The 144,179-nt window shown below is 37.1% G+C and overlaps 1 long non-coding RNA gene across 1 annotated transcript; it reads left to right on the forward strand.

The window, feature by feature from the left end:
* The first annotated feature begins 38,933 nt into the window (after nt 1-38,933).
* On the forward strand, nt 38,934-115,571 carry LOC121144150. Its single transcript, XR_005881458.1, has 3 exons — nt 38,934-39,047; nt 47,002-47,111; nt 115,387-115,571. It is a non-coding gene; the product is annotated as an uncharacterized LOC121144150 (long non-coding RNA).
* The last annotated feature ends 28,608 nt before the right edge of the window (nt 115,572-144,179 follow it).

Genomic DNA, 144,179 nt, shown 5'->3' on the forward strand with positions numbered 1-144,179 from the left:
CTCAAGTAGGAGTACAGCAATTGTATCCATTACCCTTCCATGCCGGAATGTTGATGGGATTTGAACTTGTATAGGCAACCACAGCTATTGTGAGTTCACCAATGTAACATCCTCTCACATCTAGATGCGACCATTTTGCTGCAATACTCCTAGAGGTCTGGCTTTTAGACTCTTTCATTCACTTCTTCCATGATTTTTCCTGAGTCTTGCAAAAAGAGATATATTGTAGATGTCCCGTCTGATGATAGTCATTCAATGATCACTTACTCTCTGCACTTTGAACTTTTAGGCTTCTCTGAAATTCCTAATTTTATCTTTGAAGTCACATCTTTTAAAGTAGTCTAACATAACAATGAAGTTTATGTGGAGAACATAGAGATAACCCTCAAATAAAGATCTGCTTCCAGCTTTCTGTTTTATCTGTTCCTGTTTCAACCATGCTATTCTTGGTCATTCCTAGCCTCCATTTATCCACATCCCAAACTCTCTACCTACCCACCTTTCCACACTTTGGTCATTGTCATTCACTCTTCAAGTGTCAACAAGATTGCTTTGGTATAATGGCAACTGACTTATACCATCACTCTCTTGAGTTCTGCATGGCTTTATGATGTAGTTTAGAAAACAATATCTTTGGGCTAAGTAAGGTTACAAATATTTTGCCTTGGTCCAGCATCACCATAATTTTGGCCTTATAATAAATGGCTGAATACAAAATTAATTTAAAAATTTAGAAGTCTTCCTATGTAAAAATGATAAAGTGACTGAGAATGAAATCAGAGAAACAATAGTCACAAATATTATAAAATATTTTTGGGTAACTCTAACCATGCAAGGCAAAGACCTGTAGGACAAAATCTTCAAGACTTTAAAGAAAGAAATTGGAGCAGGTATCAGAAAATTAAAAGATCTCCCATGTTCTTAGATTGTCAGGAAAAATGGCCACCTTGCCAAAAGCAAGATTCAATACATTTCTAGCAAATTCCAAGACAATTATTTACAGACTTGAAAAAATAATACTCAACTTCATATAGAGAAACAAAAATCCTAAGATTGTAGTTTTTTCTCTTTGTGGATCAACTCGCCAGCTTCCAAATAAATAAAAGGAGACTTATTCTTATTAATGTCATCCTTAGTTTGGCTCGTCTTTAGCCAGCTTGACTTAAATTAGTCCATCTATGCTTTTCCTCTGGGATTTTACCTTTCTCTATTCTATATACCTCTCTTTCTTTCTTAGTCTATAGCTGGCTGTATGGCTGCCCCTGGCTTCCTCCTTTACTTTTCCTTTTGTCTCTCATTCCTCTCTTCTTATTTTTCTATTTATTCTCTCTGCCTTTCAGGTCCATCTATTTCTTTCCACTTAGCTATTAACTGTTCTTTTCTTTATTAGGTCAATCATTTGTTTAGACATGCAATATAACACAGCTTCACAGAGTTAAACAACTGCCATGTAAAAGAACACAACACATATTTGCATCATTAAATAAATAAATATTCCCCAGCATTAATAAGTGTAAAAACATCTTAAACTAATATTCTACAGCACAGAGTAGTTATAACAATCCTGTACAATAAGGGTACTTGTAGAGGTATCACCATCCCTGATTTCAAATTGTATTACAGAACAATAATAATGAAAACTGCATGGTATTGGCATAAAAACAGATAGGTTTATTAATGAAATCAAAGCAAAGACCCAGAAGTTAATCCACACACAAATGGACACTTGATTTTTGACAAAGAAGCCAAAATTATACAATGGAAGAAAGACAGCATCTTCCACAAATCGTGCTGTTCTAACTGGATGTCTGCCTTTAGAAGATTTTAAAATGATGCGTATCTATCATCTTTCACAAAATTCAACTCCAAATGGATCAATGAGCTCAACATAAAACCAGATACATTGAACCAGATAGAAAATAAAGTAGAGACTATCCTTGAAAAGTATTGCCATAGGAGGAAATAAGAATTATTATTAACAAATTGGACCTTGTGGTACCAGTGGTAACAGGCACTATCAATAGGAAAAAACAGCAGAATGGAAAAATATCTCCACCAAACCCACATTTGACAGAGAGCTAGTATGCAAAACATACAAGAAACTCAAGAAACTAGACATCAAAACCCCAAATAACCCAGTTAAAAATGGGGTCCACATATAAATAGAGGGTTCTCAACAGAGGACTCTCAAATGGCAAAGAAACTCATATAGAAACATCTAACGTACTTAACTATCAGAGAAATTCAATATAAAACAAATCTGAGATTACACTTTACACTTGTAAGAAAGGCTAAGATCAAAATGTCAAGTGACAGTTGATGATGGAGAGGATATAGAACAAGGTTTTGGGAGCACTCTCCCATTGCTGATTGGAAAGATAACTTATACAGCCACTTTCAAAATCAATATGGCAGTTTCTCAGAAAAATGAGAATCAATCTATATTAAGAACCAGCTATACAACTCTTGGGTATATACCCAAAAAATGCTCAATCATACTGTATGAATACTTGCTCAGCTATATGTATAGTAACTTGGTTTGAAATAGCCAGAACCTGGAAATAACCTAGCTGTCCCTCAACCAACAAATGGATAAAGAAAATGTGGTACATCTATAAAGTGGTGTATTATTCTGTTGTTAAAAATAAAGACATCATGAAATTTGAACCAAATGGAGAGAACTAGAAAAAAATCATCATGAGTATGGTAACCCAGACCCAGAATCTTAACATGGTACATACTCATCCACAAGTGAATATTAGCTGTAAAATAAAGGATAACTGTATTACAATCCACACACCAAGAGTGACTAGGTTAAAAAGGAGTGTTCAGTATGGGATGCTAAGATCTCCCTCGAAAAACAATAATAAAGAGATTTAATTAGTGGAATGTGGGCAGATATGGAAGGGAACTTGAGAATTAGGTTGAGTGGAAGACAGAGGGAGAGAGTACTGAAAGAGAGTACTGGAAAGGGGGGGCACTTCAGGGTCAAGTAATACCCTGGTGCAAAGGAATTTCCCAGGAATCTACAAGCATAACATTAGCTAAGACTCCTAGCAATAGCAGAATGTAACCTGAATGGGCCATCACTTGTGAGTAGTCAAGACTTCAAGTGGAGGGAGTGGGAAACCAATCCAGTCACATAACCTTCAACTTACAGCTTGTCCTGCCTATTTAAAATGCTGGGGATAAGGGTGGACTAGAGATTTGAAGGAGTGGTCAACCAATGACTGGACTAGTCTAAAACAAATACCAGAACAGGCATTCCATGCCTGACACTTCCTTGAGCACCAGGAACCACAGGCTTGATGACCTAGAGACCTAGGATAGAACCAAACATGACTGAAGAAAAAAATATCGATGTAATGGTGCCTAACAGTGTTATGCTATACTCATGGTTTGGTGCCTGGTCCAATTTTCATCAGAAAGGCTTCACCCATTAACAGATTAAAAAAAGATGAAGAGCCAGGGTCAAACATTAGGCAGAGATTGGGAAGTCCTGGAGAAGACAGAGAAGAAGGATTTTAGCAGACAGATGGGTCAAGGACACCACAAGAAAACTCAAGGAATCAACTAATCTGGGCTCATAGAAACTGAACTGACAACTAGGGGGCCTACAGTTGTGTAGCTTTGTCTACTTGTAGGACTCCTAACAATGGGAGCAGGGACTGTCTCTTACTCTTTTAGTAGTTTTTTGGGACCCTACTCCTCATACTGGGTCACCTTGCCTAGCTTTGATATATAGGTAGGTGCTTAGTATTATTGCAATTTGAAATGTCGCATTTCCTGAATAGAAACAGAGGAGTGGATTGGGACTATTGACAGAGCAGAGGTGAGATGAAGAACTGGGAGGAAAAGAGGGAAGGGAAATTGTGGCTGGGATGCAAAATAAATTAGAAGAGGACTCTCAAATGTCTGAGAATTGCTTAAAGAAACATTCAACATCCGTAGCCATTAGGGAAATGCAAATCAAAATGATACTGAGATTCTGTTTTAGACCCATCAGAATGGCTAAGATCAAAACCTCAAGTGACAGCTCATGAAGGACAGAATGTGGAGTCAGGGTGACCCTCCTCCCCTGCTGGTGGGAGTGCAAACTTGTATAGCCATGTTGGAAATCAATGTGGTAGTTTCTTAGAAATTGATAATCAAGCTACCACAAGACTCTCAGGCATATACTCAAAGGAGGCACAATCATACCACAAAGACACGTGTACAACTATGCTCATAGTAGCATTATCAATGATAACCAGAAAATGGAAACTACATATATGCCCCTCAACTGAAGAATGGATATAGAAAATGCGGTACACTTACAAAATGGATAAATAGTCAGTTGTTAAAAGCAATGAAACCTTAAAAATTGAAGGCAAAAGGATGGAACTAGGGAAAGTATCCAGAGTGAGGTAACCCAGCCTCAGAAAGACAAACATGGTATGTACTCATTCATAAATGGATATTAGTCATAAAGCAAAGGAGAAACATGTCACAACCCACAGACACAGAGAAGCTAAATAACAAAGAGGGCTAAGGGGGGGGACAGTATGCATGAATATCATTATGAATGGGAAATAGTAAGGACATTGTCATTGGATTGGGGGGAGGGGACTGAAAGAAGGAGTGGGGACAAGAACAGAAGAGATCAGGTGTGGGGAGAGAAACTCGGAAAGATAAATAGAATCTGGGGGCATCTCCAGGATGAGCTAGAAACCTATAGCAGTGAAAGCTTCCAGGAATCTATGAATGTGGCCCTAGCTAGGACTGGAAAAAGTCAGTGTAATGATTCCTAATGATATTCTGCTATTTTTATAGACTGGTTCCTAGCCTAGCTCTCATCAGAGGCTTCACCTAGCAACTGATGGGAACAGATGCAGAGAGTCACAGCCAAACATGTGGCAGATCTGGGACAATCATATGGAAGAAGGATTATAGGAACCAGAGGGGTCAAGAACACAACAAGAAAACCCAAACCCACAGGACTAACTAACGTGGCTTCATAGAGGCTCACAGTGACTGAATTGACAACCAAGGAGACAACATGGCAATGGCCTACACCATTTGCATTTATGTTAATTATGTAACACAATTTTCTTTGGGGACTTCTAACAGTGAGAGTATGGGCTGTCTATGACTTTGACGCCTGCAATTTGGACCCATTCCTCCCACTGTATTGCCTCATCCAGCCTTAATGGAAGAGGAGGAACCTAGCATCACTGACAGTTAATATACCTTGCCTGGTTGATGTCCTTGGGTTGCCTACCTGTATCAAAAGAGAAACAGCAGAAGAGGAGGGGAAGGGTGGAGGTGATTTGGAGGGGGAGCGACTGGCAAGAGGGGAGGGAGGGAAACCTTTTGTTGGGATATAAAATCTAAAGTAAGTAAATAATAAACACCAAAAATCAATCAAACAAAGAGAAATGGTAGCCTCTTGCTTTGATTTAGACCCACAGCATATGTTGCTCTGTTCATAGGCTATAATATCGGAGAGGGTTTTCTTTCTGCCAAGGAGTGAAGGGCATGGCCTGAAGGTCCTTGGCGTTCTTATTGCTCATTCAGGTCTAGCTCATACATTTATATGAGTCCCCACAAATTATATAGCATATTTTACTTCCTACCATGAGCTATAGTCAAACAGATCACATAAAATATAAACATGCTTATAGCTGAGATGCCTAGCCTTGACGTCCTTCAAATTAAAGGACACAACAGTCATACGCAGTCACAGAAATTATACTTTTGTTGAGCATGTGAAATTACAACTCAATATGGTTGTTTTGATTGCACCTGTCAATAAAAGTTATACACTCTTGCTTATCTGAAGTTAGAGATAGGTTTCTGAAAAACTTTAGCAACAAAAGTATCACAATAATCATGGAATACCACATATGTTACCATTATCCTTGGGTTGGAATTATAGATTTAATGTAACTTTATCATGTTTTTGACAATTAGATTGCCACTTTATTAATCAACAAAGGGTTCTCTTTGTTGTGTATATGGAGGAGTAAATTAGACATTGCCCATGAAATACCCTTAGTGATATGACTGGCATAGACAGCTCTCAGCATCTTTACCTTGTTATGGAGAGGTGAAGCTTATGCACCAGTGCAGGTGTGAATGTGGGAAACTTTCTGCATCACACAACATATGGGAGGTGGGGGCAACGATGAAGGCTGCCATTCTGTTTGGAAAGCTGAAGAGCCTGATTCTTTAATGTTCCCCTGACTTAAGCACACCTGAACAGAAGGTATTAACAGGTAGAGCCTATATAAAGATTTGGTTGAATTCCCAAAATCACGTGAAATACCACACACTGAAAACACTCTGATCTGACACATCAGAGCACTTGTTGTCTGCTGAAATTTTGTCAAAATAAAAGAATCAATGTTTCCACAAGGCATTGATTGTTTTATTTTTACTTTTAAATAGAATATTAAATACATAGAAACTAAAAGTTTCCCTCTTCATGAACAACTAAAAAATAAGTAGTTTAGATTTTGAAAGAAGAAACAATACATTTGACAATTTTTTATTATTTTAATTTTAAATAGCTTGTTTTACATGTGAATTCCAGTTCCTTCTCCCTTCCCTCCTCCCGCAGCTCCCCACCATCCTCCCCCAGCCTCCCACCCTATTGACAATTCCTTCCACATAGGGGATATCTAGAGTATGTCATTTCACTCAGGGTAGGGTCCAGGCACTCCCCTAAGAGTCCAGGCTGAGAGAGCATCCCTCTTTGTGTTACGGACACATGATATCTATTTGTATTCCAGGGATAAACACTGATCCACTGCTAAGGGCCCCATAGGTTGCTCAGGCCTCCTCGCTGACTCTCACATTCGTGGGGTCTGGATAAGTCCCATGCTGGCCTCCCAGCTGTCGGTCTGGTGTCCAAGAGCTCTTCCCTGTTCAGATAAGCTGTCTCTGCTGGTTTTGACAGCCCATTCTTTGCCAATTTTCTTATCACTCCTCTCTCTCTGTCACTGGCTTCCTTGGGTTCAGTTCAGTGTTTTACTGTGGGTGTTTGCCTCTGCTTCCATCAGTCACTGGATGAAGGCTCCAGGATGGTTATAGACATCAAGTTCATTATCAGGAATGGGCTTTCGACGTGGTCTCTCCACTATTGCTTAGCTTGCCAATTGGTGTCATCTCTTAAGATAACACTGATAAACACTGATCTACTGCTCAGGGCCCCATAGGTTGCCCAGGCCTCCTCACTGACTCTCACATCCACTGAACTGAACCCAAGGAACCCAGTGACAGAGAGAGAGAGGAGGGATGAGCAAACTGGCAAAGATGGGCTGGAAAAACCAGCAGAGACAGCTGATCTGAACAGGGGAGAGTTCTTGGACCCCAGACTGACAGCTGGGAGGACAGTTGACAATTTTGAAATGAAAAAATATTTGTATATAATTTAAAATATACTTGACTGGGGCATGATTTATTTTTATTATTTATACTTCCATAAAGAGATTTAATTGTCTCCTGATCTTATTGGGTTATTTTATTGGGATTACATACTTAAATCTATGTTGCAGGCAGCAAGAATTTTACTATTTTTTAAAATGTAATTTAAATTAGAAACATGCATGCTTCATATGTCAATCCCAGCTCCCTCTCCCACCCATCCTCCCTTGTCCCTTCAAGAGCCCCCCTGCTCCAGCCCCCAGCCCAATCCCCAAAGCATTCCCCAGGGAGGGTGAGGCCCTCCTTGGGGGTATCTCCAGAGTCTGTCATTTCATCCAGGGCAGGATCTAGGCCCTTCCCCATGTTTCCAGGCTGAGAGAGCATCCCTCCATGTGGAATGGGCTCACAAAATTCATTTGTACGCCATGGTGAAGACTAATCTACTACCTAAGGTCCCAGAGATTTCTGAGGCCTCCTCATTGACACTAAATTCATGAGACCTGGATCAGTCCCCTGATGGCCTCTCAGCCATCAGTTTAGGGTTCAAGAGTTCCCCCTTGTCCAGTCAGCTGTCTTTGTGGGTTTTACCAGCATGGTCTTGACCCCTTTGCTCATCACTCCTCCATCACTTTCACTGAGTTCCAGGGGGTTCAGTTCAGTGTTTAGCTGTGGGTATCTGTCTCTACTTACATCAGTCACTGGATGAAGGTTCTAGGATATCATATAAGGTAGTCATCAACCTTATCATCAGGTAGGGGCTATTAATGTAGTCTCTCTGCTATTGCTTAGTTTCTGGGGTATAATTTATGTACAACAAATGAAATATAGTGTTCATTGAATTTCAACAGATGCATACAGATTTGTGTTATTACCTTGCTCAAAAAATAGATTAAGTCACTTGTAGAAAAAGAAACTATGCAGTTTATAATAACCTATTACATATTTTACATATTACATATTTTATGAACAACCAGAAACAAATATGAATAAATAGTATGAAATAGATTTTCCTGATTTGATCAGTAAATATTGTATGTATGTATTAAAATGTCATAATGTAAAACATAAACATGTACAAATACTTAATGTAAATAAAAAATTCATTGTTTACTGCTAGAAGCTTTTGGAAGCTGGAAAGGAGTACATACATCCCCAAACATTCTGGGCTATTTCCACTACTTTTGGTTCCCTCTAGAACTTGATAGTAAAGGCCTATTGTGGATAACATTCCAACTTTGAGTCATAAGACATGGAAAATAATGTTGCTATTCATATAGAAATTCATCTCTATTGACTAAGTTAAAAGGCCTAAAAAGGATGTATGCATGTTATGTTAGAGAAAAACAGTCTTCCTAGTTATGAAGCCCATAAGCTATGACAGCAATTAGCCTGACACAATAAGTTGGTTGGTACAATGGTAGTATGAGTGTTATGGAAGTAACCAAACTCTTTCTGGTTGGGTTTAAAGTTCATTCCATAAGACAGAAGTCAAGCCTGGCTCTATCAACAGGGTCAAAAGCTCCTGAATGGCTAGCTCAAGGCACTAAATGGGAACTTAGCACTCTCTTTCTGATGAATGAAGTAGCAATAAATTAAACAAGAAGTTCTAGTCTTTATACCCCGAGGTTAATGCAGGTCTTCAATTTCACCTCAGAAGCTTCTTTTTGCAGTAGAGATCAACAAGTAGTCAATATGTGGCCAGTGTGAGACCATGGAATTCTTAGCTCTAAATGGGACATGTATATTATATCTAATTTGTTTGAGGCTTGGGGATCATTCAGGAAGATGGCAAAATGAGGGAAAGAGTCAGGTGTAGTAAATTAGTGCAAAACGCAGTCCTTGTGAGACATCACAGTATTGTTTCACCCAAGAACTCATGCAAGGTATGACTGCAGAAAGAAGACCCACACATGCTCAAGGTAATGAAATCCCACCACGGATTTGGTAGGGGCCCATGAAGTACCATCCTAAGCTGAGGAGCTATTGGTCATTGATGACTTCTGGGGAACAGAGTACCAGTTTCCTTAAAGGATAACACCTGAGAGGCTACCCATGCTCTAGTCAAAGTTCCTAGACCCATGTAAATACAGGTAGCACACAGTGAACTCAGTTTAATATATATTAATATATTATATATATCCCAAATTATATATATATATATATATATATATATGGAGATTTCATTGTATACCTTCCTAGTCACATTTCTCCCATCAATTCTAGTACATTTTAAACTTGCTTATATTACTAAGATTAATGTTTTAACATTTGTGTCCATTTAAACATATCTACGTATATAATGCTGAGTGAAGATGAATGTGTGTTAGGATATAAATGTACACAGGTAGCCTTATGCAGAGGCCAGAGGTCAATGACAAGTGTTGTTTCTCAGATTCTGTCTACCTTATTTGTTGGGATAGGGACCATCACAGTACTAGGACTTCCTAATTAGCCTAGGTTGCCTGGCTAGTGAGCCCCATAGATCTAGTTTTCTTTACCTTCCCACTGATATATTTAAGAGGTGTTTTCTTCCTTTAAAGAAATTATAATTACATCGATTACCCCCTTCACTTTTCTCCTCCAACCTCTCCCATACACTCCCTTACTCTCTCCTAAGGTCATGATCTATTTTCTTAAATAGACAAGGTGTATGTGTGTGTGTTCTTAAATACATATGTACAACTTTCTCAGTCACTAAAACACTATTTAAGTGCATAGGATCTCATGGCTACTATTTAGCATTACATAAACAATGGTAAAGACTACAATAAGAATGGACCCAGATGCTCATACATTTGAATACAATTAGTGGGTTGTTTAAGAAATATCAAAGAGGATACCAGAAAATGGAAAGATTTCCCATGCTCTTGGATTGGTAGGATCAACATAATAAAAATGCCAATCTTGCCAAAAGCAGTGTACAGATTCAATGTAATTCCTAACAAAATTCCAGCACACTTCTTCCCAGACCAGGAAAGAACATTAATCAACTTTATATGGAAAAACAAAAGGTAAAGGATAGCCAAAACAACCCTATACAATAAAGGAACTTCAGGAGGCATCACCATACCTGACTTCAAGCTCTATTATAGAGCTATAGTCCTCAAAACAGCTTGATATTGGCACAAAAATACGCAAGTAGACCAATGGAACCAAATTGAAAACCCTGATTTTAACCCACACACCTATGAACACTTGATTTTTGACAAAGAAGCTAAAACTGTACAATGGAAAAAAGAAAGCATCTTCAACAAATGGTGCTGGCATAACTGGGTACTGGTATGCAGAAGACTGCAGATAGATCCATGTTTATCGCCTTGTACAAAACTTAAGTCAAAATGGATCAAAGATCTCAACATAAATCCAGCCACACTGAAACTTTTAGAAGAGAAAGTGGGAGATACTCTTCAACGAGTTTGTACAGGAGACCACTTCCTAAACATAACACCAGTGGCACAGGCACTGAGATCGACAATTAACAAATGGGATCTTCTGAAACTAAAAAGCTTCTGTAAGTCAAAGGACACAGTCAAAAAGACAAAAAGGCAGGCCACAGAATGGGAAAAGATATTCACTATCCCTATATCTGAAAGAGGGCTAATCTCCAAAATTTACAAAGAACTCAAGAAACAAGTCTCCAAAACACCAAAGGATCCAATTAAAAGGTGGGGTACAGAACTAAATAGAGAATTCACAGTAGAGGAGGCTAAAATGGCTAAGAGACACTTAAGAAAGTGCTCAACATCCTTAGCCATCAGGGAAATGCAAATCAAAACAACTCTGAGATACCATCTTACTCCTGTCAGAATGGCTAAAATCAAAAACACCGAAGACAATTTATGCTGGAGAGGATGTGGAGAGAGGGGAACATTCCTCCACTGCTGGTAGGAGTCCCGACTCATACAGCCTCTTTGGAAATCAGTACGGAGATTCCTCAGGAAAATGGGAATTAATCTACCACTAGACCCAGCAATTCCACTCTTAGGCATATATCCAAATGAGGCAAATTCATACAACAAGGGCATCTGCTCCACTATGTTCATAGCAGCATTATTTGTAATAGCCAGAACCTGGAAACAACCTAGATGCCCCTCAACTGAAGAGTGAATAGAGAAAATGTGGTACATTTACACAATGGAGTATTGCTCAGCAGAAAAAAACAATGGAATCTTGAAATTCGCAGGGAAATGGATAGCACTGGAAGAAACATCCTGAATGAGGTAACCCAGTTGCAAAACGACAAACATGGTATGTACTCACTCATATATGTATTTTAGACATGGATCAGGATAGTGCCAGTCTGCACTTCCACTGATAGTCTGGGAAACAAGAAAGAACCTAAAAGATATGCATATATGCATAGTACCCAAGAGAAGAGGATTGAGGCAAGATCCTTTGAAAGGATGGGGAACATGGCGAGGGGTTGGGGGGAGTGGGAGCTGGGAAGAAAAGAGTGGGTGAAGAGGAAGAGAGTTGGTCATGGGGGAACAGGAAGTTGAGGGGGTGGGTGTAGAATAGGGGGAAGAGGGAATCATAGGATAGAAGACAGATCAGGCACCAGAGTGACCTCGAGTGATCTAAAGCGATAACACCAATTGGCAAGCTAAGCAATAGTGGAGAGACCACCTCGAATGCCCATTCCTGATAATGAACTTGATGTCTATAACCATCCGGGAGCCTTCATCCTGGGACTGATGGAAGCAGAGGCAAACACACAATTAATCACTGAACTGAACCCAAGGAACCCAGTGACAGAGAGAGAGGAGTGATGAGCAAATTGGCAAAGAATGGGCTGGCAAAACCAGCAGAGACAGCTGATCTGAACAGGGAAGAGCTCTTGGACCCCAGACCAACAGCATGGGACTGATCTGGATCCTCAAATGTGGGAGTCAGTGAGGAGGCCTCGGCAACCTATGGGGCCCTGAGCTGTGGATCAGTGTCTATCCCTGGAATACAAACAGTCATCATGTGCCTATAGCACAAAGAGGGATGCTCTCTCAGCCTTTACTCTTAGGGGAGTGCCTGGACCCTACCCGGAGTGAAATGACAGACTCTAGATATCCCCTATGTGGAAGGATTTGGCAATAGGGTGGGAGGGTGATGGGGAAGGGGAGTGCAGGAGGAAGGGAGGCAGAGGGAACTGGGATTGACATGTGAAACAAGCTGTTTAAAATCAAAATAAAAAATGATAAGACAAAAAAAGACAAAAAAAAAAGAAAGTGCTCAACATCCTTAGCCATCAGGGTAATGCAAGTCAAAACAACTCTGAGATACCATCTTACTCTTGTCAGAATGGCTAAAATCAAAAACACCGAAGACAATTTATGCTGGAGAGGATGTGGTTAGAATAGTACACTCCTCCACTGCTAGTGGGAGTGCCAACTCGTACAGCCCCTTTGGAAAGCAGTATGGAGTTTCCTCAGAAAAATGGGACTCAATCTACCACACGACCCAGCAATTGCACTCATAGGCATATATCAAAAGGAGACAAGTTCATACAATAAGGGCATCTGCTATGTTCATAGCAGCTTTATTTGTAGTAGCCAGAACCTGGAAGCAACCTAGATGTCCCTCAACTGAAGAGTGGATAGAGAAAATGTGGTTCATTTACACAATGAAGTATAACTCAGCAGAAAAAATCAATGGAATCTTGAAATTTGTAGGTAAATGGATAGCACTGGAAGAAACCATCCTGACTGAGGTAACCCAGTCGCAAAAAGACAAACTTGGTATGTACTCAATCACATATGGATTTTAGACATGGATCAGGATAGTGCCAGTCTGCACTTCCACTGACAGAGAATCTGGGAAACAGGAAAGAACCTAAAAGATATGCATGGTACCCAAGAGAAGAGAAATGAGGCAAGATCCTCTGAACAGATGGGGAACACGGTGAGGGGTGGGGGTGGGGGACCTGGGAAATAGAGAGGGTGAGAAGTGGAAGAGAGAGTAGGTCATGGAGGAATAGGAAGGTTGACTGGGGGATAGGATAGGGGGAAGAGGGAGTCATAGGTTAAAAGACAGATCAGGCACCATTGTGACCTCTAGTGATCTAAACAGATGACACCAACTGGCAAGCTAAGCAATAGTGTAGAGACCACCCCGAATAACCATTCCTGATAATGAACTTGATGTCTATAACCATCCTGGAGCCTTCATCCAGTGACTGATGGAAGCAGAGGCAAACACCCACAGTTAAATACTGTACAGAACCCAAGGAACCCAGCGACAGAGAAAGAGGAGTGATGAGCAAATTGGCAAAGAATGGGCTGGCAAAACCAGCAGAGACAGCTGACCCGAACAGGGGAGAGCTATTGGACCCCAGACCAACAGCTGGGAGACCAGCATGGGACCGATCCAGACCCCCTGAATGTGAGAGTCAATGAGGAGGCCTTGGCTACCTATGGGGTCCTGAGCAGTGGATCAGTGTTTATCCCTCGAATACTAACAGACATCGTGTGTCCATAACACAAAGAAGGATGCTCTCTCAGCCTGGACTCTTAGGGAAGTGCCTGGATCCTACCCTGAGTGAAATGATAGCCTCTAGATATCCCCTATGTGGAAGTAATTGGCAATAGGGTGGGAGGATGGTGGGGATAGTGGGTGGGGTGCGGGAGGAGGGGAGGGAGAGGGAACTGGGATTGACATGTAAAACAAGCTATTTAAAATTAAAATAAAAAAGACAAAAAAAAAGAAATATGAGGAGGTGTGTCCTTGTTGGAGGAGACATGTCACCAGGGTCAGAAGTCCCCACCAAGTCCCACTCTTTGCTTCCCTCTGTGCCTCACCCCTTTCTCTCTGTCTTTAGCTTGTGGGTCAGATGTCAGCTCATCTAGTACTTCAACACTCTTCCTACCTTTGGTCTGCCATATTCCCAACTAGGTTAATTCCCTGAAATTATGCAGTTCTGAACTGAGTACTTTCTTTTATAAGTTGCCTTGGTCATAGTGTCTCTTCACAACTATACAGCAGTACCTAGGACACACCATTTCTCCCACCCTGAGTGTTTCCAGTTGCGCATAGTTCTTTGTCTCTGGTTGAAGCCTCACAAGTTTTGCCTCTTCCATTTTGTCTTTAGTGCCATCATTAGTCACTCATTGTCAGTAAACCATGTTGATGAGACTTCAGTGTTATCTTGTAAGGCTTGTTATAGGGATTGAAGCCAGGTTCTAAAGGTGCTCACCAAGTATTTTATCAACCTCATCATTTCTTCATCCCCATTCTAGCTTAACATCTATCCAACAGAAATCTTTGGAATATATTCTAGTGTTTGCCTCCATTAATTCAGTATATTTATGACATTCATAGATGTTGGCTCTTATTTCTTTTTATTGTTCAGTATTCAGTAGTGTTACAAATTTCACATATTATCTTTCTTGGAGCATAAACTACTTGCTTTATCTAATAGATATTATATACGTATACACACATATACATATGCACACACACATACACAAACATACACACACATACACACACACATATATGTCTAACATTTTCTGGCTATGTTCACATATATATATTAGATTAGTGTATATAATTTGAAGGGTAACAGTTCAATTCCATAATTGCTATGTGTATCCTGACGTAGTATGGGAGCTGATAGGTCCTGAATTCAAGATTCTGCAAGCTTTTGAAGAAGAAGAATCATATCAAGAATACACTCTAACCTGAAATAGGAGGCTTGAAAGATCTGGAGGGAAAGCATTTGTGTAAGTCTGGAAACAAAAGCTATAGAATCTGGACTCTGGTATCAACAGACAACAAACATTTCGCGTATATAATCATGGGCTTTCTCTGTCTCCCTACTTATTTATTTCATTGGAACCTTCAGCAGATGAGGTGGTAGACTCATGTTCAGATTGGATTGTCCTGTCTTATGTTTGCCATGCCACTGCAGGATTAGTGGTAAATTCAGGTACAGACATTGCCAGAAATTTTATTTAAATTTTTATACATCCTCAGTTACATTGACAACAAAAGTTAACCATTACACTAGATATGCACTGTACTTTGTTTTTCCATTCACCAATAGAACAGCATCTTTTAAGTGTTTGACTATTTAAAAAGCTACATGAACTTTCCTAAATAGGTTTTTGTGTGATCACAGTTTTTCATTGTTCTCATGTAAAAGGACATTTAATTTCTACTGGGAGAATTGTTGGGTCATTTTCAAAAGTCTGCTTAGCTGTTTTTGCAAAGGCTGGTGCTGTTTTATAGTCCTACCAGGGATGTTCATACATATTTGCTAAATTAATAAATTATTGCTTAATTAAATTCTTTATTAATAATGAATGAAGGAATTATGAGGCTTCAAATTTCTGTAAAGTAACTTTGTGAGAAATCATTTCACTTTTCTTAATGGAAGAACCAATTGGGTCATTGTAGTCATCACATTAAGAATTATGCTAGTTTAGACTGCTATTATACAGTGCAATAGACTGGGAAAACTGTGTGTAGCACAGGCTTATACTTTCCAGTCTGAATCTGAAATTAGGTTGGAGTAATATCCAGTATTTTTAAAATTTAAATTAGAAACAGGCTTGCATCATATGCCAATCCCAGCTCCCTCTTCTCTCCTCACCTGCCCCTTTCATTCCCTCCTTTCCCCCCATCCCCATTCCACTCTCCAGGGAGGGTGAAGCCCTTTGTGGGGAAATCTCCAAAGTCTGTCATATCATCGTGGGCAGGGCCTAGGCCTTGCCCCATGTGTCCAGGCTGAGACAGTATCCCTCCACGTGGAATGGGTTCCCAAAGTCCATCTGGATGCCAGAGATAAATGCTGATCTATTGCCCGAGGTCCCAAAGAATGCTGAGGCCTCCTCGTTCGCACCCACATTCAGGGGGTCTGGATCAGTCCCATGCTGGACTCTTAGCTATCAGTCTGGGGTTCATGAGCTTCCTCTTGTTCAGGTCAGCTCTTTCTGTGGGTTTCACCCACCCAGTTCTTGACCCCTTTGCTCATCACTCCTCCCTCTCTGCAACTGGTTTCTAGGAGTTCAGTTCAGTATTTAGATGTGGGTGTCTGCATCTGCTTCCTTCAGTCACTGGATGAAGGCTCTAAGATGGCATCCAGGGAAGTGGTCAATCACATTATGGGGGAAAGTCATTTAAGGTATCCGCTCCACTACTAGTTAGAATGCCGGTTGGTGTCATCCTTGTTGGCCTCTGGACATCTCAGTAATGCCAGATCTCTCTTCAAGACTATAATGGCTCCTTCTATTATTATATCTCATCCTGCTTCCCTCTAGGACCCTAAGAGAGATATGCATGGTACCCCATAGAAGGAAAATTGAGCAAAATCTCCTGAGGGGATTAGGAGCAACAGGGGAAGAGAGAGGCAGTTGGGAGAAAGAGAGGGGGTGAAGAGGGGAGAGAAGGACACGGGGAAGCAGGAAGGTTGAGTCAGGGGAAGAATATAGGAATAGCCACTTTTTAATGTGATCTTTTTTCTGGGTTTCAGTCTAACATTTTCTGGCTATGTTTATATATTATAGAAAACCTGAAGATTTCATTGGGTTCCCTTTTGAGAAGCTCTAATCCCATTCACAAGAATTATATTTACAAGTCCCAGTTCATGACTTCAGAGTAAGAATCTCATCACATAAGTTCTGAGGAAACATTCAAGCCTTAGTAATAAACTAATTTAGTAACTAGTTAGACTTTAGATGTTATATAGTTTTAAATGTAAGCTTTACCTTTGTGCAGTTTGCAGTTTAGAATATCATGGATTTTACAGGAAAGGATCATAAGTAATAAACAGACAATATATTGTGAAGGAAGGAATTTTCTTGTATTGCAACTATATATAAGAGACTTCCCTTGTGTGATATCAGTTCAATTCTCCATTGTAATATAAAAGATGAGCACACTCATCTTTGGGGCCTACTGGATACCACATTGGTGCTGTTTGTGCTCACATTGCCCATAAAATTCAAAATTTGGGGTATGAATCTGCAAAGAGAGACCTTAAAATATGCTTGCACAACACTTAGTAACCCCCCAAAACCTTATGCTGTATAGGCTGACATGACTGGGCCATGTCTCTTGTTTAATATATGAAATAGGAATCTGTGTTCTCTTTATTTCCAGATGAACTGAGTGTTAATGGTATTCATCAGTTAGTATGAGGATATAAGAACATTAGCACTGCAGAGTACATTGTGTCAAAGTGATACCAGTAGCCTGTATCATTTGTCCCAAACTCAGAACTACTTGAGCAAGTATGTTCCTATCATATTCATTTTTCTATGCTCAAATTTATTTCCATTTTTCTCAGCAGTATGAATTTCTGGGTCTGCATCATAACATTACCTCTTTCAACTCTCTTCTCTTTGCTCTTGAACAGGTAGCCTGAGGTCCATGGTAGAGGTATGAATTGAACCTACAACTTCATATGTCAAAATTCCTTGGGCTATGCATGCAGGGCTACTTTTATACATTATAATCTCATCAGGGGGTTAGGAGGACCTATTAATTGCTGTTTGGAAAGCAGTCTGGGAAATGAACAGGAACAAACTTACCAGAGTACACACTATTAGCAGTATATGTGTGGCATGCACAGACTCAAAAACATGACATGAGACCAGTGAGCACTAAGACTCAATGTGGGAGCATACTAACTAATGGAATCCTTTAACAACATTGAGATGAGCCACAGATTCCAGTTCAAATCCCACTAGTTGATCTTCACATTGAGCCTATTATAAGATGAATGAACTACACCACTCATAGGCATTAGTTAGTGGTAACTTGAAAATGACTTTATTTCTCAGTTACGAATGTTTTCCTTTGAGGATTGTATTTATAGCAAAAACATTAGTAAATTTCAATTGTTGAAGTCTCAGGCATTTTGTTATGGCAATTCAGCCCGCTATAGTATTAATATTATTTAAGAAATATAAACAAATTTTAATATATCCAGATAAAAACACATACACTAATGCTTTGAGGCTGAGGCAAAAATCAAAATCTAATGCAAGTTCTGAAATGACTGAGATGTTCAATAAATACCATTTCCCAGATCGCTTTTTCTTTTTCAGTAAAAATCAATACTTGAGCTGTTGTTCCTTGTTGGCTGAATGACCTTGGTTTTGGGCAACAGAATAGAGTATTTGACAATAATTCAGAAACTAAGGTATTTTGATACAGTAAGAAAAATGTCCAGATTGAAAAGAAAAGGTGCTGTGATATTTCCTTCAACTGAAATAGACTTCACTGAAGTAGAAACCCCAGAATGTTAGGAATGCAACAACAGTATGCTTCTGAAAGCGGGAGTAGAAGTGCCCTTTCACTTCACACCTCGCTTTTATTCCTTAGGACAAAACTGCAGGGCAATGTGGTTTCCTTTTCCCAGGGAGCTGAGCAGAAGGATGGGTTAATGGCAATGCTCTTCATAAGAAATTTTGATTTATAAATATGCTTATTGTATTATGAATATATATACGTTTTCTGCCAATGAAAGGGCACATTGGTAACAACTGATGTAGACAGCATTTGAGAATGCAGTCCCACAGCAGGGACTGAGCTGAGAAGAGAGGTATGTGGAGAGAGATCCAGGAGTCCAGGAGGATTCCCAGCTGGGTGAAGACAGATGCTGCCCTGATACCAAAGATAAACTGGTCACCAAGATGGGGGAGGCACAAAAATAGGAATCAGAGAAGGTGAGAAGGAGAAAGAGCACGATGAGGAGCAAGCAATGATTTGAGAAAGGATACAGGTCAAGGCCACCTTGAAAAGTATAAATTAATGTCTTCAGAGAGAATAAAAAAAAACTTAGTAATGGATTGGGAAAAAGCTGTGAAATTCTTTCGTATGGCATTTAAACTAATAAATATGTATAACTCTTAGGGGATACATAATGTGTAGTATATGGAAAAATAGCTATTTTTGGTGTATTCAATTAGAGAATACTCAGTAGAATTTACCCAAGCATCCAACAGCACTGAACTCATGACCAGAGTTTAACAAACTTTTTAAGGGCTCAGGTGCTTGATTTAGATACTAAGACAGAATTCATGGACTAATAATCAGGTATTAACAAGATCCTAAGTAGTTTACTACAAAACTATAGTGTTATAGAGGAGAGGCAGAGGAAAGAATGGCATCTCGGCATGGGGTGAGGTGTGGGGGTCTGGGGTGAGGTAATGTAGCCAGGACCTTCCCATGGCCAATACATGTGTCCTGTATTTCTTAATTTAGAACCATTCTGACAATAAGAACAGAAATGTTTTCTTTCCTACTCTTTATGGGGTAATGTAGAAATGACCTTAATTTTCCCTGAGTGAAGACATTTAGCCAAAGCATCATACTTGTCAGACTGTAACAGTCATTGCTTAGTTCAAAGATGTGGGAAGGATCTCATTTTGTGCTCAGAGAGTAGGGACACCAAATGATGACTCAGGAAAGGAAATAAATAGCAACAGGTTTTAATGATTATAATTGACCTTCTAGAGGAAAAGGTTTTCTCAGTCTTTTCTGTTAAAAGTTTATTTAAAAAAGCTAGATTCTTTCTGTATCTCTTTGTTTTATAACCCCTCACTCCATATCTCCATTTTAAGTTTTGCTGTAAATAGGAGTTGTGACTCCCATAAACTTCATGGACAATATGTATAACAGTATATGTATATATATATATACATATGTATATTATTTAAAATTCACATTGCTATATAAAGTAATAGCTCAAATAGATATGTGCAATTTTGTTTGATATATGTGTAACAACTTGTAAATACATTTAATGATGTTACTTTGTCCCAGAATATCTATTTATATAGTCTATAATTAGCTCTTATGGAACATTCTTAGGGTCTGTTGATCTAAATATTTTCTCACAAGAATTCCATGGAAAGTCTTACTATTTATCTATTCATACAAATAATCCAAGGCTTAAAGAGATGAGTTTTGAAGTTTATGTTTTAAAATAGATGGCATATTTGAGCAACAAGATAACTTAGTTCTGAATATAACTTGGCTTAGATTCAAGTCTTGAGGTCAAAAGTATCTCAAAAGCAAAAGTAAGAAATCAGAGCTCAGGCCTCATTTATTTAGCTTCCAGATATAATGATTCTAATTCATGCTTGCCTAACACACATTTTTATTAACTATATTTTCTTTTCACTTTATAAATGAAGTAAGGTCTGTGTAGAGTCAGGTTGTATTTACTAAACCACTAAAGAACTAATTTTTACCAATGGTCAGAATATATACCATAAGTGTTATGTTTAGTTTAGGCATAACATAAATAAGATAATTTTATATGAAGATTTTTAGTTGATATTGAACAAAATGGGTACAACTCTGACAGATGGTGTAGGCAAAGGCAACACATCTCAGATTCTCTGTCACTGTTTCCATACATAAATATATATATATGTATATATATATATATGGCAACAAATACACTGATATCAATTTTCAAGTCCTGTAGGTATTTAGATAATTAGCACAATAGTTTTTCGTTGAAGATTGCTTGGCAGTGACCAATATCCAGATGTGCTGTTGTAAGGACATCTTTATCAAATTAACCTAAACCCAAGAACTTCCCCAATTCTACAGAGATAATGTGTACAAATGTATAAACATTATAGAGAGCACTTGTATTGAATGGATGTGTAGATCAAGTATACGTATCTTGGAAAGGAAAAAAATCTCTAAAATTATTTAGGAATTGAGTCAATAAACAATGTCTATATGAGTATAAAAACTGAGATTTTTCATACTATAATGCAGATATAGGTGTGCCTATGATAATAGCCAATGTTTATTTGCCACTTGTTATGAGTTAGCTGTATTTTGTGACTAATATCTACTCATCCAGTTGACAGAGCTCATCCAGTATATGCCATCATCACCCCATTTTTCCAGATCATTAAATTCTTCTTAGGAGATTAAATTAGCAGACCCAAAGCCTCAAGTTTAAACACAGATTTTGGTATTGAACTCATCATCTCCTAATGTAGAGGTCTAGAATTGAATTTTTATGTTTTGACTTCTTCTAATTTTTTCCTCTCCTCTTGTTGCTTCATCTGGTTGGCATGGAGGCTTTGAGAAACAAAATGAATCACACATTTCCCAAATTATACCCTGAATACGTGGAGCCAATATTCCCTATTTTTTCTAATGGTACTAGAGATGACTATTAAGGGAAAATAATGAGAAAACTCAGGATAGACACTAAATAGTGTCTTACTAAATATCTGTTATCAATTATGGAGTGCCTTTTATGAATGAGTAACCAAAGTCACAGATGTGTTGAGCCTTTTGCTTGATGTCCTGATGTTAATAAATGACAGGACTGTAAGTTGAAGCTAACTTGACTGTCCTAAGATATAATGATTTTAACTATAGTTATTCTACTGCCTACCAGCCATCAAAATACAAATACCTTTATTTTCAGTATAGATTTAGTTAGAAGACCATGTTTTATAACTTTTTGACTAGAAGAGAGGATATTGTCATAGAAAGTCATATATATCAGTTATTGTCATATCATATCATTGTGATTTCAATACCTGACAGAAACATTCTTTAAGGGGTAAGATTTGCTTCAATGCAAAATGGAATGGAAGACATGGTGAAACGGCTATGTAAATGGTGGTTGGAATGTGTTTTAGAGGAAGCAGATATGGAATATGGATTGGGGATCAGTTTGGTATAATCTTTAAAGGTCTGCTTATCTAAAGATGTTTTTAGTTAGTTTGTTTGTTTTATATATATCATTTTTTATTTTAATTTTAAATAGCTTGTTTTACATGTCAATCCCAGTTCCCTCTTCCTCCCCTCCTCCCGCACTCCCCTTTCCCCCCACCCTCCCACCCTATTGCCAATTCCTTCCACTTAGGGGATATCTAGAGAGTGTCATTTTACTCTGGGTAGGGTCCAGGCACTCCCCTAAGAGTCCAGGCTGAGAGAGCATCCCTCTTTGTGCTATAGGCACACGAAGACTGTTTGTACACCAGGGATAGACACTGATCCACAGCTCAGGGCCCCATAGGTTGCCCAGGCCTTCTCGCTGACACTCACATTTGGGGGGTCCAGATCAGTCCTATGCTGGCCTCCCCACTGTCGGTCTGGGGTCCAAGATCTCACCCCTGTTCAGATCAGCTGTCTCTGCTGGTTTTGCCAGCCCATTCTTTTGTTTTTTCCCAATCTTGCAAAGATTCCATGGAATTTAGAATGTGTTCTGTAGCCAGAGGAAAATGAGTCTTAGGATACAGGAATTTCAAATTCAAACAATCACAATGATTCAACCATTGTCTATCTAAGACTAGACAGTCATAATAATATCCTCTCTTATCTTAGACAAGATTTAGAATATCCAGATTAGGACTGCTATCAGAGTAATCTCTGTCAAGCTTTTACCCTAATATTGGACATGTATACTGGAAATGTAATATGTATATATATATTGCTTACTGTTTCTCTTGCTGATAATAGGTTTTAGTGTATGTTTACCTTTCCTTGACATTTTTTTTATATATTGTTTTTGCATCAGGCTTAAAACCTTCTTCTTTAGACTAAAAGGGGAATTGTATGCATCTGGTCTGTGAACCTGAAATGGGGGCCACACCACTTTGGGTGGGGCTTCAGGCAAAAGAAATTAGAAAGAGAGGAGCTTACGGTGTGGCTTTACTCTGTGGTCCTTCTGTTGGTCAACGAATCAGGCAGGAAGATTAGGGAAACACTTTGGTGACTCTGTATTTTTCTGTATACTTGCTCCCCAATAAACACCCATTTATTATTTATCTTGGGTCTAGTGATATAATTACATCCTCATCTTCAATACAAGAACAGATAACTCTCGGTTCCCACATGAAAGACATTCTCAAGCAGTGAATATTTCTTTCACTGTTAAGAGCAGTAAAATTCGAACCTCCAGTGATCCCACCTTCAGGTGAGCTTGTGTCTCCAGGGGGACACTCCCCATTCCCTGCCCAACACCCATCCACTCCATCTTCCAGGGTTGCTCCTGGCATCCAGACGACCCGCCTACACAGGAAAGACATAAGCCCTTCCAGGCCCCAACCTCCAGCGACCCCAGCTTCAGCTTAGCTTCAGTGCCAGCATCCCCAGCTTCAGCTTCAGGGAGGAAGGAGACCAGTGGAGACAGAAAGACCCCACCAGGACCCATTGGAAGAGGAGATAGGAAGAAGACAGATTTAAACCTCACTCAGCGGCCGGGCAGGGGTGGCACACACCTTTAATCTCAGCACTCGGGAGGCAGAGACAGGTGGATCACTGTGAGTTCAAGGCCGGGCTGGACCAACAGCCTTCAAAACAATACAGAGAAACCCTGTCTCGTAAAAACCAAAAAAATAAAAAATAAAAAAAAGCTCACTCAGCAGTAGAAAGAGCAAAATGACTCCACCAGAATCTAGAGAACCAACACCAGCAAGACTTGAAATGCACTACATAGATGAAGCAGAGGAGACAGACCTTAAAAATTATTTTATGAAGATGATAGAGACCATCAAAGAAGAAACGAGGAAAACCCTTAAAGAAACAGAAGAAAAAACAAACAAAAAACTCCATGAAATGGGGGAAAATTCAAGAAATAAACACATCTCTCAAAGAATCTAAAGAGTACCAAGAAAAAACAACCAAATAAAGGAAGGAAACAACTCAAACAGCTGAAGGATTGAAAGCTGAAATAGAAACAATAAAGAAAACACAGAACGAGGGGAGGCTGGAAATAGAAAAGCTCAGTACATGATCAGGAACTACATATGCAAGTATCACCAAGAGACTACAAGAGACAGAAGAGAGAACCTCAGGTGTTGAAGACTCATTAGAGGATATACCATCATCAACCAAAGAAAATCTCAAAACCAACAAATCCCTAACACAAAATATCCAGGAAATATGGGACACCGTGAAGAATACAAAGCTGAGAATAATAGGTATAGAAGAAGGTGAAGAAATACGGCTCAAAGGTACACAAAACATTTTCAACAAAATCATAGAAGGAAACTTCCCTAACCTAAAGAAGGATATGCCTATGAAAATACAAGAATCATATAGAACACCAAATAGGCTGAACCAGGAAAAGAAGTCACCCCACCATATAATAATCAAAACATCAACCCTACAGAATAAAGAGAAAATATTAAGAGCAGCTAAAGAAAAATGCCAAGTAACATATAAAGGCAGACCTATCCGAATTACACCTGATTTCTGAATGGAAACCATGAAAGCCAGAAGATCCTGGAAAGATGTCCTATAAATGGTGAGGGAATAAGGATGCCAGCCCAGACTACTATATCCAGAAAAGCTTTCAATTACCATAGATGGAGAAAACAAAATATTACATGACAAAGCCAGATTTAAACAATATGTATCCATGAATCCAGCTCTACAGAAAGTTCTAGAAGGAAAACCTAGACCCAAGGAAGATAACTACACTCACAAAGACACAGGAAACAGATAATCCCACTTTACCAAACACTAAAAGAAAAAGGGAGGAGAAACTACACAAAAATCACTTCACAACCAATAAATCAAGCACAAACAAGCATCATCAATCAATGGTCATTAATATCCCTCAATGTCACTGGCCCCAACTTGCCTATAAAAAGACACAGACTAGTAGAATGGATATGAAGACAGAACCCATCCATCTTCTGTATAAAAGAAACACATCTCAACATCAAAGACAGAGGTTATCTCAGAGTAAAGGTTTGGGAAAAGATTTTCCAATCAAATGGACCCAATAAACAAGAGGGTGTAGAAATCCTAATATATAACAAACTAGACTTCAAATTAAAATCAATCAAAAGAGATGAAGACGGACATTTCATATTCATCAAAGGAAAAGTCCATCAAGATGAAGTCTCAATTTTAAACGTCTATGTCCCAAATACAAAGGCACATATATTCCTGAAAGAAACATTACTAAAGCTCACATTGCACATAAAATCAACATTCAGCTCTCACTGCTAGACAGGACCTCAAGAGGAAACATAACAAAGAACAAAAGAACTAATAGAAGTTATGACCCAACTCGGTTTAACAGACATCTAAAGAACATTCACCCAAACACAAAAGGATATACCTTCTTCTTAGTGCCACATGCAACCTTCTCTAAAATTGACAACATAATAGGAAACATAGCAAATCTCCACAGATACAATAAATTGGAGTAACCCCCTGTATCTTATCAGACCACCATGCATTAAAATTAGAATTCAACAATAACACAAATCGCAGAAACCCTACAAACTCATGGATAATGAACAAGGCACACTTGCACCATCCCTGGGGTAAAAAGAAATAAAATAAGAAATTAAAGACTTCCTGGAATTCAATGAGAATGAAGACACAACATATGCAAACTTATGGGACACTTTGAAAGCAGTGCTGAGAGGAAAATTCATAGCACTAAGTGCCCACAAGAAGAAACCTGAGAACAGTCATACTAGAGAATTAATAGCACAGCTGAATGTTCTAGAACAAAAAGGAGCAAACTCACCCCGGAGGAGCAGATGCCAGGAAATAATCAAATTGAGGACTGAAATCAATCAAGTAGAAACCAGGAAAACATTGAGAAGAATCAATGAAACAAAGAGTTGGTTCTTTGAGAAAATCAACAACATTGACAAACCTCTGTCCAAACTAACCAAAAGACAGAGAGAGAGCATGCTAATTAACAAAATCAGAAATGAAAAAGGGGACATAACAACGGACTCTGAGGAAATCCAGAGAATCATCAGGGCATACGTTGAAAATCTGTACTCCACAAAATTCAAAAACTTAAAGGAAATGGACAATTTCCTGGATAGATATCACTTGCCAAAACTAAATCAAGAGCAGATAAACAATCTAAACAGACTTATAACCTCTAATGAAACAGAAGCAGTCATCAAAATCTCCCCATAAAAAAGCCCAGTCCCAGATGGCTTCAGTGCAGAATTATACCAGAAATTCAAACAAGAGCTAATCCCAATACCCCTCAAAGTATTCCATACAATAGAAGCAGGAGGCTCACTGCCAAACTCTTTTTACGAGGCTACAATTACCTTGATATCCAAGCCATACAAAGACACAACTAAGACAGACAACTATAGACCAATTTCCCTCATGAATATTGATGCAAAAATACTCAGTAAAATACTAGCAAACTGGATTCAAGAACACATCAGAAAAATCATCCACCATGATCAAATAGGCTTCATCCCAGGAATGCAGGGATGGAACAGCATTTGAAAGTCTATCAATGTAATCCACTGTATAAACAAACTGTGAAATAAAAATCATATGATCACATCATTAGATGCTGAAAAAGCCTTTGACAAAATCCAGCACCCCTTCATGATAAAGGTCCTAGATAGATCAGGGATAATAACAGGAACATACCTGGTCATAATAAAAGCAACATACAGCAAACCAACAGCTAACATCAAACTAAATGGAGATTACAAACACAATTCCTCTAAAATCAGGAACAAGACAAGGCTGTCCAGTGTCTCCATATCTCTTCAATTTTGAACTTGAAGTTCTAGCTACAACAATAAGACAACAAAAGGAGATCAAGCGGATACAAATAGGAAAAGAAGAAGTCAACCTTTCCCTATTTGCCGATGTTAAGATAGTTTACATAAGTGACCCAAAAAACTCCACAAGGGAACTCCAAGAGCTGATAAACAACTTCAGAAAAATGGCAGGATACAAGTTCCACTAAAAAAAAAATCAGCGGCCCTATTATATACAGATGATGAAGTGGGTGAGAAAGAAATCAGAAATACATCACCTTTTACAATAGCCATAAACAGCATCAAATATCTGGGGATAATGTTAACCAAGGAAGTGAAAGACCTGTATATCAAGAACTTTGAGTCTTTAAAGAAAGAAATCCAAGAAGATACCAGAAAATGGAAAGATCTCTCATGCTCTTGGATTGGTAGGATCAACATAATAAAAATGGCAATATTGCCAATAGCAGTCTACAGATTCAAAGCAATCCCTATCAAAATTCCGGCACAATTCTTCACAGATCTTGAAAGAACAATAATCAAATTTACATGGAAAAACAAAAGGCCCAAAATAGCCAAACAACTCTATACAATAAAGGAACTTCAGAAGGTATCACCATACCGGACTTCAAGCTCTGTTGTAGAGCTATAGTCCTGAAACAGGTAGGTATTGGCACAAAATAGACAGTACACCAATGGAACCGAACTGAAAACCCTGATCTTAACCCACACACCTATGAACACTTGATTTTTGACAAAGAAGCTAAAACTATACAGTGGAAAAAGGAAAGCATCTTTAATAAATGGTGCTGTAATACCTGGTTATTGGTATGCAGAAGACTTCAGATAGATCCATATTCATTGCCTTGTGCAAAACTTAAGTCCAAATGGATCAAAGATCTCAACATAAATCCAACCACAGTGAAACTCTTAGAAGAGAAAGTGGGAGATATTCTTCAACGAGTTGGTACAAGGGACTACTTCCTGAACATAACACCAGTGGCACAGATACTGAGATCGACAATTAACAAATGGGTCCTCCTGAAACTAAAAAGCTTCTGTAAGGCAAAGGACACAGTCAACAACACAAAAAGGCAGTCCACAGAATGGGAAAAGATATTCACTAACCCCACATCTGACAGAGGCCTAATCTCCACAATTTACAAAGAACTCAAGAAGCAAGTCTCCAAAAGCATCAAAGGATCTAATTAAAAGGTGGGGTACAGTACTAAATAGAGAATTCTCAATAGAGGAGGCTAAAATGGCCAAAAAACACTTAAGAAAGTGTTCACCATCCTTAGCCATCAGGGAAATGCAAATCAAAACAACTTTGAGATACCATCTTACTCCTGTCAGAATGGCTAAAATCAAAAACACTGAAGACAATTTATGCTGTAGAGGATGTGGAGAGAGGGGAACACTCCTCTTCTGCTGGTGGAGTGCCAACTTGTACTGCCACTATGGAAATCAGTATGGAGTTTCCTCAGGAAAATGGGAATCAATCTACCACAAGACCCAGCAATTCCATTCTTAGCCATATATCCAAAAGAGGCAAATTCATACAACAAGGGCATCTGCTCCACTATGTTCATAGCAGCATTATTTGTTATAGCCATTACCTGGGGATAACCTAGATGCCCCTATGTGGATGGAAATGGCCATAGGGTGGGAAGCTGGGGGGGATGGTGGGGGGTTGTGGAGGAGGGGAGGGAGAGTGAACTTGGATTGACATGTAAAACAAGCTATTTAAAATGAAAATAATAATAATAATAAAATAAAAAAGGATTCAGAATAAAAAGAGCAGTAAAATTCATGCTTAAGTTCTTGCTATTGCTCCTAGATTTCTTATTAGTTGCTATATGTAAATACATATATCTACATATACATGTTGCTAGACATATATATATATATACATATACATATGTATATATATGTTAATCTTCACCATTACTATTACTATCCAACTTTAATAAATAAACTATGTATATATATGGCAAGGAAACATAATCTAGTGACATATCAGTTGTGTGAACTCAAGCAATGCCGCTAATTCCCTAGGTTGGTTGATATTGTGTAAGTAACGAAATGATGCATTTTACAAATACCAGATAGGTTATCCACTCTGGTTCTTCCATATAGTTTTCTTTAATGTAAGAGAACAGTATAAGTTTCAGTTTTTAGGAGAGAAATGGTAAACGATACAGCATACCTTGCCCAATCATTTAAACAACTGTATGATGTGCATTAGAACTATTAGGTAAGCAAAAATGTCTTCAAATGCTCAACATCTTCTGAGGTAGGAATCAAATTATCAGAGTAATGCAAGAACATGTCCAGTTGAAATAAACATGGTGTGGAAAATATGAGTGATCTTGGCCTACAGAATACAGGGAATACTTAATTGACTTTGAGAAGCCAAGGAAGATGCCTCTGAAGGAGTGACATGCAAACTAGTTATCTGCAGAAACAGGAAGCAATACAGAGTTAGTTATTTTGATGTGCATGGGGTATTGTTTACCTCCATGGGGAATAACATGTTCAGACACTTCTGGAAGAAGGAGTCTATTTGAGTAGACTCAAATCAGGAAAATGGTTTCTCCCTACTAATGTGGAAGTTGTCTTTGAAGTGCAGAATTTTCTAGGTAGTATTGCAGAGGCTAGACAGGCCTTGGTCTTGCAATGTCCTATTGGCTGTGTTAAGGCATTTGCCTTTTATTGTAGAGAATTGGAAACCTTTTAATTTTGAGTAGATGGGGGTCTTCTGTACTTTTTTGGAACCCATTCCAAATAGAAGGATGGATTCTCTCTGAGTCTAGACACACAGGGGAGGGCCCAGGCCCTACTCCAAATGATGTGACAGACTTTGATGACCACTGTGGAAGGCCTCACCCTCTCTAGGGAGCAGAAAGGGATTGGGATGGAATATCAGTGGGGTCACCCAAAGATGGAAGGGAGAGGGAACTGGGATTGGTATGTAAAATAAGATTGTTTCTAATTTAAATTCAGAAATTAGAGAACATTTATAAAAAATTCCATTGGTTACAGAATACATACATATAAGTGTGTATTTCTCTCTTTTCCCACCCCATCCCTCTCTCTCTCTCTCTCTCTCTCTCTCTCTCTCTCTCTCTCTCTCTCTCTCTCTCTCTCTCTCTCATACACACATACACATTTTGTGCAAGCTGCAACATAGACTGTGACAAAGTTCTCCCAGAAGTGATAGACACAAGGAAGTGGAACATGATGATTTACACTGGGAAATTTCAAAGGCATTATAAAGAAAAAAGTGATTAATTAGGCTTTTAAGCTTTTAAATTGGTATAAAGACTAATTGATCTGTTGGTTGGAGAAGAGGCTAGAGGAATGGCAGAGAAGATTATTTGGAACCAGAAAATTGTTAATTTAGATATTAACAATATTTGGGCAGTGAATGTCATGACCAGGCATCCAGTGAATCTTTAGGAAAGAAGGGCAATTTAACCTTTGCTATAAAAGTTTGTATTCTGGACTTCTAGGAATATATAGAGGAGTTATATGTGTGTGTGTGTATGTGTGTGAGAGAGAGAGAGAGAGAGACAGAGAGACAGAGACAGAGAAAAAGAGAGGGAGAAAGAGAGAGGTGAGGGAAAGAAGAAGATATAGAATAATAGAGATAGATCTACAGGCAGATTATAGACATATGACATATATATGTATATGTATGCATACATATACACACACATGCACATGCACACTCACACACACACACATATTATATGTACGGAAAGAGAAACTTTTCTCTCTTGCCCTAGTTTCTATGAACTGTTCTCTCTTTTGTGTTCTTTGCCAAGTGGAAAGAAAACAGATTGTTCTTGCTCAAAGCATTCAGCTGACTCAACTGGTGCCAAACCAAAAAAAGCCCTAAGCACATAATAATAATTGCTCATGTGTACACATTAGTTTACACTTTACGAAGGGTTCTGTGTTACACTCCTAAAATCTGCAAGGTCTGTGATAAGAAGTCTCATAATTTCACATGATTTTAAACATTGTAAAGTTAGTTCTGAGATGAAGATAAAATTTAGCATCATAACATATTTGCATATTTTACGTCCTCATTCTTCCCACCAACATTTCCTTCGCTTGGCCTGAGCAAGCTTCAGATTACTATGAAGGGGTTCTTGTGACATAAGGACAATGGATAGTCCTACCCATTTACAAAACCCCTTCACTCATTTTCCTTTCATTATAACAAGACTCAAGCTATTATCATCATTTGAGAATCAAAAACATTCACAGTCAACTCATCAGCCTGAGGTAGAATTGAGAACCTAGCTTAGTTCTCCATTTCAAGCCCTTTGGAGTCTCATAGGACTGTTTGAGGTTGAAGGACATAGAATCATAGGTTCTCAAAGAGATTGAAGTTCTTTGAATGCATGAATTGTGGGAAAGCTTACATGCATTTTAAGCCCAGGTTAACGGAATGAGGCTGGGTCATCACAGTGAGCAGTGGTTGGGGTTAAGAACAGCTGTCGTTGAGCTCTCATAATTGGGAATAATTGAGATTCTGTCTCAAACCACAGAGCCCTGAATTAGCCAACTCAGGCTCAACCAGGAAGCATCTGTTACAATCTCCAATGGCAACAGTTCAATCCCCTCTCCAGCACGGCATTCTTCCCTGCCAAATGGCAAACAGTTACTACTCAATGTCTGCAGGCTTGTAGACCAAAACTGAGACCCAGGAAAAATTCAGTTACATCGAATTTTCAAGGTAAGTGAGTGCTACATGAAGAACAAGAAAGGATTATCACTGTGCCAAATGAAGCCATGGAACTGACCTCATTGAGGATGTATTAGTCATCATATTGGGAGACTAGTATGTTGATTTATATCTTATAATAAAATGGGATGAAGGTTAACAACACTTTGTAAAGGAAGAAATGGACTCAGAATTAGTCTACCAGTTCAAAGTCACAGAGCTAGAGATGTACACACATAACAGATTGATCATCTCCCTGGTGCAAAAGCAAAAATTTTCTTGCCATATTTCCACTCAGACTCATTAAAACTCATGTGCTTTGTTTAAGAATTTTTGAGCCAAGTCACTCCTGGTCTCATCTCTCTATCTCTAGGCAGGGATCAAGAACTGCCTTCTTGGGTATTTATGAAGAAAATGAGAATGAAAATGCTGAACAGGATCATACAAAGCACTAATTCAAAAACCAGGAGGAAAGAAAAAAATGACAGTGAGAGTTTGTAAATTATATTTTCAATGTAGTGTAATGATTTTTCTGTTTGGAGACAGAGTAGAGGCTTCACAGTTTTACTTTATAGCAGGGAGGATGGAAAACTCCAAATACCCTAGAGCATACTGTGGTATTAAATCTTCAATTTAAAAGGCTGTATTACATTTCATTGAATGTTGTTTATTACATTACTCATATAATCTTACTTCCATGCTATGTTTATCAATAGCTAAAATAATAAAGACTACCATGGGAATTAAAAAAAATCTACCTTTATCCTGTAAGGCTAAGTTCTCCAAGAAGAAGGAAGGCATGGTTGTCAGAGTTTCCCAAACGCAGCAGCAAGCCAGATGAAGCCCTTGGAATAAAAACCTGTCAGTTGCTGAGGAGAGAATAATGGTTGTTTTTGTATTACCTTGCTTGTGGGATGCTGAAAACAGACTTGTATTTATTATGTTAATGGATTCTCTGTGATTGCTCTTGCTTATATATAATTAAGATGGCCTTTTAAAAATTACCTCCTTTTAGAGTTGGGGAAAACCAAAGTGTTTGTTTGGATTGGTAATAATTAATAACAGGAAATAAACAACCATATCCAAAAGAACTGCAGAAAATAAGTAACATGGTGAGTCAAGGGGGACATGGAAGAGAATAAAATTTGTAGCTTTGCAGAGACTCAGAAAAAGCAGAGCAGTCATCTATTGCTTCTCCAGTTTCACAGATTATAGAGTTCTCAGCACTACATTTTAGAAAGTGCTAAGATAACTCAGTGCCAGAGAAGGCAGAGGCCAGGAGGCAAAGGACTGAGGATTCCATAGAGAGCTGGGTAGGATGGAAAAATTCCTTTGTGCCTTATTTTCCTTATTTAAATAGTGATAAAGTAAAAAACAATTGGTTTCTCAAATACACTTACTTGCCATTTGTTATTTGTTTGTTTAATGATGTCACAATGCACTAGGAAATTGTCTATACCGTTGAAGTTCTAGAGGGTCAAATATGTACTGTACAGTACCTATTGTGTGCCTGAAACCAGCCAGATGCTCAATCCACATCAACAAACACGGACTTTGTCTGGGACAGCTTATGCTGCAGGATGGTGAGGTAAACTATTTAAGTAAACCAACAAGTGGAGAAGGTATTTTCAGAGTGTGAAAGGAAATATCTGGAAAACAAAACAGAATAACAGTCACGGGATAAGAAATGTTTGGAGAGGGAAATAATTTGAATGTGAAGAAAGCAATATTTGAAGTTTAGTGGTGGCCAACATGAAAGCCATATCCAGGTTCAGATATGAGGGTAAGGCAAAACAAAAGCTACCATGAATTTCCTGAAGCAAGATTCTGTCATGTTTTACAATGGGGGCAATACTTGAATAACTGTGGACCAGTAATTAAGGAAAAAGAGTAGACAATTATGCCAAATAATAAACAGGGGTAACTGCATAGAAGACCCAGTAATGAGAATGGGTTTCACTTAAGTTACAAGCCCTCACAAAGTTTTCTGTAAATGGTAAAAGTTTATGGAAAACTAAAATTGGAAGAATCATAGAGGGTCATATCCCTACATAAATCTCATCCATGCTTGTCATGATTTCATAGAATTCTACATCTCCTTCCATTCTTAGCCAGAGTAAGTCCGTAGGATACATTTTGGAAGGCATTAGGTTTTACCCAGCTCAGTGGCAAAACTTAGCAATGATAATAGATAGGAAAAGAGAGTTTGGAATTACAAAGTATGTAGCTTAAGCTGATGAGTCCAGCTTCTCAGCCTGTCTTTTGTGTGCACCTGTTCTTTTTTTCTTTTTCTTTTTCTTTTTTTTTTTTTTGCTCTTGGTTAGTATAACTAGGATTGTACAGAGGTTGGCTACATGTAAATGTCAGGGAGAATACATCTTCATTTAGTCAGAGTCCAAATGTTCTCACTAAGTTTTTCAAGTACATGTATAGCATTTATTTTTGACTATGTTTTTTTCTTCAATTTAAATTTAATCTCCTGGAGGGCTGTATCTTTGTAGGATTTATATTTAGATAAGATCCTGACTCTATCTCTAGGATGGAATGATCTCAAAAGTAGAGAGTGTGTTTACTTGTGTGTGTGTGTACATGTATGTATTCATGATATAAAACCATAGATACAGATATTAATATAGATATGAATATTAATATATGATATATAACACGTGTTTGAGTCAAATCTGTACATAGAAATCTTACAGCAGCAACTTAGAATTGCCTCTAGCGACTTGTAAAGAGTTAACTAAGGTGAAAGAGATCACAAATTGGGCCCTTACCCAGTATTACTTGTGTCCTTCTGAGAAATGATTTGTGTATGTACCCAGAAAAGGGCAAGGGAGGACACAGTAAGAAGGCACTCAGTACTCTTGCAAAATGAGGAGTGAGGCACCATAAGAAACCATATCTGTTGGCAACTTATCTCCAGTTTGTAGTCTTTAGAAGAATGAGTTCAATTGTTTCAGTCATTCAGTCAGGACAGTCTTGGTTATGGAACCACTGACAAGCTGAAACATTGTTATGTGTGTGATCATAAACAAACACAATGTATGTGTGTACTTAAATAAAATTAACCACTGGACTAGAAGATCTAATCCCTTCCTATATTAGCTATAATGTAAGCTCTGATGAAGATTCTGCTACTGTAATTTTTAGTATAAAAACAAGTGTTCTAGCAGCACCAAGAAGCTGAGCCAACTGACCATCCATCCCGATATACCAATTAAAAGTAAATGAGTTTTAAAAAACAGCAGAGAGCTTATCAACGATGAAAAGTGGAGAAAGAGCATACATTCAATGCATTCAATGTGGTCTGAATGCAAAGAGGATGGAATATAGAGGTTCAATAATCCTAGGTTCATTTTCAGGGTACTGTTGTTCAAGTTTACACAGAGGGCATAAGGTACCCAGGATTAAACAACTCTTGTTAAGGAGTGGTGCATCCCATTACTGACCTGTCACTGTCTTAGCTCTGGTCTTGTGAAGCGATTCATTCTGCCATGTATTCTGATAATATATCACTTTTCTAATCACTGAGGGTGAAACCTTATCCTGCCTGGGTCTGTTTTGAGGTCTTGCTCTTCCTTTCATTCTTGTGTATCAAGAGGAATTTAAAGCTGAAGACTCTTAGTCTTCAGTAAAAATATAGATGCAGAATGAAGGCAGGGATACCAAACGTCCCTCATGCATTCCATTATCTTGTGGGCCCATATGACAAGTCCCAATGTATTAACAAATCAGCTTCCACACATCTGATTTGATGTCATGTTCCCTTTTCTCATTGGTGTGTCTCACTTAGCACATAGTAGGAACTCACTGTCTATTTCTTCAATGAACAAGCAAATTGTGCTTGGAATGAAAACTCTTTCTAAATGTGACACAGGGTAGTAGTTATTTAACTGTCTTGTGCCAGTAGGATCTGGAATAAAAAACATTCTATGAAGGCTAAGTATACAAAATATCAAATCTAGAAATGCTGTGACTGAAGAAATAGTTGATAGTTTAGGAGGCCTCTGCAGTAGGCCTGGAAATATTCTTGTGGCAAGATGGATGATCTACAGCCAGTGCCAGTAAACATTTTTCATTCCTGTGGAACTATTCAACTCTGCCACAGTAGCACAAACACAGTAATGGACAATTCATGTATAAATGACTAGGAATTTAATTGAATAAATTTTTACTAAGAGAAGCAGAATATCCAGGTCTTCTGGCTCAAACCTGTAATTATAGCTACTGAGAAAGATGAACACTAGAATTATAAACTTAGGGCATGCCTGAGCTACAAAACAAGTTCAAGGACAGTGTAGGCGACTTATGTACTGTTTACAAATAAAGATTTGGGAAGAGCAAGAGATGTAATTATGTGATTTTGTGCTTTCCCTACATATATGAAGACCTATGAGAACACAAGAGACAAAGCAAAACAGAAACACATTTACAGACACACATAAAGCATATTCACACACATATATGCACAAGCACATTCATGCACATACACACAAACATACATATAAACACATGGACATATTTACTTACATTTCCAACATATGTACATGTACATAGAACCCTACACACAGATACTTGAACACACATAATCTCATAAATATACATAATGCACACGTATGTACACATGCTTACTTTCACTTACACAAACACATATATTTATTCCTTCCCACATATACACTTTCTATCCTATCCTCTCCCACACACACACATACAGTCACTAACCCCACATACACACACATATAAATACAGACACATAACGTACTAAAATATACATTTACAGATATATGCATACACACATAATTATTCTCACAGGCATTAATGCACATTTGGATACTCTATCATGCATGCATATATAAACATACATACATATATACACATGCATATGTATAAGCATACATATATATATTCTCACATATGCACACACACAGAGCAAAATGATAAAACTTGACTCATGTTCCACAGTTTATACCCTCTGATTGAGAGCTACCTTGCTCTCTCACAATTGTGTAAATAAGCCTAAAAGGCACTGCATGATGGCATGTGCTAAGGTCCCATTGTTAATTTCATGACATGTACTCTGCAATACAGAGCATCATTCATAGAACCTATATGGGTCTATCATTCTTTAGTGTGTTTACAGTTTTTCAGTATCCCAAATATCAACAGAATAAATTTCATATTCCTTCTACATGCCAGGAAATTTTTGTGAGCTGATCGCTCTTATTTTCCCCACTTTCCTGTCTATGGGTTTAGTGTTTCCAATTTAATTTATATCTGCCAAATCTGAATAATTCTTTTTCATATACCTGAAAATGCCAAATTATATTTACTTGTTAAAATCTATCTATCAATCAATCAATCTATCTATCTATCTATCCATCAGTTCATCCAGGTTTTTTGTGTGTGTTATGCACATGCATAATGAATAGAGAACTCACTACTTCATAGATCATTTCTCTCCATCCACCACATCACCTACAGAGATTGAGCTTTGTAGCATGAGTTCTAACTGGTCTTAATAATAAACACCCAGAGTCAGAAATCGGGGTAAAGGCTGAAATAACAGAGAAACAAAGGAGGACTTCACAGCAACTTCTTATCTCCTAACACCTCAGCCTGAAAGGGACTGAGCTCCTGTCCCATCCTGCCTTATATTTGTCTCTCTGTCCAGCCATATCACTCCCTGTTTGTTTGTAGAGACCCCCAGACCTCTATGTTAACTAGTGGCTAGCTACTCTCTGATCTCCAGGCAAACTTTATTTGTGAGATCACAAACAAAATATGACCACAGAGCTCAGGTCCCCAGGCTTGACTGCAGACACTTTCACCCATTAAGTCCTCTCCATAGTCCCTCAAGATGTTATTTTCTTTATGGACACTATTTTCCTACTTCTGTTCATCTCAATTAACTTTTCTGTGTACCATTCAAGATGTTGTGAAAATGTTAATCTCTTTTCCACATAGAATTATTTCTTAATTTCCATAAAGTATAAGTACTCCATCAGAAACCCTTAAGATAGTTTAGATAAACAAAGATCAATTACTACAAGCAAAGATCCAACCCTATGCATTGTGAATCTAGAAGTGAATGATCAAACCTTATCTTTGCAAGACAACCAAGTGGCCAATGTTTCTCTGGAGTTTACTCTTAGGTGTCTAATATCTTCAATAGATAATTAGAGTGGTTCACTAGCTCTCTTGCCCATCAGGATATGACAGACAGAAAAATTTAAGTTGAGAACTTGAGTTTTCTTTGTAAAAATCATGATGTACCAGGTGGTGACATCATTTCAATTGCCACTCTGTAGTCAGAACTAAGCTCATCTCTGAGGAAGTGCAATATTTGCACATCAAATTACACATTGGTAAGTTCTGTGATTAAAAGAGATAAGGGAAGAATACATGGATTCTGAGAGAAGAATAGAATTCTCCACAAATGTATCTGGCATATTAGTTATTTCTGTGTCACAGTAAACAAGGTTTGTGACAGAAACTACTTGAAGAAGAGAAGGCTTATTTTGACTCAGGGATTCAGAATGTTTCTGTCCATCATCTTTGTCCATGCACATCAGTCTGGAGTAGGTCAAGTCATTGCTGTGGGAGCTTTGGTGCAGCCTGTTTACCTCTCAGCAGACAAGTTGTCTGAAAGTGTGGCAGGAACCAGGGCTAGACATCCCTGATCAAGTTCCCATCTTCCAAAGTTTCCATAGCTTCCACAAACCGTACCACCAGTGGGCCACCAAGTATTCAAAGCATATAGTTCTCTTTCCATGGATCCATCTTTCTTATTTGGCTCAGCAACTTGGTTCACTGTCATTCACTGATCTGTCTACATTATGAAAATTGGAAAGGGAGTGGGGATTCCTCTCTTTGTTTTGTGCTCATAGTTCTCTGCACTAGGCTCAGCACCCAGTTGATGAATTTAAAATCCGCCAAAATGACAGACCCAGGTATGCGGAGTAATATCTCAAGTTCAGTCAGTTACCATCACAAGAGACTGATTCATTCATGCCCTGATATGGAAAAAAATCATAGAGAGATAGTCAAGAGAGCCAGATGGCTATGATAGCCAAATCTGAGGTAATAATTTGCTTATTTTCCATTCTCATGAAGAGGAATATTAACTTGAAAAGGGGAAAAATCTATTTCTGCTTTTAGTTGTAAAAGTTTATGGATACAAAGCTGTGTTGCTTTGGGCATATGACAAGTGTAGGAGGAGACTTTAGGACTGCGCCACTAGTGATGCTGAATGCTGGAGGCACATATGGATGTGGTAATGAAAGCGCAGTGAACCACTTTAGGCATGGCTAGAGGAGTGTACGGAGATGGGAATAAAAAACCGTGCAGGAGAGAAGCATGCTCTCTTTTCGGCTCCCTGTTCTGTGGCGAAAGCTGTACTGAGTCACCTTGGTTGCCCGTTATCTCTTGTAAGTAATTTCTATAATAAACAATTACCTATACTCTCAACAAGTGTGCTGCTTGTCGTTACAGCGCAGACAAGAGTATTGGCTTCGTTAGTGTCTCCATGGGAGCAGGTAAGCAAAATGGAGGAGATGTAAAGAGGGACCATGGCCCTAGTATCTTCAAGGGGAAGCCAGCAATGGTAACTACCCAGCTCCTGAAAGTTTTGCCATCTACCAATGATAGTATATAGTAGGAAATAAGCTTTCAGCACATGTGTAATGGGGAACGGGGAACTATTTAAGATCCTAACTCTAGCCAGAGCTGTGGACTGTGATAGCAAAAGACCAAGTTGGGTTCAAGTAAGTTGTTTTTTAATCAATACTGAGATTCTATGGTGCTATTTCTGTGATAAATCACTCAGCTCCTGATACAGCAAGTGGGAAGAGTCCCAATATCCTGTGCCAGCCGGCTCTTCTCTACCTACATCCCAAATCCTTTTAAAGGCAGGAAAAGCTGTGATTCCAATTCGTCAAGTCTAAATCATTAATTGGGTGTGATTAATATTTGCTGATCTTATTATGCCTTAAAAACCAAGGGCCAAGTATCAGATACTAGCATAGTTTTTGAATATCATTGACTTTTCCAATAGGCACTCTTATGTCTGCATCTCAACAGAGAACAGACATGTTTTTAGTATGTAGTAAGAGCAAGCCTATGCTACTGCAATTTAAGAGCAGGATAAACACATTGAAGTCTTGAGTCTGAGTATCCTCTCCTGTTTATCTGTTTACACTGTACATATATTATTGTGAATGGGAATTCAGATGCACAGGGGGTAATCAATACTCTGTCTTTAAAACGTATAGTGGCTGATATCAGGATGGCTTTCTTTGCCCTTTTACATTCAAACACACTAACACTTTAAAGCCTCAAGTAGTCCCTGCATCTCCTGAGTTCTGTTGTGTTTACCATGAGACAGTTGGGCTGCAAGTCTGTGGGAGGCATAAAATGCTGTGAATTACGCAGATCCTGGCTCTTATATCATCAATTATTCTGGTCGCTCATGTGGGCCTGTGTGGGTTGAATTGTGTGACTTCTGATTCTCGCCCGGCAAGGGACTCTTAGCTGCCTGACCTTTTGAAGCACTCATCTTAACCACTTTTCTTAATTCCTAATGTTCCCCTCCACCTCCCTCTTCTTAGCACCCTGATTTTGACTAGCACACTGGTTCTTAGCACACACAGTTGTATTGTCAGATTCTGTTTTTCTCTTGCAAGTGTGAAGATCATCACCTGGCAGAAAGAAATCAAGTGCAGTCCCTCACCTCCAGTTTCCTGATCATTTTTAAGGCACTGATTTATTTTCTCTAAATAATGTGAAAAGAACAGCACTCTAAGAGGATAATGATAAAAGAAAACTTCCTTGCTGAGAACACCACTATATATAAATTTAATATACATGTTCACATAGATATTCATCTTACTTAAAGAACACTCATATCAGAAAAAATAGTTATGAGATACAACAAAACAAAATAAAATCCATAAATTATATAAATGTGCATACAGATGTAGATGCAATTTTATGCTATAGTCTGCTGGCAGAAATAGCCTCCTGAGGTCAGCTGCTTGGAAGCATCCTGATCCCATTCTAATAAAGATCCAATGGCATTTATGTGGCTTGTGCCACCAAGTGATTCTGTCACCACTGCTGCTACTTCATTTCTGTAGTTCCCTGAAGCCACCATAGTGTCATCAATCTAAAAGGTAGAATCGGGGAAAATTAGGTTAGACCATTTCACTTCTGAAAAAAATCCTAAAGGGATAGTAACCATAACCTTTGAGATGAGCACGTTCTATGACACATACTAGTCCCGATCTTACCTCTGTTCAGGGAGATCACACTGTCTTAGAAGATAATGGCAGATCCGGTCAAGTTTTCCTTCCCTTATTGAGAAAGTCCTCTGCCAAACCTTGGATTCAAACATCCCCAACTGTAAAGAGAAGCCTCCCCGCCAGCCTAGTTCCAGAGCCACATCAGTCCCAAATAAACACACAGGAGGCTGTATTAATTATGAAGCTGTTGGCCTTGCTTGTTTCGTACTAGCTACCTCTGACTTAAGTACCCAACTATATTTAATTGCCATTGTCAGTCTTTCTTCAACTGTAGATTTTTCAGTTTAATATGAAAATAGCAAGTGATCATATATCTATAAAGAAAATGCTTCTCTATAAAAATTCCCTAAGGGAACCATAATGTGGAATCTATATTTACAATAATTTATAATACCACTTCTTAAGCAATGTCACTGCTCACTCTTCTACCACTTTAACTTACAAATAATTGTGCTTTTACAATTGTAGCTTATAGTTATACTTTTGTTTGTGTTTATTGTATATTCCTGAATATATACCTTTGATTTATATAATAATCCCAATTGTTTAAAAGCTAAATTTTGTATGATTTTGGTACTGTAAAAATTATTGATGTATTTAATAATTCAGCATGTGCTTTATATTGAAGCTTATTTTATGTACATTTGAAAAAATGTATTATCAACACTACATTGTATGTTGAGGTATCGTTGTTACTTATACCAATAGATCTGATAACTTTGTTCAGATCTGTCTTTGTGATACTTCCTGTAAGTTGTCAATGTGATAGGCTCTGGTGACCACTTGAGAGATAAGCTACTGAATTTGTCACGAGGATTTATCTTGATTATGTTTACTTACATGTGAAAGCCCGTATTAATTATGGATGAGTATTGTCTTAGACAGAGAATCTTAGAGTATATAAGTGAGGAAATGAAGTTGAGCAGCACCTGGCATGCGTCTATTTTTATTTCCTGACTGTGGATGTCATATGACCAGTTACTGGAAACTTTTTCTATGTAGGCTTCCCTACCTTGATGTACTATACCTTGAACTGTGACTTAAGACAATCAAAACATTAATAAAAATAGAAAACACCATTACTCTCATGAGTACATTTGGACAAAGGTTTTATCTTAGCAACAGTAGAAACTAAGAAAATATCATTAAGATTTTATTATTTTAATAATTGGGAAAGAGTATCATAATCTTAAATGTGCCTTGTTACTTTATTCACGTCTTTTAAACTCTATTATTAGGCATAAACACATTCATGACTTCTATTTCTTTTGAATGAATTGATAATTTTTCAGTATCAACTGTTACCTGCCTTGATGTCCTGTGGTAAAGATCATAGCAACAGCAGTTCACTCACAACAGTAGTTAAAAGTTTAATGAGGGATTATATATTTTGAGGGTCTTAAATGCCTCTAAATAAGAGACATACTATAACAAAATGGAAACCAGTAACCTCAGAGGAAAACTTTAATAGAAAATACCTGATAGTAGACAGAAACAATACGGCAAATAGACTTGAGTAGAAGGAGGATGGAATATGAAGACAGGGGTAAAAATGTCTAATGTTATTACATAAATGTATGAAAACATCAAATGATAAAAAAGCAGAAGAAACAGATCTGATTTAAAAAGGCACAATGTTATTCCTAATACATTCAGTGCTACAAAGACATAACTAAAGCCTAGTAGTTATAAAGAATGTACCATTTAAATTCAAACTAAGTGGAGTGCCTTACCAAAGAAGACATACAGTTTCTAACCTGAATTACAATAGGAACTGAGGAATCTGGCCATAAAAATAGAAGTGGAAGGGACATGATGTGATTGCCGTGCAGTGTAACGTTAAGATTCAAATCTGAAATAGAGAAACTGGATATTTTTGTTAAAATAGATAACCTAAATGAAACAATTAGGAAAATTAAGTAGACAGATAGATTAAATAATAATACAGTTTCAGTATTAATTTTAACTATTAAATATCACCATATTGAGACTTATACGTGAGAGATGTCATAGACGGGAAAATGTCATGAAGAAGTATTTTTTCTCAATATATGTTTTTATTTAAATTAGAAACGTGAATGTTTCACATGTCAGTCCCAGCTCCCTCTCCGACCCCTCCTCCTTGTCCTTCCACCAGTCCCCCAGCCCCCCACCCAATCCCTTTAAACATTTAAAAGGATTTGTTTGCAACCTGTTCTCAGCAGATACAGGTAAAACACGTCTTCTCACTGTTTTTATGTATAATCTTTGTGTGTGTGTGTATGTGTGTGTGTGTGTGTATTAATGATAAAGAAAGTCAGAGGAAAGATGAAAGATAGGAAGAGGGCTAGTTTTGTTAACCTGACACAAGTTAGAGTCATTAGGAAAGAGAGCACCTCAATTAAGGAGTTGTGTCACTCTGAACTGATGTATGGCAAATCAGTGAACATTTTCAGTATTGGATAGGACTGCATCCAACACAGTGTGGGTGATCCACCCTAAGCTGGTGTTCCTGAGATGTATTAGGAAGCAAGATAGGCAAACTTTATGTTATAAAAAATTGAAATATGATTTTTGTGGGGGTTTCGAGACAGGGTTTCTCTGTGGCTTTGGAGGCTGCCCTAGAACTAGCTCTTATAGACTAGACTGGTCTCTAATTCCCAGAGATCCACCTGCCTCTGCCTCCCAAGTGATCGGATTAAAAGTGTATGCCACCAGGCTGAGAGAGCATCCCTCTATTTGGAATGGGCTCCCAAAGATCATTCGTATACAATGAAGGGTGTGGGTCCTGTCCTGGATGAAATGACAGACTTTGGAGATCCCCCCAAGGTTGGCCTCACCCTCCCAGGGGAATGATGTGGGCATGGGGTGGGGGCCAGGGGAGGCTGGTGGAGGGACAAGGGAGGAGGGGTGGGAGAGGGAGCTGGGATTGACATGTGAAGCATTCATGTTTTAAATTTAAATAAAAACATATATTGAGGGAAAAAAAGGTGTGTGCCACCACCACTCGGCTATGATTTTTCTTAAGACAGTTTCATTTGGTATTCATATTCTCACTTCAACACCTAATCCTATAGTTTGCCCACTGGTTTTATTCCATTATCTTTTTTTCAGATTCCTTAAATTCATGGTTAAAGCATAACTCTATAATATTATATTCTTTTTTTATTTAGTTTAACAATCTCAGACTTTTGATTGTAATGTTGAATTAAATTAGATTTAATATTATTCATATAGTTGGATTTAGGTGTGCTTTTTAAAATTAGTTTGCTATTTGTCCTTTCCTGCCTACATTTGGGTTGATCAAATATTTTTGTAGCATTTAATTTTAATTCTTCTACTTTTCAGCTATATGTTTTTAAATGGTTTCTGAGGGATTCCAGTGGCATTCTTTCCTTATTATGGTTGGCTGCAGTTCATGTACCTATTTCTACGCATTGAAATTTCTGGAGCATCAGGAATGTATTTGCCACTCTAATGCTGTATAGTGCCCTGTATTTTATATCTTTGAAATATATGTGCACTATAGAATTTCTGTTCTAGTCATGTGCGTCCATGCTAAATTAATAAAATAGAAAATTGCTTTCTCATATTTACTTTTAGAAAATATTTTTGTTCTTATATCTTTCCCGTAGATATGTTTATAGTTTTCAGATAATGAGCTACCTCTGTGATTCATGTAATTCCAGGCTTTGAGAGACAAATTATTTTGTGTTCTCAAACTTTCTGTCCTCAGATATATGAATGTTACCTACATTTTTGGTGATAAACATGTTTTAATTTTATCTTCAAAGCTTGATTACTTAAATATCCAGACTATGGCAAGAAGGTGTGAAATACTATATATTAGGTTTCCTGAAGGTACCAAAAACCACAGTAATTTACTATTTATATGATGGGGTATCCAAGACATAAGAAATAAATATTAAAAGGTCACAAAATGTACCACTTTTTTACAAGACAAAATTCACCCAATCTAACCAGGGTTCACAGATGCTTGCTGCAGAGTGGTTGCAAGAAGCCAATTCTACAATTTGGTTTTATAAAACCCACTAATAAAATAAGTTCCAATCTTTCTCTAGTCCGTAAGACACTAATTTGCTGCTTAAACCAACTAGCCAAGTAATAATACAGAAATAGGAAACATGACATAGATTTCCAGGATCAAAATGAAAAAAAAAAAAAAAACAACAACTGTGCACAGGACAGCCAGAGAGATGTTATGTATTTGTGTCTTCTCCCCGTCCAACCTAGGAAGGCATTTGTCCGTATCAATTTTGACTGGTTCATTTTGTAGTCTGTATTTCACTGACCTTACCTCTGGCTTTTCTTCAGTTTCTTCCATTAATATTTTCACAACACCCAGAGTCATGTGTCTATGGCTGACATACCTCTGTGGGTAGACCACTTTGATTTTATACTAGTGTTTACTAGAAGTTCAGATTTTCTTTTTTGTCTCTAGTCTTCTTCACTGAGGCTTCTTTTTTTAAATTTTATTTTCCAGTTTAAATTTAGATAAGAAACAAGGTTGCTTCACAAGTCAGTTCCAGGTCCCTCTCCCTTTCCCTCCCCTCCTCCCGTGTCCTCCCCCCAACCCCCCCCCGTTATCCCCTCATTCCCCCAGGGAGGATGAGGCCCTCCATGGGGGTGTCCATAGTCTGTCATTTCATATAGGGCAGGGCCTAGACCCTTCCCCAAGAGTTCAGGGTGAGAGTGCACCTCACATTGTTCTATGGGAGTCCAAAGTCCGTGTGTATACTTGGGATGGGTACTGGTCTGCTGCCCAAGGCTCAGTAGATTACCTAGGCCTCCTCACTGACACCCAGATTCAGGGGGTCTTGATCAGTCCCATGCTGTATTCCCAGTCTGATGCCTGGGATTCAAGAGTTAACCTTTGTCTGGTCAGCTGTTTCTGGGGGTTAAACCAGCCCAGTCTTAATCCCTTTGATCATCAGTCCTCCCTCTCTGTTACTGGCTTTCTTGAGTTCAGCTCAGTACTTAACCAAGGGAGTCTGCCTCTTCTTCGATCAGCCACTAAATGAAGTTTCTGTTTCCCAGACTCTCTGGCCATAGGATTGTAGGCTGGCACGCCCCAGATCTATGCCTAAAATCCATACATTAGAGAGTACATGCCATGTTTCTCTTTTTGTGACTGGGTTACCTCACTCAGGATGGTTTCTTCTAGTGTCATCCATTTGCCTGTGAATCACATGATTCCATTGTTTTTTTCTGCTGAATAGTACTCCATTGTGTAAATGTACCACATTTTCTCTATCCACTCTTTGGTTGAGGGACATCTAGGTTGCTTCCAAGTTCTGGCTATTACAAATAAAGCTGCTATGAACATAGTGGAACAGACATCTTTGTTGTATGAATGGGCATCTTTTGGATATATGCCTAAGAGTGCAGTTGCTGGGTCTTGTGGTAGGTTTATTCCCATTTTTCTGAGGAATCTCCATACTGATTTCCAAAGTGGCTGAACCAGTTGGCACTCCCACCAGCAATGGAGGAGTGTCCCGCTTTCACCACATCCTCTCCAGCATAAATTGTCATTGATGTTTTTGATTTTAGCCATTCTGACAGGAGTGAGATGGTATCTCAGAGTTGTTTTGATTTGCATTTCCCGCATGGCTAAGGATGTTGAGCACTTTCTCAACTGCCTCTCAGTCATTTTACAATGTGAGGTGCACTCTCACCCTGAACTCTATTGAAAACTCTCTATTTAGTTCTGCAGCCCACTTCTTTAAAATTCATAAAAAACTCAATCTTTTGTTGAACCTGAGATCTATGGGAAGCTGAATGGCCCCAACCTTTGCAAAATTCACCAAAGTCCTCCCTAAACTTATCCTTGTGATGTTAAGATTTATATCTTCTGGGAAGATTTTCTTTACTGGATCTTTCTGCATAGCAATGGACAATGCAGAGTAAGTGAATTGGCATCCAGTCTGTACTTCTAGTTTCGGACCTTCTCCACATTGCAGTATGAGCGGAGATGATAACTCCCGATATTTTTGACACTCCGGTGAAGCAATTTATTTTTTGCTGTACAATCAATGCTTTCTCCCTATTCATACCGAAATAATCTTTTAAATCTTCTTCTCAGACCAAAGAACATCTTCTGTGAACTGTGATGTACTTGCCTGGAATACCTTGGATGCTTTTCTGGTTCTCGCTCAAGGATGCTGCTGCACTCCATCATGACTGCCACTTGAGGTGGGTCTCCATCTTCACTGCCTCCTGAGGTGTGTCTCCAGCAGTCATTCTCAGGATCTCAGGCTTCCCAGTCACTTCTGACATAGCATGTCTGTACATACTAATATGGTTCCTTAAACCCAGGACTTCAAAAGGCCCTCTTGCCCTGGAAACCTACAAAGATTGTATCCTGAACCTCCCACTTCAAGGGCCTCTTTTTGTACTCTCAAGAAGCCTCTGCTGCTGGGTTTCCTCCCAAGTCTCTGCCACACATGGCAGCTTTGGACTTCATGTTGCTTCTGCCTGCTGCCTTCATTGTGTATTCATTATATATATATATATATATATATATATATATATATATATGTGTGTGTGTATGTGTGTGTGTGTGTGTGTTGTTGTTGTTGTAGGTTGAGCATGTTGCTCAAGGTTGAGCGTGTTTAAGGTGAAGTCTAAGTTACTGTCTCCATAGTGTGATCAAATTACTATAAAGAATCAACTATGGTATGGTATGGTAGACATCATGGCCAAACAAATTCTTGCTGTGTCAGGAAGGAGTGTGAGGCAGCTGGTCACATTGCCTCTGCTTCGAAAGGACAGATACAAATGCTACTACTCAGCTCCTTTCTCTTTTATTCTCTTTCTATTATTTTCCAGGACCCCACTACACCGCATAGTGTTATCAGCATTTAGGGTGTGTTTTCTCTCCTCCATTAACTCTCTGGGAAGCCCCAGAGGTACTTCTCCTGGGTGATTCCAAAGCCAATCACCTTGACAATGAAGATTAATCATGACAAAAGGTGTTTCGTCTTCTGATGCTTGTTTGTTTCAGTGAGAAATCAGCCACTAGTTACACTACTGTTTTATTCAATGCAATCATCACTGTGTCTGCCTTCCATATGAACACACTTCCTTTGAGTCCATTGATATTATCGTTAAAACTGCCAGAAAATACCTACACATTTTTATAATCCTGGGTTATCTTGGGGTTGTGTTTTTAATAGTGGGCCACATTTCCCCACTTTTTTACATTTCTCCTAATATTAATTATTATTTGATGCTATTGCTCTTATGTTCTAGAAATTTTAGTGTTTGAAATGTTGAGGAATTCCATAGCTACATGTCCGTTCATAGGACTTTCTTACTTATTTTACACAAAGATGGTCAGATTGCTATAAATAATTCAATCCTTAGTGTCCTAATAATGCCTCGAATTGTTTGTTTAAGTACCTCTTCCAACATTGAGCTCTCTACCTCCTTAAAGACTCTTAACTCATTATTTAAAACCTTTTTTTTTCAAAACTTTTCCTTTGGGTTTATCATGATGTGCTGTCTTTGTGATTTCACTCAGGAGCCACAGCGACAGGTGTATTGTCTTTTTTACATGACAGTATTCCGTATATCTAAAAAGCAGTGATCATATTTCCCATCACTCATGTCTTTATGAAAATGTAATTTTTCATTCAATCATCTCTTTTCTAGCATATTTTAAAACAGTTTTCATAGAATACCTTTTGAATATCTAAGAAGTTCCAAAATTGAGTGCCAAATTGTTTATCAATCTGTAAGAAATTCTCTAGGAGTGACTTCCAGAATGCATTAGATCCTCAGAGTTCTCCACATTGTTAATAGCTTTATATAATATAGTTAGAGCCTTGTATCTACACTGGGTTACTTTAATATGTGAGTGAAAAGGCTACAGTTATTCTAGTTTATCCTAAGGGTATTACCTATCATCTGTCCAATACAACAGATGTTGAGTACTAGTGGATGTTAAGTGCTTTCAGTCATGCTGGTGTATTGCTTACTGTCTTACTGCTGTTATAAAATACCTTAATTAAAGCATTTAAGGAAGGAGGGGCTTAATTTGGCTGACAGTTTCATAGGAAGTCTATCAAGGCATGAAAGTTGAGGGTATAAAAATTTAAGACAGCAGTTAACATTGTCTCTTCAATCAGGAAGCACAGAACAAAAGATTCTGTGCTCAACTCATTTTCTCCTTTTCTCATTGTTCAGGATGCCAGCACATAAGGATCTCCATTCAGAGTTTTCCTACCTCAATAAATCTAGATCAACTGTTTCCTGGAAGACACTTGTGTGGGCTTTGTCAATCAAGCTAATTAATGTCTCTGAGATGTACCCAAATGCTTATTTTTCAGGCAGGCCCAGATCCTGTCAAGTTTACAATCAATATTAACCATCATAGTGTGGCAATATCTGAGGTTAGAAGAGATGGGTGGAGGGCAAATGCTGCCCACGTGGGGAAGCGTCATTATCATTAATGGAAAATTGCAAAGATCAGATGAATAGTTTTACCAGAACAATCTGAGTAGTGTTTAAAACTTTTCTTTTTGCCTTTCCTGGCAGATGTAAATTAGAATTACTAGGGTAAGACAGTGAATCTTCATTTATTTAAATGGATTCACCAATAATTAACCTCTCATTTTCCTACCTTTATGATTCTAAGCCACACCATTGGAAAGTCAATGAAGCAATGTCTAGAAACCTATGTTCAGGTAATTCCCAAGTACAGATGATCCTGGTAAGGCCTTACTCAGCTGATTTCTTGTTTTGCTCTTGGGCACAAGGAAAATAGGAAAATAAAGGTGACTTGACTCTCTTCATGCTGATAACAAATGAAAAGATCAGCCCAGAAACTCACGTCTACTGACTTCACAGCCAGAAATTTCTCTGCCATACAATTTTATCTAATGACTATTTAGGTTGACTTGCAGCTCAGACTTCTATCATCTGACTCAGAGGTGATTGTGACAAATGATCTGTCTTGATTTTGTTCCTTGTGAGAGTCGTTATCATCTCAGTTTATCCCTCTCTGAAAGTGCCGCAGTCTTGACCTCTAAGATTCTGATGTATTGTAGTTTAATTAATGTGGACCTGGTCCAAGAATACCTAAAATGTATAGTACTCTGTTGATACAAAGTATTATTATTACAATTTACTGGTAGTCACGTATGTGACTCCTGCTGGGCCTTGTACTATCTTGTATTTGAAAAACAAAAATAAAAAAGGCAGCAAAGGCAGCATATCAGCTGCTGCTTGAAAAAACACCCTGGCCTTGGGTTTGCCCAGTTATTATATAGCAGAGATTTAAACTGACCTCAGATCACAGGAAGAATTTACAGCATCCTAAATGCTCTAGTAAGAAGAATGATATAAGGCAGTGAGGTGACGAGCAAAGAGTTCCAGCAAAAGAGACAAAAGAATGTGGACTTACATACTGAATTCGGGCTCACCATTTAATCTTCTTGGTGACCTGGAGATGATGTCTGGCTCTGGCAGGATACTTCATAAAAGTCAGTTAAAGTATGTCATCTACCTTACATAGCATCTGATACTTGCCAAAGACTACTCAGATAATAGATTCCAATGAGAGAAAGTACTAGAAAGTGGTACAAAGAAAGAAGGACACAGAATAATGATAAAAGGGCATCCTCTACTTTAACTGTCCAATAGCAATTGCGTAGAAATAGGAATGCAACTGAGAAAGTAATGGGCAGCTAATATCTTCAGCCAGATGTTTAGGAGTCTATTTCTTTCTTACAGCAATGTAAATAACTCATTTCCATTTTGCTCATCTCTTGGATGTTGTAACTGAAGTTCCGGATACATTTGAGTTTCCACAGGTTACTGCTGTTCAACTTGTGCATGACCAATATTCTTCTGGCTTCCTGACAGCTGCCTCTCACATCCGCACAGTCAATAGAGCATGTGGGACTGATGATTACATGTTCTGTTTTCATCTTGATGCTTGATTTTGTACTTGCCACTGTTCCTTCTGAGAATCTTTAGAAATCAAATCAGCTTAAAGGATAGTTTTAATATGTCAAATTAATTTTATCCATGCCTTTCTCTCTCACAGTAGTGCTGAAGGGTAAGATGAAGACACATCCCTTTCCCCATTTTATGACAATGATGACAATGTAAGCTGAGATGTGGAAACCATTTAGAAAAAAAGAATTGCTTAATATCATACACATAGATACCTATTGCTTCTAAAGAGAGGTATACATTCTGGCTTACTGTTCTAGTCTTATTCATAAGCTTTTACAATTTCTTTTTCATTATTCTTTTTTCATTTTTCAAAATAACAAAAATTTATAAATTTTTTTCACGTTACTCCCAGCTTCCTCTTCCTCCTCTACTCCCTGGTCCCCACCAACTACTCCAACCCCCCACCCAGTCAATTTTTGAAGTACTTGTTGTTTATTTATTTGCTGGAGAATCTGACTATGTAGTCATGTCTGGTTTAAAAGCCTCTATGTAACAAAAATTCTCTTCTATGTTCTGATACCCTTGTTTCTATTTACCAAATCTTATGTTATCATGCATGGATAAACACACCATAATCTTAGATTGGCATCCCAAATTTATATATGTTAGATATTGCCTTCATGGAAATACAAAATAAAACAAATTTTCTTTACATTCTTCATTAAATTAAAGAGGAAAGCATTTCCTCTTAACCAGTCCTGTGGCTCCCAGGTGGCTTAGTTTATGCTCAAGATATACAATCCTCAAACTTCCTTGTTCCATTATTGGGTCCCAGGGCAGCAGTAATGCACTCTGTCCCTAAGTGAATAACAACATCCTCCACGTTATCACTTCATAGTCCTATGACGTCTGCAACCCTGGGAGAAGACACAGCTGAGCTTGAGACACAATAAGTTTCTGCGAGGTATAGACGCTGATTTTGCTTTTCCCACACTAATAACTTTCCCAGCTAATGACTCTCCAGACTTTGTGATATTTAATTCTCTGTCTAGGACCAAAGAGTGGAAAAAGAATTTTTACTAACTAAATAGAACGTCTTTATGTAGTGAGAGGTTGCACAAACGAATGTAATTCACACAGAATTATGTTGGCAGGAGAGTCCCTCAGAAAAATCTTCTAAACATCAGGGAACAATAAAAGGGAGACCTAATATAGGAGAGAGGAAGTCAGGGAGAGAATGACACATATTTTTAGAGACAAAAAGGGAGGAGAGGAAAAGAAATAGACTAGCTTGAGATTGAAGTAAATAGTCCAGACATTAAAAGGCAGAAAAAAAGACAAGATCACCCCCCCACACACACACCTCTCAAAACTTGATAATAAAAACTTTCATTAAATACAGAAGGATAAAAGAAAATAGCTAGTTTTAAGTTATGATTACAATGAGCACAGAACATCATGCTTAACAACTCAATGAATATGTAAGATAAATATCAAGGAATAACTAGAACAGAAATCTAGTTCTTCTTCCTTCAGTTTTAGTGTGTAAAAGGGTAGAAAACTAGAAGAGTTGACAAAACTCAGAAAGAAAATGCATTGAACCAATATCTGTTTTATATTTGTTTTAAACAGATAGCATATTTTTATTTGGAATCCTCAAAATAGCTGAAATGGAAAATTATGTAAAACATTCTATTCATGTTCCCACAAGAGTCTACCATATGTTCCATTATGATCTAATGTTTCTGTGTGCCTAAACTGTATCAAGTTGTAGAGTCTTAGGAAAAGTGCAAGACTCTCAGGAGTAGGAGTAAAATCCTTACAAAAAACGTCACAGAGATCTTTGTTAAATTTTTGCCATCTGAGGTCACTGCTAAAAGGTTCCTTGCTAGATTTCAAATCTGCTTGTATTTTGGTCTTAAATGTCTACTATCCAGAATGTGAGAAATACATTTCTAGAGTCTAAACCACCCGATTATGGGTAACCTATTAAATACAACTGTACTGATAGAGACATTTTTGTAAGTCTGAATTTAATCTGCCTAGAGAAAGAAGAAAGTAGATGTGGTATGTAGTTCAGTGGCAGAGCACTTACTCCACATGCAGAAGGCATTAGGTTCAACCCTTCGTCCACAAAATAATAACCATTTCCAAAGATAAATAGAAAGGTAGACAGAGTGCTCAGTGAATCAACTGATTTATCTGCAAACTGTAGTATCCATATCAATCTCATAATGAAAGTATAAGCCCCCTTTGACCAATGAGATAACTGACCTTCAGGAGTTTAGGAATTTACCCAAGAGGAAGCTTATAAGAGACTAGCAGAAAGTCCCATTTATTTAATGTTATGTTCCTTTAGGAGATGGTATACATTTCAACAGTAAAAAAGCAGTATAAGAATGAAAGATTTCCCACAACAATTTTTGGATAGAAGACACTAGAATAATTTGACTCTCTCTTCTGTCCTGTTCCCAGTCTTTACATTTTATTGGCTGAGTAATTAGGAAACTTATTTTTGCTCCTTACAGATATTCACACATTCACTCCCACTTCATCTCGGTCTAAGGAATGTTGGCAGGAAAAGTCACACACCTACTTGTTCCCCACTTCTCATTTATTCCCTTCCTGTTCACATCAGCATGTAAGTGTGCCATATTTTTATAACTTATTGTTGTGGTTTAAGGGAAATCTGTATGCTTGCAACTCACTGATGTTGCTGTCATAGCCATGATGCCATAGGTGGCACAATGTCACATGAGTATGATGAAGAATCTTTTTAAACTAAGATAATAATTTCACAGATGGTGAATGTTAACAGAAAGAAAACTGAAACCTACAGAAATCCAACATTAGTACATATTTTTGTATTAGTAACCAAACTTTCCCTGCTTTATGACCTTGTAATTAAGGAGCAAAACCAAAAATTATTACTCCTAGACAGAAATGCCTCATTGGCCTAAGGTTTAAATGGATATAATTTCAATATGACATTGAGTCAAAGAACAAAGTAGTATCCTTAAAGAATTATTGGGATCTGGGCCCACTTCCACAGAGGATCCATGAGTCCTTTCTTTCCCAAAACCTAAGTTCCACCATCTGTTAAACAGGAGTGAAAGCATCTACTTTCACTGAGTTGCTGTGAAGATTGGCTAAGAAAACATGTTCAAGGCACTTGGCATATCATATCACAACTATATACCAATGCTGCTTTCTTAGTTTTATATTATCATAGCGATGTGTCATTTCACAACATGAATTCAAACAAGTCATCTCCTTTCTTTTATACCTACTTTTTTGCATTTGATAAAATAAGGGGGATTGAATTGGATAAAATTACTTGGATAAAGGAGCTGTAGATTCAAATTCACAAAAATGGGAATAGAATCCTAGTAACATCCATCTGGTTCTAGACTCCAGACTCCGGATACTAAAATGAATCCAGATTTAAAAATATATATATGGCTGTTTTAATTTAATTTCCAATTATGCAAACAAGTCTACTTACTGCCAGTTGTGATAAATGAGTGAAAATTTGAATCTTCTTCATGGGGTTGAATGAATGGGATATTTTCAAGAGGATGGGACCAGTAATACTAATCAAATGAGAATTCTTAGCTGGACTGGGGATGTGGACTTGACAGGAAAGCAGTTGCTGGAATAAGTATCATTCTTAACTCTGTAAAGGTTAGATACTGAAGAAAGGGGACTTAAAAATCAGGAAGAAAGTCACAGGTCAAAATTTCAAGATCATGGATTTCAGTAGAAATTTCTTATGATCAGAGACTCCTGTCAGCAAGTTTGAAAGCATCAAGGTTAAGAGATATGTTGTGGTTTGCTATAAGTAGTTATTGAATGAGATATGAATATGCTTTACTTGGAAGAGTGAACCAGACATACCCTAGACAAGTGGTCAGTCTCTTTTCTTAGGACAATATTTTACTATGAATCATTTTATAAAATTTTACTTCAAAAGAAAAAATTGCAGCTGGCACATACACCAAAATATCTCAATGGATACTCATGTAAAATGCATTTTCCTTTCCAGGTTAAATTAAATTACTAAGGTCGTGCATTTTGGGGGCAGCTTCAATATATATGTTCTCTACTTGACAATGAGAGGCATTTATTTATAGATGATGCTGGTAATTGTCAGGGTAGCAGCTGGACAGTAGGAAAACTGAAAACATAGTTTGTCCTTGATTAAAAGTAGTTGCACATGAATTAATTAAGCAGTCACAATCTTCCATAGCACCATAGTTATGATGACCCCCAAGTATCCTAGTATAGTAGAGGTTGGACATGGGAATATAGGAACATAAATCTACTGCAAAAATAACTATCAAAAGGTATTTATTCTAAAGTGATTAGACTTAGAAAAAACCTGGGGGACTGGATATTGGCCAAACATGGAAGAGGGGAATTTTATGCATCATCAGTCATAGACTTTGCTCATGTGTAAAATGCTGTAATGTGTTTTTAAAGTTTTATGAGTAGTCATTACCAAAACAAGCAGACCATTAAGCTGATCATCTTGAACTATAGGTCAGAAAGACTGCCTGACAAATAAAAGATAAACATTGTATTAGAAACTTTACTGTGACCATTTAATTCTCATTGTGATCTTGCATCTCAGCTACTTCTCTCATAGCTGCACTTGTCACCTTCAATAATATGAAGTGTTTCCTGCATGGCAACAATCCAACATGGTCTAGAGGTAGGTGACCAGGTATTAACTATTCTTCTTTCTTAACTTCTTTTCTTCTACCTGACACGACCATGTTGGTTCTCATCTTGCAAAAAACTTAGCATATCAACACAAGCAAACTGCCTCTTCAGTAGGAAGAATAATAAGCCCTTCATCCATGAGTGCATGCTGAGACTCTAACCTCTGTCTGTCTTGTTTCCTTGCATCTACTTCCACCAAAGCTTTCAATATCCTATTGCCAATTTGTTGGTTCTGGCTATTTCTACTATTTTTTTATTTATTTAGCAAACATGTACAAAAATTGAGTCTAGCTGGTGAACTTTCTATAAGAGGGACAGAAAATAAATACCATAGGCTGTGTTATATTAGGACAAAAGAAACAAAGGATAACACATAATTCAAAGGAGAAGGCTGTTAAAAAATAAATATGTATTTTTAAAAAAAGCAGAGGATTATATTTAGTCCATTGACATATCATTTAGCTACTACATACTGGGTAATGTGCGTTGAGTAAAAACTAGTATTTTATATTAGAATTCAAACTTTCCATCCAAGTTACTTTCTGTTATGTATGATTGCCATCACGGTACATGGCAGAATTCATTGCTTATAAAAATAATCGTAGGGCCTATAATGCCTAAAATTCTAAGTATCCTGTCTTTTCAAGCCAAAAGTTGTCATATTTTAGTTTAGAATATCAGAAATGTTATTGTTTGAGAACAATGAAGATAAAAGCTTAAGAGTGAGACAGTTGCAATTTAGCACTCAGTTAAAGCACTCTCAACAATAACAGAGATAACCATGTGTGTACCCTGGGATAAATACACTACAAATAATTTTTAAAATTGTTTTCAATGTGTTAATCAGAGCATTTACATAGCATAATTATTGCTGAACTCAATTTTCACACTCAAAGATAGTTTTCTAAGGCACACAGCAATTAGAATGCAGAGATTCAAGTCCAGCTCCACATATGTTCAAATCTTCTTATTTAATCTGAGCCAGGAAAGGTAGATGTGAAAATTGTACAATTAAGAAAGAGTATTGAAGGCAAAGAAAACAGTCTTTGCTAGTCTTTTCAGAAACTGAAAAGTTTGTAACTTTAAGAAGCATGAGGAGGCAGGACTATGAAGAGTCAAAGAACTGGATTACAAAGGAACTAGCTTTCAAGAGAAATTTTCTCTGTCAAAAGTTTTTATGGGGGTTTGTATATATGGATAAGCTAGACAGTTCTAGTGGAGTGTAGGAAAATTTGGAATATGGGTTTCATTTATTAAAAATTTTGTTTGTATCATAACTCCCTTCAAAATGTCACCACTGATGAGTTCAAACCTATCATTCATAGTTCAGCTCCATCATTAGAACAAAGACAACTTGAGACTATTCAGGATGCTGTTCATGTAAAACTGATCACCTCTGAGATTTATTTACAGAAATTAAACAGGAAAACATTAGGCATTAGGTTTTTCCAATGAATTGGAGTCCTGGGTCATTTCAGAAGAGGCAAGAAATGTTGACTTACTCTAAACTTTGCATAGGAATGTTGTCAGGTACTCACTTCCAGGGCAATGCCAAGTACTTCAGTGTATGTCAACTCTGGTTTCTGTTCACATATCAATGGGATCAAAATACTTCCTGCACCTGAGAAAAGAGACCAAGATCCCAGGAAAGAAGAGATCTCTGAACTAGAGTCAGGTTGAAAATTGCTTTGTGCCAGGAAGCCAGTGGGATGAGTTATAGATAGGTTTAGACAATGAGCTATAAGGGTTAAGTGACTTAAATATGGTTATGAGATAGTTGACTGAGTAGATATAATATGCTTCCAGAGCTTGAGTGGACAAAGAGAGGATTGTAGTCTCCTCAGAAAGCCATATTTAGTATAAAATTGGCTATTTCCACAGAAGTTCAGTACTTCCAGCTCCATGGAAAGGCAGACCTCATCAGAAAATATTGAAGCACTTTCTGTGAAACAGAAAGGACAGCGGAATGATCTGAGTCAGATGGTGGCTGAGAGCTTGTTCATCATCATTTCACTCCCGGGAAAATTTTATGACTACAGAGAATGAGCATGTACTCATAGGAACTGGAGGAAGTATAGCTCAAAACAGATTCTAAAAGTGTAACACACATTTAAAGTCTTATGTTTTATATTAAAATTCTAAACAAACATTATGCTACTTACAGCAACATGTGCCTTCTTTTTAATATAGATTTCGAATGTGAGTTATCCCATAACATAGATTCTTGGCATACTCTGGAATTACAGACATTCTCAGCTGAGAAGCAGCAGCTGATATCCTACAATAATCAACGTTGTACCATCTTAGAGTTGAAATAGGCTCTTGGGTTCACTACTTCTGATTACCATTCAATGTAAATATTAAGTGCAGTGTAATTTAAGGCCAACTGATGTCTCTTTTGATTTTGAAAATCTTAGATGTTAGAATTCACTGAATACTTACACCAATACTTTCCTAGTAGGCTATTCTTTTCACCTCATTGCAGTAATTTTTGTAATAGAAATATTTAATTATACCATATATACTACATATGTTCTCATATATTTCATCAAGCTATTTAAGATAGATAAAACTTTATAAATTTAGGAGTTGGAGAGAACTGGTTTCAAATTCTAGCTCTGCATTATTGTTTCTCCTGTGGCTTAAGATACAATTGCTAGTCTGTTTAGCACAAATTTTCTTAGAATAAAATAGGAATTAAAATTACCTCCATCTCAGAGTTATTCAAAGTGATAATAGACTAAAGCAAGAAAAGGTTCTGTTATAGTGCCAAGTAAATAAACCAGACACAGAAAATGACAGCTGGGACAGGGTGTGTTATATGTGTATGCAAATATGTTTCTACTTGTTACAAGTACACAATAGTCTTGTAAAAAGAATTATTTATTTTTGTCTTTTAATTTTTAAAAATTTTATTTATTATCTTATGTACCCAATTTCAGTTCCTCCTCCTCACCCTTCCTCCCCCTCCCTGCCTGGCACTGCATCCCCTCCAACTCTCCCTTGTTCACCCTTCTGAAAGGTTTAGGCCTTCCCTGGGGAGACAACAAAGCCTGGCACATTAAGTTGAAGCAGGGCTAAGCCCCTTCCCCCTGCATCATGATTAAGGGACATCCTACCATAGGGAATGGGTTCCAAAAAGGCAGATCCTGGTCCCACTGCCAGTACCCATCCCAAACAGTCCAAGACACACAGCTGTTGCCTATAGTCACGGCCCAGCTAGATCCGGTACTATGCAGGCTCCACAACTGTGGATCTAGAGTTCATGAATTCTCACAAGCTTGTTTCAACTGCATGTTCGCATTGGGGAAAGATACGTAGTAGGGTAGTAGGAGAGCAATGAAAGAGGTATCTTGATAGAGGGAGCTATTGAGGGGTTAGGGAGAAACCCAATGTTAGAGAAATGCCCAGAAATCCACAAGGATGACCCAAGCTAAGACACCTTGCAAGAGTGGAAAGGGTGTCTGAACTAACCTCTCCCCTGTAATCAGATTGTTGAGTATGTTAACTGTCATTATAAAGCCTTCATCCAGTAACCGGTGGAAGCAGATGCAGAGATCCACAGCCAAGGACCAGACAGAGCACCCTGAGCGCAGTCAAATATAAAGAGGAGGATTTATATCAGCAATTTTTTGGGGGGATCAAGATCATGACAGGTAAATCTACAGAAAAATAACTATTTATAATTTATTTTATGTGCGTGGATGTTATACTTCATGTATGTAACGCCATCACATGCACGGCTTGAGGCCATAAAGCCTAGTAGAGTGCATCAGATAACTTGGAATGGGGTTTACAGAGAGTTCCTATGAGCTGCAGTGAGGGTGCTGAACCCAGATCCTCTGCAAGAGCAGTAAGTGCTCCTAATTACTGAGCCATCACACTAGCCACAAGCCAGCATTAACAAACATCAGTGGACTTGAATGGAGTTGTCCGGAGTTGAGAGTTTGAGGTATAATGATTACAAACTAAGACGTAATTTTATTTGAAGACCTCACTGAAAAATTCTGTTACACTATTTTTTTCTCCCAGAAGCTCTGGAGATTCAGGAAACTCTGGAATTCATGTTTGAAAACATACAAGTTCTTCCTCTTTTCACAGACACATGGGTTGCATCTTGCTATACAACAAATGGCCAGCTCTTTGCACACAAATCCTCTTTGCAGAACAAGACCAGGCATAAGAGAGAAGACAGATCATCTCTGCCAGTTTTATTCTCCGTCCTTGGAAAAGCAGACCCATGTTGCTTCTCTTCACCAGCAAGCAGGAAATAACTGAATGCTTAGTAGACTTTGTACACTCAGACTAAGAATATAGCAGCTATGTTATTGTTCAAAATTTCTTCATTGTATCATCAGTAAACCTGTATCACCTGTAAACCACTTATTAGAGATTCAATATAGATTCCCCCCAGGAAGCAGTATATTTTAGAAATCCTTTTTCACTCAAAACAATGGAAGACCCAAACAATCCACTGAGTTTCCATCCTATAGCATTCCACAGGAAAGCTCTATCTCCAGGAAGCTTACACTATATGGACATCAGGATTTTGGAGGAAAATGCAGCACACAAAGCTGGTGTGGTAGCTTGTTTTAATGACAAACAGACACAAGAGAGGGCAATTCTGAATAAAGGAAGCTCACTTAAGTCAATGACTCAAAAAAAACTGGATTATAAGCCAGTATATGGGGACTTTTTTTATTAATGATTGATGTGGGTAGGCCTAGGCATTTTATTTAGCATCATCCTGGGCAAAGGGTCCTGGGTTATATAAGAAAATAAATTAAGAAAGCAGTGGGAACAAGTCAGTAAACAGCCTTCCTCCATGTTCTCTGCTTCAGTGTCTGCATCAAAATTCTGCTGTTCTTAATTCCCTGCCTTGACTTCCATGAAGGATAGACTATGAATGGGATGTGAAAACCAAGTAAAGTCTTTCCTCTCTATGTAGCCTTTGGTGTTTTATCAAAGCAATAAAAGCTAACTAGAACACTTGGTATCCTACATTAACAGGGGCTAAAACACATATGCAAAATAAACTTTTAAGACATTATTCTACTTACAAATACTTTTATCTGCTTCCTTCCCGATTGAAACTGAGCAGTTACATGTCTTTTTTTGGCAGTTTTTGGGCCCTTGAGAATTTTAAATTATTTGTATATTGTGGATCCTTATTATGTGAGTCTCATTATTTGAGTGCAGATAGTTTTGTTTGCACAAATGTCTACAAGTTATACAAAAATATTCAATTAAAATATTGTTATAAAATTAGTCCGCCAAGGTGTCTACCTCATTTCTTCCCATCTTGTCAAAATAATTTTTATGTTGCTGTTTAGGCTGTCATTGAGTTTATAAAATATTTTGAGGACTCATATCATAATGAGAATACAATGCATATCACCTTCAAAATGAAATCACAGTCTTGTGAAAGCTGTTTAATATCATGCAGTTTTTGAAAGTCAATCTATGATTTGCTGGAGTCATGATGGATGCCATTGGCAAATGAAAATTTGCCTGAGTTAGACAAATTAACAATTGAAAAAAGAAAAAATCAACATGGAAGTTGATTTCATGAGAAATTTCAAGAGAAAAATATTTGAATATCAAAGGATCAAGAGAAGCCTCAGGCAAAAAGATGATGAATCTCTCAAATATTTTTACAAAAATTACCTTTCCTCCTAATCATGACATGAAAGTTAAATGGGAAGTAAAGGATTTCACTTCATTTGATCTTACAATTTTGTCAGAAAAATTACTGTTAGAAAATCAAGACCTTGCTCATTTTCTCTTCATTTTATGAATTAGTATGCAGTTAAAATTATCAAATAAATTCTAGGTAAATAAGTGAAAATAAACTTATGTTCATGCATTTTAGTTTCATTTGCCAAAGTGACTTTCTTGCATGCATTTTATCCTGGGTTGACATTCCTATCTGGAATAATTGCACTCTGGGGGGAATTTGAATTGGGTTAATGCATTCTCTGGTGACTGTGCTCATAAACACAGATGATTGCAGAGCTTGGAGCCAGGATACTGGGTTTTTATGCAAGTTCTGGTTCTCATCCAGATATTTGAGAATTCATTGACTATTGACTTCCCTGTACCAAGAACCTACATTGGGAAGATAGAAGTAAAGGTCATCCCATTCAAGCCAAAGACACTAGTAAGCCAAGAGTAGTGGATTCCTGATCACTGAATCTTTGTGTTGGTCTTTTCCACTCTTATCTTTAACTTATTTCAAACATTCATCGAAAGGATGTTGCTGGATAGAGTATCCCCTTCTCCTCTTCCCCATTTTTGTATCATTTCTTCTTAGCTGTATCTCCAATTATTTCAGAAAATCTTCCAATATCATTTCTTTGTTAGTTGTTAGTATTACAGAACCAGCAATTATTTCATGTTTCTGGTTTATTCTCTTCTTTTATTTCCATGTCTCTTCAGGATATAGGCCTCTCATAGATATGAGAACACACACACACACACACACACACACACACACACACCTCTTTATTCTCATTGTCTTTCACTGGACAACCCTGATCATTACCAATAAGTGGATGATTGTTTTAGCAAGTCAACCCAGGGAAGAACAAAGAAATTGTTCAGAATTAAATGCTCCAGCCAAGTCAGATATTATTAGATCTCAGAAATCTTCAAAGACTTTTTTATTTGTTTCTTTGTATTTTTGAGCTCTGATCTATTTACTATGATGCGAAATGTGTTGGGTTTGCTAAAACATTTTCTTTTAGCCATCTGAAGATTTAATGATATCTATAAAGATGAACTGGCCAACCTGCAATAGACTGTGATCATTTCTTTTCAACCTACTAAGAGAGTCTGTCTTAAGATAACAAATGGTGTCTAGATAAATACAATTAGTGGTAAGCATTAGAGCATGGTAGCCTCTCAATTGAAAATAAACCTAAAGGCTATATGTTCTATTTCTGGAAAATCAGCCAAGGTTTTTTTTTTTTGGTAAGGTATCTCTGGAAGTTCATGACTCTGACTTTGCCTAAACATCATCAATGCATCACTGGTACCTCCATTGTCCTTCATTGATGTGGTTTTTTTTTGTTTGCTTTGTGTGTGTGTGTGTGTGTGTGTGTGTGTGTGTGTGTGTGTGTGTGTGTGTGGCCATCTGCCAAACAAATCAATAAAAAATATTTTCACATATCTTCTCACTTAATCTATGTAACAAACTCAATGAGACAGTAACATATCACATTCTTGAGATACGACTGAGGTCACAGGGGCCAAGAGGTGCAAAATATATCCTGAAGTTTCACTTCATCATGGATTACAATAATTCAAACTCTGTTTCAATCTATTTCTCTTCAGAACTCTTGTGTTTACTAAACTTCCTGGGATGTACATTAATGTATTCCATCAGGCCTGTTACATCAGGATAGTGGATGAAAAGGACAGGAAGGCGAAACCATGAACAGTATAGAATGTGAGCAGAACTAGTAGAGTAGCCCTAGACAATCTAATTGACTGCATCTTGCTTCTTCTTCCTCATCTGCAAACATAAAATAATGTTTTCTACTTTGAAAGATTATTTTAATGCTTGTTTCTATACTCTTATGATATCCCCTTTCTTATCCTGTTCTAAGCAATATACCTGTTCATATACCTTGTACTTTTCTGTGGAAATAGCTCGGTAGTGTGTGCTGATGTTCTTATATTTGACCTACTCTGAGGCTTCTCTGCAGTCCTTTCAGAAAGGAATGCATTTAGAATTTCTTGTCCATTTTTAAATTTTCTTACTGCTGATAGCCTGATACTTTGAGCCTTTCTGATTCCTAGGGATATTTTTTAGGTGTCTCACTCACACTCTTTGCATGTTGATGAGAATGTAATTCAAACGATACTTTCATCATGTTATTTTTGACAGAATATTTCTATTGGGCATAATTGTATCTTATCTTACTAAGAAATTAAAAGCACACAAGCAAACTGAAAATACTAGATCACTTTACTCTCTGGTATTAAATAAGTTACATATAGTTTTAGATTGAGTCATATAATTCTATTCTTTACTTACTTACTGTCTTTTTTGGGGACAACATCTTATACTGTAGTTCAGGGTGGTCTGAAACTTGTTATGAATTCCTGGCTTGCTTCGAACTTAATTTATGATCTTTTTATGTTAGTTTTCCAATGTTTTATGGATTACATGGGTATGTCATCACACCTGGATCATTTTCAGAGATGCATAAATTATGGTATGTGTCTTTTGTATTTAATATTTATTTTAGTAAGTATCTGCTTTGTGACTAATAATCAGAAATTAGTTTTATTTGTATATAAGGAAAAATAGGTAGATTTGTGTTTCTATAAGTGAAAATGACATTTCTTAGTCATCTACCACCCTCAACCTCTGTTCATTTGACAAATATTACATTTGCCTGCATCTGCTTGCCTCTCCACTAATGGGACATGTACCTGATGCCTGGGGTTCTACTACTCTCAAATATATTTCATAGCTAATTTATTACACAGCTCTCCATTACTGCTCTCCTTAATGAACTGTATAGTATAAAATGATTATTTGTTAAAATTTTCACAGGGTTTCTTTTCAAACTTGATAGCTGCCGAAAAAATCCTCTGTAAAGGCATTTGAGAGGAAAAAAAATCCAAGATAAAGAACTTCCCAGGATTAAGGATCTGTTCTGTTCTCTCCCCAGCTTCACATAAACAGAGTGGTCTTATTTTTCAAATAGTCTTTCACTTAGGAAACAGATAAGAAGGATTCAGTTCATTTTCACAAATATTGGGAATTCAGCATCAGTCAGGCTGAAGATAAAATGTTAAAAAATAATCACACTTCCTGCCTCAGAGGCACAGCCCATGGTCTAGGGCTGAAGAAGCAGGCACATTTTTCAGGAAGATGTGATATGTGCTCAGTTCCACATTTTAATAGAAGTCTGTATTTTCATTTGATAAATAAACATACCACGTAATCATTCACTGTTATTTGTAATTTAAAGAAGCAAATGCTGTTATTAAACACCAGACTGATGGTGATTTTACCAAAATGCATTTCTCAAGGCTTCCTGTCAGGGTTTCTGAAAAGAGCGCTTTCCTTTTGGCCGGTATCTTTAATGGTTGCTGTAAATCAGATGAGCATAACAGATATAAAGACCCTTTAAAAACTAGAGAAATATGAAGCATGACACATTAAACATGTCAAAGAAAAGCTAACTCCAGACTGTGGCTATGTACATCTACCAAATCAGGTCACACAAAATACAAGGGCTTTATTTTTATGAATTTATGCAAAGAATCAAGGCATGCAGATGTGACTATGATCATAAGGACTATCCTATATTAGACTCCATGAAGTTCAAAGAACTAAAGGTTGTTATTCAAGGCTAGGACACAAGAACATGGGTTATAAATAAAGGCTGTGACTTACTTTTGTCATAGTCTCATATATAGCCCTTAAGTCTATCATAATTTCTCTTGTTGTGATTTATCAATGTTTTACTGTAGCTGTAGCTAATTCATAGACCCTTCTATCACTGTTATCGTCATCACCACCAGTCCCATCTTCATGATCATCATCATGTATTTTCTGTTTCTATCAGTTTGGTGCCCATTAGGTTGTGGTGAACTAAGAACACTTTATTTGAGTGCTTTTGTCTGTCTTTGTGCTTCTCCCATTCATCACTCTTTGTCTTGTTTAAATATCACCAAAAATTGGAGAGAGATGATGGCACTAGATAAAAAGAGAAATGCCTTTTGCTTCTTTCAGACAAAACTCAAAACAGATTAAGTATAACCGTGGGGCTGAAGGTGGTATTGAAAATTTGACAATAGGAAATATATATGCAATAGTTTGGGGCCTTTCACTGAACCAGCCAAGAGTGAAAGCAACCTCAATGTAGAAAACTTCCTTGAACAGGTTTGCTTGTCAGCTCAGTGAACTAGAAGAGTGTTAGTATGTGTACCTTTCCAAAAAAAATCTTTAAAAGGGGAAGCCAGAAGGCTTAGGAGTAGGATCGTATCAGAGATGAGGAGTAAGAGGGAAGAACAGAGGAAGATTCTGTCTCACATGGGTTTATCTCTTAATAGGTCATCATTTACTGTTTGTTTCATGGCCAGCACCACCCTCCCTTTTTAACTTAAGTTTTATAACCAGTTTCTGAAGCATGCAGTTTTACACAACTCGACTGGCTGAGATTTGAAAGTGTGGTCTAGCAGCTTCCTTTATCTTTCTGGTCCTGGGAAAGATACATACCAAATCGTTTCTCTAACATTTGAAAAAAATATGTACTGGCCACTGAATTTCAATTCTGTGTAAAAATCAGCAGGGCCTACAAATAAACTTTCTATATTTTGACACTGATAAGTCTCAATTTAAGTCCATAGCAACCTAAGAAGGATGGTTGAGCTTTTGACAAACAAAAAGAAAAGGTATTTTAGAACTTAGAACAAATTGAAGACTACTGAAGGGAAAACTAATTTAAAGCTAGGTAAGTTTCACAACTCTTAAAATCACAATCTAAATTGTGTATTATTAAATATAATTAGTAACTCTAGTAAACATAATATTCCCATGGGTAAAAAAAAGATTTCCATTGTTACAGGAACAAAACATCACTGAGTAGAAAGACTCTTCAATGCAGATAAGCACAGTTCAAGAATGCAAAATTATTAGACCAAAGAGCAAAGCCAAGTGCCCCCCATCAGTGTCAAGGCAGCTTAGCTTAGTCTTTCTACAGTGACTGATAAAAATAGCATCAGAAGGACTAATCTTTCAAACTTAAACTTATAATTATGCAAACATCTCTCCAGGACATTAGTTCACTTAGAAATGATTTAAAAAATATGTCCTTTGACTTTCTCTGAAATGGCTTAAGGTGACTTGGCAGTTAAAACAAGTAGAAGAAATAACATGGAGGGTTATTTGAAAAGGCATTTAGTGGGGAAAAGGCGGACAAAAATGGCACTTTCAGGCACTTGAGTTGAGAAGATTATAGTACAGGGACAATTAGTTTATTTTCTGCAAGCTGAACCACTTTGAATTACATAATATTACAAAACATAAAAATTCATCAAGACAGAAAAGTCTTCCTTGACTTTAACCCAAGAATGAACACCCATATTAACAGAAGGAAAAAATAAAGCACTATGGCATTCCCTGCATTATTTTATAACCAGAAGTTTCTTTGTTAAATGAATAACAGAAAAATGCTCTTCTCTGGGGTAGTTCACACACTGGGTCTCCATAAAGGCAGAGGGTGTAACATTTAATCACAACTCAAGGCAGGCAATTTTGTGTGGAGCTGATATAATGGTGTCCAAATGTTCATCTTTCTGATGTTCTCACTTAACGGTTGAGTAGAACTTGGAGACTTGAGATAAATGACTAGTTAGCATGTCCATTAGACTGACTTCCTCAAATGGAAGTTGTCTGACATAAGCTTTGGCAGAGAGCTATATCCCTTTCAAACTCTCAGGCAATCACTTAAGAAAGGCTTCTTTTGTCACTATCACATGATATTTATGTAAGGAGAATGTTCTGTCACCTCTCCTTTACACATTGAAAATGTACTTTTAAGTGCTAAAACCCAGGAATGCAATGAGTAAGACTCATATCATAGTTGAGCAGTTTCAAAGGTTTGCTTTTGGTCATAAAACAGGAAGCCAGTGCCTGACATTGCCTCAGTATGATGATCAAGGTAATTTATCAAAGGGATTGTGATGGTCCTTTTATCCAGACTGTTCTCAATGTGATTTGATAGCCTTTCCCATCGGGAGATTCTGTTCATTCTTCTACCACTTGAAAGTATTTGAGCCTTGGGATTTGCTCTGGACAAACATATCTTGTTCAAAAATGACTGGTAGGTTTAAGCCCTGCTCTCTAGGGGCCTGCTCTATTTCTTCTAGGTCTGGGGAACCATTTTGCTACCTTGTAAAAACAAATTGGGGTTTGTTGGTCTGTTGAATGATGATATACAGTCATCCCCATCAAGGTAAACAGCCACCAATCTACAGAAGCAGAGCTGTCTATCAGACCTGCAGCTTACTATGCAAGCATGATAGAAGTACCCCAGCCAGCATCAGACCTATTCAGCCAAGTCCAGTTTAGTTTGATGACCCAAAGCATTGTGAACATAGTAAAGGTGTTATTGTTTTAATAGACTTGTTTTGACTTGCTTATTTCTAAAAAAATGACTCATTGTCAATTATGCTAAGAAAATGATAATAATAGAACTTTATATTTGTATTGAATCTTTTTGTTTGCGTGTTTTGTGATGTGATACTAATGCTTCCCTTTCTGATTATCCATTTGAAATAAAGACCAAAACTCCTAGTTCTGTTACAGGTTTGTGGTATGCTGTATTGGAAACATGAGGAACACACACACACACACACACACACACACACACACAGACACACACACACAGTGGGTGTCCAATGGGTATCACAATCTATATGAGTTATTTTCTGTTTACTAGAACCTACTTTCATCTCAGGGGAGTATAGTCACATCATCTTAGGAATGCATGTTGTGTTGGAATCATGAAATGGATTGTAAGTGCATCACATGAAAACAACTTCAGACCCAAAAGTCCACCCAGAACTGTTGATGTCAAGCTGTTTTTTCTTCACTCTCTATCAGAGTGCCTGGGTTCAAATGTGCTTTTAATCTAAGGTTGAATAAATTGAATCATCCATCTTTACAACTCTGGGGTGAAAAACAACTAATTAAGCTGCTTGTAGCTGTAATAGTGAAAGAAAAGGAAGCCCTATAAATGCTTAATAATCACACTGACAGACTGGAAGACACTATTGGCTTGTCTCTGTGTTGAGACTCTTCCTCAGAGGAGGAGAGTTCATTCTCTCGAACAATCCAGCCAGCCTCCCATTAATTTCACTCACACTGCATTTCTTTAAGGATTTATAAGACAGAAAATAAAATAGCAAGACAGATAAAAACGTTTTCTTGATAAAGGCATGAAGCTCTGCACACTAGAAGCACAGAGGGGAGCCAGGGACAGGAAGAGACAGGAGAAGATTAAATGTGTACGTGTCACTAATCACTATATTCAACCTTTGTGAAATGTTCTTTGTGCAGAAAGGCATTTGTAGAAAGAGAACTCACAAAGAAATGGGAAGCAGACCTGAGCCACAGAGTTCAGAGGACAAAATATAATGTGATTAAGTTCTGAGTGGCTTGTATCCAAATGTGGAGTTCTTCACGAACAGTCCACTTAACCTGACCTTGATTAAAGAAGCTATTCCTCCTACGCATGTGCAGAGGGTATTTGCAAGCAGCTGAGATGAAAAGGCTCTCAGCGTCTTCCCCACATCACAGTACTTAGTTACCAAGAATCTCGAAGTCCGACTGATTACAGGACAATTATAAACACATTTCGAAACTGGTTCCTCCCAGAGGCTCCTGGCTCTTTGTTTGAAGGGGCTCTTTCTTTCCACCCAGGTCATGCTAATTAAGTGACAAGTGATTTTTTTATAGCCAATGATTTCCCACAGTGGGAAGGAGAGACCGACTTTGTAAATATTTACAAAAGGCTATATGAATAAACACAGAGAAAAAGCTAGTGTGTGGAGAGACCATACAATCTATACAATGTTGCTGCTACATGTCATAATGCTGGGAGGCAGAAAGTGATTTTTTGAAATTACCAAGGGAACTGGATACCAAGCACGTTCCTCCAATGCTGTTTGTACTGTTCATGGTGTTGTGTCCTAGGAAACAGCAATCAGGGGCCCTCTCAAGCGCGGAGTTCATTCTTGCACATCTGCTTTAGGGAAACAAACAAATAAAGATCTTCCACAATTTTGCATTTACCCATTGCCACTTTTCTATCAAGGTCAATTTGCAAGAAGGTCCCTTTTGCTAGAGAAATCATTTCGCTGAAGTATCTAGTAAGACTCAGAGGTAAATCCGTTGAAGAACCACTATATCTATTCCTGCTGGATCTTGGGAAACCACCAACCCATTGGACCACTCTTTCCTCACCCACTTAAGCAGGGTATGTTTAGGGCAGGGACAATCTTCCACAATCAGCTCTTCTAGCAAAGCTTTTGCTGAATGCCTTACTTCCAAGGCTTTATCATTGCTTCCCAAAGTACATGCTATTAGTTCTATTGGCATCCTCTGTTCTAGAGGAAGTTTTTAATTTGCTCTTTTCGTCTCCCTTTCATCCTCCTGTTCTATTTCCTATGATTGATTCCTATCTCCTCTCTCTGTATCATTTTAGTGTTGCTTTGTTTTAGAAATTCAGCTTGGTGAATTTGCAGGTTGACTTTCTTACAACCCATACTAGTCTACCTTGCACTGTGTGATTGGCAGTTCCCACTGTACCCCTGGCTTTACCCTGTCCCATCATAAGCAAGACCTCTTTTGGTGGATCCAACAACTCCATGTTCCCTTGTTCCTTCCTGTCTCTGAAGCTATCTTGTGTTTTTATTCCTTTGATTTACTTCCAAAGCCAATGGTGTGAATGGAGCCTGAAGAACTGAGGGTAAACATCAACTTTGGGACTTCCCATGGCACAGCTGACCCTAATCACTGCCAATGTCCATGGAGCTCAAAAAGCCTACTTCTAGTTCCTGCGCCTCCATTCACTTGCTTTAAAATAGAAAATTATTTCACTTATTGATCCTAAGTTTTCACATTTATGGAACTGAGGAGTGCTCCACCACTCATTCATTCATTCAATTGCTCACCACACATGTTTGGACCTAGTTCGGGCCAGGCAGCTCATTTGTGTCAGTTTAAATGGGTGCTTCACAGGGAGGTCATGCAAGGTAAGCTTTCAGATTTCTGAGCAAGCCAAGATGACTCATTGAACACTGACATCAGAGTATCCCAGGCCAGAGCCTTTAGTGGGTGGGAGGGGAGCATCCCATATCTGCAGGAATAAGCCAGGGTGTAAGACAGAGTTTACAGAAGAGAAGGATGTAGGGGATAGGTGAGGGAAGGAGCTGCAGATCCTCCATTTCTCAAGTCCTTCCCACAGCATCCTGTGGTTGAAAATAGACTGGGAGTAGAACAGAAATAGCAGCACCTGCTTAAGGCAGAACAGTTTAAATCTGCAATTTCTTGCAACTTGAGCCTCCAGAAGGAGATGAGCTCAGAGGCATTGGACATACCTACCACTGGAAACTACAGAAAAGCAATGCTGGCTTTTAACATCCTTTTTAGCTGCCTATGTGCCTGTGATCCTGGTGTCTCTCCTCTCCTTCTGCTTCACATATTTGGGTGACAGAAAGCATATTGTATGACTAGGTTATGGCTAGACTTTGCTGTCAATTTCTTGTATGATCTATATCAACACTTATTTTTTTCATTGCCTGTATTTCCCCAGTTATGGAATCTGAGTATTTGAATGGTAGAAATGTGTTGTCACTAGTTTCTACATGGGTCTGCTCACAGCTCTCTCTTTCCTTGGTGTTCCATAACAGATTCTAGCCAAAGTAACAGCATGAAATCATGTCCAGGTTCTTATCTCAGTGTCCATGCTAATTCTCTGCTCCAAGGACCTCACTGGGGTAGAGGTGACTTTAGTTTCCTTGGAAGGATCTGAGTCAGAGAAATAAAAGTCAAGTGCTCAAATGGGGCAGTTTTGTCCCATCAATCAGAACTTTTAATGGCTGTTTTGACCCTAAGACCCTATTGTTTGTATTAGCTATTCTTACACTCACTCTCCCTTTCTGTCAATGTCTTCACTATCAAGTACTTAGACCTTTATACCACCCACAATCTTCTTATGCATGAGTGTCCTTGTTACTAATGTCTATTCTGATTATTGATTTACGACCACACTGCAACTCCATGTAATCTAGCCTGGCCTCAAACTTACTCTGTAGACAAGAATATTATTGAAATTCTGATTCAACTCTCTCGATTACTGAATGCTGGAATTTCAAGTCTAAAGCTTCTACCAACTCACCAGGACCATCCATTCTCCAAGGACCATCTTCATTCTTCCTAGGCTTTATTTGGTTCTTCAGTTTCTTCACTTTCTTGACCTATATTCTTTTAAAGAGTTCCCCCCTATGCCCTTCATACTTCTCTTTGTTCTTTTTTTATTCCAAGGCTTCTCACATCTACTCTTTTATTACTTGTTATGATTTCATAATTCTTTCCTTCCCCTCCATTATTCAACAGTCATACTCTTAGAAGGGAGCAGATCCTAGAAAGATTCATTGATGGAAGATATCTTTCTGTATGCTATAAATGTATGTTTCTCTTATTGGTTGATAAATATAGCATTTTCAGCCAATGGACAGGCAGGATTTAGCAGGGTGATACCATCTAGTTCCTGAGGAGGAAACAAGAGGCCTTGGCATTATCAGCAATCCAAGACCACAGGAGGATACACAGATGAATAGAAATGGGTTAAAATTAAGAGTGAGATAACCTATAAGAAGCCTGAGCCATCAGTCAAACAGTTTGCAATTAATATGATCCTCTGTGTTTATTTGAGACTAAATGATAGGTTGACCAGTTGGGACAGAAACATCCATAAGCAGTTCATATTTTATTAATTTTGAGGGATTTGCCTAACCTTTAATATAAGATTTACTCATCTGCAAGATAGATCAATGATAAATATAATACATTTTTGATAAGGAATGACCTGTAAAGAACCTGGATTATGAAATATAAAAATAAAAACACAGTGCCTTAAAAATTAACATTAGCCAGATGAAGAGTTTATGCCAGTAATAGAGCCCCCGCCTAGTATTTTAAAAGTACTTGTTCCAATTCCCAAAACTGCAAATAAATAGATAAATAAATAAATAAATAACTTTTCTGTTGTATTGAGCCCAACCATTTCTATCATTTCCATATACCATAATAATGAAATAGTTCTCTTTTTCTGTTCTCATTTCTCAAGTTCCTGTCAACTCTTCAATGAGATAATAGCCTGCTGCTTGTGTTTCTATTATCCCCTGAATAGCCCAGGTCATAGTTCATATTGCAGTAGCTTAAAATGACTTGCTTCATTTGCTCTTGGCTTAATACAAATGGAGCAGGTGACATTCCCATTCATAACTGTGCTTACAGCGCTGCATAAAGTATTGAGCACTAGGATGACTAATAAAAGGCAAATGGTCAGGTGAGTGAGTTACCTGCTTCATAATATTTTGGGAAGTTTTGTTCTTACAGCCATGTATTGACAATCAATATTTTGTACAAGTATATCAAATGTCCTGACAGATGAATTTGTTCTGACTTCACTTTCTCTATATTTTCTTAGCCAAATTTCCAAATCACAATGGTTTTCCTTTGCATTGTCTACTGCTCATACTCATGCATGCCATAGCTGGACTCTGTCCAACACTCTTTATTTTCCCTCTCCAAGATTCATGTTTCTCTCCTTCTCCCTCTAAAATTCCCCCAACCCTTTCTCATTCTTTCTGTATTTATCTGACTCCTACAAACTCTCTTTCTGGTGTCTGCCCTTTTATTGATTTATATGCAGTTATTTTGTCCATGAAGGAAAGGATTTCTTTGATACACCAAAGGATCAAGCTGTGCACAAAAGCCATGGACAGCTTTTGTTTGATGTGGACAGTTTCACAGCTATTCCAATTCCTGTATTTTCAAACAGTTTGTAGATCTCTGAACTCAAAACATCCAAGCTCTCCTCAAGGTGATTGGTATTTTTGAAGTCTTTAATAAACTTTCCTAGTAACTCCCTGTACAGTGTTCATCTCATTAGTTGGGCTTTGAGTTCATACTGAAAAGGTAAAACTGTTCATCTAAGAGGAGATATAGGTTGAGATTTTTAACAAACAGTGAAAGGCACAAGTGCATATGCAGATAATCCAGCACCTGTTTGCTTCACCCTATACATTTTAATGTCAAAATCTTTCAAGCATTTACAATTACCATTTGAGCTTTATTTACCAATGATTATGGCAATTTCTTCTCTACTTACAATATCCCTTCAGAAAAAAAAATCCCTGGAAGGATTTTAAAGTTATGAAGCTTTTAAGCAAGGCATGGGTGATTTAAAAATTCTAGATGCAAAAAAATACATTTTATAAACCATTTTCAGAAAAATTGGACATCATATATAGAGGGTAGGATTTGTCCCGCATGTGGTGTCTTCCGTGCACTGTTTAGTGACTGTCCATCAGCAGCATGCAGAATATTAGGATTCTTAATTTTGTAATACCATTATTCCATCCATAAATCCTCTAATAATTCAGAATATATATTAGAGGACAAAAATGTAGGTTTGTGGCAGTCCCTATAGTAAGTAGTTGTAGTTTCTGTCTGGGCAAAAATAGGGAAATATTTAAATGGGATGAGTAAGTAGTGAGATGCGTATTTGAAGTTCATCTGGGGCTCAATAAATAGCAAGTTTTTGGTGGGAAGATAAACTGTGGCATCCTCTCTGAAGAGAAATTAACATAATTTGAATGTCTCATTTGATATAGCATTTACATTTTTTTGTTTGGTTTTTCAAGACAGGGTTTCTTTGTAATGTTTGGAGACTGCCCTGGATCTCACTTTGTAAACCAGGCTGGCCTCGAACTCACAGAGACCCGCCTGCCTCTGCCTCCATAGTGCCGGGATTAAAGGCGTGCACCACCAACTCCCAGCAGTATTTCCATATTTACTGATGTGTTTTAGAAATAAGTTTCTAGGTCTAAGAAGATGTATGCATAATGTGAACACATTGTTAGGAGTAGCATAAAATATCATAAATACTAGAAATGTTCACCTCTGGAAGAATCATCATACCCAAAATTAACAAGAGCAGTCTAACTAGCAGGATAGTGAATCTGATGAAAAAGCAAATACTAACAGCATAAAGGACAACACTACACTTGAGATGCTTTTGATTAGTCAACATGACTACACTGAAGGCTGGTCTGAGTTTCCTGATAATGTAATTCTCATTATAGAAGTCTTTAAGAGATGTTCTCTCAGGAAAGTTGGGAAAAAGAAGGAAAAAAATCTGTGGCAATTTTTGTAATACAGTCATCTTTTCTCTCAGTTCCTCAATCAAATGCAGATACAGTTGCGATTGTGGTGCAATTTCACAGATGTGCTTATAGTTACCACCCCATTGACTTTCAATCAATCAAAAGAGATTCCGGTAGGATTGATCCACGGATTATTAAGGAGATGAACTTATCTAGCTACCAACTGCACATGAAATATTCTGGCCTATATTGTTGAGATTCTTACCTTTTTAAAAAGTTTTTTTCTCACTATCTTTCTAATTATTGATTTTTTAATCCAATGACTTTACATAAGCAAATTGCACTTAATCCTTGAGTTTGATGTGTATGTACAAAGGCATACACACACACACACACACACACACACACACATCCTTTGTTAGAACTTTGATGGGTACAATATAAACATAAATAAAATGTATAAAACATGCATATACAAGTCACATTATGTAAGATTTGGGAAAATATTGTATGAATCCATGTAAAAACTTTTATGATCCCCTATGGAGGCCTCACCCTCCCTAGGGAGTGGATGGGGGAGTGAGATGGGAGCTTGGTGGGAAAGAAAAACATGTATATACATTTTAAACACAATACTCTATGCTGAGGAAATAAGTAGGCTGAGGCTGATGGAAAAATAACTTTTGAACTTTAAAACAAATTATATGTGCAAAGTAACAGATTTCACTTTGACATTTCACATGTTGATGACACCTGTTTAGACCATACTCATTCCTTTTTTACCTTCCCTTGAACTTGTGCAATCTGACCCTGCATCCCCCCTCTTCAGTAGAACCCATTCTACTCCCATATTTAAGATTTAGAGCAGGGTGGTGGTGGCACATGCCTTTAATCCAAACACTTGAGAGACAGAGACAGGTGTGTCTCTGTGAGTTTGAGACCAACCTGTTCTACAAGAGCTAAAGCCAAGACAGACTCCAAAAATACACAGGGAAATCTTGTCTCCAAAGACCACAAAAAAATGACTTCTGAATTCTGTTACATCTTTTCTGACTTATTATATCCAATATGATTTCCATTCTCATAAATTTTCTTGAAAATGGCGTAATTTTAACCTTTTCTTAAGTTGAAATAAGCTTTAACAGTTTATGCGATATAGTTTTATTCATTAATATTTTGCTAGGTGTCTGTTCTAATTTCATCACTAAAGATGGGTGTATGCATTTGCAATGAGAGTAGGCTGTAAGTGTATCTGTAGTTTATTGTCTTTCATTCGACTGACTGTCCACCCAGGATTTTTATTGCTAGATGTTATAGTTCTCCACATGAATGAAGTGCCCAAAAACACCATAAATTGGACATCAGGTCCCCTGTATCAGGAACTAAATTTGGTTGTGAGCCATCATGATCCTGATAGAAATCAAGCCTATGCACCCTTGACAAGTAGTCATTGCTTTTAACTGTTGAGGCATTTTTGAGTTTCCTATTTTAATAGTTTCTTTTTTGAGACATTGAAATGGCATGTATTTATTCTGTAAAAGTATGCTCTTAAATATTTTTCTTAGCCTGGTGCTTTATGTATTTCAAAAATTATTTCTCTTACATTTTAAGTTAGAGTAAGAAAAACATATTAATTGAAAAAGGCTCTGATCCAGTTCTAAGTATAAAGTTAAATATTTAGATATGTCTATATTGTTCTGAAACAGAAATCGAGAACTTCTCATTTTATAAAATTGAAACTATACTCTTTAAACAGCACCTGTCCTTTGTCTGTACCTTCAACCACTGGTAACCAAAATTCTACATTATTATTTCTTACAAAGTGATTTATGCATTTAGAAATTGCATAAGAGTGGAGGCTGGTCCACCCTTCCACTCCTTGGGAATAATTTGAGTATTGTTTTATTAAATATTTTCTCTCATTTTTAACCCATAATTTTTTAAATACATAATTTCTAAAACATACATTTTCAAAAAGTCACTGTCAGCTAACTATTAGTTGAATATCTTGTGATATGAAAATGAATAAAGTGAATGATAATAGGAATATGTAGATTATATATATATATATGAAACATCATGGATGTTTCATCATCACTATAGGTTATGTCATTATTTTAATTTAAAAAATCTAAGGCAGAAGCCAAGAAGGAAATCCTTATCCCCTATTGCAATCTGCAGATTGAGTCTGTTAAAGTCACACACTTGCTGCTCTTCACATTCACAAATGAACCAGAACCTGATTTATTATCAGTAGAACTGATTTAATTCTAACTTTTGAGGCTATGGAAGAATATCAAAATTCCTCTTTTTTGCATTCTTACAATTCCACAGCTTCAAATAACACTAAATTATGAAATTTAACTGATAATGAAGATACTCTTTGAGAATACAGTCTGTGACAAGCATCATTTTAGTTCTTCAGTAGGATAGATTTATTTCACCTTTCTGGACCCTCTATAAAGTCAATTTTTGTTAGAAGGATCCATTTGTCAGTATAGACTGTGATTTGCTGAAGTTAGTGAGTGTATCTGTAGTCATGCGTGTTCCAGGTCACTTTAATGCTCTACCAGATGCATGTTTTCTGGTGGACACAGCGATGGGAAGACTCTCTGTCTGTCTTTGGACATGAGTAGAAGGCTGCAGGTATGAACAGTGCATTGTGATTCAAGACAAGAAGGCATGAGTCCTCAGTGTGACACAGGCCATGGAAAGCAGAAAAGGAAACCCCAAGATCTTCTTCACATTGTGTATTGACAGGCACGTGTGTATGGAAACCCCATTTCCCTTAAAGCAGTAGTCTCCTTGGAAAACAGTATTCAAATCTATCTAAATCACACAGTATGCTTATATATATATATATATATATATATATATATATATATATATACACACACACAAACACAAACACTCACACAGGAACTTGCACACACAGTGAATATTTGTGTGATGATTAATCTCAATTGTTAACTAGATGAGATCTAGAAACATCTGGGGGCTCTGGAATATGCTTGGGGTGAATTATCTTCATTAGTCCAAATGAGGTGAAAAGACTCTCTCACTGAAGGTGGCACCATTCCATTAGATGGATTCTGAGTTCAATAACCAAAACTGACCTAAACACAACCATTTTTCAATCTGTGCTTCTTGACTGTGGATGCAACGTGAGTAGATCCCTCAGGGTCATGCTCTTCTAACTTTACCTTCTGTGATGCACCTAAATACTGTGACAAATTAAAACCTTTCTCAATAAAGTTGCTTTAGTTGGTATATTTTATCACAGCAGCAACAATAAAACTTATCACAGCAACAACAATAAAACTAACCCCCAAAACAAGCACCAACAAAAAATTCTAGAACCAGTTTAGGTTCTTATAATTATTTCAATTACAAGCTAAACTCTGTTTCTCTAGTCTCTCTGGCTTATCTTTTGTGGATAATCAAAAGTGATAGTAAATATATCATAATTACATAGATTCTTCATTATTGTAGATCTGGAATTAAAAGCATCCCATGAGTGAGTTACTTTACTTTTTTAGAACTTAGAGAAGTACTATATTTCTCATACCTATAAAAACATGAAATTAGAATTAGACACTGACTTTTTGAAAAAATATTTAAGAAAAATATATATCATTGGGTTCTCAATAATGTGACCTTAGAATGTCTTAAAGGATTTCACTGAGTTACAAAATTTCACTGAATTTTAACTTGTTAGAAAATTTACTGAGTTCAAAATGTCATTAGGCTGAATTAGAGGGCAATAGAAAGAGGATGAGATGCAGAGACAGGAAAAGAGGAATGAGACAGTACCTTTAAAAACTTATTCTTTAAATTTAAGAAGAGCAAGTTTTGTCCGTGTAATCTCTTTGTCCCCACTTGAGGAGAACAAAAATGCTTTGTAGAAAAGTAAAGATAAAACAGCTTTAAAAAATAAAAAGAAAAACCTCAACTAATCAACTGGAATATCAGCTTGGACAAGATCATTTCTGTCCCTCATCAATTCCGCATCACTCTCCAGCTGTGGGCATTGTATTCCTTGAAGCTTCTTTCTCAATCATTGGTACAAAAAGTGGTGTGAGGTTGTCAGTAAATGACTTCCGAATTGGCAATGAGAGTAAGACATCCACATTCAAATCAGCTTGGTTCACTAGCAATTTCCTTTCTGCCTTCTCCCGGATGCAAACTGGAGTCTGGAAACTGCTTACACATTATGGCTGTTATAGAACCAAGCTATAATTTTCAGGCTAATGGAAGACGTATTGGCAAAAGTTGACGTTAAGTGGAACTAATTGCACTGTAACTGCTAAATAACTAAGAAATAACTACCATGTAATTTATGGCGCAGTGTGGACTATTCAGTAACTTCCAAGCTCTTCATATTGCAAGGAGTTCAGTGATGCATGAGCTGCCAAACTTTCTGCCATTCAGAGGGCCCAGAAACTGACGACCGTGTAGTGCAAACATGCAAGGTGGCAGTTTATAAAGGTAACCTGGCCTACTTAAGGATAATGGCTTTATTCCAGTGCTTAGCAGATGGGAATCATCCCTCTTAGAGACTTCTTTGCAGGTCCACTGCAGGGTGCTATTCCAAACCTAGTGAATACTGAAAAGCATTGCCTTTTAAAAAATGATTTTGCTGATGGATGGACAGTTCCCTAGAGACAATATAAATTAAAGAAGAAAATAAGGGCAGGTAATGAGGCATAGAGGGCATTACTCTCATCTGCCTGACATGACCCATGTCTGATTGGGTTATGAATTCCACTCCTTTCAAACCATCTTCTAAACCATAGCTCTAGAGAAGACTTTATTAATTTCCCATTAAGTCTTCTGCTAACTTTATGATTGGCCCACCACTACTCATTTTTTTATTACTATCTCACTTAGGTGCCCAGCCCATTTTTGTGTGGTTAATATCCTTTATCTTCTAAAACTAGAAATTTTACTCAGACGACTCCTCTGCTTACATTTGTTATAGGTTATGCTGCCAGCTAAAATAGTAATTTTAAGTGGATACACAGCTGAAGACAATGACTGCCCCCTCCTTCATAGCAGACCTATAGACTTGTAACTTAGCAAGCTGGATAGGGTCTCATGGGCTGCTTTTCCATTGTTGTTTGACTGTTGGCAGGACAGGTCTTGGGCATTTGGATCACGGCTACATTGGGTCCCAGATGGTTCAGTTTAAACTTAGTGGACCTCAGAAGAAAACAAAAACTTGTGACTATGGGAAGGAGACTTGCTGTAAGGACAGAGAATAATAGAGCGGAGAGTCAGACGAGTGCATGATATGTGTTATAATAATTAGAGTCCATTATACAAGTATGAAGTTGTCAAGTAACAAATTTAATAAAAGGTCCTGAAAATAAGCAATAATATTGTGAGATGTGCACATTTTATCATAGAAATGCTAATACTATGCTCTCCCTTTCAAAATTCACACTTTAAGGCTTGGAATTCTATAATAATAAAACCTGTCTAATTTTGTTTCTTAGCCTTCCCTAAGTTTGACTTCAAGGAATCCATCTGTGGATGTGCACAGAAGAGTGCTTTATGATGCTGCTCTGTTCCCACCTTATCTCACTTTCTTCTGTTGACCGCACTGGATAAATTCCTGCCCTTAATCGATATGCTATCTCTTTAAAAGGCATGTTTCTCTGATGGCATCTCCGTACCCATTGGCCATGCTTCTTTAACACTCCCTCTTTGGAACAGCCATAGTGACATGTCCTTCCAGAAGTTCAGAGGAGTTATCCATCAATCTATACACAATGTTGTCTAATTAATATTTGTAAACTTGATTTAAGGTAGGAATTCACTGTATTGGCTCTACTGACACTTTGTTTTTCTTTATTTTATTTTTTGGTGTTTTGAGACAGGCTTTCTCTGTATTGTTTTGGAGGCTGTCCTGGAACTTGCTCTGTAGAGCAGGCTGTCCTTGAACTCACAGAGATCTGCCTGCCTCTGCCTTCTAAGTGCTGGGATTAAAGGCATGCACCACCAACGCCCAGCTCTACACATTGTTTTTTGACACAACTTTATTGTGAATGACAGTCTCCTGCATTGTCAGCTATTTACTTCATTCACTAGATGAAAGAAAATGCAAAACCCCCAACACCAGCATAGTTCCTCAAATAAAATATCTGTAGCTCTGACAAATGCTTCCCAAGAAGGATAAACCTCTCAGTGTGACTTGACTAATTAAATACGTCCTCCAACCTCATTTCCAAAATCATTTATATGGAGGAGGTTTGTTTAAGGAAATAAAAGATAGAGAAGGTGGACTATTTATATGGTAAGTAGTTGTTTTGGAAGGACATTATATGATAATGTTGCCTATGTATTTATTTAGTGTGATTTTTTTGCCAATTAACTGCCTTAACCTAAAGGCCTTCTCTGGAAAATGAAAATATTGGTATGTTCCTGGTTGAACATAACTATGTTTTGAGATAAATAAAAGCCCATGTTCTATAACATCAGTTCTTATCCTGTGGATCAAGGGACCTTTGAGGTCACATATCAGATATCTTAATATTACATATTTACATGTCATTCACAGTAGTAGCAAAATTAGTGTTATGAAGTAGAAACAAATAATTTTATGGCTGGGATCACTGTATGAGCAACTGTATTAAAGGCCTGCAACAAGAGGAAGATTAAAAATCACCATTCTAGAAAGTCTTCGAAAATTTAGAGATCTCAAAAGAAGAGTTGAAAATTTGTTTTATTTAACATTTCTTTTTTTTTTTTTTTGGTTTTACGAGACAGGGTTTCTCTGTTTTGGAGGCTGTCTGTTCAGCCTGGCCTCGAACTCACAGAGATCCGCCTGCCTCTGCCTCCCGAGTGCTGGGATTAAAGGCATGCGCCACCAATGCCCGGCCTTAACATTGCTTAATATTACAATTTACCACACCAAATATTTTTTTCAAACAAATAATATAAGAATTAAAAAAATGGTTTTACACTTTTCATTTAAAATTTTATTCAGAGCGTCGTGAAAGTTATTTTGCTGGCTTTTCTTTAATTTTACTGAGAGTATACTTTTATAGTAAATGAATAATATATAAAGTAATAGAATCATTGTAAGTGCTCCTATTCATTTTACTCTTGTATAAATGTGAGTATTGTGGTTTTACTGTGTTCCTAGTTATATTTTTATTTTGGGGGCAGAGGGTTCGAGGCAGGGTTTCTCTGTGTCTTTGGAGGCTGTCATGGAACTAGCTTTTATAGGTATATCAGGCTGGTCTTGAACTCACAGCGATCAGCCTGCCTCTGCCTCCCCAGTGCTGGGGTTAAAGAAAGGCATGCTCTACCACTGCTCCTTGTTGTATTTGTTTTACTTTTTATTTTCATCATGAGTTTCAAACATTGAGTTGTCCCTCTCACCTTTTCATTGTGGTTTTTGTGGAACTTCCCTTAGATTATGCTAATTCCATTTACATTTTATTATAATTTAAAAAATACAAACAACCCAACAAGCAAGCAAACAAAACAGATGCAAAGTTACACTCTACATGCTCAAAGCAAAATGAGAACAAATAAAATCTGATTTTTCTCTATAAGAGAAAAATATCAAGCCCAATACTACATGGGCATGTACACTTAATGACTCAGAAATTGTTCCTTATTTTTTCTTTTAAGGCTTCAGACTACATTATAATTAAAATTAGCACAGTTTAGGTAGACACCAGGCAAAGGAAAGGTGAGGTAATATTCTCTGAATCAACTGAGTTAGAAGACTACTTAGACTGAAAGAGAAAGATTGGGGAAATGTGCCCTGTCTATCCATGGATGCCTTCCTCCTGCTTTGTTGTAATGCAGTGGGAAATGGCTCCTTTACAGGAAGGTCCAGCTAGCAAGAGAACAAATGCTGCTCTGGAGAAGGAGTTCAGCCTTTAATAAGTATTCATAGAGCCTTATCAACATTTGTAACATCAAGTAAGTGTGTTCTAGAAAAAAAAGAGGACTTTCTTTGCATTGGGAGAAGAACTGACTTTGTAAGTGATTATTTTGCTTTGTTTGGTTGTCTTGGAGAGAACCAGGTTAGAAGAGTCAACTTGTTTATTCTATGTTAGAATTCTAATTTTAAAAAAATCCTATTTTGTCTTATAAAGCCAATTTTCTATTTACTGTTACAATAAGCACCCTGTTCTTTTTTATTTTATTTTTTTATTTTTAAATTTAAATTAGAAACAAGGTTGCTTCACATATCAATTCCAGTTCCCTCCCTCTCCCAACAGCCCCTCCAATATTCCCTCGTTTCCCCAGGGAGGGTGAGGCCCTCCAAGGGGGTGTCCATAGTGTGACATTCCATCCAGGGCAGGGCCTATACCCTCCCCCAAGAGTTCAGGTTGAGAGTGCACCTCTCTTTCTTGGATGTGTACCCAAAGTCCATTTGTATACCCGGGATAAATACTGATCTACAATCCAAGTCTCAATAGATTATCTAGGCCTCATCACTAACACCCACATTCAGGGGGTCTTGATCAGTTTCATGCTGGATTCCCAGGCATCAGTCTGTTTCTGGGGGTTAAACCAGCCCAGTCTTAACCCCTTTGCTCATCAGTCCTCCTTCTCTGTCACTGGATACCTTGAGTTCAGCACAGTGATTAACTGTGGTAGTCTGCCTCTGCTTCCATCAACCATTGAATGAAGGTTCTGTTTCCCAGACTCTCTGGCCGTGGGATTGTAGGCTGGCACTCCCCAGATCTATGTCTAAAATCCATATATGAGAGAATACATGCCATGTTTCTCTTTTTGTGACTGCATTAACACACTCTTGATGGTTTCTTCTAGTGTCATCCATTTGCCTGCAAATTTCAGGATTCCATTGTTTTTTTCCTGCTGAATAGTACTCCATTGTGTAAATGTACCACATTTTCTCTATCCACTCTTCGGTTGAGGGGCATCTAGGTTGCTTCCAAGTTCTGGCTATTACAAATAAAGCTGCTATGAACATAGTGGAACAGTCATCTTTGTTGTATGAATGGGCATCTTTTGGATATATGCCTAAGAGTGGAGTTGCTGGGTCTTGTGGTAGGTTTATTCCCATTTTTCTGAGGAATCTCCATACTGATTTCCAAAGTGGCTGAACCAGTTGGCACTCCCACCAGCAATGGAGGAGTGTTCCCCTTTCACCACATCCTCTCCAGCATAAATTGTCATTGGTGTTTTTGATTTTAGCCATTCTGACAGGAGTGAGCTGGCATCTCAGAGTTGTCTTGATTTGCAGTTCCCAGATGACTAAGGATGTTGAGGACTTTCTCAAGTGCCTCTCAGCCATTTTAGACTCCTCTATTGAAAATTCTCTGTTTAGTTCTGTAGCTCAGTTTTTCATTTGACCTTTGGTGTTTTGGAGACTTGCTTCTTGAGTTCTTTGTAAATTTTAGAGATCAGCCCTCTGTCAGATGTGGGCTTAGTGAATATCTTTTCCCATTATGTAGGCTGCGTTTTTGTCTTTCTGAATGTGTACTTTGCCTTACAGAAGCTTCTCAGTTTCAGGAGGTCCCATGTATTAATGACCTCAGTGTCTGTGCTACTCGTGTTATGTTCAGGAAGCAGTCTCCTGTACCAATTCATTCAAGGGTACCTCCTATTTTCCCTTCTAAGAGGTTCATTGTGGCTGGATTTATGTTGAGGTCTTTGATCCATTTGGACTTAAGTTTTGTGCATGGCGATAAACATGGATTATCCGCATTCTCCTACATGCCAGCCTCCAGTTATGCCAGCACCATTTGTTAAAGATGCTTTCTTTTTTTCCATTGTATATTTTTAGCTTCTTTGTCAAAGATCAGATGTTCATACATGTATGGGTTCATATCAGGGTGTTTAATTCGATTCCATTGGTCTACCTGTCTATTTTTGTGCCAATACCAAGCTCCCTGTTCTTAAACTATGATTTGTTTGATAAAATTACTCTCATTTTCTAAGGTTCTAGGTCTGTAAAAATAAGGGTAATCTGATATCATTCATTGTCACTGAAATTCTAATATTAGTTCTACCTTGGAATTTTATGGAACTCTAATTCATTGATTCCTGTATGATGCTCAAGGTTGTACTTTTTTCCTTAATTTTTCTCAGGTTTGTGTAATGATTTCAGACAGATCATTGTGTAAAGAAAAAGATGCAAATAGATGTGTTCGTTTATCTATCTCAGGAGATCACTGATATTTTCCATATTTTAAAATTGAATATTAAGAAAGACTAGAAGAATGTACTGTAATAAAGGTCTAGGGCCTGAAAGTCAAGGTTTCAGCCTCATAAAGGAAAATTTGTTAATTCCTTAAGTCATTAATTGTCTTCATAGAAAAGTAATGATATTCATGTCTCAAGAATCAAATAAAATATATAAATGCCTCATTCTTATTTCATTGTAACATTAAAAATAACAGCATGATCTAGATCCTGTAGCTTCTATATGCTGCGCAGGTCCTATGTTTCAGGATAACACTGTAATAGATATAGCCTTTTAAATGACAACATTTTCCTTGCAACCATTTTAAAAGACATTTCTTCCTACCATGGAATGAGAAGCAATTTGAGCATCTATTCTCAATTATATTTACTTTCAGCAAAAAAAGAATGGCAAATATATTTTCACATACATTAGAATTATATTATGTAGTTACAATCCACTTGCATTCTCCTTATATAGAACGACTGAACTTAGTGTGGGTGTTTTCACTAAATACTCTCTGTGAAAAGGTGTTTATGAAAATTCAAAGGTGAGGTATATCATGTGCCAGGATCAATTTTTAATTTTACTAGCATCAGAATTTTAAAATTTGACCTTGCTACATAATGCAATCAAGTAGTTGTGGATCAACATTTGGCTCTCTGCATGTTTTGAAAAAAGTTTTATTGAAGGGCAGCCATGTTATTTCATTTGTACACTACTTGTGAAAGATTTCAAGATTTAAAGCAGAATGGAGTTTTCCTGACCTTCTGTATGGGTTACAAGATCTAAATGTTTTACTTTTCGGCCTATTGTTTTCTGACTCTGCTCTATGATAAATCTAATAAAGCCTACTCTCCACTATACGCTTGATTCATATAATTTTAATCAAAACTATTCTAGAAAAATCTCCCGGATGACCTGTATTTGCCACAAAGTATTGTGCATAAAGCAATAACCTGCAGCCTGCTGTGGCTCCTCCTTTATTACAGGGGTGATTAAAAGCAATGGTTCTTATTAATATGTATTTTAGACTTCTGCAGCCTTACTTAGGATACATAACATATGTGGTCATAAAACAAAACAAAACAAAAAACTTAGACATAAATATCATTGTCCTCATTTTGTGAACAAAGAAAAAATCACAGGAGTCAAGGAAATGATTCACAGCTGTCAATGCTGTTTGAAAAAAATCACAAGATATGTTTGGCTAGTAACCTGCATTTATTATTCTGCTGATACTGTGCTTTTATTTGTTTGTTTGGGAGTTTTGCCTTTAGTGTCTTGCCTATCATCTTCCTTCCCTTGCCCTGTTTTCTGTCTATAGAGATGTGTCTATGGGTATGACTGTCTTTCTGTTATATCATTAATCTTTGAGGTCACTTTATTTTACATCTGGATACTACATTCCAGTCCCATGGTACTAGACATTCTCCCCAGAGTCTCATTTATGTTCTAGTTTTTAAAGTTTCTCATGATCAATCCCTGGCCATGGTTTGATCATGTTATTTCTATTCTTGGATTTTCCACTCACATTTCTGAATCAAATACTCTTTATCCTCCCATCAGATTATTACCCAGAACTTAAAATATACTGGATCATGTTGTTCAATCTTCACTGTGATTGAAATCATGATTTTATACTAAAATGATGAGTAACACCATTGGATGTGGAATCAGGAAACTTGGTTTTAGGTCTTTTCTGTAGCACTGACTCTTGTTTTCTCATTTTAAACATTTTGATAATTGTAGGTATCTTAAAGACTAACTGTGAAATTAAATGGAGAAAAATTTTGTGATGGCATTTTGTGTAAATATAGATAATTGCATTTATATGGGGTGGTGGTATTAAAGCTAGTTTTACTTTCAGGTATTATGTGAATGCATTTAAGTTGTCATGTTAATACATTAATTCTGCAATGTGAGAATGAGAAAAATAAGACCAGAAGATTAGAGGCTTGGAATCAAAATTATAATACAAAATACCACTTTGTGAGTATCCGCAAGTTCAAAATTTGGACAAGCCAGTAATTACAATGTTATAATATATTTACTATATGAAAACTCATGATCTGAGAACACAGGCCACACTTGAGTCCTGTGTCTCAAAAGTCCTTTGTCTAATCTACAGAAGCTAACTATTTTCTCTTTCTTAATGAATAGTTTCTCCTTTATAAAATTCAATATGCTCTATGAATATTGTTTTGCTTTTTTTCTCTTTTTTCTAATAAGATTTTATCAAGTCAAACATGCAGTGATTGAAAAAGAAAAGCCTTTCTTTCAGGGGTGATGAAAATTTTGTAATATCAATGTTTGTGGTAGTTGCTTGATCCTGCCCCTATATTAAAAGCTATTGTCCTTACAGTGGTATTAGTTGATACTGTTATTCTGACTATTTTGTTGTGTATGCCACCCAACTGTATGCTGTGGTTCATTTGTCTGATTATGTTGGAAGATGCATTGTTCTATTGTCCCCTTCTCTACAATTAAGTATGCTAAATGACTGTCTTTGATCCATGAAAAGCGGATGGGGCTCCTGTGAGTCACAATATTTATGGAATAATTTGAGATTTAATGTAGGCTCAGGCATCTGTGATTTTAAAAGGAGCAAAAACTATAGCTGTTTCATTAGACTGGGTCTATTGGACACACCTTAAGTCTGAGCTAAAAAAGTTTGTAAATCTATTGACTTGTTTCTATCTATTGTTTGATACCTAGAATTATCTAGCCAATTTTTACTGATATGTGTAGAAATTTTAAACAAAGTTGGAAGTTCATAAACTTTTCCATAAATGTGGCCAATATGTAAGCATCTCTGGTAAGAATCACAAGAGCAAATTTTCCTAGGAGCAGGTTTCTCCTTTATTTTTATTTTATTTTATTAATTTATTTTATTTTTATTTTTATTTCTCCCTTATTGGCTCCCTTTATCAAGATATTTCTTTGCCTGTAAATTTCATGATATGATTGTTTTATTAATATCGTGTAATACTCCATCATGTAGTTGTGCCACATTTTCTTTATCCATTCTCTGGTTGAGGGCCATCTAGTTTGTTTCCATTTTATGGCCATTATGAATAATGCCTCTATGAACATAGTTGTGCAAGTATCTCTATGGTATTACTGACCATCTTTGAGGTATATTTCCAAGAGGTGCATCTGGGTGTTCAGGCAGATCTTTTCCCAATATATGAGAAACCACTGTATTGACTTCCAAAGCTTCTGTATAAGTTTACACTCCCACCAGCATTGGGGATTATTTCCCTTACTTCACATCCTCTCCAAAGTAAGTTGTGCTCAGTGTTTTTGTTTTAATGTTTATTTTCTATTTGAATTAGAAACAGACTTCTTTTACATGTCAATCCCAATTTCCTCTCCCTCACCACCTCCCCTGCACCACACCGACCCAGTATCCCATCCCCTTTCTGCACCCAGAGAGGGTGAGGTCTTCCATGGGGGATCTTCAAAGTCTGTCATATCTTTGGAGCAGGGCCTAGACACTCCCTTTTGTGTCTAGGCTGAGAGAGTATCCCTCCCAAAACTCATTGCTGTACTAGAGATAAATACCAGAGGCCCCATAGATTAACCAGGGCTCCTAACTAACATCCTTGTTCAGGGGATCTGGATCAGTCCTTTGCTGTTTTCTCAGCTATCAATCTGAGGTCCCTTAGCAGTACCTTGTTCAGCTCAGCTGTTTCTGTGGGTTTCTTCAGTCTGGTCTTGACCCTTTTGCTCATCACTCCTCCCTTTCTGGATTCCAGAGTACATCTCAGTGCTTAGCTGTGGGTGTCTGCTTCTGCTTCCATTAGCTACTGGATGAAGACTCCAGGATGGCATATAAGGTAGTCATCAATCTCATTATCAGAAAAGGGCTTTTAAGGTAGACTCTCAGACTATTGCTTAGAATGTTAGTTGGGGTCAATCATATAGATATCTGGACATTTTCATAGTGCCAGATTTTATTTAAAAATACAATAACTCCCTCTATTATGGTATCTCTTTTCTTGCTCTTCTCTCTTCTTCTCCTGACTCGATTTACCTGCTATCTCCTGCCATCTTTTTACCTCATCTTCTCCCCTTCTCTTTTTCCTAACTCCCTCTTCCCATACCTCCAGTTAGCTCAGGAGATCTTGTCCATTTCCCCTTCTCCGGGGAACAATTTATGTATCTCTTAGGGTTCTCCTTGTTTCCTAGCTTCTCAGGTGGTGTGCATTGTAGGCTGGTACTCCTTGGCTCTAGGTCTATATGTGTAACTATATCACATTTTTTCCTCCATTTTTCAGTTGAGAGCCATTGCTTCCAGATTCTGGCTATTACAAATAATGCTGTTATGAACATTGTTGAACAAATGTCCTTGTTTTATGATTGTGCATCATTTGGTTATATTCCTAAGAGCCGAATTGCTGGATCTTTTGATAGACTGATTCCAGTTTTTCAGAAGAACTGCTATAATGATTTCTAAAGTTGATGTATGAGATGGCACTAGCACCAGCAGTGGAGGAGTGTTCCCCTTTCTCCACATCCTGTTCAGCATGCACTGTAATTGGTGATTTTGATTTTAACCATTCTGACAAGAGTAAGATGGTATCTCAGAGATATATTGATTTGCATTTCTCTAATGGCTAAGGATGTTGACCAGTTTCTTATGGGTCTTTCAGCCATTTTAGATTCCTCTATAGAAAATTCTCCATTTATTTCTGTACCCCATTTTTAATGGGACTATTTGAATTTTTGGTGTCTAGCTTCTTGAATTCTTTGTGTATTTTGGAAATCAGTCCTCTGTCAGATGTGGGGATGGTGAATATCTTTTTCCATTCTGTGTGCTGCTGTTTTGTCTTGTTAACTCTGTCCTTTACCATACAAAAGTTTCTCAGTTTCAGAAGGTTTCAGTTATTAATTGTCGATCTCAGTATCTGTGCTACTGATGTTATGTTCAGGAAGCCTTCTCTGGTACCAACTTGTTCAAGGGTACAACCTACCTTCTCTACTAAGAGGTTCAGTGTGGCTGAATTTATGTTGAGGTCCATTCTACTTAAGTTTTGTTTATGGCGATAGTTGTGAATCTATCTGCAGTCTTCTCTGAACCAGTAGCCAGTTATGCCAGGATCATTTGTTCAAGATGCTTTCTTTTTACTATTCTATAATTTTAGCTTCTTTGTCAAACATCAGGTGTTTGTAGGTGTGTGGGTTAATATTAGGGTTTTCAGTTTGATTTCATTGGCCTACCTGTCTATTTTTGTTCCAATATAGGATGTTTTCAGGACTATAGCTCTATAGTGAGCTTGGAGTCAGGTATGGTAATGCGTGTGGATGTTCCTTTATTGTACGGTGTTGTTTTGGCTATCCTGTGTCTTTTGTTTTTCCATATAAATTTGAAAATTGTTCTTTCAAGGTCTGTGGAGAGTAGTGCTGGGATTTTGATGAGTATTGCATTGAATATGTAGATTGCTTTTGACATGATTGCCATATTTACTATGTTGATCCTACCTATCCAAGAGCAAGGGAGATCTTTCAATTTTCTGGTGCCTTTAGTTTTTTTCTTTTAGGATCAAAGTTCTTGTGATACAGGTCTTTCGCTAGTTTGGTTAATTTTACCCCAAGATATTTTATGTTGCTTGTGGCAATTGTAAAGGGTGATGTTTCTCTGATTTCTCCCTCAGCACACGGAATTAGTCTTGTATCCTGCCAATTTGATGAAGGTGCTTATCAGCTGTAAGAGTTCCTTGGTAGAGTTTTTCAGGTCACTTATGTAAAGTATCATTTAATCTGTAATAGTGAATGTTTGACTTCTTGTTTCCAAATTTGTATCACTTGATCTTCATTCATTGTCTTATTGTTCTAGCTAGAACTTCAATTACAATATTGAAGAGATATGGAGAGAGGGGAAAGCCTTGTGTTCCTGATTTTAGTGGAATCACATTGAGTTTCTTTCCCTTTAGTTTGATTTTGGCAGTTGGTTTGCTGTATATTGCTTTTATTATATTTATGTAAGTTCCTGATTTCCCTGATCTCTCCAAGACCTTATCATGAAGGGATGTTGTATTTTGTCAAAGGCTATTTCAGAATCTTGTAAGATGATCATGTGGATTTCCTTTCTCAGTTTGTTTATATAGTGGATTACACCGATGGATTTGTGCATGTTGTATAATCCCTGCATCCCTGGGATGAAGCCTGCTTGATCATGGTGTATGATTTTTCTGATGTGTTTTTGGATTTGATTTAACAGTATTTGATTGAATATTTTTGCATCAATGTTCATGAGGAATATTGGTTTGTAGTTGTCTTTCTTAGTTGTGTCTTTGTGTGGCTTTGGTACCAATGTTATTGAAGACTCGTAAAAAGAATTTGGCAATGACCCTTCTGCTTCTATTGTGTGCAATGCTTTGAATAGAATTGTTATTAGTTGTTCTTTGAATTTCTGGTAAAATTCTTCACTGAATCCATCTGATCCTGGGCTCTTTATGTTTGGGATACTAGATGACTGCTTCTATTTTTTTTTAGGGTTTATAAGTCTACTTAAATTGCTTATCTCTTCTTGATTTAATTTTGGTAAGTGATATCTATCCAGAAAATTGTCCATTTAGATTTTCAAATTTTTTGGAGTACAGGTTTTCAAAGTATAACCTGAGAGTTAAGACCATTAATATTAGGATTTTAAAGACCATTGGTTGTTTATTCTTGTTTGGTTTGTTTTGTTTTGGTGGTGGAGGAATGGTGTGTGGATTTCCACCACTTTTTTCTTTTGGCTGTTGGTGAAGTGGGATTATTTATTACCTATGTTTTTCTCCAGTTGTAGTTAAACTCCTTGAGTTGGAGTTTTCCTTCCAGAACTTTCAGTAGGACTGTATTAGTGGATATACATTGTTTAAGTCTGGTTTTTAATGGAATGTCTTATTTTCTCCATCTATAGTGACTGAATGGGTATAGTATTCAGGGCTGGAACCTGTATTCTCTTTTGTAAGCTTCTTTTACTTTCATTGCCATGTATTTTTTTAGGTTGGGATAGTTTTCTTCTATAATTTTGTTGAACATGTTTTCTGCACCTTTGAGTTTGGTTTCTTCACCTTCTCCTATACCTATTTTTCTTAGGTTTGGTCTTTTTATGGTGTCCCCTATTTCCTGGATATTTTGTTTTAGGGTTTTGTTGGACTTAAGATTTGTTTGCTTGATGAATATATTTCTCCTATAGTGTCTTCAATGCCTTAGATTTTCTCTTCCATGTCTTGTATTCTGTTGGTTATGCTTGCAATGTAGTTTCTGATCGTTTACCCAGCTTTTCTATTTCCAACATTCCCTCTATTTGTGTTTTCTTTAGTGTCTCTATTTCAGTTATCAGGTCTTGAACTGTTTCCTTCACTAACATGATTGTTTTTTCTTGGCTTTTTAAAAAGATTTGTTGATTTCTTGTATTTTTTGATTTGGTATTTCTTCCATTTCTTTAAGAGATTTTCTCATATCCACTTTGGGGGCATCTATCATTTTCATGAAGTCATGTTTAAGGTCATTCTCTTCTGATTTAGATGTCTCAAGATGTTCAGGTATTGCTGGTGTAGAAACCCTGGACTCTGGTGATGTCATATTGGTTTCTATGTTGTTGAATGGGTTTTTATATTGACTTCTTCCCATCCTTTCTTCCAGCCCATGCAGGAGGAGTCTCTTCCTCTCCTGGTGGGTAAAAGAACCAGATTCTCTTATGGTGGCTGCAAGCAGGTCCAATACTCTGATGGTTCTCATCTTCACATTGATGGAGGTGGTAGTGGTACCAGGGCCTTGGCAGTCTCTGGGTGGACTGAACCACTGGGATGGGTTCCCCAGTGTGCAGTCCCCAGGCCTCAGGTGGCTTTGAGCAGGGTACCTGAAGGTGGACTGGAAAGAATCCCATGCTTATCTCTTCCCTTGGATGAAGAAAGCAACTAAGATGCTGGTATCCTCTGGGTTGCTCAACCTTGATACAGGGGGAAGGGCTTGGGGCTGTCTCAGCTTAAAGTATCAAGCTTTGTTGACTCCCCATGAGATGACTTACCATTTGGAAAGTATGGATGGGGTGTGGTTTGGGGAAAGGTGAAGAAGGGATGCGGGGGAGAACTGTTGTTACTTATGAATAAAAATTTTTGAAAAAGAATCACAAGAGGAATTAAAGATAAAATTTTGCTAGTGTTCTCTGTGATGCACCAATTAAACAAGTCACTTCCTCCTGAAAGAGACACAGCATAGAGAAACACCACTCCTCTCAAGTAAATGTTCTGTCACAGATACTGGACTCTAGGAGAATCAGTTTCTATTTAATAAAGAGCTAATTTGTCTACGCGTTCTCAAGGACTTGAGTTCATTAGAGGCATTATTAAAGCCCTCTGCTCTCTCATTCCCTCCTCTCACTTCTTTGTGCTGTGGTTTAAGTGGTATGATATATGGAGTCATGTTCTGTAAACTGAGAAGTGCTACATTAATATTGTTAATACTTTTTATTCTTTCAAGTTTAATCCAACATTCTCTGCCCTTTTCAACTTCCAGAATTGTACTGAATCCCATCTGGAAGTTAATAGCAAAATAATTTCATAAATTTTAAATACCCATGTATACCTAACCAATTACTACTAATTTATTATGTGCTTCTATTAATAATACATGTATTTATTTGTTACCAGACCCTACAACTTACTAAATCTCCAACACTGAACTTGTAATTTCTCTGCTGAGAATTGTCTTCGTTTCCTGAATCATGATGTGAAATATGGAGTCTGCTTAGTGAGGAATAAATTAAAAACAAAATTTAAATTTCTTCATAGTATCTGTAATTTTGTCCTTCATAAATTACAGATATTATTATTATATGGAATTAACCATTTTTTTGAGATTGCATCCTGGAAACATAACTAAGTTGATCATTAGATGAAAATTGTGTGATTAACTAAGATACAGCAGCCCAATTAAAGGTGTCAAGGACCACAATGGATGAATTCTCAAGGACCATTTTGTCAAAAGTAACCTTGAAGTGCTGCTTGCCATCTAATGAGTCATGTCTCTATCTGTTTGTTGTGAAGTTCAATGTCAGATCAGGCCTCTGTGAGTAGCACTTTTCCTCCAGCTCTTGTTGGAAATGTAAAAATTAGTAAACAAATGTTTTCTTTAACACACTGAAATGTTAAAATTGTTCACTACTCAACACAATGTAAAAATAAGTAAATCTGGACAAGGAACAAGATATCTTGTGTGAAGTGGGACACAGGAAAGATGTATATTGAGCCACTAAACTCCCAGTACTCTACTTAATCCATAGGACTAAATGACATGGCTTATACTTGTGTATTTTGAATTATTCTTTTGCTTTTTGATGAACCAAATTTTGGTTGGACTTCTTAGGAAATGTAATGATAAACAAAAGAAAAGGAATAACAATAGGAGAGAAAATAAATTAAGCTGGGGAATTTCAAGACTGATCTCTGCATGAGATTGCTTCAGTTCCATGCCTGATATTTGGCAGCCACAGGTAGCCCTAACAGAAACTGTATTTTTTTGCAACAAAGGAAAATAAAACCAACACTATAAAATTGCAGACACCCCTCTTTCCATCAAATAAAAGATATCATGCTGATGAATCCAAAAGTCCTTTTGGGTTTAAAGTCACTGGACAAGGGTCAGGAAGATTGCTTGCATTTTTGCCTCCTCTTTTTGAAGCTTTCATGAGAAAACCTTGCAATTTTAAAGGATCAGAAGGAACAGAACCCTACCACATGAAGGGAATTCATTACTTATAGAAATAAGCAGGCATGTTTGGTAAAAAACAAAAATAAGCTTGAAGTGCTAACATCAGACAGGAAAAGAAAAAATGCATATGAACCTATTTATGAAATACTAGAAGTAATGAAAGTAATTGAGCGTTTTATCAATTTAAGTATCTACATTGAGTGACAAGGAAAAATGGAAGGGTGTAGTATTTTGGTGTGCAGCTGTTATGTGCCTGAAATGGCACTACATTTCAATGAGATCCATTTTGTTAAAAAGCAAATATTCATTCAATATTTATTATACTATGATTATTTGTTAAATTTTTGTAAGTCACTTGTTTTTCTTTAAGCTAGTTTATCTTTTGGTTTTATAGTTTACCCTTACTATGGTATCTATCATTAGCAAATTAAGAGAAAAAGTAGACACATTGTGAGATCATTACTGTAAGGGAAATGATCAATATTCCAGTCACCTCACACAGTTGTTGTTTTCCCGTGGTAATAGCTCTTGGTATATATTATCTTAGAAAATTTCAAGTAATCAGTTCAATTCAAGTAGTTATTGCCCTTATACTATAAATTAGGTATTCAGAACACATTCATTTTAAAACATCAAGCTGATGTCTTTGATCATAGCAACCTCCCATGTGATTCAGTTTTCTGACCTATGTGTGGGTCAGAGGGCAAATTGAGTGATTGTTCTCTCTTTGAACCCTGCAAGTCCCAGGAATTGAACTCATGTTCCAGATTTGGAAGCAAGTACCTTTACCTGGTGATCGCTCCTTCTGCTTTTAAACCCCTTCTATGGGTAAAATCATGTGATATTTTTGTTGTTTTTATGACTTATTTTATTTAGCATTATGCTCTCCAGATTATGTCCTAATAAGTTCCAACATAGCTTTTCACAGAAATAGGTAAAAAATCTTAAAATTCAGTAGGACCATTAGAGACCCCAGGTAGCTACAATAATCTAAAAACATAACATTAAACCCAGAATCACATTTCCTGTTTTTGAATTATATCATAAAGCTAGGGTATATGTCTTATGTTTACTTTCCCCATTACTGAAATGATAAACCCCATTAAGATAGATGGAATAATTAAAACATCATTGTTCTGCAATAAAAAAAACATAGAGAACAAATGAATGGGGAAGTCCCAGAGAAAACACATGCATTTATTTTCAACTTGTCTTCAATTATATCTATATCTATATCTATATCTATATCTATATCTATCTACCTATCTCTATATATATACATATATGAAGATGTAACCCAGTTCTACTACTAGAGGCTTCATTTGGTGACAGGAAAAGGCCAGATCAAAGTCCATCTCACTAAATATTTGGAGATTTTATCAGGTTCCTCTTCACATATTTTAGGAAGTTTCCACTGCACTAGATTTCCAAAACTCCCCCCAAGTCTGTCAATTCTAGATGTCTATCCGCACATTTCTTCTCTCAAACCCAGTCCTGCCAACTCTGCACCAGATCACAAAACAGCCTAGACTGTTTCAAAGACAGTCTTTATCTCCATAAAGTGACAGTAAAACCCTGTTGCTGAAGACAACACCTACGAAACTCGTTGAACATTGAGAGGTTAGCTGGGACTTACATACACCCTTCAGATCTATGTTCTAGTGTCTTTGGCACAGGAAGGTATTCTACCTGCATACAAAAGAGAAATGTAAATGCCAGCCCAGTCACAAAACCTTTTGTCTACAATGCTGTCTTACTAAAATGTATGTTTGGGCAAAGGTGGCACAAAGTTTGTGTGAGTAACCAATCATTGTCTGAATTGACTTAAGGCCCACTCAATGATGAGAAACCCATACCTGTCATTGCTGGACTGCAGGGTGCCCAAGAACCAGAAGCTAGATCAGGGACTTATGGTAAAACCAAAGATACTATTCTTAAAATAATAGTTATAAAACAACTGATAACGATATTTTGTTGCACTCCTAGGTAAGTTCCACCTTCAGCCATCATCAGAGAAGATTCCTCCTACAACAGATGGAAACAAATACAGACACCCACAGACAGACTTTACTCAAAAAGAGAGAGAGAGGGAGGGAGCAAGGGAGAGAGAGAGAGAGAGAGAGAGAGAGAGAGAGAGAGAGAGAGAGAGAGAGAGAGAGAGAGAGAGAGAGAGAGAGAGAGACTTGGGAACACAAAGTTCTAAATGTGATGTCATTATCAAATATCTCCCCTCAGAGGTAAAGAAATCAATCCCATAAAGGGGGAGATGGAAAAAGTTTAACAGCTAAAGGGGATGAAGGACACCAGGAGAACAAGGCCCTCTAAATTAACTGAGAAAAGCTTATATGACGTCACAGATATTGAAGCAGCAAGCACAAGGCCCTCTAGGTAAACAGTACATCCTTCAGTTTTGTGTTTTTATGGGACTCTTGAGTGTGTAAATGAGTGAGTCTCTGATTTTTGTTCCTTTTCTTGGGGTTCTTTTCTTTGGTTGCTATTCCTTGCACAAATCCTATGTGGTAGCTTTTGTTTTATCGCATTACATTTTATTTTGGTAGTTTTATTGTTATTTATTAAAAATCTGTTCTTCTCTAAAGAAAGGGAGTGTATCCTGATGGGAGGGAAAATGGGAAGGAACTGGGCAGAGTATAGGGATGAGAAATTATAATCAGATCATATTGTATGAAAAAACTATTTTCAATAAATGGGGGAAAGCCTATATGTAACAGACAGTTTCTATAATAAGTGTGATTTAAAATTTTTAAAATAAATATATGAACAGAAAACAAATGAATTGAGTCTTCCCTTCCACAAAGAACAAATAAAAATGTCTAAAGACTTGAATTTAAGAATTAAACTTAAAGTTTCCTGCAATACAACAGGAGAAATATCGATAATATTAGATACAGAAATGGCCATGGAATAAAGTCAAAATAAATGGTATCAGACAAAACTCCATGATTTTCATGGAAGAGAAAATGGTAAAGAAAAAGGTAAGTCAACTTATGTGCAAGAATACCCAAACTCTATAACTTTTTCCCAATTTAAATACGATTCAAGAAGGCATAGTAGAAAAAAATGAAAAAAACAACAAAAACCCATCTTGTCTCACCACTCAGGAGATTAAAGAAGAAGAATTGTCAGTTTGTATCTAGCCTGGGTTCCATGATGAGGCATCTCTCAAATTAAAAAAAAAACTAAATTCCTGATTAGACATTTTTCCCCATGACATACAAAATGGTAAGTGTATACAAAGCTTTGAAGTTCCATAACCACTAGCAAAATGTGAATCAAAACCATAACAGTGTATTTTATCAGACCTTTTGGAGAGGTAATCCGAAAGTGAAGTATTGACAAGATTGGTTTGAACCACAGAATTGGTTAATGGAAATGTAAATTGAATTTTCATATTTATATGGATGCCAACAAGTAAGCAAAGGTGCTTACCATTATAAATTTGATTCCCTGAATTCTCAAGGTTGAAGAAGAGCTCTAACTTTAGAAAGTTGTCCCCAGCTCTCCATAGACAAGCCTTGTCAGTGGTGCCCATAAGCCTACAAAGTACTCATAAACATATATACAAATAAACTAACACAAAAACAAGAAATAGCACCATATAACATATATATATATATATGTATGAAATGGAATGACTGTTAAAGACATTTATATATTCCCATGTTTACTACCTCATTTAGATTAACCCAGGTATAGTAAAAACCTGCATCTACAAATGAATGCATAAATCAAGGTAAACCAAGCATACCCATGCATGCACAATGCAGTAATATTCAGCTTTTTAAAACAGGAAACATTGCCTCTTTTTTTTTTTTTGGTTTTACGAGACAGGGTTTCTCTGTATTGTTTTGGAGGCTGTTGGTCCAGCCCAGCCTTGAACTCACAGAGATCCACCTGCCTCTGCCTCCCGAGTGCTGGGATTAATATTGCATTCAGAAAATGTAAATGAATGTCAATCTATTTGTACCTGACAATATTTGAATATTACTCGGGATGATATACAAATTCAAGCAAGCTCCACAATTTCCATGTACTTATAGTCTTCTCTAATGGAAGATAAGAATTTTTCACAGAACTTTTTTGCTAGTATATTACTAATCCCAAGGGAATAAAAATCATACAAAACTGAATTTTGAAAACTATTTCTCTGATGTTAGAAATTAACCATTCTCTTTGCAGCAATGACCATTGGTGCTAATGGAATCTTTGAGAACAATATAGAAAATAGTTGTAAATTGCAAACAGCAAATAAGCTGTTTTTCATTCTTCACTGGCATATTTCCTGACTCCTTTAATCATTAGTTCAATGCCCCTTTAAACATGATGGCTGCAAAGGGACCACTCTGTGTTTTGTGTAGTGAAATGTGCCTATTTTGTTCTCAATCCTTTCTTGAGCAAAGCACTCAAATTTTGAACTTCCACTATAAGATTCACAAAGCACATTCTCTACCACTTGAGACTCTATTTATAATCATCTGCATTTCTCAATTGCCGAAGAAATGCTATATGATGTCTTGAAAACCTGACATTTTGTTGACACACAGTGGACAATAAAATGACAAAATTATGTCCAAGGTATATGAATATTTTAGATTTATTCCCAGAGAATCTTAAATAAATTGCTTAAAATTCTGCAACTGCAGCAAGCTTGTAGTTCTCCCATTTCACTCTGCTTTCTGCTTGGTGACATTTTAAATTAATTTTATCAGAAGAATCATGTGGGCCATTCCTCATATTTAGGTATTTATTCCACTTCTATCATCCTCCAAGTAATTCAAAGTATTTATCCACTTTGGTACTCATGGATTATTTATTAAGCATGAGTTTTAAAATTTTGGCTTTCAAAGTTTACAAATTGGATATCCTCTTTCGACAGTGGAAAGTTATTGCTTAAAAGCTGGAAAGAGATTTTTTTCTCTTCCAAACACTGTTACTTTGTATATTCCAAGTGACCATTTGTAAATGGAATTCTTAATTGGTCTAGATAATGAAAAGCTAGAGTTAGTTATAGAGGGAAGTGCTGAGAGATCAGAGAAAAGGAGAAAGCCACAGCACACCTTACCTCCTTAGTGTCTTGGAAGACAAGCGATCCATTACTTTTTTTCCCCTGCTTATAACCTGTTTCTGTCCAGCTACCCAACTTTCTGTCTGTCTGTACAGACCTCTAGACTGCAAGGTTAGGTAGTGGTAAAATCTGTTCTCTGGCTCCCAGACAGGCTTTATTTGTTTAAACAAGATATCAGCACAAACCATTAATACTCAAGAGACTATTCTGTAATTCCATCTCTTCTGGAGTTCTTTACATGAAGGGAAAAAACCTTTCAATAAATACTAGGTGACACAAACTATGAACAGTCCAGTTTGCACAACAAAATCTTCTTGAGTAGAGATACAGCTGGAATACACACATGAGTCTGATTTTTCAATGTTCTTTAATTCAAAGAGTGGAGCTTGAAGTCTTTCACTAAATCCAAATAAATTTTCAAAATTTTGGCAACTTCCAAAACCTAACATGAGTGGGTCTGTGTCTTCACTATGTAAATTCTCATATGCACTTCTTTCCTTACCACCCTCGGGTATTATTTAAACTTCCGGAATTTGGACACATGAGGGATGCTCACCATCAACATCACCTGCAGTTTTCTTTCCCTAACAATGCTTAATGTCCTGTTATAAACCCTCCTCTGTATGTCACTTTTACCAGGTTGAATCAGGATTGAATTGAACCTCTTGCAAAGACCTATAGAATAGCAGAGTTGACGTTCATTTCACTGTGTATCTGATGTTTGGAACAGTACCCACAGGTGGGACAAAGATGTTTTGGCCATTCATCTTAGTGGATAAAGCACATTGATATAAAAGTTAAATGCTCTGTCATTTTTTGCACAGTTTGAACAGTTCTCAGAACTCTCACAGTATGTTTGCATGGGGGTAACATTACTTCATATCTTCTTTTATGTTTGTAAAGCTTCCTGTTGGCACACAAGTATATGAGCTTAGGGGTTTAACTGAAGAACAGGTTGCTGTGATTGGCATGAAGTCTAGATCCCTGACATACCATCAGCTGATTATTTATCATATATTATTTACTGGTTCATATGCGTAATTGAAATAAGTTTTTAAAATACATTTTATAATACAATATATAATGAAATAACACACACAGGGTTTTGTTGGGGCCTAGTCCCCACAGGGTCTCTGAGTTGTTTGTCAGCTTATAGCTACAGGTGCATCCTGTTTTCTAGTCCTGGTTTACTGCCCTCCCATTGCCCCACTGACATCAACATCTAGCTACTATGTTGTAAGACTATATATAATACTGCTCCCTCCTACAAGAGAGAGCCCTCTTAGCACTTGCAAAATAAAGACACTTCTTAATACAAACAGCTGGATATCTGGTCTTTCTTTTCCTGATACCTTGGACTTGCTTGTGACGCGGGCGCCACAGGGTTTCTTCAATAAACATTTGAAAACATTAATGGTGTAACCCAACTAATGATGTGCAGCAACTCTAAAAAAGCATGTAATAAAGCTACCTGGATGCATTCCCATGGCAGTGTGCTGCTTCTTCTGGGTTAGAATTTCAGTCCGTAAATGTTTTGCTACTGTTATTTTTTTCTATAGGTCTATCTTCCTAGACTCTGGAGTTCTTCAATTTTCATTAATCATGCTGGTCATGCTCAAAATTTGGTTTAAGACTATGTCCTATTCAGAGTTGAGCTGCTCACAGTCACTTCCTACTTAGAGGTTTTAAATTTCTTGAATTCTTTTGAATCCCACATAGTCACAGAAGATAACATCTTTGTAACACTCTTCTTTTAAAAAGTGAATAAGCTTCATATCTCTTTGAACCAAATTATTTGAACTCCTTCACAGTTTCTCCACTCCCATGAGTGTATGTGTGTGTGGGGGGGGCTGGTCTCAGTGTGGGTTAGGTTTTCAGAAATTTTCATTGTTTTTTCCTCTCCTTCCATCGCCACCCATCTTGATTACAGTAAGTCCAATGTACAAGGCTCCCATTATGAAGCCAAGATTTGTATTTTGTACATTCGAGTTCCTTTAATTGATACCAAGCTCTTAATTATACCTTTTTATGAGTTATATTGACTCAGAGACTTACAATAGACATGGTAGTCATTCCTTTTATTTGTTCCTTTTTAAAACTCTTACTTTTCTTTGGGTATTGTTAAATTCAGTGATATCCTCAATTATCTCTTTATGTAGACTAAGTTTCAAAAGAAATTTGCTCCTTCAATCCTATGAATTCCTGAAATTCTTGACTCTATTCTCTTCTACTTCAACTTAATAAATTGCTGGAATATGCATTTTTGTGGTATCTTGGCAAATACTGTGAGCAATACCTATGCTATTCACCAAACACCGCAGAAGGATGATACACATCATAATCACAGAACTCCTTAAATCTCAGTCTCTTAACATAAAGCCTTTATTTATTGTACTCTTTCAGGTTCTGACTGTCAGAAAGATTCATGTCTCTATCTCTGAAACAGCTTCTACTGTCACTGAAGAAAGGCAAAGAAGACACAAGAAAAGACTGGCCCTCTATTAAAGACTGAATCTAAGGGAAATGCATACTGTTGCCTTTGCACCACATTAAAATAGTTTATATATGTGTTCAACTCCATTTACATGTAGAAACATAGTAAAAATTCATAGATCTCAGAAGCAGAGCCAGACATATTTAGTGAACAGCTTAAGGACCTCAATACCGTAAAGAGCTGAAGGACACTGAATTTCCTTCATCTTCCATTCCTTTTTTTTCTTATTCCTTTTTCCTTGTTCACTACAGCTTGACAGGATGTACAGTTGAGAGGGTCAACAGACCATTCACTAAATTAGCAAATGGCTTCATGACTATTGAGGTAAAGAATTATGCTATGATAATATAAGTAGTGGTTTAAATATTGAATAACTCTCAGGCATTCTTCAGGTGAAATTGAGTGAACCAGCTATGCACACCTGTTAGTAACTAATAAGCAACAAGGTCATGTTGGAGTTAGTTTCACAAATTGGGATGCTGTCTTTATTCTGGGGCAACCTAACACTGTGAGCTACCTTGACCAGGCTGAACTGTTAAAAAGGTTTGTTTCTGCTGATGGATGTTACTATTTTTTTCTGTAGGAAAGGTGAGCCAGATCTTTGGTTTCAGGGAAATTACTGGGGTATATTTTATATGTCACTGTTGTAGTACCTTAGTTCTCTTTGTGTTCAGCTGACATTGGACTTTGACTCAAGGTCTTTTCTCTATTCTGGCCATTCAGCCTGGAAAAAGCAATGGGATTTGGCAAATAAAAATTAAAGTTATATATTTTGTTATAAGGCCTAATCTAAATAATTATGTGTATAGGGATATAAAGATACAGTTTTAACCTGAATACATTTACAAATGGTGAACATTGATACTTTTTTTAGTCTAAATAAAGTCTTTCACATTTTTCAGATTATATTACCAATTCCACATACCTTACATAGTTATGAATTAAGATAGAAGATAACACTTAAATAATCTGTGCTTATAGTAGAAACCATCATTGTTTAAACAGGTATAATGATTCTGTGTTTGTTAACTGATCAAATCCACTAGAGAAAATGTATGAAATGTATTGGGAAAATTAGTATGTTTCATATTAGTATATTTCCTCTTTATGAGTCAGTAGAAACATGTCTGTGAAAAGCCTTCTGAGTTTCTTAACTTATATTGGTAGAATTTAACTTCACAGTACAGTTTGGTAATGATATCTATTGTTTTTAAATGCCCAAAATTCCACACAAACAAGACATGGAATAATGTTCTTTCAGAGACTGTTGGTAATATGGGACAGATTCTTGGAAAACACAGTCTAGCTCAATTATTTCAGCTTTACTGTGTACATGATGAGCAGTTCATCCACCAGATGAACACAAATGAATTCATTCATGCTTCCCTAATTCAAAAATAAACAGATGCAGTTTGTCAAGGAATCAAGGAAAACAGCTAAGTTAGGTGTGTAGCAGAGCTGAAATGGTTTAACTCCATTTACAGTAACAATCTCTTCAGTCACTATCCAAGTGACCTGGGAGTTGTCACTTAACTGTTGCTCTGGCCTTGACTCACTGAGATCATTGTGTTCCTTGCCTCATTATGCTGATGTAAGAATTCTGTTCTCCACAAATACACAATGCCTTAAACATGGAAAAGACTTGTAAATTTGGTAACTACTTTCTGGTACTCATGGAAAATACTGTGTGTTTCTACATATCCTCAATATTTAGCTAGTGAAAGACCTAGAATACAGAACAGTTGTGATGTGTACATTCCAGAAAAATAATTTATAATAACCACATGATTGGTTTTGAATAAGTGAGCTTATTAAGAACAAGGCATGCCAATGTAAAAGAATAAATAACATTATAGAAAAATAGACAAATTGATAGACATAGATAAATGATAGATCAAAAATAGATAGATAGATAGATAGATAGATAGACAGAGAGAGAGATAGAGAGATAAATGGACAGGTGTGTATGTAAATGAGAGAAAAACATCATAGATTCAAGTACTCAAAAAATCCCAGGGAAAACCAACTAGGGAAGCCCTATTGAGACAGCCAGCTTGAATTCCCACTCAAGTGAAGTTTATGCAGAGAGAAGTGTCCCTCCATTGAGATAAGAAAAAAACAAATAACAACAAACATGAGTAGCATCATCATATTGGATACTCACAGCTTCTAGTTGGAACCAATTTGTAAAGGGGAGGCAGACAGCTGGAGTTCTGGATTGAGCTTTCTCTCCTTGAATGAACTTCCCATAAAGGAAACTTCAGCTTGATTTTTTTCCTACTGTGAACTCTTTTATAACATCAGACAATCAATAGTAACATCTGGTAGAACTAGCTTATTTTCTGGTTCTCACTAATACTATATTTTCACTATTGTGTTGTTTTTCTGTTTTGTTTTGTTACCTCCTCCTTATCACAGACTGAGAGGGCCCTAGTCCATTCTCAAACAAAGTGGCCTTGGAAGACAATTTGAGAGAAACATTTTGGACCTGAAATGAGGTAGGGAACAATCTGAATTGCAGAACCAGCTTTTCAGTGAGCTCAAACAGCATATGATAATTTGCCGATATACTGTCCTTTACACATGCACTTCAGTACTAAAATAAAATAATACCAACATTGAGCGCAGCATTAATGAACACTTGCATTGACTAAACTCCTACCACACCTTTTCCCTGCTGATGCAGTATGTTAGAGCATATATGGTATTAATTTTATGTACACTATCTTATTATCTAATAAATACAATTTCAAAATTCTTTCTAGATAGGAAACCACAGTGCTTGATAATGTACTTCACTATATTTGTAAATGTGAGGCTCTGAAGCAATTAGTCATTTAACAGTATATTTGTTCTTATTTGTCAGCCTCCAAGGTAGTAATTCACATCTATTTACAGTCCAATAAATGTGAGTTGTTTTGAGAATGATGAGTGAATATGTTTGGTCAAACTTGGGTTTCTTTAACTACTTATTTTTCCATTTTTTGTTGGTTTCTTCATCTATTTTGATGAAGGTTCATGGTGTGTAGGAAATATCTAGTCTAGACTGTGTTCAAAGTTGTAACAAGATGCTAACCTCAGTATTTCACTTGCTAGAGTTACAGGTATATACCACATCTGACCACTGGCAACTTTGTTCTCTCTCTCTCTCTGTCTCTCTCTCTCTGTCTCTCTCTCTCTGTCTCTCTCTCTCTCTCTCTCCTCTCTCTCTCTGTCTCTCTGTCTCTCTCCCCCCTCTCTAACTGAGGGTGATTGAGCATATGTGGGAATGTACATGTTGGTATAGGTATTTACATAGATTGTATATGTAATATCCTGAAACTGGAATTATAGACAGTGGGAGCCTCTTGACTCAGGTTCAGGGAGGCAAACTTGTGCCCTCTACCAGAGAAGAACTCACTCTTAATATCTCAACTTTCTCCCCAGCCCCTTTGAATATAATTTAAGTATTTATTTCCTACTTAACTCTGTATCTATCTGTATTATATATAATAATTTATAGTATGCCTTTAAAATTTCCTTTGACTCTTTATTACTAAATGAAGCTAATCTCATAGTTCTTGGGTGTTAGGATTTTATAGTCTCTTTTTTTTTCCTTTTCAGATTAACAGCAAAACTGGCCCAAAAATACTATAGCAATATAACTCAGAGTAAACCTCAGCTTTCAACTATTTAAATGAGATTTTAATTTAAAATCTACAACCTCAATATATAAGTAGGAAGTCTTACACTTAATCTTCAGTACATTTGCATTATCTCTGCTATACAAATGGAGAAACTGAGCTACCAAGACCTAGATAAGTTTGAACAAAACCACATAATTAGCAAGTAATGGGGCAAAGATATAATCTCAAGTAACCTCACTTTAAAGTGCAAAAACTGGACAGTAGGTGACATTGTTTAGTTTAGGGTGGGAAATATTACTATGACACCAATTCTTATTGTTAAGTCAGGGTAACTTTCTTGATGAGTTATATTAAAAGTAGAATCAATCATTTTTATCAATGGATGTTGTAGAAAATATTGCTGAAGGAAAAAGAAGCCGGGTGGTTGTGGCGCATGCCTTTAATCCCAGCACTCAGGAGGCAGAGGTAGGTGGATCTCTGTGAGTTAGAGACCAACGCTGGTCTACCGAGTGAGTTCCAGGACAGGCTCCAAAACAATACAGAGAAACCCTGTCTCCCTGTCTTAAAAAACCAAACCAAAAAAAGGAAACTATTGCTTAAGATCATGAAAAGACAACTATTTTTTAAGGATAGGAGTATTACCAGGTAGGAGGAAGCCTGTATGCTGCCATTAACTGTGTGACTTACTAGAGGCACATACAGATGAGGTAATAAAAGAACAGTTTACCACACCGCTAACCACACCCACTTTAGGCATGACTAAAGACATATACAGATGGACGTAAAGACATATACATATGCAGGCGGTGAACTATGTCACTAGCCAGGCCCACTTTTGGGGATCGGGGCCTCAAACAGGCCCAAGAAAGAAAGATTATCTGGTCATTCCCAGGACAGTGTAGGACAGCCTCTCCCAGGACAATTAGAAGATCCACTGCCCATTGTAAATAATACGGCACTGGATAATGCATTAGTTCCGGAGGATGAATCAATTATATCAGGAGGAAATACAAAACATATTTTGGCAAACTTCTATACAATATCATAGACCCAAGTTACAAGTTAAAGTAACTATTAGGGTCATAAAAGCCATATGTTGCAGATATTGCTATAAACCTCTGGGGTTGTGATCTATTACAGCAATGGAATGCACAGATTAATATTCCTCCTGTATCAGCTAGGAATTATAGACAAGCTCTTAGTGGTAGAAAGAATATAGTAAGACAGTACAGAAAACAGATGCCAAATGTACAGGCTTTACAGAAGCAGGATGCTAGTGCCAAACCTACAGAGCAACCAAAAGCTCTACCATTAAAATGGCTGACAGATGAACCCGTCTGGGTGGGTCAATGGCCTATGACATCTGAGAAGTTAGAGGCTTTGTAGAAGTTAGTTCAGGAACACCTAGATGCTGGACATATTGAGGAATCAACTAATGCATGGAATTCACCTGTTTTTGTTGTCAAGAAGAAGTCTGGTAAGTCAAGAATCGTTACTGATCTTAGAGCCATCAACAAAGTAATTCAGGCTATGGGGTCTCTACAACCTGGGATGCTGTTACCTTCTCTAATTCCTAAGGATTGGCCAATTATAGTTATAGACTTAAAAAATTGCTTCTTCACCATACCGTTACAAAAAAACAACAGAGAAAAGTTCGCCTTCATGGTACCTACCTATAATAATTCCCTTCCAATACAGAGATTCCAGTGGAATGTACTACCTCAAGGTATGTTAAACAGCCCAACTTTGTGTCAATATTTTGTGAATAAACATCTAGAAATAATTCGTAAATAATTTCCACATTCGTTAATATATCATTATATGGATGACATATTACTGTCTGATTCAAATAAGGATACTTTGGAAAAGATGTTTGAAGCAGTAAAGGAAACTTTGCCTCACTGAGGATTACAGATTGCCCCAGAAAAAATGCAAAGAGGAGATTCTATTAACTATTTAGGTTATAAAATAGATACTCAGAAAATAAGACCGCAGAAAGTACAGATCAGAAGAGATCGTTACTGGACTCTTAATGATCTTCAAAAACTATTAGGAGAAATCTCTAAATTACAAACAATTATCAATGTAAAAGGCCATGATTTAAAACACCTGAAAATGGCTTTAAAGGGAGATAAAGACCTAAACAGCCCACGAGTACTATCAGCTGAGGCTGAAAAAGAATTAGAATAGGTAGAAAAGAGAATATGAAAAGCATATGTGGACCGTGTGGATCCAAAGCTGGACTGTATTCTGGTTATTTTACCATCTAGAGAAAACCCCTCAGGAATATTAATGCAGAGGGAAGACATCATTCTAGAATAGGTATTTCTGCCACATAAACAGAATAAAAAATTGAAAGCATATATAGAAAAGATCTCCGATTTGATATTCAAAGGTAAGTTAAGGCTTCTTCAACTGACTGGGAAAGACCCAGATGAAATTATTGTACCTTTAATGAATGAGGAAATTTCCTCCTTATGGAAGGATAATGAGTATTGGCAAATAGCTTGCAGTGACCTTTTGGGAAGTGTTAGTAATAACTATCCCAAAACAGAGAGAATCAAATTCATAAAGAAAACAATTTGGATTCTTCCGTGTATCGTGAGGCAAACACATATTTCTGGAGTTCTTACCTTCTACACAGATGCAAAAAAATCAGGTAAGGCAGGGTATAAATCAGGAAATGTAAGTAAAGTAGTTCCAAGCCCTTACAACTCCATAAAAAAGGCAGAGTTATATGCCATTCTCATGGTACTAAAAGACTTTACAGAGACTCTCAATATAGTCACAGATTCTCAGTATGCAGAAAGAGTTGTCTTGCACATTGAGACTGCAGAATTTGTTCCTGATAGTACAGAATTAACCTCATTAGTTTTACAATTACAGGAAAATATCAGAAACAGGACTCAACCTATATATATAACACACATCAGATCACATACAGGTCTGCCAGGTCTTCTGGCACAAGGCAATGATGAAATTGATCATTTATTAGTAGGTAATGTGTTGGAAGCTTCAGAATTTCACAAGAAACACCATGTAAACAGCAAAGGCTTAAAGAAGGATTTTTCTATCACCTGGAAACAAGGCAAAGACATAGTACGAAATTGCCCCAGTTGCTCATTCTACAATCAAACTCCATTACCAGCAAGTTGTAATCCTAAAGGTATTCACAGAAATGAACTTTTGCAAATGGATGTATTTCACGTCCCAGAATTTGGCAGTTTGAAATATGTACACCATACCATACACACGTTTTCAGGTTTCCAATGGTCTACTGCCCTCAGCCCTGAAAAAGCTGATTCTGTTATTACACACCTCTTAGAGGTGATGGATGTTATGGGTACACCTAAAACAATAAAAACTGACAATGCTCCAGCATATGTCTCCAGTAAATTGGAACAATTTTGCAAATATTAGAAAATTATACATGTAACTGGTATAGCTTACAGTCCCACGGGACAATCAGAAATTGAAAGATCTAACCGAACCTTAAAAGAGATGCTTCATAAACAGCCTGGGAGAACAAAGACACCTAAACACAGGTTACATAATACTTTACTAACATTGAATTTTCTTTTTTTTATCTTTTTTTAAACAGTTTTATTTTTTTTAAGTTTAAATAGCTTGTTTTACATGACAATCCCAGTTCCCTCTCCTTCCCCTCCTCCCGCACTTCCCTTCCCCCCCACCCTCCCACCCTATTGCCAAATCCTTCCACATAGGGGATATCTAGAGTCTGTCATTTCACTCTGGGTAGGGTCCAGGCACTCCCCTAAGAGTCCAGGCTAAGAGAGCATCCCTCTTTGAGCTATAGGCACAAGAAGACTGTTTGTATACCAGGGATAGACACTGATCCACAGCTCAGGGCCTCATAGGTTGCCCAGGCCTTCTCGCAGACACTCACATTTGGGGGGTCCATATCAGTCCCATGCTGGCCTCTCCACTGTCTCTCTGGGGCCCAAGAGCTCTCCCCTGTTCAGATCAGCTGTCTCTGCTGGTTTTGCCAGCACGTTCTTTGCCAATTTGCTCATCACTCCTCTCTCTCTGTCACTGGGTTCATTGGGTTCAGTTCAGTGATTAATTGTGTGTTTGCCTCTGTTTCCATCAGTCACAGGATGAAGGCTCCCGGATGGTTATAGACACCAAGTTCATTATCAGGAATGGGCATTCGAGGTGGTCTCTCCACTATTGCTTAGTTTGCCAATTGGCGTTATCCCTTTAGATCAATCGAGGTCACTCTGGTGCCTGATCTGTCTTTGATCCTATGATTCCCTCTTCCCCCTATTCTACCCCCACCCCCTCAACTTCCTGTTCCCACATGACCAACTCTCTTCCTCTTCACCCCCTCTCTTCTTCCCCGGTCCCACTCCCCCCAACCCCTCGCCGTGTTCCCCATCCATTCAGAAGATCTTGTCTCAATCCTCTTCTCTGGGTTACTATGCAAATATGCATATATTTTAGGTTCTTTCCTGTTTCCCAGACTCTCTATCAGTTGAATTGCAGACTGGCACTATACTGATCCATGTCTAAAATCCATATATGAATGAGGACATACCATGTTTGTCTTTTTGCGACTGGGTTACCTCACTCAGGATGGTTTCTTCCAGTGATATCAATTTACCTGTGAATTTCAAGATTCTATTGTTTTTTTCTGCTGAGTAATACTCCACTGTGTAAATGTACCACATTTTCTCTATCCACTCTTCAGTTGAGGGGCATCTAGGTTGATTCCAGGTTCTGGCTATTACAAATAATGCTACTATGAACATAGTGGAGCAGATGCCCTTGTTGTATGAACTTGCCTCATTTGGATAGATGCCTAAGACTGGAATTGCTGGGTCTAGTGGTAGATTAATTCCAATTTTCCTGAGGAATCTCCACACTGATTTCCAAAGAGGCTGTATGAGTCGGCACTCCCACCAGCAGTGGAGGAGTGTTCCTCTCTCTCCACATCCTCTCCAGCATAAATTGTCTTCGGTGTTCTTGATTTTAGCGATTCTGACAGGAGTAAGATGGTATCTCAGAGTTGTTTTGATTTGCATTTCCCTGATGGCTAAGGATGTTGAGCACTTTCTTAAGTGTCTCTTGGCCATTTTAGCCTCCTCTACTGAGAATTCTCTATTTAGCTCTGTACCCCACCTTTTAATTGGATCCTTTGGTGTTTTGGAGACTTGCTTCTTGAGTTCTTTGTAAATTTTGGAGATTAGCCCTCTGTCAGATGTAGGGTTAGTGAATATCTTTTCCCATTCTGTGGCCTGCCTTTTTGTCTTTTTGACTGTGTCCTTTGCCTTACAGAAGCTTTTTAGTTTCAGAAGGTGCCATTTGTTAATTGTCGATCTCAGTGCCTGTGCCACTGGTGTTATGTTTAGGAAGTAGTCTCCTGTACCAACTCGTTGAAGAGTATCTCCCACTTTCTCTTCTAAAAATTTCAGTGTGACTGGATTTATGCTGAGATCTTTGATCCATTTGGACTTAAGTTTTGTACAAGGCAATAAACATGGATCTATCTGCAGTCTTCTGCATACCAGTACCCAGTTATGCCAGCACCATTTGTTGAAGATGCTTTCTTTTTTCCATTGTACAGTTTTAGCTTCTTTGTCAAAAATCAAGTGCTCATAGGTGTGTGGGTTAAAATTAGGGCTATTGATTCATTTCCATTGGTCTACCTGCCTATTTTTGTGCCAATACCAAGCTGTTTTCAGGACTATAGCTCTATAATAGAGATTGTAGTCAGGTATGGTGATGCCTCCTGAAGTTCCTTTATTGTATAGGGGTGTTTTGGCTATCCTGGGCCTTTTGTTTTTCCATATAAAGTTGATTAATGTTCTTTCCAGGTCCTTGAAGAATTGTGATGGTTTTTTGATAGGGATTGCATTGAATCTGTAGACTGCTTTTGGCAAGATTGCCATTTTTATTCTGTTTATCCTACTAATCCAAGAGCATGGGAGATCTTTCCATTTTCTGGTATCTTCTTTGATTTCTTTCTTTAAAGACACAAAGTTCTTGATATACAGGTCTTTCACTTCCTTGGTTAACATTATCCCCAGATATTTGATGCTGTTTTTGGCTATTGTAAAGGGTGATGTTTCTCTGATTACTTTCTCAGTCACTTCATCATCTGTATATAATAGGGCCACTGATTATTTTGAGTTTACCTTGTATCCTGCCACATTGCTGAAGGTGTTTATCAGCTCTAGGAGTAACCTTGCGGAGTTTTTTGGGTCACTTATGTAAACTATCATATCATCTGCAAATAGTGAAAGCTTGACTTCTTCTTTTCCTATTTGTATCCCCTTTATTTCCTTTTGTTGTCTTATTACTGTAGCTAGAACTTCAAGTACAATATTGAAGAGATATGGAGAGAGTGAACAGCCTTGTCTTGTTCCTGATTTTAGAGGAATTGCTTTGAGTTTCTGTCCATTTAGTTTGATGTTAGCTGTTGGTTTACTGTATATTGCTTTTATTATATTCAGGTACGTTCCTGTTATCCCTGATCTCTCTAGGACCTTTATCATGAAGGGGTGCTGGATTTTGTCAAATGCTTTTTCAGCATCTAGTGAGATGATCATGTGGTTTTTCTTTCACAGTTTGTTAATATGATGGATTACATTGATAGATTTTCTAATGTTGAACCATCCCTGCATTCCTGGGATGAATCCTACTTGATCATGGTGGATGATTTTTCTGATGTGTTCTTGAATCCGGTTTGCGAGTATTTTATTGAGTATTTTTGCATTGATGTTCATGAGGGAAATTGGTCTGTAGTTTTCTTTCTTAGTTGTGTCTTTGTGTGGCTTGGGTATCAAGGTAATTGTAGCCTCATAGAAAGAGTTTGGCAGTGAGCCTCCTGCTTCTATTGTGTGGAATACTTTGAGGAGTATTGAAATTATCTCTTCTTTGAATTTCTGGTAGAATTCTGCACTGAAGCCATCTGGGCCTGGGCTTTTTTTGTTTGGGAGACTTTTGATGACTGCTTCTATTTCATTAGGGGTTATAGGTCTGTTTAGATTGTTTATCTGTTCTTGATTTAGTTTTGGCAAGTGATATCTATCCAGGAAATTGTCCATTTCCTTTAAATTTTCAAATTTTGTGGAGTACAGATTTCCAAATATGCCCTGATGATTCTCTGGATTTCCTCAGAGTCTGTTGTTATGTCCCCTTTTTCATCCCTGATTTTGTTAATTAGCATGCTATCTCTCTGTCTTTTCGTTAGTTTGGACAGAGGTTTGTCTACTTTGTTGATTTTCTCAAAGAACCAACTCTTTGTTTCATAGATTCTTCTCAGTGTTTTCCTGGTTTCTACTTGATTGATTTCAGCCCTCAATTTGATTATTTCCTGGCGTCTGCTCCTCCGGGGGGGAGTTTGCTACTTTTTGTTCTAGAACATTTAGCTGTGCTATTAATTCTCTACTATGACTGTTCTCCAGTTTTTTCATGTGGGCACTTAGTGCTATAAACTTTCCTCTCAGCACTGCTTTCAAAGTGTCCCATTAGTTTGTGTATGTTGTGTCTTCATTCTCATTGAAATCGAGCAAGTCTTTAATTTCTTTTTTTATTTGTTCCTTTACCCAGGGATAGTGCAACTGTGCATTGTTCAATCTCCATGAGTTTGTAGGGTTTCTGCGATTTGTGTTATTCTTGAATTCTGATGTTAATGCATGGTGGTCTGATAAGATGCAGGGGGTTATTCCAATATTTTTGTATCTGTGGAGATTTGCTATGTTTCCTATTATGTGGTCAATTTTAGAGAAGGTTCCATGTGGTGCCGAGAAGAAGGTATATCCCTTTGCATTTGGGTGGAATGTTCTATAGATATCTGTTAAAACCAGTTGGGTCATAACTTTTATTAGTTCTTTTTTTTCTTTGTTAAGTTTCTGTCTGGAGGTTCTGTCTAGCAGTGAGAGCGGAGTGTTGAAGTCTCCTACTACTGGTGTGTGAGATTTTATGTGTATTTTGAGCTTTAGTAATGTTTCTTTCACGAATGTAGGTGCCTTTGTATTTGGGGCATAGATGTTTAAAATTGAGACTTCATCTTGATGTACTTTTCCTTTGATGAATATGAAGTGTCCTTCTTCATCTCTTTTGGTTGATTTTAATTTGAATTCTAATTTGTTAGATATTAGAATTTCTACACCCGCTTGTTTCTTGGGACCGTTTGATTGGAAGATCTTTTCCCAAACCTTTACTCTGAGATAACATCTGTCTTTGATTTTGAGATGTGTTTCTTGTATGCAGCAGAAGGAAGGGTTCTGTCTGCATATCCATTCTGCTAGTCTGTGTCTTTTTATAGGCAAGTTGAGGCCGTTGACATTGAGGGATATTAATGAACCTTGATTGGTGATACTTGTTTGTGTTTGATTTATTGTTAGTGAAGTTATTTTGTGTAGTTTCTCATCCCTTTTTTTTTTTTGGTGTTTTGTAAAGTGGGATTATATATTGCCCGTGTGTTTGTGAATGTAGTTATCTTCCTTGGCTCTATGTTTTCCTTCTAGCATTTTCTGTAGAGCTGGATTCATGGATACATATTGTTTAAACCTGGCTTTGTCATGGAATATTTTGTTTTCTCCATCTATGGTAATTGATAGCTTTGCCTTTTTCTTTAGCTGCTCTTAATATTTTCTCTTTACTCTGTAGTTTTTATGTTTTGATTATTATATGGCGAGGTGACTTCTTGTTCTGGTCCAGGCTATTTGGTGTTCTGTAAGATTCTTGTATTTTCATAGGCATGTCTTTCTTTAGGTTAGGGAAGTTTTCTTCTATGATTTTGTTGAATATGTTTTCTGTACCTTTGAGTTGTATTTCTTTGCCTTCTTCTATACCTATTATTCTCAGGTTTGGCTTTTTCACGGTGTCCCATATTTCCTGGATATTTTGTGTTAAGGATTTGTTGGTTTTGAGATTTTCTTTGGTTGACGATTCTATATCCTCTAATGAGTCTTTAACATCTGAGATTCTCTCTTCTATCTCTTGTATTTTATTGGTGATACTTGTATCTGTATTTCCTGATCGTTTACCCAGATTTTCTATTTCCAGCATCCCTTCTTTCTGTGTTTTCTTTATCGTTTCTATTTCAGCTTTTAATCCTTCAACTGTTTGAGTTGTTTCCTTAATTTTTTTGGTTGTTTTTTCTTGGTGCTCTTTAGATTCTTTGAGCGATTTGTTTATTTCTTGAATTTTTCCCCCATTTCATGGATTTTTTTGTTTGTTTTTTCTTCTATTTTTAAAGGGATTTCCTCGTTTCTTCTTTGAGGGTCTCCTTCATCTTCATGAAATAATTTTTAAGGTCTGTCTCTTCTTCTTTGTCTATGTAGTGCTTTTCGGGTCTTGCTGGTGTTGGATCCCTAGATTCTGCTGGGGTCATGTTGGTGTTTCTATTGTTGAGTGAGCTCTTATTCTGTCTTCTTCCCATCTCTTCTTCCAGTGGGTGCTGGTGGTGTCTTTCCGTCTCCACTGGTCTCCTTCCTTCTTGCAGCTGAAGCTGCTGATGCTGACACGGAGTTTGGGTCCTGGTAGGGCTGATGTCTTTCCTGAAGCTGGACTTGCTGTGTTTGGGGTTATGGATTTGCTGACATCTTTGCTGTGTGGGCAGGTTTCCTGAAGCTGTACTCACTGGGGTTGGGGTCTTGGAAGGCTGATGTCTTTCCTGAAGCTGGACTCGCTGGGGTTGTGGTCCTGGAAGGGCTGATGTCTTTCGTGTGTGGGCGGGTCTTCTGGATGCCAGGAGCAGCCCAGAAGATCAAAGGGATGGGTGATGGGCTGGTGGTCCCCGCTGGAGACCCAATCTCACCTGAAGCTGGACTCACTCTCAAATATTATCTTCACTCCACCAGCCTCAAGCCGACCCCTTGGCGACATGGGACTGCATAATTGTACAGTGGCGCAGGAGTCCCCACACCAGGACAAGCTCCGGTTCCAGTAGCTGCACCAACCAGCGCATACAACCGCCTTAATTTTCTTAATGCTGATGAAAAAGGACAAAGTGCAGCAGAAAGGCACTGGACTACAGAGAAGACTTCTGAACTGAACCAACTGGTGTATTTTAAGGATGTTATGACCTCAGTCTGGAAACCAGGATATGTGTTACTTTGGGGAAGGGGCTATGCTTTTTTTTTCCACAGGAGAAGAAAAGCTTTGGGTTCCATAAAATTTAATTAAGATTCGATCAGAACAGAAGACATCTCAGGAGGAGGAAGTTAACAGCTCATTTACAAATTCATATTCTTCCATGGGTAAAGTGACTTCCTAAAAGGAAAGAGAAGTGTTTTGTTTTTTGTCTTCACAGGTGAACTCAGCAAAGGATACTGGACATATGGATTCCTGAAGACAAATGAATAGCTACCTTGAGGACCATCAAACAAACAGTAACTCACTGTGTGATATCAAAGTCTAAATCTCTCTATTTTGTTTTTCATAGTACCCTTTTTTCTTTGTTTCTTCATATACTTCAGTCCCCATTCATTTAACTGAAGCTGGCTCTGGAGTTGGATTGGCTCTCCTACTATAAATTCAAGCATATTATTTAAATACAATTCAGAATTTCTGTATTATATCAAAGAGTCATTGATATAAGAAAGAAGAAAATAAAATTAGGGACTGTTATCTGTGGATTTCTTTTTCTAAATCATCTAATTTCCTTCATGTTTACCATCTTTCCTATTGTCACCTCTTCCAGTATGCATACATATAAAAGTTAAAAGATTTCTTTGTTAACATTAATGTTTGAGTTTTCCAGAGAACAAGGGATTTCCTGACAGCTATCTTCAACTGCTTCAGAAAGAGAATGAGGATCCACTTACTTGACTTCACCTGATTAGCCTGGAGGCATCTGAACTGCCCCACATCATTGACTCCACCTGACAAGCACTATCCTGAAACCGGCTTGAAACTACATCACTCTACACAATTCCGGACCAAGAAACTGAAACAGCACATCTTCTACAATATGGCCAGAGCTTCAGACGAGAGCTTCAATCAACGCTAGAACCCCAGTCAAGAACTTCAATCAAGCATCTCCTGCCATACAGAGACTGTCTGATCTACTGAGAGTTTGTTATACTAACATTTTTCTTCTCACATGTCCCCATGAGATTATCATCATCCCATCTCAGCAGGAAATAGAATTCCACACCCCCTCTCCCTACTATTGATATTATAGGATAGTTTACACCTGTTAGTGTTAGTTTTCAATTATTTTAGAGTTGGGATTGGAAGGAGGTGTTCAGATTTGGGTGTTTCTTTCAGATAAGTTTAGGTTTAGATAGAATAGATGTTTGATACATTTTTTTCATAGACACAAATTAGTTGTCCTTTTTCGACTAAAAGGGGAATTGTAGGAGGAAGCCTTTATGCCGCCATTAACCATGTGACTTACTAGAGGTGCATACAGATGAGGTAATAAAAAGCGGTTTACCACATCACTAACCACACCCACTTTAGGCATGACTAAAGACGTATATGGACGGACATAAAGATGTATACGTAAGTTGGCGGTTAACTATGTCACTAGCGAGGCCCACTTTTGGGCATGGCTAGGGGGCATTACGGGGGAAGGCATAAAAGACTGAAGAACAGAAGTCTGGGTCTCTATTCCGGATTTCGGCTTCCATTTCGGTAGCGGAATACTACTGGGTTCATCTGGGTTACTTGTTTGGTATCTTGTGAGTAATTTCTACAATAAATACTTAGTTTTACTCTCAGTAAGTGTGCCATTTATCATTACAGCATCATTTGGAGCATCATTACCATCTTGAAATAATTGTAGTAGTGACTCCCAGTGGTTGGGAGATAAACTCTGGAAGCAGGCAGACCAAATAAGAAGCCATGGAAGACATTCCCAGAAAATGTTCATTAAGATGAAGTGGCCCAGATAATGAGAAGATAAAGGGAAGATGAATAACTAGGTGTCAGAATGGAGGGATACTCACAGGATAAAACTGATAAGATTACAGACAATGAGAAAAAAGACTGAAGCCAAGATAAGTGTTTCGTTTTGGTTTTGGTTGCTTGAGCATTTACTTATTGACATGGGGATAAGGTTGAGGTTGGAAATGAGTGATATATGAAATTTTAGACCAACTGAATTTATAGAGCTCCTCAAATGACTACATGGAGAGATCTATTAAATATTAGTCCAAAATTTTCCCCATAGGTTTGGGGCATAGTATGATGACTTAGTAGGTAAAATGCTTGGGTCACAAATATTATGATCTGGGCTTAAATCACTAGGCTTTGCTTTAAAAAATTATTGGCATTAGGATGTGCTTGTATTTTCAAGCCTGGGAGTCAGAGATAAGAATATAGACAGCAGGGTCTTGCTAGCCAGCCAGTATAGCCAACCAGTTATCTCTAGCTTCAGTGAGAGACTTTGTCTCAAAAAATGAATGGAGAAATACTGAGTAAGATACCAAACATCACAATCTGACCTCTCCATTTGTATGACTGATGCATGTATACAACACACACACACACACACAGGTTTTCTCATTGTACCTTTCACACATTAGGCAGGTTTTCAGCTAGGTAGGACACATATATTATTAAGAATGAGCAACCCTCTATGGTTACTACACTCCCCTAGAATCTAGACTACCAGAGCACCATCATGGATATGTCTATCTATGACCACTACTCAGGAATGATTTGCACCTGAATATGAAACAGCATCTCCTTTATAAATGAAGGTCACACTGACATCCATATTTTGAGATCAGGGATGATATAACAAACTTTGTTGACTATATTGCCTTTGTTTCTTATAACTAATGATAAAAATCAATAACACCACACAGTTAGAATCAAGATACATGGAATGACTTAGAAAATATGAATATGTTAGCCGGGCGGTGGTGGCACACGCCTTTAATCCCAGCACTCGGGAGGCAGAGGCAGGCGGATCTCTGTGCATTCGAGGCCAGGCTGGACCGATAGCCTCTGAAACAATACAGAGAAACCCTGTCTCATAAAAACCAAAAAAAAAAAAAGAAAAAAATGTGAATATGTTTGTGTTACTGTCCAGAGTTCACATAACCAATCTATGGTAAAGATGTTTCCAAGTTACTGCTAAATAATTATGTCTTTATAGTTCACTTTGCCTACTCTGAATCACCAGCTCTACCCTGAAGTTGGTTTATCAGACCTTAGTTAAGTGACTGCTACACTTATTATGTTTAATCATGTAATATTATATGGACATTTAATATTTGACTATGTAATCCATGGGAGAGAAGTCACTTCTCAGATATAACTATATTAGAAGATTTTAGAATATCTCTTGTAGAAGGATGCTTAGTATATATCTTTTGAAATTAAAGTGGTTTTACTCATCTCAATATTTCTTTTATTTAAATGCATGCAAGAAGAAAATACATTTCTGCAGTAATGATGTTCTCACAATCTCAGCATGTCATCAAAATAGCCTGCTAAATTCACATTGTGTGAAATAAAAACCCACTGTGATTGTTCTCATTGGGGATGGTGGATGCCTTTATTTTCGATGAAATGATCTGAGTCATCTTTGTGTCTTTCTTACAGCCCAGCCTCTATAATCTCCCAGCTGCCACTTCACCTCTTGAACCTTCATGATCTGGCTGCTTTCCTGACATCACTTGCATTTATGCTCCACTGAGACAGAAATACACAATTCCAGTTGTAGCAAAAAGTACAGATAGAGAGCCAGAGAGACATTTCAGCTGAATAGCCTGAGCATCACATGTCCTAGGGCTTTGGTTAGGCAACTGCACAACCAGGCCTTCTATTAAATTAAAACATATCAAAGCTACATCAGCAAAAATGGGTGATATCTGGCTTTCTAAAAGAATGGAAAGAGTCTATTAGGCAGAACCTTTTATGAAGTAGTGTTTATTGAACAATTGACATCTGGTTTTGTAAAGAAGAAATGTTTGCAGCATATGTATTTATCTGATATCATTAAAGATATTGTCATGTTGATCAGACAAAACTTCTCAATGATAATTATTACCTAGTGATAACTGGCTTCAGTGATACTGTTTCTATGTATCAGACACAGCTAAGATTACAGATTCATCTCTATGCTTGAAGTCCCCATTTCACAAGTGAAAATCTCTTCTCTCTCTGGCAACACTCTTCATATCTTGCGAACACCTTCATTCAGTGGCTCTCACTCAAAGAGTAAGTCCTTTACTGTTGAGTGTCTGGCACTTTTCCTCACTTCCTAATTATTTAATGATGGTTTATCACGAGGCAGTGCATATATGGAATTAACTATCTCCAATCCTCCATTCAGTTGTTGTGAAATACATTATATTATGATTTACACATTTGTTTACCCTTTGAGTGTTCTCCTGGAGGAGTAAGAAGCATAAGGAAGTATCCAAAATAGAACTAGCAAGTTAACTGAACCTTAATATACACTAAACCATGGCTTAAAATAAGTTTTAAATAATGAATGTAATATTTAATTGTAAACCATCTTACTCCTCTCCTGATTCTTCAGGTCATGGGTACCTATATATTATACATATTCATATCTATTATATACACTGTATGACATTTATACCACATTACATACAGCATATACTCAATATGCATGCATGCATATTCATCCAAAACTTAGTATGATAAATCAAGTTACACACACACACACAAAGCACACACACACATACCTAGATTAAACATAGGTTATATGGTGAATATATATTGTATTTCTTTTCTGTCACTATAACAAATTACTTAGATTAAATCTTAAGAGAAAGAGGGTTTACTTCAGCTCCCAGCATGGCGAAGAAGTAAAAAGGAAGAGAAAATTGGAAGAGAAGATGTCACAGAAGTCCTCTCTGGAGTATGGCTCCAGTGTCTGATAATAGACTACATCATTTAAATCTCAATCATCTGTGAATAGTAACACAGCACAAGGACCAGGTTATGGGCCTGTGGAAAAGTCTTATCCAAACAATAGCATATACCATCCTGTGGTAGAATAACAATAACTTCAATTTTTACATTTGAAAAGATGTCTATAGAGAAACTCATAGAAAGTGTCACAGTATAAAATTAATGTTGAAGCTGTAACTTGAATTTCACTGAAAGATCTTAGGGATTGGTATTGGGTTTGCATGCTACTGGAAACAATAGTAATGGAAATTCTGCCTATTGAGCACTTTTTATTGAGTAACCTGAGTGTGTGTGGATATTTATATACATACATACATACATTTTATTTTTTATTTACTTACTTTTGACCGTGTCTTGATATGTAATCCAGAGTTACGATTTGAATGTGAAAAGGTCCCCATAGACTCATGTGTTTAGGTACTTGTTTACTGGCTCATAGCACTGTCTGAGAAACATTTCGATAAAGGGGGATTACTGTGGGGGAATCAGAAAGTTTCATGTATGTCTAGTTCTTAGCTCTCTGCTTCCTGATCATGAGGAGACTCTGCCACGTGTCATGTCAAAATACGTTTTTCCCACCTTCCACTTCTCCTCATTCATATATCACAATAATGAGAAGAGCATTTATAACCAATAATTATGGACAAGCCTCAAATTTACTGTTGTATCTGATCTAACCTCAAACTCCAGATCCTCTTCTTCAGCTTCCAGACCTGTAGGAATTCACCACCATATTCAATTTTATCATCTCTGGGTTTTAAGTCAAAGGCAAAATATAGCTGTAATTTTTTTCACCTCCTGAGTAGGAAAGCCAATAACTAAGAGCACCTTCTTTGAGAAAATCAGGTACATTAATGAAAAGTGAGGTTTTGAAGCCAATTTTCAGCAATTATAATATCTGGGCATGAGGCTATAAAAAGAGACAAGGATAAGGCAGCAACCCCAAAGAAAATATGGAGACACAGAACTAATAAATCACTGAAGATTTTGGGGAGAGTGACAATCAAATATTTCACCCTGGAATCTTGTTTTAAGGTGAACTGAAAGTTGGAAACTTGCTCAAAAATAATCTTCTGTATCGGTGTGCATTTCTTTTTCTCGTCTTGAAGTTCAGGCTCCTTGGAGGAATTTAAACAAGTTCTCCTATCTATTACTGAATTGGATGAACATCTTATAAAATAGCTGTATCTTTATCAAAAGACAACATAATATTAATTTCTCACTGGTCCTGGGAGCTCATGTAAAATGTATGAGCTGTTTTTTAATTTTCTCTAGTGCAGGTGTCGTGCTGCGGTAGGGGTAGGCGTGTGGATGGGAAGGAGGTCTCTAGCAGAATCAGTGAAGTCACACAGACCCATACATGGAATGACCTTGCTTGCGTGCCAAACTTCAGGCGGAACAATAATGAGAAGGTAGCAGAACTAATCAATTTGGAACAGGGCCCATTCCCTCCATCACTGGGCCACTTAGAATGCAGGCGGTGTCCTAAGCTTTTCTTCAAGCTTGCCCTTTGAACACAAACACAATGCTGTATCTTACATAACTCAACAGAAAATGAAGATTTGCCAGCTAACAAGAAACAGAATTAGTGTCCTTGCACATCATTTTTTGTTGTGTTTTGTCTCCCTTAATCTTTTTCATCTTTTCACTTTTTCAGATTACATGTTAATCTCACCTTATCTTCCTGTCTTCTTACAACTAGCACCAAGCCCTTGATGATCTACCAGACTATAAATATTTTACGTTGTCTTCTTAAAATATTTGCATGAATTCTCCGGATGAATTTCACTGAATCCCATTCCCTCATTTATGAAATGGGAAAAAAACACAATCTTTCTTTTTTTTAAGTAGAAGGGAATGGAATCTCTATCTGTCTATAGGTACCTATCTGTTTATCATTTATCTATCTATGCATGTACATAGACACATGTATACATACATATAGATATTATTTGTAACTATGTTGTAACTCTTGTTTCTAAGCATATATGCTTTTGGCATATATTTGTATCACTCCTTTGCTAAACTTAAGTTTCCCAATTATTCTAAACCTTAATTTTTGTCTTTTATAGTAAGAATAATTGCCTCCCTTTCTAAAGTTTTTGTGTTGATTGAATGATGTAAAATTGGTGACATAAATATTTAGTCACTTGTTATTCACATTTATAATTTATACAACTGCTGAATAAGTACATATTACTGCTGCAAATTTATCATATCAAACACTGAAAAAATAACTCAATAATCCTAAATAAAGAAATGGAATCTGAAGATTATTTTTTTTAATTTAGGCTTTTTCATTGCTGTTATAAATATAAATATATTAAACATAAATATATATGTGTATATATTTACTCATATGAGTGCCTTTTTTTCACTGGCTGTATGGACAGAAGTCTAGGAGAACATGCCTATCTAGGAGTGCTGGAACAGAAGGCTTAAAGGTTGCTAATCTCTCATAATCAGAGTGAAGCTAGTGTCTGGTCAATGACACTGTTCTGTCATGCTCAGATCGTTACTGTGGAGAACACAAAAGATTCACAAAGTGTATGAATTAGATTTTAAATACAGAAGATTCTCTGCTTAGGGACTTTCAAACACTGGTATTTCTAGATGGGGACAAGGTTTTGCATCAAAATGAAAACACAAAGCCTCTGTCTAACATGAATATTCCAGTGCTAGCCTACATGACATCAAACCAGTCTATGAAAAATAGAGTGGTACAACAGGCTTTTAGAACATAACATGGTCTTTTAAAGAGAAATTTTAATGCTTGCAAGCTTTCAGAAAATCTTGTTCAGGATAGCCACATCTCCTCCATGCAAGACAAATGACCACGATATGACCTTTATGAGTTTATGCTGTTTTCTGGACTATTTTGTCTTAACTTTGGGGTCAATAGTGACATTTAAGTGACTTAAAGGGAGCTAGAGTATGCTTGCGACACAAGAGTAAAGTTTCAAGAGTGCTCTCCAGCATCCATATAAAAAACATACAATGTTTGACGTGCCATGCTTTGCACAAACCCATTGGAAGCCTGTTACTTTCTGAATGGAGATGAAGGAGGACTGGAGGGAGAGATGGGTAGAATGGAAATGGAAGATACGGGAGGAGTGAGAGAGGGGATACTGATTGGGGTGTAAAATAAATGATAAAAGGTTATTTAAATAAAGAATTAAATATGTATACAATGGTGTTTTACAGCTGTGATCCCAGCACCTGAGGAGATGGTAGATTCTTGAGCTCAAAGGCCAGCCAGGCTATCCTAACCTGTAGTACGGTTCCAGTGTAAAGAATGTCTCAGAAACAAAACAAAACTAAGATTAACATCTTCCGAGAAACAAATCATGATGGATATGTCTGGCTTCCCTACATATGCAGATACACAAACACACACATGCACACATACAAGAAATAACAACACATGCATACACATCCTTAAACTCTAATGCAAGCATTATGTATCACTTATAAGAATCAAATAAACAGAGAGTTTCTATGAAACTATTATATGCTATATGTCAGAATGATACTTTTCTTCCTTATTCCATATGATCCCCAACAGCGGCCACATAAGATAAATATCTTTGGGGGAGCATCTCATCATGATGATTTGGATGCTTGAAACACAGATTAATGATGATCTGACGCTGGGATTTGCTGGTCAGATATAAACACACATTATGCACGGGATGCATTTTCTAACCATGGGAAGTTCTGCTAATTAGAGGAACCTTGGTCTATCTGAACAACTATGATTATTTTGAATGACTACTACTAGAAGAAGAAAGCTATATTCACAGCTGAAAATCATGGTACCTAATAGAGGAAATGAGAAGTTGAAATGCCTAGAACAATAAAGAAATTGTTGAGAATAGTATGGAATAAAACAAACCAGTCTTTCCTCAAAAAGGAGATAAAGAAATAGTCAAAAATTCAGGCCTCGAGTAGGCAAAGTGGTATCTGGCTGGAACCCTGGCCCATGGAAGCTAAAAGCAGATTGCTTCTTAAATCTGAATCCACCTGGGAATGCATAGAAAGATTTCACATTGAAGTAAACAAAGGAAAAAACAACTAAACAGTTTTAATCAAGATCCAAAAGGAATATTATTTAAGTGCACATTGGAGTCCTCATTTCTTTGTTAGTGAAACAGTATTTTATGTCTGTGCTTTGAAAGCCCAATTCTCTCCAATTCTGTTCTTTTGTTTGCCACTTGTTCATTCAGAATGGATTGTATTGAAATACCAGCAAGGCCATTCATCTCATAGTCCAGCTCATAGTGGCAGTCAAAAGACAAGTATTCTCTAATTTCTAAAGGTCCTATGTTAGCATTTTCAATATTCATCACAATTCTTATCTTGACAGATGAATGTTTGGTTCTTGAGACTCTTGCCAAAAAAGACCCGTTTATACTCTGTGACATTATTTAGATATGAGCTGTGTTCTCTCAATTCTCTACTTTCGTTTTAAGCAATGATGTCACAGAATAGCATGCCTCATGAAAGAAACTTTGGCATGGGGTATAATAATTATCATTTGCCTAAAAATAAAGCCAGGTAACTGAATCACTTACACATATCTTTGTCTTAACAAGCATTATTCAGGCTAGAAATATGCATTTCCTGAACTGTAAGTAAAAAGTTGAGTAACACTACTTCTTTCATTTTGTTTGTTAGGTCTTTCAAAAATGATAGACAAGCAATTAAAACACAGCAATACACTTTCCAGAAGAAGGAATGTTACCTGGCAGTGCAAGATGGTTTTAGACTATAGAAAACAGACACATCCAAGCCTTTAAGCTCATTTAACCAGGAATCAGACATAGAAAGAAGATGCAACAAACAAAACATATCTAAAGGAAAAAATACATGCCACATGTAAGTTTTGTTCTTTTCCTTATTCTTATCAATAAGAAAAGATATTCCCAGATTAATTTTGTATTTATAAAAGTGTGCTGCTTAGAATTGTGCCATGATACCAGACGAAAAAGGGAGAATATCTATTTACATTTAATAACAAACATTTCATGTTTTCTTAGTCCTAGTAATTTTGTTGTTTAAATAATTTCTTTCTAGAAAACATGCAGTTTGATTACCTATTCTGTACTAGGTGTATATCCAGATCTTGAAGATGTAACAGTGAAGAATTAAGGACATTGGTTCTAGAGGCCTACAATCCACTTGTGTTAAAGACAAAATAAAGAATAAATGAATAAATGAGTCTTAAGTGGGCCTGAGTACCATAATACAAGAAGATAAGATAGATAATGTTCACATGGGAAAATGTCATAAGGTCTTTAAGAAATTTGACATGGAGATGAGACCTGAGTTCTGAGAACCTTGTTCAAATATCTGGGTGAAAGTTGTTTTACCAGAAGGAACATTAAGGAAATACACAATAATTTTGATATCACACTTGGTCATTTTTATTTTACACGTATAACTGTCATTTAATCTGGACCCCATTGTTGATAGTTTTATTATAATATTTCACAAAGTATTTGTCAATTTCTGACATTGCCTATATTGCATTTTCTTGATTGTTTATCTATGGTCTGCTACTGAATAAAAGTTACAAAAAATGTCCTTTCTTCGTAGATATATGCATAACATCTAGGTGAGTCCTTAGCAGACTTTCTATTAAATATTAATTGAGTCAATGCATGAAAAATTAATGAGTAATTAGGAACAAAATCAAGCCAGGAACAGAAATACTGTGATAGAAACAATGTGAGTGTGGATACATGTGATTATTATTTTCATTTATTAAATTGACAGGGTCTAGAATAATCCTGAAGACAATTTTCTGGGTATATTTGTGAAAGGATTTCTAGATTAGATTAATAAAGGTAGGAAAGCTTACCCTGACTGCCCGATGACATATAAGCATGAACGCTAACTGGGCACAAACCTTCATCACTGTCTGCCTCTTGACTCCGCATTCGCTATGTTCAGCAGCTCCAAGCGGCTGCCACCCCTCTCTTGCCCCTACTAATGGGTGCATTTTTGAACTGTGAGCCAAATAAACTCTCCTGCTATTAAGTTCCCCTTTCACATGTTTGATCATCTAACACAAAAGTAAGGACTAATGTGAAATGGCAAACATAGTATAGATCATGATGGGTTGTGTACACTGTGCTGCAGGCTGGATCCCATTTTGCATGTGTTCAGCCCCCAATGGAGGGCTTGCCATCGATGATGAAGACACTGGACTTGCAGTGCTTTAGCAGCTTACTTTGGAGATTGAGCTGAGTGCATTCAGAGATGATAGGGGAAGGGGTCTCTTCTAGGAAATGCAATTTCATATCCTCAACCCTAATGGATCGCCTGATGTTCTTTCTCCTTCAAAGAGAGTTTGCATTAGCTTTACAATCATGCATTAGAGGGCATCTGCCAACTTCCTTTCTGCTGGCATAGCCAAAGGTAACAACATCCTGGAGCTCAGTACAAAACTAATTTGTGGGAGCCTCTTTATGCCAAGGAAACATAAACATGCTTCAGAGATGCAGACTTGATTAAAAATACATAGATACTCTGTGGATCCGAGGTAAAGACATACGGCCTTTGATTGCTTGGCATTTGCAATTCTTACAGGATCACTATGGGGCTGCATTGCAGATGAGAAGACACGTTTCACTCTCTTAAATATGTGGGATTTATGTGCTTGCCTTTCCCTCCCTATGCTCCACACTTCACCGCCCTTCTTTGCTCAGAGATTGAACTCTTCAGTTGAGCCCTGTTCTTCTGTGCTTCCAGTTTCATCATAGAGTGCTTTGCACTGCCTTAGCTACTTACTTCATAGTAATAAGGGCTTCCTTTTGCTCAGCGATTAAGAAAGGGTCATGCTACTTGCTCTTTTCGTTGAGAATCTCTCTTCAAAGTCTCTTATCCTTCTGTGCATAGGCTTTTACTCGAAAACGTAAATTAACTAAATTTTACGTGAAGCATCCTTACTTACAATAACTGTAAGTTTTTACCTAAGCCTTGCCAAAATATTCTGCTGCTTTTCTAACTATGGAAGCTGAGGAAGCATTGTGGTTTTGAATATTGATTCAATTATTATTAAATGCCTACACATCTATATATACATACATACATGAATGCACTCACACAAATATATGTACCTACTTTCATACATACATACACACACAGATGTAGTTTCAAGTGTGAATCTATCACAAGTTAACTATTAAATACTGGATCATGCAAATAGATATATCATTGGCCCTTAATATCTTCTCTAGGAGGAGAGGAATTATAGATACTTCCTGTTGGATGGATACCATGTTGTGGTACTTTATGTGGGTCAGGGCACAATAATTCCATTTGAGATTCTGGTAACTGCTGTTACTTCAGCATTTCTGTATGTCCTTCATAAATATTTTGTGTTTTTTTTAACTAATTCCTTAGGCGAAGTCATGTTCAATTACAGGTCTCTATGCATCGGGTCAATTCTTTTTCTCCATGATTGCTTTCCCCATTGCATCCAACAGAGCCTTCTGTTCTCATCTAGCATGTACTTCTGCATCCTTCATTCAAAACCTAGAAATTAATACCAACAGGGTTTCCAAAAGACCGCATCAATTTAAATTAAGGCAAAAATACATTATGGCTCTGTGCTACATTCTGAATATTTGTGTACTTTCAAAATTGTATGATTGAACCTCATTCTCCAGTGCAGGGTTATTAAGAAACAGCACCTTTGGGATGAGATTAGTTCTCGAAGTTTCCACATTAATGGATTAATAGAATAATGCTTGGATAAAGAAACCCCAGGGATCTTATTCTTTTCCTCTGGGATATGAGCACACTTCGAGGTGTCATCATGGAGAAATCGGGAAAGCCCAAACAAAACCCTGATTTTTCTAACACCACCTTGTGTCTGAACTTCCAAACCTTCAGAGCTGTGAGCATTATACTTCTATTTTTTACAAGTTACCTGTCTAAGATATTTTGTAACAGTAACCTTATTGGATTGAGACTTGAAAACTTATAGAAATCACACAACTTGCTTGAATTTGAAGTTATCATGTAAAAAAAAAGAGAATAATAATGCTACTCACTATATACTGCTGGTGTCATTATTAAATGGATAGCACCTATAAAACTCTCAGGATAGGAACTGTAATAATATACATGGTCAGTAATTATTATTATTACTTATTAATTTGCATTCCCTATTCTTATACAAGCTTAGATATGAGTTCTATATTTAAAATATTTTCCCTCATTAAGAGTATTGAATTTCTAATATATGGAGCATTCTTGGGGTAACAATCGCTGTATTCCGCTGTCCATGAGTAATTCAAGCTTAGAGAAACAGCTGTGCTCCCTTGCCTAGAATTATCTATGTATTAATATTTGTACATCAATGTCAGGCATTGGTAGCACACACCTTTAATCCCAGCTCTTGTGAGGCAGATGCAGGCAGATCTCTGTGAGTACAAGGCCAGCCTAGTACTAGGATAACCTCCAAAGCAATACAGATAAACCCTGTCTCAAACCTCCCCAAAAGGAATTTTTTTCCATTAAGTATTAATATTATACTATAAATCACAGAAAAATCAAGAAGTTTAGTCACTCTGTTAAGTTGCAGCTAACAATCTGATCTGCTATTGAATAAAAGGGCAAACTAATAGATTGTGATGGTGATTAGGCTCAAATGAGATAATTTAACTATTTGTATATCAGAAGGGCAGAATCTGTAATAAGTATGCTGAGGTAACCTCCACTCAGAGAAATTTTTTTTCAAAACAACTAACAGAGTACAATATTTGACTAAATAGTCTAAGAGAAAATGAGGATGATGTAGAATGTAATAATAACAATAATAGTAATATTATCGCATGAAGAAATGGATATATGTATATCAAACACCGTTCCTCTAAATGCAAAGTAATATGTACAGATTTTCTAAATTGACAAAGAAAAAATGATCATAATGTAAATGTTCCCAGAATTCAGGTCATAATCCAGTCTTCTACAAGGCACATCATATCATTCAATTTATTTTTGCTATCAATTTAATATTATAGATATGGACTAGCTATATTGTTGGTCAGTTTCGCGTGGGTGAAATCCAAGCTTGAGCTTCTTTTCAAACTCTCTACATACTTGAAGTATGTACCCATTATGTTTTAAGCTTAATATTCTGATATCAACATCAATAAGTGGGAATTTATAAATTATCTCAGGTACAGTAAGTTAGATGGTGCTGTGAATGTAGTTCTGTGGTATAACAGTTAACATTTATGTACAAAGCTGTTGGTTCAACCTCCATTACTGAGATAATAGATGACAGGTAGACAGATAGATAATAGATAGACAAATAGATACATAGATTCATAGATAGATAGATAGATAGATACATAGATACATAGAAGAATAGACATAGAAAGACTAACTGGTTGATGATAGGAAAAGAAAATGAAAAGAAAGGATTGAAGAGCAGAGATTTCATCAGGGACAATGCAAGATACTACTTGTTTGAAATATTTTCTTTCATAATATTAAGACAGAAGGACTATGAATTTCATGCTAGCCTCATCAATATAGTGAGATCCCGACACATAGATAAAATGCATATTCTTCTGGAATCCTTCATGTGAACTTATCTGAAAATAAATCTTTACAGATGGATAATTAAGATATAAATACCTTGTCATGTGGATGTTAAGATAAAGTGCGATGAGGTTTAGGTGGGCTTAAAAGCAATGACTAATGTCTTTCTAGCAAGTTGGAGTGTACAAAAATGGAGAAACAGCCACAAAATTTACACTACAACATATAGTTGTAGTTATGCAGAAATGTAGTCACACGTCAGAAACTGCCAAATGTTGATGGGAGAAATCTGAATCCCAAGAGAAGCAAGGACAAACTCTCCATGAAAGAGTCAGACAGGTGCAGCACAGTAAGCAGAAGCAAGAGAGAACAATACATATTCTCTTCTGTGGAAGCCACAGTAGAAGTCATGAAGTAAATGGAACATGCAGACATGTTCTTTCTCACTGTCATTGTACTTTCTCAGACTCGAGTGTTTCGTCTTGAGTTTTTCATCCTCAATTTATGAATTCTCTAAATTCTCTCATATCTGCCCACAGTTATAATATCTGTAAAATAGTGAACTTTATAGTGGTACTATTTATTTATGTATTGTATATCTATTTATTTGTTCACTTATTTGTTTGTTTATTTAAGACTTGGATTGGAGACACAGTTTAGAAATTAAGAGCACTAGCTGCTTTCCCATAGGACTGTAGTTTATTGCCAATCATCTACGTGACAGCTCACAATGACCATCACCACCAATTTCAGTGTATCTGATGCCCATACACATGGTGTCCAACATACATGCATGAAAAACTCAAATGCACATGAAATATTTATTCAACAATTGAGTATTTCAAAAATTTATTATGTGATTCACTGTACATTGTAATACATTAAAAAAGCCATTTCCACACAAGTATATATTGAATGCTGAACATTTCCACTGACATGTAGTGTCCATGCCTACAGATTCTTTTTTTCTATGGCTTGTCTTTATTTCCCTAGACAAATCATTCTACTTTTCTATAATATATACATACTTTTATTCATCTCTTTAAAACAAGGACTGTTTTTTTAATTAGTGCTGGTATATATCTCTCTGAAACTGGCTAAACTGCAGTGGTGTCTTCCTAAGATGTCATGTGACCCTCCCAGTGCAACATGGATGCTCTTGTTTCAGGATTCCTGCACCCAACCCAAGACTGTTTCTTATTTTATTCCCCTTACTTTAAAAAATCTCTCTGTAATAACTCCACTGAGATTTTCAAAGAGAAAAGCACAATCATTACAGTGGAGAAAGTGTTCTTGAAACTTATTAGCTGGTGACTCATACTCCTGAAAGGAACTAATACCTTAATTTCATATTTCTCTGCTCAAATGCAGACCAAGGCATAACTGGAATGAAACTTTACACTAATGGCTTCTTAATTATACCCATCTAAAAGCAATTACCTGAGTTTTAGCAGATACAAAGTTAGGGTTGATGGGACCAGCAGATGAGAAATGAGATGAAAGGTCATCTACAAAAACAAGACCAATGGAGAGGAGATAAACATAGCCAGGAAAAGAAAAAAAATAGCTATGTAAGTAACAGTGGATAAATTTCAAATAATGGTCTCCTGGTTTCTGAAATATTTGCCCCTTTATACCCTGGCATAAATGAGGCTAAATCAGAACGGTTTTATTTCCAGGTAGACACTCACAAGATTCAAGACATTGTTACCTAAATTAGAATAACTATTTTGTCATGTTTTGAGTAAAATTTATTCTGGTAACCATGATTGTCAGGCAGAAGATATTGTATAAGCACCCTTGGCTGTTAACTAAAAGGAGCATATGTAGCCTGAACATAGTGCATGTGTATGAACAAGAATGAAGAGTTTTTGCTGAGATGTGCAATTTTTCTTTGACTGGAAGACATGTTGTACCATGCACATTTTTATGGTGTTTTGAGTATTTTCAAGAAACACATATTCATTAATGGATAAGAGAGTCTAATGTAAGTCATCAATGAGCCATTCTAGTAGAAAATAATCACATTAAGAGAATTTCATATATCTCCATTAAAAACTAGGCTGGTATACAAATTTGATACAAGAAGCTGGTTTGAAATTCTTCTCAACATAAGACACTAAGTCAAGCAGAGATTCATGGGTCATAAGTCATTCCACATATGATGGTCTTCTATTGTTCTACAAGAGTGTTAATCATTTTCTTAGTTAAAAGCTTTACTAGAGTCCCTTAGACTCTACTTCCTTTTGTTCCATATTTCGTTTATACCTACTCATCTTCTCTCCATACCTTCTTCCCTCCTTCTCTCCTTCCTTCCATTATCAGACTCCCCACACATACAAACCCACTTCATTTTCCTCTCTTTCTTATGCAATGAAGATAAGAAAATGGGGGAACTAATTTCTTTGGTAAAATCACTTATTGGTTAATCTCTGTTGTCCACTTAATGAGATCTAGAATCAGCAGGGAGACAAGTCACTGGGCATCATGCTGTCTCTTTCGGTTAACTGAGGTGTGAAGATCCACCCACTATGTTCTATACCATACCCGGTTTGGATCCTGTATTACATACAAAGAAAAGTGAAATGAGCAAAAGACTTCAACATTTTCAGCTTCTTTTCAGTGCATGCAACATAACCAGGTACCTCCTTTTGATACTTCTGTTTTGACTTCTGTGCTATGACACAATGCACATTGTATGTGCTAGCCAAATATTAAACCTGTCTCCCTGAAGTTTCAGTCTTTGGGGTAACCTATCACAGCAACAGTAAAATCAACTTAGAGACCGAGCAATTGTGATGTTCTAACTTAGAATCTCCAGAGTCCCAGTAAAAGCTGGACACATTTCATGAGCATCTTCAATCCCAGTTCTCCTAAAGAGACATCTGAGGTAGAGACATGGAAATCCCTGGGAATTTGCTACCACCTAGCTTGGCATACACAGTGGAAGAATTACAAAGATATTCTGCCTGAAGCAAAGTGCAAAGCAAGAAAAGATGCACAAAGTTAGCATTTTACCTCCATATGAGCAACTCAACTTGCAAATAGCTACACTTGGACACAAAATCCCATGTACAAATATAAGTGTACATGCACATATACAGCATATGTATTATACATATATTCATCATATGTACACACAGCATATATATCATATAAACATGCATCATACACATGACAAACACACGTACACATACACAGAGAATAAAATGAATATATGTACAACTGAAGTCATGTGTAACAACACTGATACATCACCAAGTCCTCCAAGAATTTTCAACTTTTCTCTAATATTTTAATCAATTGAGCCATCTCTTTAGAATCTCTGATTTTGTTATTTAAAAAAGTCAATTCCATTTCTTCCCCATTGTCAGGAACCAGTTATAGACTGAACTTTATGAGTACAGTACAAATTTCCAGTTATTGACATTCATTTGTGTCCTGTCATGTTGCAATCATTCTACACGTAGAATCTGTAGGAAGAATTGGTTTCCAGTCAGATAGTATTCCATTAGTATTACAAAATTTAGATTCATTTTCATTTTTGTGACAGAAGACAAGAAACTTTTTCTATCATAAAATAAAACTATGCTAACATATGTTACTTGTTTGTATACGTTATTTCATCGGAGGTTGCATTAAAAGTGATAATTCAGTTTTCGCATGTATCCATTGTAGCAAGTTTGTCTCCTATTTTATAGATGATGACACTGACACTCATTGAGATAAATAAAATTCTGAAAATAGCACAGCTGTATGTATAAAACAGGAAATGCAAAATCTAGAGTAATCTCTTTCCAAAGCATGAACTATTTTTGGGTATAGAGAAACAAAGTCTCTGACAAAGGCAAGAAAGAGTACAGGGTCTGAAATTTTATTCATTTCTCGCCCCTTAGTCAGTGATGTTATATTGGTAGCTTCATGTCTTCCATATTGGGAATATTTACGCACTTTAAATTGACATGTGCTATGATTCACAGGTCTGTTTACAGAGGATTACACACTGACTGACTTGACACTCATTTTTACCTTGGGTTGAACTCTTTCATTAAGTCACCATAGGATCAAATGGGACAAAAATGATGACTAACTTTTGAATTGAGCAGAATAGTAAAGTTTGAAGCAAAAGACAAATCAGAGCTGCAATAGAAAAAATAAAACTGAGAAGTAAAGATTCACAATGCTATGTACTAAAGAACGTAAGTGTTTCATGCTTGTAAAGCACAGATCATGCCAAAATTATTTTTGTAGTAATAACAAGTAGCAGCATACCCCAATTCATGAGAAGTAGAGGCATAAAAGTCAAGAGTTCCAGAACAATCTTTGTTTCATAGTGAGACTGAAGACAACTTGAGCTACATGAGTCCATGGCTCAAAAATTTATTTTATTGGGAACTATTAATACTTTAGCAGTCAAATACACTGAGACCAAGCAAATGGACTTAAAGGTTAATGCCATTTTCAATGTTGATTTTTGTTTTGTTCTTATGTTATTTCAATATATCTATCTAGTTCTTATATTACTGTAGCCCATATTAAGTTTTACTAATCTGATTTAGATCAAACATTATCTCTCTTTTTCTCACATCGAAAACATTTTTCAAATTTTCCTGACCATTATTGGAGGTGTAATGGCTCCAAAGTTAAAAACCCTGCTGTTCTTCCTAAGGACGTATTTTCAGTTCCTAGCACTCATAAAGTAGGTCATAACCTTTTGCAACTCCAGTTGCAGGAGATCGAACTCCTCCTGTGTCTGAGTGCACAAGGAATGCATGTGGTATGCAGACATACCTTCAAGTAAAGCATCCATAAACAGTAAATAAATTTTCAAAAAATATGAGAGAGACTGTTGCTCAGACCTCAGAAATAAAAACAACAGTGTCATTCCTGGAACTTGATCTTTTATAATGTTTAGCGATATGCCATTAATTTCTGTTCTTTAAGACACCAATTAAGAAACTGGCAACATTGCTCATGTACATAACCATAATACTTACAAGGGTGAATCAGAAGCATCTCTTTGGGTTTAAAACCAACTTGAACAACCTAGTGGGTTGGGCCATCCTGAGCTATAAGTGAAACTCTGTTTTAAAGAACAACAAAAAATTAAAGAAATTGAAAAAGATACCCATGGAAGTGTGTGGTTATTATTGACTTTATAATGCAAGAACCTGTTGTTGGGTATTTTACATTCTTATTATTTAAAAATGTATCCAACCTATTTGCCAAAATTACCACCATTGGGCATCTACCCAAAGCATTCTAGATCCTAATCTGGAAACATCTGATTGTCCTTTTACATTGCTGTTTTTCTTACTTTAAACAGAAAATAGAAACAGCCTACATGCCACCCAACTAATGAATGGATAATGAAAATTTGATGCATTAACACAATGAAATATTATTCAGTGTCAATGACAACAACAACTAATAATGAAAATCATGGGTAAATGGATGGAGCTAGAAACAATCATACTGAGGTAGATAGATAACCAAGACAGAAAAATACAAATATCCCATCTTTTCTCTCATTTCTGGATGTTAGCTTTTAATCTTCAGATTTTTGTATTCCATTTATAATACCCACAGAAGTCAGACATTGAATACAGTGTCATTGTGGTCAAGGAAAGGGAGCCAGAGAATAGTAGACTAAGGGGTTAAAGGAGCATAACAAGATGGGAAGACTTAAATTGAAGTAAACTGTGGGAAGGCAGAATAGAAGAGGAAGGTTGCTGGGGAGGGAGAAATAACTGTATTCTATTGTTTACTTACTATTTATTACTTTCGGTTTTCTCACAATGGGTGATGGGAACCTTTTTTCAATGTTATACTTGATTTTATTTGTATCTGTGGCTCAGTTAGATAGTAAAATAGGTGGATAATTGGTAGGTCAGTGGTTCGACTCCACTCTTGATCTAGAATATTAATGTTATACCCAGTCTTGGCTCATTGTCAGCTATGTAATAAATATTCAGCATATGGTTTAGGAAAAATTAAGGGGATTTTTCACTTACATATTTTAAGAAAAATGTAGATATGTAATTTTGATGAATTTGATGCTGTGTTCATGCTGCATATTCTCCTGTTCTCTCTTCTGTTATTCTATCTCAGAAGGACAGTGGTGCCACAATTAGGAATGGCTTCCTTGGTGGAAATCAGATATCCATCACTCTAGATCACATCAGACAGGAACTTCAGCTATCAAAAATGGTGAAGAACAATGAAATAACCACCCTTAACTAAGATTTTCCCATGCTTCTAGATGGAAATTGGCAGATACTTGCTCCAATGTGCTTCTTATATCCACATTAAAATTCAGCAGTGGAAAGAAGATAAAGTTCTTGCCTGACACAGATGGAAGTCTGGAATGTTTGCATTGGCTATGATTAAATACCCATGGATTCCTCACCAGGCCACTGATCAGAGGACTATGTCCAGGAACAAAAGGCAAGTAATCATAGAATAATGAAATGAATCATGGGATGGAATAAGGTCATTCTTAGTAAATTTGAAGACTGCATAGGCAGAAGAAATGGAGAGTTGGAAGCAAGGAAGCCATTCAATTCACTCCCTGTAATTCACAAACACACAAATACATTCTAAAAAATATCAATACTTATACTTTTTTGGAGGTCACTGGAAGCAGCCCCTTACCAAAAACTGAAGAGCGGATGACCCCACACACTCTTGAATACAGGCAAACATAAATTGGACTCAGTGGGCTAAAGCAAATATTTCATTGCTTTCAAATTTAGTCAGTGACTCTTCTTTTTGCAATGGATATGACTAATGTGGGGACTCATAACTGGTTAGGGTAAATTGTTGTGTCCATCTATGGTTAATAATATGATATATTGTAAATATATCATATATAATAACCTCCCTCAAATCTAAGACCCCGGGAACATCATAGGGAAAGGGACAGAAAAAATGTAAGATCATGGAAATGAGGAAGGGTGTGGATGCACACTTCTAGACAAAACATGCAATTGCAAAGATCACATCATACTGTGTTGGTTACCTGTTCAAAACCTAAAAAAAATTAAATTTTTTTGGGTCCTCACCATTGGCTGCATGCTACTCTAAGCTGATGGTTTTTGAAGAGGGACAGACACGCTCCTTTGGGTACATGGCTATCAGTTAGTTGCCTATGCCACTCTGGGATGGCCCCATAACTATGTGCAAATGGGGAAACACTAATGTAACTCAAGGGATTTTCAATAATAGAAAGAAACACAGTGCAAGGCACTAAGGGAAGATGGAGGGGTCTAATGGCAGGCAGATAAAATACATAAATTTATGGATTTTTGCATGAAAAAAGATATTGATAAAACAAACAAACATCGAGGAAGTAGAGAGGAACAGTGTTTCAGAGTGTCTAAGAAGAGCTGCAAATGCAGGAAGGTAGGTATTATCAAATTGTATATATGTATGCAAGTTTCAATTTATAAATAAATTATTTAATCTACCAGCCCCTGCAGACACCGAGTAGACAAGACAAATAAAGTGGGTATTTTCCAGCCCTTCTTCCAAGTTATCTAGCTGTAGATTCATGGCTTTATTTACTTTTTATAACTCAGATTCAAATTAAACTGACACTTGACTCACTCCCATTCCCTTTTCAAAATTCGGTGACTAATTAGATGGATTGGAATGGCTTTGAAACATTCTCTGCACCTCAAAAGCACCCAACTGACACTTTAAAGATAGGATGCTCCACTCTAAAATGGACAGATTCTTGAATGTGGGTCTTAGTATACAAACCAACCATTAAGCACGGTCCTATGTATAATTCAGAAAGAGAGAAAGCAGAACACTTCCTCAGATTTATTTTTTGTTATTGTCGTGGTGGGAGGATTATTTCCTTCACCAATTGGTTTCATGTTTTTAAGTTTTCTTGATTGATGCTCTGAGTAAAAGCTTCAAATGAACAAAATTTCAGCTAAAAGCTGTGCTTATGTGATTCACTCAAACCACTAACATTCAAAGGCTAGAAAACACTGGTTTCTAGGGTATAGAATAAAAGGATTTAGGAACACAATTAGGAACTTGTTCCAGCAATTAGAGCTGAGTTTAATTACAAACTAACCTCTCAATAGACCATTTGACTGTCAGTGCAAAGTGAGGGAAAGAGATCAGGAGGCTGCTAGCAGCACCAATGGAAGACCTTGCTGACAGTTTGTTTTTGCTCATGTGGTCTCCAGGCTCAATATTGTTTTCATGGAGAAATAAGTTACAGAATTTTATTATTTAAAATGTCTTTCTCTTTAACTCTGCAAATGGGTTTTATTTTTATGTGCTTTGAATTCTACCCAGGCAGATTTTCTGGACTTACTCTGTATCTAATGCTTATGGTACCCATGTGTCCTTTCTCCATCTCAAGGGACAAACCATCTTACCAAAGCAATGGGCACCAAACTGCTGAGACCCTAAGGTATCACAGGATTACATGGGTTACGGATTTCTGGATCCTACCCAAGCCACACAGATGTGTGCAACAGAGTTCTGGAGATGTTGCCTCTCTAAATCCCTGGTGCAGGTGTGAGGCTGTGATCTCAATGTGGAATTCTACAGGTTAAATAGAATAAAGGCCACTTTGGAATTGAGGACAAGTTTACAATTCCTGTGTGTGCACTGCAGTCATTTATTTTCTTCATGATAGCACTTCCTAAAATGTGGCCCTCAGAAAGATAAATAAGAGGCCATTGTTCCTATGCTGCAATTTTTCCCTTAAGAATTAGGACTCGGATCCATTTGCTGGGCATGTTACATAGATACAGCTCTATGCAGAGCTGTACGGCCCCTGTGCACTGAGCCAATTACATTAGAGGCAGACCTGAGCCGAGTGGGATACAGCATGTGGTGAGGAATTAGAAGAATTGGCATCATGCCCTACTCTGTTATTTTCCAGCAATAAGCAAGTCTGGAATTACTCATTTTGCCTCACTTGATTTCTAAATGGGAAGCACAATTTATTTTTTAAATTAATTTTTATATAAATTAAGAACAATCTAATTTTACATACTAATGCTAGTTCCTTCTTCCTCCAACACTCCCATTCCCCGCAACAACTCCAAATCTCACTCCCCCCCATCCACTTCTCAGGGAGAATTAGGGCTTCCATGGGGGTCAATAAATTTTGTCACAACATTTGGGGCAGTCCTAGGGACTCCTCTGTGTATCTAGGCTGAGAGAGCATCCCTACAAAGGGAATGGGCTCCCAAAGCCCATTCATGCACAAGGAAATAATACTGGTTCCATTGTCAGAGGACCCATAGACTGTCCAAGCTCCACCTCCAAGTGACACTCATGTTCACCGGGCCTGGTTCAGTCTTATCCTGTCTCCCCAGTTGTCAGTGTGGGGTCCTCGAGCTCCCACTTGCTTACGCCAGCTGTTTATGTGGGTTTCTCTAGCATATTATTAACTTCTTTGCTCATCACTACTCCCTCTCCACAACTGTATTCCAGGAACTCAGCTCAGTGTTCAGCTATAGGTCTCTGCTTCTCCTTCCATCACCTTTTAGATGAAGGCTCTAGGATGGCTTTTAAGGAAGTCATGTATAGGGGAAGGAGATTTAAGGTAGCATCTCCACTATTGCTTAGATTCTTCATTGAGGTCATCCTTGTGGACCCTTGGAAAATTCCCTAGTGCCGGATTTTTTTTTGATAAGCTTGTAATGGCTGTGTCTATTTAGGTATGTCTTTCCTTGCTGTCTTTCTCTGTTCTTCCCCTAACTCGACCTTCCTGATCCCTTATGCTGTCCTCTCCTCTCCTCTTCTCCCCTCCTTTTTCTCCTACCGCTCTCCCCCTCCCATGATCACAATTTACTTGGGAGGTCTTTGTCTCTTTCTCCATCTCCAGGATGGGGCTGTCTGGAAGGAGGCCCATGTGTGTCTTTCTTAGTTTCTTCCTTGTTTCCTAGCTTTCTGCATTTGTGGAATTATAGGCTGGCTATCCTTTGCTCTATGTCTAATATTCATTTATGGGAGAGGACATACCATGTTTTTCTTTCTGTGTCTGTGTTACCTCACTTAGGATGGTTTCTTCTAGTTCCATCCATTTGCCTGTAATTACAAGATGTAATTGATATTTTTCCCTCTGAGTAGTACTCTCATCTGTAAATGTACCATATTTTCTTTATCCATTCTTCAGTTGGGGGGGCACAATTTCTTACCACCATATTTCTGGAGTTCAGCAAGTATTGCTGAATACCTACTGTGTTACAAATACTGTATGAAGTTCTAGAAGTATGATAGAAATCAAAGGAAGTCTCTGACATCACAAAGTTTATATTGTATTTTGGAACAACCACCAATGAAGCAGATATTGAACACAGAGATGAAGAAAATTAAGAGATGTGTTATCAGACAATTCAGGCCGGAGCCTTCAAAGGTCTCTGAAGTGCAAAACAAAAGATCCTGATGATGGGCAGCAGGCATCCTAAGATTAGCCAAGAAACATTTTACAAGAAGAGAAAGCTTAGTGCATGAAATAGAGGAAAAGGGATGCTAAAAACTTAATAATCAGCCGGGCTGTGGTGGCGTATACCTTTAATCCCAGCACTTGGGAGGTAAAGGAAGGCGGATCTCTGTGAGTTCAAGGCCGGGCTGGACTGACAGCCTCCAAAACAATACAGAGAAACCCTGTCTCGTAAAACCAAAAAAAAATCCTAATAATCTGTGCTATAATTCTTATGAAAATTTTATTCTCATTTTAGTACTTATTTTTGTCAATGTTTACATATAAGTAATGAACTGTGAATATATGAATTGGGTACTCTTTTTTCCCCAAATACTAAACACCTCATTTTTCTCAATCTGTCCCTCTTTTACTTGCATGTCTTAGTTTGCCTTATATTTTATTTATACTTGAGAATTTCATGCATATATGAAATTATATATTATAAATATAATTATTTTATCATACCCATCCCAACCACACCTGTCTTCTCCCAGTTTCCCTCCATAACCATCACAGTTTTACATGTTCTTTGCTTTTACTTTAACCTTTATTAACACATGGAATTCAATTAATGCTGACCCTAAACATATGGATGCAGGGTAATTCATAGGAGGACAACTTATATGAAGTGCTACAACCCTGAAGAAAACTAACTCTCCAGCTCCCATCAGTCATAAATGCCAATAGTCTGTCAGCTAGGGGCAAGAACTCACGAGCTGTACCATCATCTATGCAGAAATTTTTGTTTGAGACTTAAATAATGTTCTCGTGATGATTTTGTGGGAGCACTCACACCTTCTGTGCATTTTTGAATTTACATTTCCATTGTCATATTCAAAAAGACTCATTCCTATCTTTTAGCTCTTATAGTCTTAAATCCCTTTGTTTTTCATGTTTCCTAAGTCTTAGAGGGTATTATATAGATATCTCATTTAGGCATAAGCACTCAACAGTCACTAGTTTTCCAATATTTTGATCAGTTAAGACTCTCTGTGCTAGCTCTTAGGTATGGCCAGACTAATTTTCTGTCACTAAGACAGATAAAATAGCTAGACTAAATAAATAAACATAAAATTTAGAAGGCCATTTGTCTACTTAGCTGCAATAGCTTGATATCTTTAATGAGTTCTTCATAGGGTCATTTGTATTTTATCCCATCTGTTACTGCCCAGGTTTGCAACATTGGGTATATTATTTTACAATTATAAATGAGTGACTCAGTATTCTAAAATAGACCAGTTTCATGAAATGAGCATATGATACTTGTATAATTCAATGTAAAAGAATTTAAGACATAGCTTTTGGATCTAGTAAATACCAATTTGTAGAAAGGAAGTACTTAAATATGACAGCTTGAGTCTTATTCTTGTATATGATATTTTATAGGTTTGTGGGTTTAGACATGTTTTGAGGCCTGTATTTCTGCCTATGTTTACTTGAATATAAAGGAGAATTTAAATGCATCCCAGCAAGATTTTGTGGACATTTAATTATTTGTATAGCAGTCAAGGTTATAACATCATTGGAGTCAGCGATGGTGTAGTGCTATTGTAGCTTCAGCCTCCAAATAGGCTGAAGCAGAGAGATCTCTTAATCCCATGAGGCTGAAGTTATGAAGGCAACATGGTGACACACTGTGTCCAGAACCAAACAGGCAAATGAAAAAGAAACAAGGAAAAAACATATATTGATGTTTGCTCTGTTTCTTGAGATGATGCATGGTTGCTTTAAAGGATTAAACATATAGTCACAATTCTCGCAAAAAGTAATATCAATGTTAGACTCATCTATCCACCATCTGCCTGTCTATCTACTTTATCTCTGCACAATGCTCCTTGGTGAATATCAGTAATACCTAGAACACTAAGAGTTCATTGTATTTGCACTGTGTAGACATATTTGTTTTTTGGGGGTAGGGGGAACACCATCTTACAAATAGTGACACTGAGACTTATTATTAATTATGAAAGCTTGGTCTTAGCTTAAACTTCTTCAAACCTAGTGCTTACAATTTAATTAACCCATAATTTTAAGCTATATTCTTCCTTGTGATTCAGTTATCTCTGATCTGTATGTATGAATTCTTTCGGTCCCACTGGCATCTCTTTCGTGCCTCAATTATCTCCTGTTTCTCTCTCTTACTCAAAGTTCCACCTGTCTCTCCTGCCCAGCTATTGGTTGTTTACATTTTTATTCTAACAATCACAGTGTACAAACATTCTTCAAAATTTGCCCATTTTTGTCTAAATAAAAGACCGAGATTTTTTATCTAACTTAGTAAACTTATATGCAATAATAATAATTATTAGATAAGAATTACATTCACAATGTCCAGTCCATTTGTGTTTGACAAATTTGGAGAAATTACTCTGTAAACATGAGTTTTCTGGCCCTTCTGCATGTTCTTGCCACTGCTTAGCTCCAAATGAATAAACAGGGGCTATAATAATTGTAAAGCTGTTGGCTGATGGCTTGGACTTCTTATTGGCCAGCTCTGTCTTGTTAAACCATTTCTGTTAATCTATATCTGGTAATGTATTGCTATGAGGGTGTGGTTTTCCCATTATTCCCCCACACGACATGGTGCTATTCCTTCAGCAGCATCCCAACTCTGTCACAGTCTCTGTCTGCTTGACTTTCCCAGAATCCCCTTCCTCCTAGTCCTGCCCATTTTCCTGCCCTATTTGCCACAGTGTTTTCTTCATCAACCAATAAGAGAAACATATACACAGAATGACAACCCCCATCATGACTCTATCATCTATTTTATTTTGATGAATCCAATGGTTTATACCTAAGCCAATTTCTATCATAATTTGTGTTACCACTCTGAACATATACGTTTGAACCTTAAAGATTTTTCTTAGATAAGCAGCCTAAGTTTTTTATGCCTCTCAACCTTTATGAACTTTACATCTCTCATCAGATTTTTTTCCTGAATTTGATAACATGGAAAACTGTAACTATATCTATCTCATCTTCAATCCCATCAGATATCTGAGAATTATATATCACATCACCTGAGTAAATAGGAAATGCATTGCAAGCAACTTCCAAAACTATAGAAATTTCAAAGACATCTGCTAGCCTGGACATTCACCCAGGTTCCTCTACCTGGGTATTTATCTGTGGTGTCTATCTGTGACCTATAGTCATAGAAAAATTGACAAGACTTTTCTGTGAAGCAGGAATTTTGAAGGACCCTCCTACTTGTCTTGACCATGCTTGGTAATGATTTCCTATTTTGTACTGCTTTTCCATACTGTCAGTAGTAGAAGCAAGGTAAGTTTCTTACCCAGCTTTTGCTACAATAAAAGCAAACTACATATAGGGTGTTTTTGAGGCATCTCATCTTCTCTAAAGTAGATTGGTGCTGGCAGGAGCAGACATGTCTCACTGCCATGAATAGGCTTATGTTATTAAAATATTTTAAATGTCATATTCTGTAGTTTCTTTAAGTGTTTGAAGACTATCTATATAAAATGTATTTCCTTTTGACTTTGAAAAAGTATGTCACATGACTATGTTTAGTAGATGAATAGCTACTAAACTGTCTTTATTAACCTACATAGTTTTAAGGAGTAAAACTTTATATTTCATTTTTAAATGATCTGCATATGGACAATACCTTAAACACCAGTAGAAACATATATACAGTATAACAAAAATAACCTTAAATTCATATCAATATATACAAACCAATGTAAAACATTTGAGACTAGTGATTAT

The sequence above is a fragment of the Mesocricetus auratus genome, unplaced genomic scaffold (genome assembly GCF_017639785.1).
Source record: "Mesocricetus auratus isolate SY011 unplaced genomic scaffold, BCM_Maur_2.0 Super-Scaffold_100014, whole genome shotgun sequence".
Lineage (NCBI taxonomy): Eukaryota > Metazoa > Chordata > Mammalia > Rodentia > Cricetidae > Mesocricetus > Mesocricetus auratus.